The sequence below is a fragment of the Drosophila rhopaloa genome, unplaced genomic scaffold (assembly GCF_018152115.1).
Source record: "Drosophila rhopaloa isolate 14029-0021.01 unplaced genomic scaffold, ASM1815211v1 contig_214, whole genome shotgun sequence".
Taxonomy (NCBI): domain Eukaryota; kingdom Metazoa; phylum Arthropoda; class Insecta; order Diptera; family Drosophilidae; genus Drosophila; species Drosophila rhopaloa.
The window spans coordinates 14,135-149,120 of record NW_025335100.1 but is presented as its reverse complement, the minus strand read 5'-3'; the positions used below and the strand labels follow the sequence as shown (position 1 = coordinate 149,120).

Genomic DNA, 134,986 nt, shown 5'->3' with positions numbered 1-134,986 from the left:
GCATATGAAAAACTTTGGCCATGCTTAGAAATACTTCTTTCTTAAATAAGAATACTATTATAAATTCCATTCTCTTTATACCAAAAAAAAAAAATTAAAAAAAAAAATTTTAATAAAAAAATTATTATTATTCCTTTAAATAAAATATACCAATAAAATAACTTCATAATATATTACGTTATTTTTCAAAAGGAATATCAACTGTAAACACACTGTAACAGTGCAAGTGTCAGCATTCTGTTACACACGCCGGCCGAACTCAAGTGCATGCATATACCCTCGCGCTCCAGCCTAAGAGAGCATAATTTAATACATATAACATATAGGTACATATCCGTCTCTCTGCCGCCGCCTGCGAGCAGCGCAGCTACGAGACTTAGACTTAATTAGACTGAAAGAATATTGTAAAAGAACAGAGACACTTCGATCATTGGAGCGGCACCATTGCTGCTCCAACTAAACAAAATAAACCCAAATAAAACTCAAGACAAATATAATCTGAATACAAACAAGACTATTCATTGAACTTGGAAATCATGGAGCAAATTGGAACTAAAGAATAATTATATTTCACAGTTGTGTCTATACTCCTGACAGTTTCAACATTGCACCGAGCCGTTCCTTTTATGTGGTTCTTCCACTTTAATTCTTCGGTGCAATAGGTATTGCAGGTTATAGATGGGGTGCATTTTATTTTTCTTCAATACTTTGCTGTCTGGCTCCAGCTCTACTTTGAAAAGTGGTTGCGGATTTTTGTTAATGTTAACGTTATTTGCAAAAAAAGATTTTCTTTGAGGGCATCGATATTTTCATTGATTCCTTTGAGTACAACTTGCAAGTCCTTGCTGCTTTTTAGTTGGTACGAATAGTACTTTTTCTCAGTTTTCTCCAGGTATTTAGACACAGCTCGGTCTGAAGTTTGGTTTCGTGAATATTCCCTTTAGTGATCGCAACAACATGAAAATTTCTGTGATCACCCAGTTCTGGTAGAGTTTCAGCTAGGAGGGAAAATTTGTTGTTACTGGATCTCCCGGGTAATTCGTTATCTCTTTGGACACGGTTTATTTTTGGCCTATTACCCACCGCGGTGTTCTGCGGGGTAAGCTTACGCTTAATTTGGATGTAGCGATCCATGCCGTTAAATTTGGCGCTGCAGTCGACATCGACAAGTGACAACGATCGTGCTCTTTGGGTATCGACTGACAGTGGAGCCGGGTGGCTCTTTGTAGACGTTTGTTGCACTTCGCTATCGCGCGTAGATATATACGAGAAGTACCCGTCTCTTCGGCTCACCGGGCTTATGCGCTCTTTAGTTGGTTCGTCGGTCATTAAACTTTTAGCGTGGCACTAGTATAAAATAATTTGAACTTGATTTTTTTGTTTTAGCGTCTTTTTGTCTATTTTGTAATACATCAATTTAGTGTCCAATCTTCCCCCTATTCTCGCAAAGTATATTTTAATAGCTGGTTCTTCAGTAATAAATCGACTTTATTACTGTGTGATTTAGCTCGTTCGCTAGCACGTGATCTACATCCCGAATTATTTAATTTTTTATCTGCCGGGTCCCTATTAAATACTAAAAAATGAAGGAAAAAGAACGTTATAAGATCTTCTATAACGTTGAGTTCCACAATCTAACTTCTGGTTTGGACTACCATAGATTTGTGCTGTACCTGGACGGATGACCGAAGGGGGATTAGGCAGACATAGCCATTTAATGTCCGACCTTTTTAGGAAGTCGGGTCCAGCAAACCACATGTTGGGCTGAAGATCCTTTACTGAATATCGTCTCGATAAGATATTTGCAGGATTTTTGTTCTTTAGCATTTTATTTTATGACTGCATGCCATGTACGGCTCGAGCCTGTGTTTGAACTTTTGAGCTCAAGCTTTGGGATCCACAAGAATTGGATCGTAGCGACTCTTGATTAGACAACTAGTAATCTGACCGTTACGACGCCATCGATAATGCTGCGAACGTAAAGACAACAGCCGAATCCACGTTTGCTTGTATTGTTGTGAAGTTGATTCAAAACGTGTAGGTTTTACTGTAGAAAGCTTAAGAAAGTTATTTTTTAAATTGTGACATACTACAATACGGAGATTGTTTGGATTTTGTTCAACCCAAGAATGTTTACGGATAACTAGATCTTGAAATAACGTTTTGCAATTCACGACGACGGGAGCGATAAGTCCAAGCGAGTCGAATGTTCTTGATACTTCAGATAAGACAGTCCGTCTATACATTCTCAGATGGTTGCCATTCCCAGCATTTTCGTTGACTTCAATTCCTCAAACTGCATTAAAACCTTGATTTGCGTTTGAATTTGGTAATCGTCAACCCAGCCTTACTTAGCAGGTTTAAGACATTCTCCTTCTTTTGTTGTGCGGTGCTCAGTTCATCTGCACATGTTAAAAGATCATCCACATATAAATTAGTTCCTAATACTGCGGCTGCGAGAGGATATAATAACGAAGTTCGATGTCCACTCAAAATCCGAAACTGGTGATTTGAGCATTGTGTGTATGTTGTCATTGTCTGAAATCCCACTAATAGCTTGACTATGATTTCACCAGATTTACCAAATGCAATGACATGAGGGCTCATTTTGTGAAAAGTTTCACAACTATTCATCAAAAATATACTCGAATGGGTACTGTCAAATATATTTGAACAACGACAACAAAACAACAAGAATTACAATAATCAAATCATAATACTAATAACTTAATCAGGGCTATAATAATTATCAAAATAGCAATTATAATCAGAATAAATGGTACCAAACAAAAAGAAATGAAATACAGAACACTCAGCAAAATCGACCTCAAAATAAAAGAACACCAACACGAACAGACAGTTAATAAAACAATGCGATTGAATAATATTGAAAAATCAGGAGTAGGCTTACTCTACTTAATAAGAGATGATAGTAAAATAAATACAACATTAAAAATAACCTCTTGTTATTTTAAAAAACAGGAATTTATAAAAATAAAAATGAGCTGCCAATATATAAAAGAATGTAATTTCAATAATTAAATACTATCACATGATAACTATATTTGATACGCGATACACATTTTATAAAATAGATGGGTTGCACTCAGACTTATTGGTTACAATCTATTGCAAAAAATCGCAGCTGTAACTGACACAAAAAAAGGGTAAATAAAATACAACGGAAGGGATGAATAATTAAATTATAATAACGGTAACATTTTAAACCAACTTTCCTTGCCTAAAAAATACACAATTCTTTCATTAAAGGAATTTATTATAAAACAAGAAAGGAAAGCTAACTTCGGGCGGAGCCGAAGTTGATATACCCTTGCAGAATACTCTGTAAATTATATTCTCCAAAATTATTCATATGATGCATTCTTAATACTCATAAAAAATCCCAACTTCCTAACTTTAAAAACACCAAAGTTATGGCATTTCCAATCGTTCAGTTATAAGGCAGCTATAGGATATAGTCGGCCGATCCCTATGAAATTTGGTAGGTCGGATTGATTGGCCAAAAATAAAACCCATAGAAAATCCCAACTTCCTAACTTTACAAACACCAAAGTTATGGCATTTCCGATCAATCAGTTATAGGGCAGCTATAGGATATAGTCGGCCGATCCTTATAAAATTTGGTACGTCAAATTGATTGGCCAAATGTAAAATCCATAGAAAATCCCAACTTCCTAACTTTACAAACACCCAAGTTATGGCATTTCCGATCAATCAGTTATATGGCTGCTATAGGATATAGTCGGCCGATCCTTATAAAATTTGGTACGTAAAATTGATTGGCCAAATGTAAAACCCATAGAAAATCCCAACTTCCTAACTTTAAAAACACCAAAGTTATGGCATTTCCGATCGTTCAGTTATATGGCAGCTATAGGATATAGTCGGCCGATCCCGGCCGTTCCGACTTATATACTGCGTGCAAAGGAAAGAAGGGTGTGTGCAAAGTTTCAATTCGATATCTTTAAAACTGAGAGACTAGTTCGCGTAGAAACAGACAGACGGACAGACAGACGGACATGGCTATATCAACTCAGGAGGTGATCCTGATCAATAATATATATACTTTATATGGTCGGAGATGTCTCCTTCACTGCGTTGCACACTTTTGACCAAAATTATAATACCCTCTGCAAGGGTATAAAAATATTAAAAAGGCTTAAAAAAGGCTTAAAAATCCGAATCTGATGTGGGAAATCAAAGCATATTAAGTTTGGGATACAAAAATCCTGAACACGCCGTCGCTGAAGTATCCGCAAACAAAGATTTTGTAAACTCTGACAGTAGTCGAATGTTAAAAGAAATAATAAGGCCAAGTAATTCTAATTCTCCTCTACTAGTAGTACCAAAAAAGGGTTTTAACGAAATCGTAATGACTCGTTATAGATAAAAAACTTGACGAAAACACTATACCGGATAGATATCCAATGCAGGTCCCTTCGGATATTTTGTCTAACCCTGGTAAAGCAAGATACTATTCCACAATTGATTTGGAATCTGGATTTTATCAGATTTCAATTAACAAACGCTCCATGAATATTCCAACGGGCAATGGATAATATTTCAAAAACAATTAGACTTCCTTACAAAGACTTGAGAGACATAATTGAAATATTGCTAAACGCAAACATGAAAATATCGATTAAAATTTCAATGTTCTTTAAATAGGAAACAATCTTTTTCTTTTACGTTGTATCTCACAATGTGATCAAAACCGATCCCGAAAACAATGATAAAATATCCAATCTCTAAAAAAATATTTGAGAGTTTAGAAGCTTCATAGGGCTTACAGGACACTAGCGAGTATTTTTACAAAATTTTGCAAAGATTGCCAAATTACCACAAATAGAGTAAGTGCAACCTGGCTATTATAAAAATTTAACTCTAACAACGGATGCGTTTAAGCAGCAACGGAGAGGTATACAATACATAAGTCAATTAATGTATTCGAAAACAATAGGAGTTTACTGTACTTTAGAAGACATTTATAGAGTTAAACAAGAAAGGAAAGCTAACTCGGGCGGAGCCGAAATTGATTTACCCTTGCAGAATGTTCTGTAAATTATTTTCTCCCAAATTATTCATATGATGTATTCTTAGTACTCATTAAAAATCCCAGCTTCCTAACTTTAAAAACACCAAAGTTATGGCATTTCCAATCGTTCAGTTATATGGCAGCTATGTATAGTCGGCCGATCCTTATGAAATTTGGTACTTCGGATTGATAGGCCAAAAAAAAAACCCATAAAAAATCCCAACTTCCTAAGTTTACAAACACCAAAATAATGGCATTTCCGATCAATCAGTTATATGGCGGCTATAGGATTTAGTCGGCCGATCCCGACTTATATACTGCGTCCAAAGGAAAGAAGGGTGTGTGCAAAGTTTCAATTCGATATCTTTAAAACTGAGAGACTGGTTTGCGTAGAAACAGTCAGACGGACAGACAGACGGACATGCTTACATCAACTCAGGACGCGATCCTGATCAAGAATATATATACTTTATAGGGTAGGAGATGTCTCCTTCACTGCGTTGCACCCTTTTGACCAAAATTATAATACCCTCTGCTAGGGTATAAAAACCGAACAAGGATAATTTTATAAATAAATTCCTATTTAAACGAATACTTCTGTGGCCAAAAAGTAAGCTGAATTTGTTTGTAAAATGAAAAATCTTTATTTATTCTCCTAAATCAATTTCATCCCCTTCGAAGTAGTCCCCTCCCGATAAAATACACTTAAGCCAACGTTTTTTCAAATCCTTGAAACATGCCAAATAGTCCCTTTCCGGTATAGCCATGAGCGCCCTCTTCGATTCAGCTTTTATCTCAATCGACTCGAAACGCGTTCCCCGGAGTGGTCTCTTGAGTTTTGGGAATTAGCCAGAAGTCACACGGAGCCAAATCAGGAGAAAACGATGGTTGCGGAACGATATGCGTCGAATTCTTGGCGAAATGATCTCGAAGAATGAGTGCACTGTGAGACGAAACGACATTTGACTTTTCGTAGGCCCAAATAGTCTTTTTTTTAAATGGTTTTCACAGATCCCTTTGATATTCCGATCATATCACTAAGGTCTCTAAGAGTCAACCAACGATTTTTACTTCATTCATCTGTTGACGTCGATGGTCGTCCGGAGCGCTCCAAGTCATCAACACGTCCCCGAACCTCTTTGAAGTCTGTGTACCACTTATAAACATTTTTCTGGGACATGGTAGAATCACCAAAGGCCTTCAGCAACATCCTCAACGTTTCCGCAGCCGAAATTTCATTCCGCAAACAAAATTTGATGGCACTTATCTGCTAAATTAAATCAGAAATTGTAAAAATCGAAAAATGCACTCTTGCTCGTTTGTTAAACACAAGAGTGAATATAGTACTGATACTGACATTGACACGAAATTACCCCCAGATGTCATCAACAGTCCTGCCAACTCAAGAAAAAACTAGTCCGAAATGTTATGCCCGCGAATTTTAAATTGAAAATTCACCTTACTATTTGCCCTCACTAGTATGTGTCGAGGAGTCGAAGCTGCAGACAAATGGCTTATATTCACAGAATGACATTGTAGAGCATGACGAAAATTATAATAAAAACCCGCCTATATTATTTGACAAATTTATACAAAAAACTAAAGGAGTTTGTGAAGAATTGCACTATCTGCAATGAAAACCAATAAAATAGACAACCAGTGCAAATCCCAAGGCACCTATCTCAATATATACCATGCCGAAAATCGTATTTATTACTTGTATAGACTCTTATACCCTTTCAAAATTTTTAGTTTTCACTAGCCAAAGCCTAGATGTTAGCCAAGTTTTTCTTTAGCCTAATCTTTTGTACAAAGAAACCAGATATCTTTATTCTTTGAGGCCCCATACGGTACGTCCAACGGACAAAAAAAAGGCACACTCTACGATAACAGAAATTGCTCGCTGCATTAAAGTCGAACTTAATTTGGTTGATTATTCCGAAATTTTAATTAAAGCAACACAAGAAAAAGACTATCACGTAGAAGAAGTTATTTACAAAGCGATATAAGCTTAACTGTATATATAAAAAATAGGTAGTTAAGGAGAATCTTCTTAATAAGAGAATTAGAAATAAATATTAAGTGTTAAACAAAATATTTTGTCTTAAATGCCAGAAAATGATTTCAATAATGTACCTGTTATTGCTCATAGCTACATGCAAATCGGAAATTATAGATTAAGGAGAACATGATTTCTTTCTTTACAAGGAAAGATGTCCTCATTTCAAATTACTAATAGGAAGTTTTTATAGAGATATAATCAATTTAGGAATAGAATTTTCCAAAAATCAAGGCAATCAGCATTTACATTGGGAAATATCCCACGATTTAAAAATTATCAAAATACTTATCTCACAAAAAATCCCCCTCTAAATCAAAAAGAGGTATCAATAAACTATGAACTATTGGGAAATGGATAACAGGTTTACCAGATCATTATGATTTTATAGTCGATGATTTATTTTAAAATAATAACGATCAATTTGTTATTAACTCCAAAATATTTAAGGGGTTATATACCTTTTAAAAAAAAAAAAAAAAATTTTTTTTGCTGAATCCTAAAGTATATCCCCTAGAGAACATTTTCCCAAATTTTCATAGAGATCCGAATAATAATTCGATAGGAAAACAGCGTTTTGAGGCGCGGTTCGTCACGGCTGCGGACAGCGTGAAGCAGGACGAGAGGCGCATTTCGACGGCTGAGCTGAGGGCGCAAAGTGCGACGAGGGAAGGACGAATGGCCAGCAGACAACGTCAATTGTATATTGTGGAGCCTGCAACAAGTGCAGGAAGCACGCTTTATGGTCCCGGAATCGACGATGACTTGTAAGTTTGTCTGCTCGACTTCAATAGTTGCATATACTCAATGTAAAACTTTGAATGCGATTATCTCAAAGTCGTGTTTTTCCAAAAGTGCCTTTGCTGTGACCGCGATTGCACAAGAACTATTTGATCGATCTTCTTCAATTTTTTTTTAAATTATTCGTAATGATTGTGCCGAGTTCGTGAAGGATTCGGTTTTTATGCGCCAATTTTGATTTTGAATTGAATTTTTTAATAAAATTTTTAGAACTCGAAAAATCAACTTTTTGGAAAAATTTATAATGTATGCAGAAAAAACCAAATATTCTTGAAAATAATCGTTCACGAACTGGAAATAATACTATAGTAATAAACATTTTTTGGTTTTTTGATTTCAGTTGACCTGCTGGACTTCCATCGTGGTCACCGCAAGCTGCTATAAAAAAAAGGGTTCCGAGAGAATTGCTATATCTTCGTAAATTAAAAACGCTTGTTGTTTCGATAAAAACTTGTACTATCAATAAATAATAACTTCAGTGTCATAAAATTATTGCTACACACCTAAAAAAAAATCCAAAGTTCCCTCAATTTTTTCGCTCAAAAAGGTATATAACCCCTTAAAGAAATAAAAACTGTAGCTGTTCCACTCACAAAAGACTGCTAAGTATTATGCAATGTCTTATTATTAAACACCAAAGGTTCTTGTTTTACCAGATTGCTAAAAGGAGAAAAATCTTTATGTAATAAAATTTAAAAAAAAAGGAGCCAGTTTTTGTAAATGGACATAATACAGTTAATACACTCGTTTAAATGGGTCGTACTTAACAACTTTTAATGGCACTTCGCAAATTAATAATATATCCTACACTAATGTAGACAATAATATATTGGAATACATCACTGCTATATTAGAAAATTAATAATATTTCTACACTAATGTAGATCATAAGATATTGGAATATATCACTGCTAAACAATATAATAATTTTTTAATATCCGAATATGAAATATAATAAGAAATTAAGTTTCCCAACGATGAAAATACCCTCGAAGAAAATATCATTGTTTTTTTTTTTTTTTTTTTTTTTGTAAATATATGCTTTATTTATTGAATCTTCTCTATATGAGACTAACAATAAGTATATCAAATCTTAAGAATATAACTTAACTTACAGTCATGTAGACTGAATTTAGACTAACGGGCCCTAATATTTATTGCTGGGCTGGTAGATCGTTAGAAGACGAGTCGTAAACCGTCTTAGTTCCTTGCGAGTTATTTGGGCAGTGTAACGTTGCGATGCTAGACCGATTTCTGTTTCTCTTTGAAGGTGGTACCCAGATCCCTTGGATGTTTTCGTTCCGAACATACCATGGTGCCTGGAGGATTTTTGATTGTGAGTGCTGTAGATGCAAGAACTGTTAAACGCGTTCCCCCAGCGGGAGCAGTCAAATGGGCTGGAGGGTGGAGTTGTAGAGAGAACTTTAAAGTCCAGACACAGGGTGATCGAGAATTTATAATCCAGTGTAGGCTGCTAGCTTTAAGTCTGAGATGTACTTTCTTGCATTCAATGTGCCTCCGCCAGGTTAGGCGTCTGTCGAGGTGGACGCCGAGATATGTTACATCGCTGGCTTGGGGAATCTGCGTACCATTCAAAGGTAGCGGCGGGCACGATTGTCTGTTAAGGGTAAACGTTATATGTTTACTCTTTTGTTCATTAATTTTGATTCGCCAGTCTGATAGCCACTTTTCAACTACCACCAAATGATCAGCCAGTTGAGCTGTTGCTCTAGTTGGGCATCTCGAGCGGCTCAGGATTGCGGTGTCGTCAGCAAATGTGGACGTAGTCAGCCTCTCGTTCGTAGGGATGTCTGCTGTGTATAGAATAAACAGGGTAGGGCCCAGGGCGCTACCTTGTGGGACTCCGGCTTCAATGTTATACTCGTTGGATGTCGTTGAATTGCATCTAACCTCAAAGACTCTGTGGTAGAGGTACGACTTAAGTAACTTATGAGTGTTTTCTGGCAGTAATGTTATGATTTTATGCATAAGACCTTCAAGCCACACTCGGTCGAATGCCTGAGAGACGTCGAGGAATATCGCACTACAATATTCCCGATGTTCGAAGGCTGTACGAATTTCTGAAGTTATCCGGTTGACTTGCTCGATGGTTCCGTGGCTTTCACGAAACCCGAATTGATGTGCCGGGATTAAGTTTTGTTCTCTTAAATATGGTGTAATGCGCGTGAGCAGGCATTTTTCCAGTAATTTGGACAGGCACGATAGTAAGCTTATTGGCCTGTACGATGAGGGAATTGTGTGGTCTTTGCCAGGCTTCGGTATCATTATAACCACGGACTTTTTCCATTTTTTGGGGTAGTAGCCAAGTTTTGCGATCCCGTTAAATAGCTTGCATATAACATCCACTGCGCAGTTTGGAAGTTCAATTATCATTTTTGGGGTTATTAGGTCGGCCTCTGGAGCCTTTTTTCGGTTTTATTTGCTTCCTAATGACGTTAGCAATTTCAGGTGTTTGAAACAAAATCGGGTTAATTGCAATTTCAGAGCTAAACGGCGGTAGTTGAAGAGAGTTTGTGGCGGCGTTCGGCTGAAATACATTTCGTAGGTGTAAAGCAAATGTTTCGGCTCTGTCTTCGTCACTGCGGGCCCAAGTACCCGAGGAGTTTCTAATCGGAGTGACTGATTCTATCGGAGAGCTTAAATTTGGGTGAGCTCTCCACAAAGGATGCTTTGTATTGGTCGGCGACAGTTTCTCGATGTACCGGCGCTGCGCAAGCTCCTCTTCTTGCTTGAGGGTTTTGGTGAGTCTGCGGGTGGCATCATTATAGAGTTGCTTCGAATGGGGCGATCTGCAGGATTGCCAAACTCGTCGTAGACGTCGTTTTTCCCGAACCAGTTGTTCGATTTGCAGATTAGTTTTGTATTGGTTGCTACGCACGATTGTCTCTTCTGGTGTTGAGATTTTGGCTGCTGCCACGAGTACTGACTCCAGGGCATCAGCACAGAAGTCGATGTCGTTCTCTATGTTTAACTGTGGTGTTAGTTCAATGTGGGAACTTACGTACTTTTTGTACTTTAGCCAGTTAGTTCTAGTCGAGGTCAGCCTGAAGGGGTGCTCGATTACTTTCGGGCTTTGAAGGAGAGTTATTAAAACAGGCGAGTGGTCCGATGATAAGTCCGATAGCGATTTGGCGCTGACTAAATTTCTTGGGATATTCTTGTTCACAGCGAAGTCAATTAAGTCCGGGAGTTTTCTGGGGTCAGCTGGCCAATATGTGGGGCTGCCAGGGGAGACATAGTCGAGTTTGTTGCTCAAATTTATGATTGCTTTATACAGTTGTCTTCCTTTGGGCGTCACTAGTCTTGATCCCCAGTGCGTGTGCTTGGCGTTGTAGTCTCCTCCTGCTATAAAGCGATCTCCGAGTGAATTGTAGAAGTCCAAGAATTGCTCTTCAGTTATTGTAAAACGCGGTGGGCAATAGACAGCGGCTATAGTGATACTGCCGTTGCCTGCTTGTAGTTTTATAGATGTAGCCTGCAAATAATTTGTTGCAAACCTCTGGTGAAAGTGGTGCTTAATGCGTTCCCTGATTAGGATTCCAGTTCCTCCGTGAGCCTTACCGTCCGGATGATCTGTGCAGTATGAAGTATAACTTCTTATTTGGAAGTTGTATTTACTTGTGAGATGCGTTTCTGCCAGCAGCATTACATCTATTTGGTTTTCATTGAGGAATTGAGTTATTTCAAGTTTGTGCCGTGAAACGCCATTGGCATTCCACATGGATATTCGAAGACAAGACATCGATTATTTAGATTGTTGGGATGTGAGCAAATTTATTAAAATGTTTTGATTTTGCATAAGGTTTGTCATTGTTGTTTTCATGAAGGACATAAATTCCATCATACCCTGTTGTAAAGTCAGCATCATGGTTTCCATGCTGTTTGGTATTTGTCCTATTGCTTGCTGAGGTGTTATTATATTTTGCTCAGAGCATTGAGCTTGTGGGAACCCCGTCTGATTGGCAAGTCCTGATTTTAGGGCACTGGCGTATGAAACTCCCCCATTTGTGTTGAAGGGCCCAAATGAAGATCTGGCTGCTTTCGCAAAGAAAACATTAGGTGTGGTTTGGGATTGCACGTACGCATTTCGTGCATTCTGGGAGCGTGCTTGTTTTGCTTGTTGAAACTGACTCTTTATAGACCGGGCAGCCTCTGTAGTTTGCGGTATGGTTATCTCCACAGTTAGCGCATTTCTTTGTCTTTGGGTCTTCTTTGCTTGCAGGGCAAGGTTCGGATTTGTGGAAGCCACCACAAGCTACGCAGACTGAACGAAGCCCGCAGTTGTTTCTGGTGTGTCCATACTCTTGGCAGTTTGTGCATTGCAGCGGGCCATTCCGCTTATGCGGTTCTTCAACAGTAATCCTTCTGTGCAACAGGTATTGCAGTTTATAGATCGGGTGCACTTCATTTTTCTTCAAGGCTCTGCTTTCAGGCTCCAGTTCGACCTTAAAGAGTGGTTGCTTTTTATTTTTGTTGATAATATTAATAATATTTTTGGAGAAGAATCCTTTTTCTTTCAGTGCCTCTTTTACCTCATTGGTGGATACGTCGGGCTCTATGCCCTTTAGCACTACTTGCAAGCCCTTGCTACTCTTGAGCTGGTACGTGTAGTAGGGTTTCCTAGCCTCGTCTAGGTAATTTGTTACAGCTCTGAATTGATCTTCTGTTTTAGCTTGAAGCTTTGTTTCATGAATATTCCCTTTAACAAGGGGAGTAAGAGTAACATAAAAGTTGTCATTCCCGACCAGCGCAACAATTTTTTTTACTAGGGTATTTGAGTTCTGTTCCCTTATGTAAATTGGTGGGGGCTTTGGTTTCTTTTGAACAGCCTGTCCAGATTCGGATTGATTATTATCAATTTCCGACAATAGGGCGAATCTGTTGTTACTAGATGCCCCTGGTTGTTCGCTGCCTTTATTAGGGCAATTTTGTTTTGGTTTATTTCCAACCATTTTATTTTGCGGGCTTAGCTTCCGTTTGATTTGGATGTAACGGTCCATGCCAGTCTGTATAGCCGGACCCACTTGTTGTTGTTTGATATTGCCGATATTGGCACTCGTACTTACACTTGGCTTTGTAGTTTTATTCGGCGCTGCAGAAGTTGCAAACGCATTCGAAATCGCGTTGTTGTTAACGGCGACCGTTGATGTTGTTGTTGCAGTGGCTGCGGTTGCAGAAATTAACGAGGTCGCAGTACTCGTGGCTGGTGAGCTGTTAGTCGAAGCTGGGGGTGGGGTTCTACACTGCAAGCTCCATGAAGTGGGAGTTGGTGTGAGTAGGGCGGGAGAACAAGACCGTGCTCTCGCACTGTCAATGGTCAGTAGGGCTGAGTTGCTCTTTGAAGAAGTTCTTTCTACTTCTGTATCGCGGGTTGAGAAATAAGAAATATAACTGTTTCTCTGGTCTACGGAGCTTCTACGCTCATTTTTTGAATCGCCGCTCATTGAGCTATCACTCGTGGCACTTCTTAGTTTTTATAATAACTTTGCACTAGTATTTTACATAGCACTAATTATTATTTACTGTTTTTAGCAATAAGATTGCCTTTATTACACCACTCTAGTATTTTTAGTTATTGTTTTTCATTTTTGAGCGGTTTTTTTCCTGAGCTCGCGCAAAACACGTCTGCACTCTCCGGCTGTTGTTTGTTTGTGTTGATATCATTGTTGACTAATCAACTACATTCAATATACCCATCAGTTCCAATGAATCTGGAAGATTTACAATGGGGGGATTTATACAGCTCATTATAGGAAAAATTTAAATAGTAAATGAGTTAAAACTAAAATAAAAATATTTTTTTATTTTTTGGTGTAATGTTGAGTATGCAAAAAACGATTTTCGTTATCTCAGAAAACATTATTTTTCATAAAAAATTTATTCTGCAGCTGGGTGCCGCGCATATTGACTCTCGACCACAAACACGAACGACGTCAGGCATTCGAAAGACTATTTGGCACCCTCGGACTTTCAACCCTTTCCAGCCTAAATTTTTTTCATTTCCTCCTAAAATGTGTATTTTGCACTGTTTTACACAACAAACAAGAAAGGAAAGCTAACTTCGGGCGGAGCCGAAGTTGATATACCCTTGCAGAAAACTCTGTAAATTATATTCTCCAAAATTATTCATATGATGCATTCTTAATACTCATAAAAAATCCCAATTTCCTAACTTAACAAACACCAAAGTTATGGCATTTCCGATCAATCAGTTATATGGCGGCTATAGGATATAGTTGGCCGATCCTTATGAAATTTGGTAGGTCGTATTGATTTGCCAAATTTTAAACCCATAGAAAATCCCAACTTTCTAACTTTACAAACACCAAAGTTATGGCATTTCCGATCAATCAGTTATATGGCAGCTATAGGATATAGTCGGCCGATCCTAATGAAGTTTGGTAGGTCGGATTGATGGGCCAAATATAAAACCCATAGAAAATCCCAACTTCCTAACTTTACAAACACCAAAGTTATGGCATTTCCGATCAATCAGTTATATGGCAGCTATAGGATATAGTCGGCCGATCCCGGCCGTTCCGACTTATATACTGCGTGCAAAGGAAAGAAGGGTGTGTGCAAAGTTTCAATTCGAAATCTTTAAAACTGAGAGACTAGTTCGCGTAGAAACAGACAGACGGACAGACGGACATGGCTATATCAACTCAGGAGGTGATACTGATCAAGAATATATATACTTTATAGGGCCGGAGATGTCTCCTTCAATGCGTTGCACACTTTTGACCAAAATTATAATACCCTCTGCAAGGGTATAAAAATACGTTAATAAGAATATACGGACCACAATATATGAAAAATGTGTGTTATTTTTCTAAAAATTAAATATTAAATAGATAAAAAAAACCTTTTTTAATGCGCTGCAATCGCAAATATATTGTCCACTAATTTGTGCAGAAAAGAAACAGCGATGTAAATACAATTAAATAAATATTATTGGGCTATTACCTATTTATTTTACATAGTAAAATATGGGTTGCCAGAGTTTTATGGCGGCCGAATATTTTATGGCGCTTAAATCCGCATCGGCAGATATAAGAAGCAAACTTTACAAAAATGAAACCACTATAAACCACTTAAAAACATGGAAGCTTTGTTGATTTTTTTTAATAATTTAGTCGTCCGATTTTAATCAAATTTAAGTCGTGAAATTGTAAAATATTCACAACGAAGCAATAATTTTTTTCCGTTTTTTTCCATTTTTCCATAGGATCTATTCGAGATAGTCGTCCAATCTGGACTGTTCCGACTAAAAAAACAAAAATTCAGCACGCCTGAGGACATTATCGACATCGCGAAGGAGTTTTGGCTTCGTTAAGATACTTTTCAGACGTAAACAAAATGTTTGAAATAGGATATCAATTGCATAAAATTAAAAAAAATGGGGAACATTGTAAAATAAGTTTTATTGATAACAGCACAATTAATCAAAAATAACCAAGTTTATCAAATTTACATTTGGAAATTTAATTTGTATGCTAGTACACACTCATACTGAAATTAACTATGCATTTTAGAAATTCTTCAAAAAGCTTTTTTCCTCGAAAAAATATATAATTTCAAGAAATTTTTAATTTAACAAACAAAATTCTAATGTAGAAATGGTCGCCATAAACTAATATAAGCCCTAAAAACAGGAACGAATTTATTTATTAAAGTTAAAATAATACTTGTTTTTAGAAACTAATTCCTTAAGAACTGACCCTAAAAATTAAAAATATTTGCTATAATATAGAAACTTCTTTTCTAAAAATGTTTTGCCTTGCCCACAATTTAGGATCACCCTAAAAAATAAAGATATATTTTCTAAATTTTAGAAATGTTTTCTATAACATAGAAAACACAGTTTGTTATTGGGTGTTTATGTTGCTGGTGGTTATGTTATTTATAGATGTGACCGTTCAATGCGTCTTGGCGGTGGTGTTCTTATTGCCGTCAAGTCCATTCTTGTCTCTCAACGTATTCCGATAATTGTTACGGAGTATTAGAGAATTAGAGCCCGAGAATTAGAGTTTGTCGCAGTTCGGATAAAGCTTCATATCATGCTCGTATATTTCCCCTCGTTCAGATATTAGCCTCTACCTTCAGCATTTGGCTCAAATACAGAGTATTCATTCAACCCTCTGTTATAACGATCATCTTATTACTCGTCTTTCAGTTACGATAACACATCATCCTACCCCTACCCACTTCCTCACTCCAACTGTTTTTTCACGCCCTTAATTAAATCTGAAAACAATCAAGATGTCCCCAACTCAACATGGTTTTATGAAACGTAGGTCAACGACTACAATTCTTCTGGAATTTACCTCAGTCATCAGAAGCGCTTTTAAAAATAACGATCAAACTGATGTTATTTTTACGGACTTCAGTAAGGCTTTTGATTCCGTGAACCATCAGTTATTATTAAAAAAAACTAACATTACTAGGATTCCCGATCATGTTGACTAAGTGGATTTCAACATACCTTTCGAACCGGACTCAGAGAGTAGCTTTTAAAAGCACAATCTCAAACTCTGTTCGCGTGAATTCTGGTGTTCCGCAAGGGAGCCTTCTAGGACCCCTACTGTTTGGAATTTTCATAAATGACGTGCTCAAGTAGTTCTCTCTTCTTATGTTATGATGTATGCTGACGACGTAAAACTTTGTTTGCCATTATCGAACCCCAATTCCCATGATCTCTTGCAAGCCGATCTGAACAACCTTCATTCTTGGTGCATCCAGAATTTGCTGTTTTTAAATAACTCGATATGTAAATTGATGTCCTTTTATCGGAATAGGCTTTTCCTCACGTCATATTCTATTGGGTCGAATGATCTTGAACGCATAAATTCCGTAACAGACCTTGGAGTGTTATTCAACCACAACTTAAACTTCTCTGATCACATTGGCACTATTGTTAGTAAAGCTAAAGGGGTTTTAGCCTTTGTTAAACGTTGGTCTAAGGAATTTGAGGATCCCTATACCACGGAACACTTATATATTTCCTTGGTTCGTCCAATTCTGGAATAATGCTCGTGTGTTTGGTCTCCTTAATATACCAATCATCAAGACCTTATCGAATCGGTACAGAAACAGTTCCTTTTGTTTGCTTTACGTGGTTTCACCTACCATTTTATGTGGATAGACTGCGTCTACTGAACCTGCCCTCCCTCAAGGATCCTGTCACGGTCTCATGTTCCTTCATAAATTAATAACTGGTCTTGTAAATTCAAGCTACCTACTGGGTCAAATACGGTTCTCCATCCCTGTAAGGTCTACTCGTTACTTTCGACCTATTGCCCTTGATATTTGTAAGACGAATTTTGAAGTACATGACCCATTTCGCGTTTTATGTTCGCAATATAACGAACTGTATTTTTTGATATATTCTGAATGCTCTGTTAATTTAATTGTAACAAATAAAATGTATTATATGGATTATAACGTCTAAGCAGCTCGCGCATATTGAATATCCACTTTCGTCGGGCCTAACATTTTTATCAACTACAGTAGAACCCGGTTATAGCGACTTTCAAGGGACCGGCGATTTTACGTCGTTATACCCGGAAGACGCACTAACCATATAAGTTTATATCATATAAGTTTGTATTATATAAGTTTGTATCATTTAAGTTTGTATCATATAAGTTTGTATGGAGACCAACCAAGACATCGAGTTTTCGTCACAATACCCGGACGGACACTATAAGCGGAGTCGTTTTAACCGGATTCTACTGTATTTTTTTTTACATGTCTGTTTAATGTGTTATATTTAGAACAACTCAAAGTTTTACCTTTTATTGAAAATTAACTAACATGATTTTGTCATATTTCGACTATCTGAATCATAGACTTGTACAGTTGGGACTAATGAAGTATACAAAATAAAATACCTGCATTTTTAAATTTATTTATTATTTTCGGCATGTACCACTTGTAAATATAAACTTATAAACACGTCCACATAAGTTCGTCCAGTGCGGGACGTTTTCATTGCCATTGCTATTGTGCAAAGGTGCTAAAGCCATCCATAAATTCTTTATCAAAATAGGATGTTAGCGAAATAGATTCTTGGATTTGCTCGCTTAGTAAACGTGCGACTAGCTCAAAGTAGTTTACAAATTCGTTCTACCACATTTAAATCGGAAGTATAATTTGAGAATAGTAAGAATTTCGACTTTTTGTCTATTAGTTGCGCTCCTACAAATGTTTTTTTTGCTCTTCTCGTCGTCTGCTGCAACGCCAAGGACGACGACCGGCTCACTTGAGGTCTTGCAAAATGTTGCATCTAGCAGGTTGAACCGAATGTCATCTTTTATCGCCTAGCCGCCTTCATTGCAAAAAACCGACACTGTGTACCGCTAGGTAAATCTAAAATCGGGAAAGGCCACTTCAAGCATTAGACCGAAATGTTGTAACCTCAATCTTGCCGACATAACACACAAGTCCGTCAATTTTCTTTTCTTTTCTACACACACTTGCTTGGATTCTTGTCCTTTTCGAGCTAGTTAAAACCAGCAAGGGTATAAGTTCCTTTTTTTTTAAAGTTTGACCGGTCTCTTTCTTCTGCGCACTCGCCTCCAAAGCTGTTGCTACGGACCGATGTCCTGCATCCGAGTTTGTGGGGAGTTTTTTGACTAATATTCTTCAAACTAAAAGTTTTACTAGCTTTAATTGTGCAGAGGTTTAAAGAATTAATCAATACAAAGCCCCGAATTATTTAGAACAACCGAATTCTCGGCTAGACCAAATGTCAGCTGATTTACGACAAATTTATCGTGTCTTCAGGGTCCCAAATGGATTATAAAGATCTGTAATTGAAATTCTTAAGAACAATAAAAAAAAACAAGTTTTTCAGCGCAGCAAAATCTTATAATTTTTTACTTGGCCCTATAAAAAGCTTTAAGCGAGAAACATTATGATTTCTTAGCTTTAGTGTACACAGAGTTCTGGGTTCAAGCATTCAATTAAAGATATTCTTGAATTAAGTGAAACATGGCTACCTACCTTATGCATAGCATCTTGAGGTAAACGATTGTCTCTAATCATACATGTTGCAACTTGTAGTCGCAGGAGCGGGTCTTCTATTATCTTTGCAGCACATGCGTGGTAAATATTTGCTTGGCACTCCGCAGGTCCGTGCTGACAGTCAAAAATAACTTTGTTATCAAGTTCGCTTGTCCTTGCCTTGCCATATGGCGCAAGTTTTACTTCCATTATTGATGAAGCGACCTTGAAAGTTGGAAGTAGCTGCCTGGTAAGGAAATACTTCGAGTCCGGACACAAAGCCTCATAAAACACCATTACCACCACGGGTATTGGCGGCCTTTCATATCTATCGTAGTACCGATGGCTCTGCACATAAAAATTTAAGGGATAATAATATATTTTCACAAGGGCGATTTAACAGACTTAATTGGTTATATAGCTTCTAAAAGTCGAATTATTATTTTTTTTGTATGCCTATTTGCTTAAGAACAATGAAGACATGTCGATTTTTCGATACATTTTTTTGTTTCATTCGTATGGCAGCTAAAAATAGTCAGATCTATATAAAATTAAAATTATGAAATTGTAAAAACAAAAAAATATATATCCGTATAAGTTTGGAAACAAAGAAGTTAAAATTTGAGTTAATATATTTTTTTGATCGTTCTTAGTTTCTTTCGGAACGGGCCGAAACCGATCCGGCCCGTTCAGACTTCTTATTATTATTACTTGTCAAAAAAAGACTTGAAAATTTTTATCTAGATATAGAACTAGTTTGCGGACGGATGGGCTGCTAAGAAAATGAATAGGAAAATATAAGAATATAATGGATATAGTATAATTTGGTATACAAGATAACATATATTTTTTTAATTTAAGGACGATATATACACACAACTAAAAGGAATGCCGATGGGATCCCCTGCTTCACCAACAATTTCAGACATAGTAATGGAAGAGCTATTAGACAATACTTTGAAAAAACTAGGACATAAACCAAGACTTTTGACGAAGTATGTGGATGATTTATTCGCAATAGTAAAAGAAGACGAAATACAAAACACACTTGACGCTTTAAACTCTTTCAATAAAAATATAAAATTCACACTGGAACAGGAAGAAGATGGAGGACTAGCATATTTGGACTCAATGGTTCATAGACAAGGGAAAATTCTAAAACTAAAGTGGTATAAAAAACCAACAGCATCAGGACAAATCTTCAACTTTAACTCAAAACACCCTAAAACAATGATTATCAGAACAGCAGTAGGTTGTATACAACGGATGCTAGCCATTTCGGACAAAATTTTTCATGAAGAAACCAAAAATGAAATAAGACAAATTTTAAAAGTCAACGACTTCCCAAACCATCTAATTAGAACATTAATTAAAAGACACCAAAACATGGAACAAAAAACAAAATGTAGAGAACCTGCACAATACATTTCCGTAACATATATACCAAGACTATCAGAACGCCTTAAAAAGTCAGAATTTTACAATAAACAAAAAATAACAAAAGCATATAAGCCCAACAATACCCTGCGACCAATATTCAACAAGACCAAGTCCAAAATACAAATGTTTGACAAACACAATGTTGTATATAAAATACCATGCAATGGAGATACAAATGAAAAATGTGACTGTACATATGTAGGAACAACTAAATCCAAACTAAAATATCGAATATCCCAACACAGATCAGACTTCAAATAAAGACACCAAGCTAATATACAAAAAACAGCGAGTGACCGCAATTTTGAAGCAAAGACTATTTTGGAACAAGAACAACATTAGAAATGTTACATATAACAAACACACTTACAAGCTACTAGCTCAAGCCTGTATAAATCTGGAATGCGAACCGCTTCGAAAATTTTTTCTACAATAAATACAGACGTGTCTGCTGGGCAAAAAATAAAACGGTCGTTGGACACACCAGTAAAATTACAAAATCCCTTCTCACCTGAAGAAGCACTTGCACTTTATGTAAATGTTGGCCACACAAAACATACAAATCAGCTAACGTGGGTAAGTGCCAAGGAGAAAAACGCAGATACAATATACTCAAAGTATCATAAGACGGATTACAAATAACCGAGTATTCTGCTGAAATACTTCCACAGAATACTGTAAGCCGCATTTTAAATGCGCACTCGCAGGTCTTTGAAAGTCATGTTTTTGGGGACAATATCAAGAGAACTGCAATACATAAATGGGGCTGCGATGGAAGCAGTGGCCACGCGAAGAGTTTCAAGATGGGGAGACAAATAGTGTCGACCAGCAGTTATTTACTGTTTGTTTCGTACCCTTAAAATTCAACTTGGTTATACAGTTTAATGGAAAAACACGCAATCTTCATCAACCCGCTATTGTCGGCCTATAAAACTGACTTGTCAGAAAGAATCAAGTGAGTTAATACGTTTGGAAACTGACAACGTGAAGAGCCACATTTATTGTCCATCAAGCCAACGATTACCAGCTCATTTATCACACTCCATGATTTTCATTGAAGTTCCTGAATGGTAAAACATTTGGCGTTCTAGCAGAAGCATCCTCACAGATATATGGTATTTGTGGAGCAGTACCAAATGATATGAACAATTTGGATTTGGTAAAACGTTACCCGGTTGACTTAGATCTTTTGAAATACGGCTTATCTAGTCTTCATGCGTGGATACGATTCTTTGAATGTGTTTTACATATATCCTACAGACTTTCAATCAAAAAATGCCAAGCTCGTGGAAGCTAGAAACTCCAAAAAACAGGTCGAGCTTAGGAAGGAAATTGGCATATTAGTGGACATACCAATGGCTGGTAGTGGCAACACCAACAATAGCAATACTTCTAGAAGTTTTTTCAGCCAACCTGAATTAGTAGCTCGCATTACAGGAGTTAGCGAGGCACTTATTTACAATTTTAGTGTCATTTTAGGTGCCTTAACTTGTGAATATGAAATCAATATTCAGTTCATATGCCATGAAATCAGCTGAAATATTTGTCAACTTATTTCCATGGTATTACATGCCATCTTCTGTCCATAAGATATTAATACATGGTGCAGACATCATACATCATGTGGGTCTTCCTATTGGTATGATGTCTGAAGAAGCTCTTGAAGCCAGAAATAAGGATTGCCGGAATATACGGGAGAATCATTCTCGAAAAAATAATAGATGTAATACAATGGAAGATGTAGTCCACGCCTTGCTGGTATCTTTTGATCCACTAATTACATCATTATATAAAACGTCTACAAAGTCGGCGAAGTCTATTCATTTTGATAACGTCGTTGCTGGACTGCTAATCAATTTTCCAAAAATTAATAATGATTCTGATTGTTCTGATTCAGATTAAATGTCACATTATATATATTAAAACTAAAAAATAATATAAGTGAAACTAACCAATTTAAAAAAAAAACGAGGACGGAAGCTAACTTCGGCAAGCCGAAGTTTTAATACCCTTGCAGACTTTGCCGAAATTGCTAAAACTGAAAAAGTAGCGAAAGGAATAAGGTATACATAAATAAACTAGATTTGCATCGTTTAATGTCAATTGCTTTTATACTGCAAAAATGTCATATAAAAATAGAAAAAAAGGGATACTTTCGCAGCCTTTAACTATTTTTCCTACGGAAGCTATAAGAAATAAACGCCCGATCGGCAAGCGCTTTTACCCTAATCCAGATATGCGTAAATAAATAAGACTTGGAAAAATGTATGTCATTAGCTTACACACTACGCGAAAAATTCAGAAAAATCATCAAATTTGGACCGATTTCACCCTGTTGTTCCTATGGGAGCTGTAGGATATAGACTTCCGATCGCCAAGCGCTTTTACCCTGATCAAGGTATGCATAAAAAAATAAGATTTGGAAAGATTTATGTTAATAGCTTTTACACTGCGCGAAATATCTTCCATTCTTGAAAGTTATATCCGATTGTTCCTATGGGAGCTATAGGATATAGACGTCCGATCGGGGCGATTTTCAAACTTGATCTGCGTACACATGTTTTAGGACGAGTGTGAAAGTTTCAGATCGCTAGCTTTTAAACTGAGCACGCAAACGGTATTGAAACAGACGGACAGACGGACATGGCTATATCGACTTGCCTATTGATCCTGATCAAGAATATATATACTTTATAGGGTCGGAAACGTCTCCTTCACTGCGTTACAAACTTCTGACCAAAATTATAATACCCTCTGCAAGGGTATAATAACTTATTTACACAGTATGTATACGAGTTTTTTTAACATTTGTATGGGGGCTGTGGGAAATAACTAACATATCACGATGCAATTTAGAGGATTTACGTATAATAGGCTAAAAGCTGTAGGTACAAAGTTTCATTGAAATATCTATTCATTTACTCGAGTTATTAATAAAATTCCGCTAGCAGCGCTATTGGAACCACTGTGAGACGCCCAGCTGATGCAAAAAAAGGTCTAAAGTGCGGATTTTACAGTATTATCTTAAAAAATAATAATAAATTGTAGCCTGTAAAGCTATACGAACAAATAGGCAGAAAATTGTTTAAAATAATTCAAAACAAAAACCAAACAAAATTAAACTTCTACTCTTTTGAAAAAAAAATGTTAAATAAAACAAGAAAGGAAAGCTAGCTTCAGGCGAAGCCGAAATTGATATACCCTTGCAGAATACTCTCTAAATTATATTCTCCAAAATTATTCATATGATGTATTCTTAATACTGATAAAAAATTCCAACTTCCTAACTTTAACAAGAGAGACCGCTATAGTCGAATGCCCCGACTATCAGATACCCGTTACTCAGGTAAAGGGAGTGCGAGGGAGATGGAGATAGAAACTTTGATCACGCATAACTTTTTAACGAATGGTCCGATTTGAAAAATTTCTTCTACATTTCGATAGGTATTGATAAACACAATAAAACTGCATTTTTACTTTTCCGAAATATTTAAATTTTTAAAATCGTATATAAGCGATTGTGGGCGTTAAAGGGGGCGTGGCACCATTTTGAAACAAACTTGCGCTGCGTAGGAACTTCTAAAATCTACATGCAAAATGCCAATCTTCTAGCTTTTATAGTTTCCGAGATCTCAGCGTTCATACGGACAGACAGACAGACAGACAGACAGACGGACAGACAGACGGACAGACGGACATGGCTAGATCGACTCGGCTAGTGATCCTGAACAAGAATATATATACTTTATAGGGTCGAAAACACTTCCTTTTACCTGTTACATACTTTTGCACGAATACAATATACCCTTTTACTCTACGAGTACCAAATTTATGGCATTTCCAATCGCTCAGTTATATGGCAGCTATAGGATATATTCGGCCGATCCTCATGAAGTTTGGTAGGTCGGATTGATTGGCCAAAAATAAAACCCATAGAAAATCCCAACTTCCTAACTTAACAAACACCAAAGTTATGGCATTTCCGATCAATCAGTTATATGGCGGCTATAGGATATAGTCGGCCGATCCTTATGAAATTTGGTAGGTCGGATTGATTGGCCAAATTTTTTTTTTTTTTTTTATACTTTGTTCTTATTTATTGGATCTTCTCTATTACTTAAGAGACTAACAATAAGTTTTCAAATCTTAATCTATGTTACGTTAATTTATGTTATTGAAGAGGGATGGGAAATCATTCCGCTGTAGACGGGAATGATAGCTTAGCCGGTTGAGTTGTCTGGCTAGCAGGTTTGGGTGATTTGATAATCTGGCTTCATATTTAATTATCCTGGAAACAATTTCTTCTTTTACGGGATTTATATCCAGGTCTCTCTTGATGTTTGCGTTGCGGATGTACCAGGGGGCTCCAGTTATTGTTCGTAGGGTCTTTGATTGTACTCTTTGAATAATTTCTATATTGCTGCTGCTTGCGTTTCCTCAGAGCTCAGAACCGTAGGTCCAGATCGGCTTTAAGCACGAGTTATACAGTAGTACTTTATATTCGAGTGGAAGGGGGAGTGGTAGTTCATGAGCCAGTGAAGGCTGCTGGCCTTTAGTTTTAAATGGGTCTTCTTTGCTTCTATATGCTTTCTCCAGGTAAGCCTCCTGTCTAAGTGTATGCCGAGATAGGTGACTTCGTCTGCTTGTGGAACCGGCTTGTTGTTTAGCGCCAGTGGTGGGCATTTCGACAAGTTTAGTGTAAATGTAATGTGCTTACACTTTTGCTCGTTGACTTTGATACGCCAGTCTGCGAGCCATTTTTCTACAGCTAACATGGTCGTTCTTTTAAATGGGCTGTAGCTGTTTTTGGGCATTTCGAGCGGCTGACAATGGCAGTGTCGTCAGCAAAGGTTGAGATGAGGGTCTGGCGGCTTGTTGGAATGTCTGCCGTGTAAAGGATGTACAAGATTGGCCCAAGCACACTTCCTTGGTACTCCAGCTTCGATGTTACGGATGGTTGAAGTAAAGGTTTTACATCTCACGGTTAAAACTCTGTTTCTGAGGTATGACTCAAGCAACTTGTGAGTGTTTTCCGGTAGGAGGGTTTTGATTTTGTATACCAGACCGTCGATCCAGACGCGATCAAATGCTTGTGATACGTCCAGAAATAAGGCACTGCAATATTGCTTGTGTTCGAAAGCCGTGCGAATTTCAGATGTTAAGTGGTTTACCTGTTCGATAGTTCCATGCTTTTCCCTAAATCCGAATTGGTGCAGACGGATCGTTCTGTTGTTTTGAAGATGTGTTACTAGATGAACAAGAAGCAGTTTTTCAAATAGCTTTGATAGACATGGGAGCAGACTGATGGGCCGGTACGAGGAACGCTGGGATTTGTCTTTTCCTGGCTTCGGGATCATTGTAATGACAGACTTTTTCCATTGGTCAGGAAAGTAGCCCCATTTCAATATTGAGTTAAATATAAATGCGATGCATCTGACTGCGCATGCAGGTAATTCAATTATCATTTTTGGAGAAATAAAATCGTGACCAGGAGCTTTTTTTGGGTTTATGTGTTCTTTAATAGCCTTAAGTATTGTGCTGGTTTCAAGGGTAACTGGGGAGGACGGCGACGCTAGCGAGACATTCGGTAGAATGAATTGGTTGGATGGCGGGTGAGGCTTGAAGACGTTTTCCAAGTGATGGGCAAAGGTGTTTGCTCTTTCTTCGTCACTGCGCGCCCAGGCACCTGTTTGTGATCGAATTGGCCAATCGGGATCTATTGGTGGTTGCATGTTTGGGTGAGCTCTCCATAGTGGGAATTTATTACCCGTCGGGGATAGTTTCGCAATGTAGGCCCGTTGGGCCTGGTTCTTTTCGGTAGAGAGGGCCTTCGACAATTTTCGAGATGCTTCATTAAGTCTTTTCTTAGTAGGTGGGGACCGATGAGTCTGCCAGTCTCTGCGAAGTCTACGTTTTTCAAGTAGGAGAGACTCGATCTAAATACTTGAGCGTCTAGTTCTTAGCGGGTTTGTGGATGAGGGTTCTGGCGTAGAATGTTTGGCGGCAGAAGACATTACGTCCGTGAGGTGTTTAAGCGACTTGTCAATGTCAGATTCAGAGGAAATTTCAGGATCAAGTTCGATGTGTGCACTTACATATTTTTTGTACTTCAGCCAGTTTGTTTTGTTTGATGTTAGATGTTGGGAGCGTTCCAGAAGCTGCGGCTGTTCAGATAGACAGAGGAGAACTGGCGAATGGCCGGATGTAAGCTCTTCTAAGGTTTTTACGTTTATCAGCCTGTGCGAGACTCTTCTAATAACAGCGAAATCGATAATGTCAGGTTGTTTATTTGGATCTGTGGGCGTATGTAGGCCTAGCTGGTGAGACAAAGTCAAGCGTATTACCAGGAGTGATGATAGCGTTGTATAATTGGCGGCCTTTGGGGTTGATAAGACGAGATCCCTAGTGGGGATGCTTTGCGTTATAATCACCGGCAGCTATAAAGCAGCGTCCTAGTGAGTTGTTGAAATTCAAAAACTCATTTTCTGCAATACTGAAGCGTGGGGGGCAATATATGGCGGATAGGGTAAGTGGGCCGCCAATTAGGTTTATACGTAGGGATGTGGCCTGCAGGTAGTTAGTAGCGAATGTCTCCAAGGGATGATGTTTTATGCGTTGTTTTATGAGTATACCGGTACCTCCGTGTGCTTTACCGTCCGGGTGGTTGGTCGCGTAGAATATATATCCGATGATATGGAAGTAGTTTTTATTAGTTAGATGGGTTTCAGAAAGTAGCATGATATCGATATTGTCGCTGTTTAGGAACTGTAGGAGTTCGTTTTTGTGCCGGGAAACGCCGTTTGCGTTCCAGACGCATATTCTTAAGGAGTCCATTTATACAGACTTTTGTTTGATCAGCAGTTCTAGGCTATAGTTTCGCAGTAGTTCTTGAAGGGAGCTTTGAATCGTCATCATGACGTTTGCAAGAGTAGCTAGTGTAGACTCTAGACCGCTAAGTGTTTGTGGGGGAAGAGTTTGGTTTTGCTGCGTAGAAGGTTGAGTTGTTGTTTGGCCATTTTGGCTTAAGAGCGGAAAATCATTTAGGTTTGGTATGGGTGGCTGTGGACGCAATGCTGCAGGCTGGGCGGTAGATGTTTGTGAGATTCCAGGGTAGCGGAGTGCGTTGGCAAAGGAGACACCAGGAGTGGTTATTGATGGGGTGAAGATGTTTGGTTGGGCAGAGTGTTGAGCGGCGAATGGATTACTGCGTCTCTGATTTAGGCGGCTCTTGAGTTCTTTATAGACGGGACAGCCCCGGTAGTTGGCAGTATGATTTCCCCAACAGTTACTGCATTTCCTCAGAGTAGGGTCTTCTTTGTTTCCCAAGCATGCTTTAATGCAATGCAAATCTCCACAGGCGACACAAACTGGTCGCAGGGTGCAGTAGGTTCTTGTATGCCCGAACTCCTGGCAGTTTGTACACTGTACGGGGCCGTTCCGCTTATGCGGTTCCTCTACGGTGATTCTTCGGTGAAGGAGATATTTCAGATTGTAAATAGGATGCACTGCATTTTTCTTTAGAGGTTTCGTCTCTGGGACCAGCTCAATCTTAAACAGTGGTTGAGGAATTTTATCCCTGTTTACTATGTTCACGATGTGCTTAACGTCGAAGCCTTTTTCCGTGAGACCTCCAGCTATTTCTGCTACCGCAACAGTCGATTCTATATCTTTAAGTACAACTTGTAGGCCTTTCTTACTTTTTAGTTGGTAAGTGTAGTAATTTATAAGCTCATTGTCGAGATATCTTGTTACAGAACGGAAGTTGTCTTCGTTGTTAACCTGGTGTTTTGCTTCTAATATGTTTCCTCTTTTTAGGGTGTTGATATAGAAGTGGTTAGGCCCGATTACTTGTTTAAGCTTATTGATCAGATCGACACTGTTGTGTTTCCTAATATATATTGGCGGTGGCTTTACAGCTTTCATGACTTGAGGCGCCTGACCCTTGTCTTCTTCGGTCTCGCCAAGTATGGCAAATCTGTTTTCGGATGTTCGTGCGTTGCCTAAAGTTTTCGGTACTTTTGGCAAATTTGAGTTTACGTTTTTTTGTGGACTAAGCTTTCTTTTTATACCCTTGCAGAGGGTATTATAATTTTGGTCAAAAGTGTGCAACGCAGTGAAGGAGACATCTCCGACCCTATAAAGTATATATATTCTTGATCAGGATCACCTCCTGAGTTGATATAGCCATGTCCGTCTGTCCGTCTGTCCGTCTGTCCGTCTGTCTGTTTCTACGCAAACTAGTCTCTCAGTTTTAAAGCTATCGGATTGAAACTTTGCACACACCCTTCTTTCCTTTGCACGCAGTATATAAGTCGGAACGGCCGGGATCGGCCGACTATATCCTATAGCTGCCATATAACTGATTGATCGGAAATGCCATAACTTTGGTGTTTGTAAAGTTAGAAAGTTGGGATTTTCTATGGGTTTTATATTTGGCCAATCAATCCGACCTACCAAATTTCATAAGGATCGGCCGACTATATCCTATAGCTGCCATATAACTGATTGATCGGAAATGCCATAACTTTGGTGTTTGTAAAGTTAGAAAGTTGGGATTTTCTATGGATTTTATGTTTGGCCAATCAATCCGACCTATCAAATTTCATAAGGATCGGCCGACTATATCCTATACAACCATAGCTGCCATATAACTGAACGATTGGAAATGCCATAACTTTGTTGTTGTTAAAGTTAGGAAGTTCGGATTTTTTATGAGTATTAAGAATGCATCATATGAATAATTTTGGAGAATATAATTTACAGAGTATTCTGCAAGGGTATATCAACTTCGGCTCCGCCCGAAGTTAGCTTTCCTTTCTTGTTATTTGTACATACCGATCGATCCCCGTCTGTACGAGAGTAGTATTCGTAAGAGGGTCAGTAGAGCTAAGTTTTACTGGTGGTGTTGAGATAGGCCACTGGGTAGCCGCAGACGTTAAAGTTGTTGTTGTCGTTGACGTTGCTGTAGTAAGAGAGGGTACAGTGCTGGTGGGCGCACAAGCCGAAGAAGTCGGTGCATCGATGAGAGAGAGAGGTGACGGGCATTGTGAACTCCACGACTGAGTAACGGCAGCGCTGCTTGAGCATAAAATCGCTGGTGACAGTGAGCGGGCTCTTTCGGTAGCGGTCAGTGACGTTGATTTTGTTGTTGCCTTCGATGAGTCAATTGAAATGTAAGCATTGTTCCGTGCAGAAGACAGTCGTCGTTCGTCTAGTTGTATTTGTTGCCGATCGCGACTTGGCTTCGTGGCTATACCGGTTGCACTTGTTAATATTTTATTTGCGTTCGACATTTTTATTTGTTTTTGATAAGACCGATCTATTTAAATTTAGTTTTAATCACAAGGAGATGTTGACCTTGGGATATGGCATTGCTGCCAGCGTCTTTTCGCTATTTTTCTTATTTTTGGTGGTCACTTTGTAGATTTTTGGAAGTCTTTCGGCAGGGCGAGCAAAAAGACACGGCCAAATATAAAATCCATAGAAAATTCCAACTTCCTAACATTACAAACACGAAAGTTATGGCATTTCCGATCAATCAGTTATATGGCAGCTATAGGATATAGTCGGCCGATCCCGGCCGTTCCGACATATATACTACTTGCAAAGGAAAGAAGGGTGTGTGCAAAGTTTCAATTCGATAGCTTTAAAACTGAGAGACTAGTTTGCGTAGAAACAGACAGACGGACATGGCTATATCAACTCAGGAGGTGATCCTGATCAAGAATATATATACTTTATAGGGTCGGAGATGTCTCCTTCACTGCGTTGCAAACTTTTGACCAAAATTATAATACCCTTTGCAAAGGTATAATGAAATTTTAAAAATTAAATTAAACAATTTTTCTACACAAAAAAGGAAATGAACGCATAGTAATAGCATAAGTTAAACTGAGTTAATAAATAGAAATAAGTCATATATAAATGGCATAAAATTAAAAAAGGGAGAAAACATCCACCATGGGTTTAATAGATACTAAAAGTTTTTATTAGTATTATAAAGGAAATAGAATCAAAAAACATTAGAAATTGAAACGGTAACAATACTGTTAATAATAATCGTCGTTATAGTGTTAGAAAATTTATTTCTCAATATGTTCAATTTGTACAATAAGTGCATGCGCAAAAGATTTCAAAGTCAGTAACTCGGGACTCCCCACATCCCCGTGAATAAGTTTATGAATAAAAGTAGTGCCAAGCATCTTTCTACGGTTTAATAAGGATGGTAGATTAATTAGAAGAAGTCTACTAGAGTATGATGGTAAAATAAGGCTTGCAATTATTAAACAGTTCTTTTTCACAGACTCTATCCGGTCTAAATGTACACCATACTGAGATCTCCAAATTGGTGAACAGTACTCCAGGATTGGACGGACTAGTGAAATGAACAGAGTCTTTGTAATATAGGGATCATCGAAATCCAAGTACTCCCCTGGCTTTATTCACCATGGAAGTAAAATGGATCTTGTGAAAACTTGACCCTACAACAAGTCAGATAGTTTTTATAACACCGAGCGTTAAGCACGGTAAAATTTTAACGAGCCCTTAAAGTGTCGAGAGAAGGCAGATTGTAATCCGCACATTTTAAATTTATTGAAGTACGACAACTCCTTATTAAACCATGAAGGTTTATTGGAAATTGACGGATAGTATAACGGATTTTACAGAACATTTTCAACAACTGTTCTCTAAGACCCCAATAAGCATCAACCAGTTAGAATATTTATTTATCGATCAATAGAACTATAAGATAATAATCACCTGTCTCAAGTATATACATTTTTGATTAGACTTCGATCGAATTTATTATCATAAAAGAAAGGTATAATTTAACTTTTACGGTACTAACTATCCTAACCACACCTTTAACAGTTGAAATTGGAGAATTCACAACTTGTCGACCCCATAGAAGCAGAAGATTCTGTTTCTGATAGCCCCGAAATAAAAGATAAGATCAAATGCCATTCCAGAACTCAACTGCCAAAAATTAAATCTTCAAAGATTTATAACAGCTCAGAAATTGGTTAATTTAACAATTTAAAAAAAATAGTAGAATCAATCTTATAAAGAATTCAAAATGAGACTTCTATCAACGGAATCACACAAAAACTTCGAGATACTACTATCGGAGTAACATCCGATGTCGCAAAGGCAAAAATGGCAAAAACTACCCAAAAGGGTAAAACTGACGAAAAGTGTACCTCTAAAATTAATAATTAACGGAAGCTACTCGACGCTTCTTATATTGACGAGGGATTACCAGCTGTACACGCGGATACTACCAACGCAACGGTTATTACAAAAACAACGGTAATAACCGAAACTATAGAGGTTATTACCGTGGTGGAACCAGCAACAACAACAATAACGGCAATACCAACAGCAACACCAATACATATATAAAACAAAAAAGGCCGTCAGGTGCAAACCACGTCGGAAAAGTACTAGTACTCAGATCGACAAACGAGTACGCTAACGTTAAAACATTAATCTTACCAGTGTGACCAAAATATCGAGAGTTCATCAGAATAAAGCGTGCTACGATCGTACTGTCAATCAGCTGGGCTAGTTGACAAGCAGTTAAAATTCAAATATCGTATTTGCGGGAAAGAGCCTTTAAAAGATATTATCAAATACCTTGGCAAGACAAGTCTGCCGCTGTACAAATAAATTAAAAAACAATACAATTTAAATTTAACAGTTGTTTTTTTTAATTTACTGATAATTATTTGCTAATTTAAAGTTTATAGTTTTATTGTGTTTTTTCGTACATTTTTGACCTAAAAAACATTTTGCTCTGACAAGAGGCACCCCAGATAGTATTAATATTATTTTATCCTCACATGTAAACTCCTGCAATCGACTTTTGCGAGTTTTTTGAGTTTTCCCTCCATTTCTTATAATGTTCAGTGAGAAGCGCACGCCAAAAGATTAAATTTTTTAATCTTTTCGCTAGGGTTCACCCAAAGTTAATTTCCGCAGACTGGCAACGCAATGCAATTTTCTGGTATTTTTTTCGTCGATCTGAGGACCGAGGTAAAAAAAAAAAGCCGGACGAAAAGTGAACCCCAGCTGTTTGCCTCTCGCTCTCTCTCATGACTGGCGGGCAGTTTTCGTCGATCTGAGTACTAGGCTTAAGATAAAAATAACATCAAAACACATCAAAACACACAATCTTAACCTTAATCTGAAACTCTGCGTAATAAGCTATACACGCTATTAGTATATACAGGTGCTGATATTTCCTTATTAAAAGAATTCATTTTTCATTCATTTATCAACGTAAATTACAATGATATTACTCATCTACATCTACGTGGTCTTCTACGCGTATATATCGGACAACAACATAACAATTTAGTATGTCTGCCTGCTGCATCAAGCCTTGCCTTTTAAATGGTAAAATCATCTCTCGACATCACACAATTAGTTCCTGGCTGTGTGACAACATTGCTCACCCTAAATGTGCCGACCTTGGGCACACTGCTGGCCTAATTGCAGACCGGACTAAATCTAATTCTAACCTGGATTGGACCTGCCCCAGTTGCCATCATATTAAAGTCAATATTATAGCTTTCATTAGGCAAACCGATCTGGAGTACCAGTCCTTATTGGCCGGATTTAAGGACTTATTTACTCGGTTTGAAAAGGATGAATCCAACTTTAAAGGCCGTTTGGCTACCAGGGAGGCCTCTACTGATGTTGACGACGGCTGCACGGCAGACGCTTCCTATTCTGCAGCTGCCTATTCTGGACCGCCTTATCGAGTCGCACCTTCTGATCTGCAACTCGTCAACAATGACCTGACATCTACGCCGCGTGCTGCTGCAGCTGGCTCTGGTATAATTTTGACGCCTTCTAATACGAACACCTTATCTAGAGTCGCTCATATGGAACCTAAGCCCTTATCGGTCGATGCACGAAAAAATATCACTTTTGTCTCTGAAACTGAATGTTTCTCGAGCCGAACTAACCATCTGGAAGTTCAAGTTTAAGCAGAGACGGGAAATATCTTCGTTTAAAATTGGACTTCCTGAGGAACATCTTAATAAGGCTATCGATGTTTCTATATGGCCTAAACATGTCATTGTTCACGAGTATATAAACATGCCTAATCCTTGGGTCCACGGGCCTCAGATTCCTTCAACCAACGTTCCAAAAAACTAAACAATTCTTTTTCCCTACACTACCAGAATGTTCCCAGCTTATTGGGCAAACTTAGTAAACTGCACGTCAACAGTGTCTCCTTCGATGCCAATGTGATTGCTTTTACCGAAACGTGGCTTAATTCCTCTGTGTCTGACTTCGAAATATTTTCTGGTAGTTATGTTATATATAAATATGACCCCTCAATGCGTATTGGCGGTGGTGTTCTTATTGCCGTCTAGTCCGATCTTCTCTCAACGTATTCCGATAATTGGTACGGACAGCATATTAGAGTTTGTTGCAGTTCGGATAAAGCTTCATGATTATTTCGTTTTTATATTCCCCTCGATTCGATTTTAGCCTCTACATTCAGCATTTGGGTCAAAAACAGAGTATTCATTCAACAAATGGCTATAACGATCATCTTATTGTAATGGGCGACTTTAACCTCCCTGACATTTCCTGGATGACATCAACTTATTTTATTGCTCTCGTTCCCACCACGGCCCATGAGTTTGTTCATGGTCTTATTGATCTTTCATTAGGACAACTGAACTCAATCTTTAACTGCTCCAAAAAAGTTTTAGACCTTATTTTTGTCTCGGAGTTCGCCAATGCATTCGTAACTCGAATTAGCCCTCTCTTCAATCCTGAAGACGCTTACCATCCTACACTTGAGGTTACTTTAGAAGCTTCAGCTCCATTACTGTCATGTTCCGAAATCAAACCAGCATCTGTTCTCGAAGAGCTAAATTCACAGAAATGAATAGGCGTTTATCGGAACTCGACTGGTCTTTTATGGATTCAAACGATGATCCCTTACATAATGTAGAACAGTTTTATGGTATACTCTTTTCTGCTTTCGATACGTTCGGTCCCTCATTTCCCTCTGCGAACGCGCCTCAAAAGACTTTTAAGACATTTATGTTACAATAGTTACCTAAACCGTTGCAGAATAGAATTCCAAGACAACCCCAAGCAGTTCTACGCATTTGTTAATTCGAAACGAAAATCGCAACAATTTCCATCTTGCCTTCACCTTGATACGACATCTGCCTCTAGTGACGCCGATATTGCGAACTTATTTGCAACTCGTCTTTCAGTTACGATAACACTTCATCCTACCCCTACCCTCTTCCTCACTCCAATTGTATTTTCACGCCCATAATTAGTGAGGATGATGTTAAACAAAATCTGAAAACAATCAATATGTCTTTTTCTTCGGGTTCTGATCTTGTACCGAGCTGTGTTATAAAAAAATGTGCCGATGCTTTGTGCAAACCTTTATCTAAACTTTTTCAGATATCCCTCCTTCATTCGTATTCGTAAGTTTGGAAGCAATCGTTTATCATTCCACTTCATAAAAAGGGAAGCAAATCGGACATTAAAAACTACCGCTGTATTGGAAAATTGAGCGCGATACCCAAGTTTTTTGAACAGCTTATTACCGCTCACCTACAGCACCAATGCACCTCAGTAATGTCCCCAGCTCAGCATGGTTTTATGAAACGAAGGTCAACGACTACAAATCTTCTGGAACTTACCTCAGTCATCAGAAGCGCTTTTAAAAATAACAATCAAACTGATGTTATTTTTACGGACTTCAGTAAGGCTTTTGATTCCGTGAACCATCAGTTATTATTAAAAAAAACTAACATTACAAGGAGTCCCGATCATGTTGACTAAGTGGATTTCAACATACCTTTCGAACCGGACTCAGAGAGTAGCTTTTAAAAGCACAATCTGAAACTCTGTTCACGTAAACTCTGGTGTTCCGCAAGGGACCCTCCTAGGGACCCTCCTAGGACCCCTACTGTTAAGAATTTTCATAAATGACTTGCCTCAAGTAGTTCTCTCTTCTTATGTTATGATGTATGCTGACGACATAAAACTTTGTTTGCCATTATCGAACCCCAATTCCCATGATATCTTGCAAGCCGATCTAAACAACTTTCATTCTTTGTGCATCCAGAATTTGCTGTTTTTAAATAACTCGAAATGTAAATTGATGTCCTTTTATCGGAAGAGGCTTCTCCGTACGTCATATTCTATTGGGTCGAATGATCTTGAACGCATAAATTCCGTAACAGACCTTGGAGTGTTATTCAACCACAACTTAAACTTCTCTGATCACATTGGCACTATTGTCAGTAAAGCTAAAGGGGTGTTTGCCTTTGTTAAACGTTGGTCTAAGGAATTTAGGAATAGGATCCCTATACCTTGGTTTGTCCACTTCTTGAATACTGCTCGTGTGTTTGGTCTCCTCAATATACCAATCATCAAGACCTTATCGAATCGGTACAGAAACAGTTCCTTTTGTTTGCTTTACGTGGTTTCACCTACCATCTTATGTGGATAGACTGCGTCTACTGAACCTGCCCTCCCTCAAGGATCCTGCCACGGTGTCATGTTCCTTCATAAATTAATAACTGGACTTGTAAATTCAAGCTACCTACTGGGTCAAATACGGTTATCCATCCCTTTAAGGTTTACTCGTCACTTTCGACCTATTGCCCTCGATATTTGTAAGACGAATTTCGAAGTACATGACCCATTTCGCGTTTTATGTTCGCAATAGAACGAACTGTATTTTTTTGTTAATTTAATTGTAACAAACATCCTAACTCACCTGTCCTTGCCCCCTCCCACTTGATGTGAGTCGGGTACTATGTTTATGTTGGCAGATATTTGTTAAATTTAATGTAATAAATAAATAAGAAATAAGAAAATATATTGGCGAAGGAGCTACAAATTCAAAAGGACTAGTATCAATATAACTTCTTTCAAATAATTTCGCCATACCACCACTATTTAGTAGATTCACAATTTCCGATTCCATGTGATGGAGTAATAGGTAATAGGTGAAAAAATACAATTGCCAAATATGATTTTATTGATGGCCTGCTTAACATATTCTTATTTCAAGTAAACCATGTCGCCTTGATTTGTGTTTTGTATCAAATCCTGAAGGAGTGTTTCTGTCCAGAGTAGCATAACTCACGCAACCTGAAGATCCATTTAACCCTACAATCGAACTTACAATTGACACGGGTACAGTTATAGAAGAAAAATTAGAAAATCAACCAATCGAATACATTGTTAAATAAATTTATTTCTGGCCTTAAATGGTGTGATTATACAATAATATGTCCGATGCAGTTAATGTTTTTACACTGCAATTAACTCATTTTTATTTTCCTGTGTTCCGCGGCACTATCCGTCCATTTCCAATAAATCGCCAGTCCAGACTTTTTAGGAAATATAAAAATACCGGTTCTCAATCTGTTTTTAGTAGATATTAAAGTGTTCGGTCAAGACTTACCGTGCTTTATGCTCAGTGTTATAATAGTTACTTAAGCCGTAAAGTCCAGTTCTCTCACGACCCGAAACAGTTTTATAACTTCATTAACACCAAGCGTAAATCCAATTCTTATCCTTCCTCGCTGTCGTTTGAAAACATCACGGCAACCACAGATCAGGCAATAGCCGATTTATTTGCCCAATTTTTTCAAACGACAAACTCTACTTTAGATTATTCTTCATAGCCTTATTCTTACACCATATCCAAGTCAAACCTCATATTCTGTCCCACTTTAACAGAAAATTCTCTTCTTTTCGATCTTCTTCATATTAAGCCTGTTTATTCGCCAGGGCCCGATGGTATTCCTGGGTGCGTGCTTGGGTATTGCGCTAAAGCCCTGTGCAAACCTCTTCACAAGTTGTTTACCTTACCTTACCTTACCTCTAGAAATTTCCTGATTCCCAAATATTTGGAAGGAATCATTTGTTATTCCTCTTTTCAAAAAAGGTAACAAGTTAGAAGCCAGTAACTATAGAGGTATTTCTAAGTTGTCAGCTATTCCTAAGCTTTTTGAAAAAATCAGTACTCCTCATTTGCAGCACCTTTGTAGATCAATAATTTCTCCGTGTCAACACGGATTTATTAACGTAGATCCACAATCACAAACCTTCTAGCGCTTGCTACATTTGTAATAAAGGGCTTCAATCGTAGTTTTCAAACAGACGTCATTTACACTGACTATAGTAAAGCATTTGACTCTGTAAATCACTTACTTCTTGTTCTAAAACTTGGATCTCAAGTTATCTGAATGGCAGGTCACAAAGGGTCCTTTTTAAAAATTAAATTTCTGAAATTCTCGGTGTTAACTCCGGTGTCCCACAAGGGAGCCATCTGGGTCCGTTACTTTTTACATTATTTATTAACGATATTCCCTCAATTATAAGTCATTCTCGGGTACTTATGTACGCAGATGCAAGCTGATGACTTTTTATCAGGTCAATCCGATATATGCGACTTACACATTAAGTGGCAGCTCTTTGGTGCTAAGCCGCTGCCGGCGTAAGCGGGTAGCGTAGCCGCTAGCCTTTAGCTTTAAACGCACTCACTTTTAAAACTTGAAAAAAAGAAAACATGTTAACCGCTGGTCACAAATAAATTAAAGAGATTTTTACATCTGGAAACAAATGGAAGGGCATCCCATGGGCACATTATACTAGTAAACAGATTTTACAAAACTCGAACAGAATTCTATATCCACACTAAAGTTCAGTTATACAATAACAGCACTTCCCAATGACTCAGGTGTCTAGCAAGTGTCTCCAAAGCTTTTAATTTTGCGTTATGTCTAGGTTCAATTACTTTTTCATAATTGTACTTAAATCATTCCTAAATCGACCGTGTTCATTGATCTACAATTGCGTAACTAACACCACAAATTAGTGTACGGCAACGAAATTTTTACTTTATAGTTAATTCCGTAAATTTAACGTAAAAGAAACGAAAAGAGAACAATTAGTGGACAAGTAAAATAACAATCAAAACCTCAAAGAAATTAACTCGCGTTAAATGCAAATAAAAATAAAGAAAAAAAGGGTATTCAAATCTATAACTTTTCTGGCACAAATAATGTATTCTCCTATAAGCTCCGTGCATTAATCCGCACATTTTAAATTTTTTAAAAAGTCTGAACACAACATTTTTTAGGTGTAAATCGTTCCAAGGATCATTTTCTTGGAAAGTTAGTAATTTAGAAGAAAGGGTTGAGTCAAAAGCAATCAAGACTCTACCTCCCCGTCTGGACTGGCTCAAGCCTGTAAATTGTGTACTTACCTGGAAAAATTTCGAAGCTAAGAATATCCGGACTTAACCAGGTTTCTGTACATACAATTAAATTATATGGAAAGGAAAAACGATCCGAGTACAATTAAGCCAGCTTACTAAGTAATCCTCTTGTATTCTGATAGAAAAAAAGAAAGGAGGAGGCTAGTTTTTTGGGGCAGAAGAGGATGTGGAGGGCTCTGGGGATGGTTCTTTAATGGTATTTTCCATTTCCCCTAAACTATTCATTTTTCTCTTAACTTCGAACATTTAAATTGTTCAACCTTCAAGTCTTCAACTCGGACTTTGTTACGGATATAAACTGTAATATCCATTGATGAGAGGGCTGATTCGAGCCGTGAAACAAATAGATGTTTTAGCTGGGGAAACCTTTTTTGGTACACCAGAATTTGTATCTGCACTATCAGTATCGGCCGGTAATCCGGACGTTAGGTCAACATGAGGATGGGCCACTACTATATTTTGAACGGACAGAGCGGAAGTTCCTGGCCGCTTTGGGAATGCGTCACAAGCAGGTTCGAATTTTTACGGCAGTAGCGGATTAATTCCGTAATACTGATTTTTGTAAGTCGCCAAATAGATATTGCCTGGTTCCCTTATACGGTGCACTCATTGCAGTAGACTACTCCTCTTACCGATGGCATCGAGAACAGAACAGACAACCTCGACATTCTTCAGCCTTATAGGTATTCAACCTTATTCTCCCAGGCTAGCGTTGTTGTATTGGTGTTTTGATTTTTTAGTGTAGATGTGAAGCTGTTAGTTATTTGTTGATTGTGGTGTTTGTAATATAGTGCTAATGCTGTTTTGTGATCGACTTTTTCTGTAATTTTAATGGCTACCAATTTTGTTGTTTTTTAAATGTTGGGCAAGTTTGGTCTAATGGGCTGTGTTTGGCATCGGATTCAAGAAGGTGTCTGCGCTTTGTCAGAACAGTTTTTATAAATGGAACGAATTGTTGTCGGTTCTAGTTACTACGTTGAATTTCTGTTCGCCTAGGTGCTTGTTGTAAATTGAAGTTGTTGGTGTTTTATGAATGTCTGGTGGTTTATCCATTATTGTTGGTATTTTTTTTCGCTGTCGCCCGGCACTTGGATTCGTGTTCTATAAGTAAATTGTTTTTGATTTCGGTTTTTGTGCACTTGTTTGTTTTTTGCTGTATAGTATCAAGAGAGTTGAAGTGGTACTAATTATTAATAGTATTGTTACAGTTTCTTTTTCACTTTTTGTGATTCTACTTTATTTAATAACTATCGTAGAATCGATAGTTTTAGTATCTATAAGACCCATGATGGGTATATTTTTCAATTTTTGTTGTTGAAATTGTATGCCATTTTTTGTGGTTTTTTTTTATCGTTTGTTAAGATTGTCTTACTTATAATATAATTCCGCATTCATTAAGATTAAAACTAATTGGTTTGTAAGTTAGAATTTGTTTTTGGTCAATAAAATTTTTTTTCTGTCTAAGGTTTCGCATAGCTTTACGGGCTACACTTCTAATCCGCTCAAAAGCACAATATATATTTGTACTTTTAAATATATATGTAAAATATACTTAATTTTTTTTATAAATTAATATTCTAAAATCCGCTTTACTTCAGACCCTTCATAGCATCAGCTGGTCGTCGCCGGGATGCTTAGTGCTCCCGACGCTTGTAGACCTGCTGCAGTTTTCCGGGGCCTATGGGCACAGTCGATTCCCGTGCCGGTCATCGCACAGGTATAATTGCAGCGTTCACTGTCTAGTGGTCCAGGGAAATCGCCTGGGCAAACTTGGTTATTATTAATTTTTTATTGATAATATTTATTTTTGCTGAGTGAATTGTGATTTGTGAGGGTTTATTTTTGAGACTTGATTTTAAATAATCAAGCTCAGCTTTTTATTGGGCTGTTGCCCACGCAACACTTTATGTGCGCTACTCTTTTCTTAATTTTCTGGACGACACAACTGCGTCTATCCATTACTCACACTCTACTCACTCAGACTTTTTTTTTCATCTGCTGTTGTTTACTTTCACATCTTTATGTTGCAGATTTTACCACTGTCACGGTCGCCATGTAGAGAAACCTATAGACGCTCTTTGATAGCTTCTCTAACTGATGCGCGGCTGCACTACCCGCTTAAGCCGACAGCGGCCATGTGCATAGGAATGTCTATGCTCATACATAAGGCTGGTAGCAGCACAAGCGCATGAGAACTTTTGCATGAAAGTTATCCAACCCGTAAAACGGTTTCAGTTATGGAATAAATAAAGAAATTTTAAAGTACAATCTCAATAATAATATAAACCCCGAAGAGAGCGGACGTGCTTCGCGCGAGCTCCGGGAAGAGTTTAAGAATGTACTTAAGACAAATAAAATGAAAAACACTAAATTGGTGTATTACAAAATAGGCGAAAAGACGCTAAATCAAAAAAATCAGTGATATAATTAAATCAAGTGAAAATTATTTTATAAAAACAAGAGAGAACGCTATAGTCGAGTGCCTCGACTATTAGATACCCGTTACTCCGTTTCCTTTAATAGAAATCCTTATCGAGAATTAACGTTAACTCTGTTGAGCACCTGATGAAGGCGCCATGAAAGGCGGAAATGTAGGCGCTAGCCATGCTTTAGCTTTTAATGGGTTTTTGGGCGTTAGAGTGGGCGTGGCAAACTTTTATTAGGCCAATCGATAGGTATTGACGAAACAAATACATATCCATTAAAATTTTCATAATATCATTAAAACTGTGGCCACAGCTTGTGGCTTGTGGGCGTCAGAGGGGGCGTGGCACCATTTTGAAACAAACTTGCGCTGCGTAGGAACTCCTCAAATCTACATGCAAAATGCCAATTTTCTAGCTTTTATAGTTTCCAAGATCTCAGCGTTCATACGGACAGACAGACGGACAGACTCGGCTAGTGATCCTGAACAAGAATATATATACTTTATAGGGTCGGAAACGCTTCCTTCTACCTGTTACATACTTTTGCACGAAAACAATATACCCTTTTACTCTACGAGTAACGGGTATAATAATGACCGACGAACCAAATAAAGAGCGCATAAGCTCGGTGAGCCGAAAAGACGGGTACTTCTCGTATATCTCTACGCGTGATAGCGAAGTGCAAAAAACGTCTACGACTGGGATTTCCTCGACTGCTGCGCCAAATACCACGTCAACTAATATTATGACAAAACAAAACCAAGAAAATCTTCAACAAGCGGACCGGCCATACAGACCGGCATGGCCATACATCCAAATTAAGCGTAAGCTTAGCCCGCAGAACACCGCGGTGGGTAATAGGCCAAACATAAACCGTGTCCAAAGATATAACGAATTACCCGGGAGATCCAGTAACAACAAATTTGCCCTCCTAGCTGAAACTCTACCAGAACTGGGTGAGCACGGAAATTTTCATGTTGTTGCGATCACTAAAGGGAATATTCACGAAACCAAACTTCAGACCAAATCCGAATATTTCCGAGCTGTGTCTAAATACCTGGAGAAAACTGAGAAAAAGTACTACTCGTACCAACTAAAAGCAGCAAGGACTTGCAAGTTGTACTCAAAGGACAATCACGACTGAGCAACAAATTGAAATATGTTTCCCCAGGTACCCCACATACTGGCCAGCACATCCCAGAAAGGTGCAAGACGTAATCGATTTTTCGGTGACAAAAAACATTCCTCGCAGAGGAAGCGTTTTCGGAGGTTTCATCTGACCATTCGTCAGTGCTAATAACTCTTTCTCAATGCCCAGAAACTACAGATCACCTCCAGAGACTCACATCGCACAGAACAAACTGGTTAAAATATAAAATGTATGTAAGTTCGAAACGGACATCGACTGCTCCACTGATGCTCTTCAAGATGTACTCGTGGCAGCAGCCACTCTTTCAACACTACAATCGAAGGACGTGCAAATCAACCATTTCAAAACTAATCTGCAATTGGAACAGCTTGTACTGGAAAGAAGGCGTCTGCGACGTGCTTGGCAAACTAATAGAGCCCTGAAGAAAGACGCTGAAAATGCCCAACTGCGGTACATCGGAAAACTTTCGCCAATCAGTACAAAAGATCCTCTGTGGAGGGCTCACCCAAATCCAATCGAAACAGTCACTCCGATAAGAAACCCATCAGGTAGCTGGACCCCCAGCGACGAAGATAGAGCCGAAACTTTTGCTTCACATCTCCGAAGCGTTTTCCAGCCGAACCCTGCCACTGGTCCATTTCTCCTACCACAAATTGAATCGGAAATTATATCCTTACCAACATTGCTTCAGCCAAAAGAGATTGCGAAAGTAATCGGGGATCTGAAACCGAAAAAGGCTCTGGGCAGTGACCTAATAACACCAAAAATGATAATTGATCTTCCAAACTCTGCTATTGAGGCTATTTGTTAACTCTTTAATACGTCTCGGCTACTATCCGAGCAAATGGAAAAATCTACTATCATAATGATACCGAAGCCCGGAAAAGACCACACAATTCCTTCACCCTACAGACCAATAAGTTTACTATCGTGTCTGTCTAATTGTTCCATATTTTCCAGACACACAACGTTATCCCGGCACATCAATTTGGCTTCCGTCAAAGACCTTTGAGAATCGGGAATATTGCAGAGCAATACAATACAATACAACACAACTAGCCAATCACCTCATCGTAGTTCAGAGGTGACTACCTGATTGGCGTATTAAAATAAATGAACAAAAATGTAAACACATAACGTTTACACCCAAAAGGCTAACATGCACTATCATTGAATAGTATGCCATTTCACCAAGTCAACAAAGTAACGTATCTCGGCGTCCACCTAGACAGTCGTCTGTCTGAAGAAGACAGATCGAATTCAAGAAACTACATCTAAAACTAAAAGCCAGCAGCTTCCACTGGATATTAAACATTCGATCGCCCCTGCGTCTGGACTACAAGGTCCTGCTCTACTACTCTACTCTCAAGCCTATCAGGACCTATGGCTCCCAGCTATGGGGAAACGCAAGAAACATCAAAATCCTGAGGACTATCACTGGGGCACCGTGGGATTTTCGCAACCAAAACACCTACAGAGACCTCGGCATTTTTGCAGTAAAAGATGAAATAGACAAAAAAAAGACGACCTACAAACAAAAACTCTCCGTGCACCCAAATCATCTCGCAAGAGGCTTGTCTCGGGTTTCCAGCAGAACCCGCCTACAACGCAACGACTTTCCAACCCAGCAATAATTCTCAGAGCCGCATTACTCAGTACCAGTCATATGACTGTTAGTTATATTACTAGAGGGGGCGTGGCACCATTTTGAAACAAACTTGCGCTGCGTAGGAACTCCTCAAATCTACATGCAAAATGCCAATTTTCTAGCTTTTATAGTTTCCAAGATCTCAGCGTTCATACGGACAGACAGACGGACAGACTCGGCTAGTGATCCTGAACAAGAATATATATACTTTATAGGGTCGGAAACGCTTCCTTCTACCTGTTACATACTTTTGCACGAAAACAATATACCCTTTTACTCTACGAGTAACGGGTATAATAATGACCGACGAACCAAATAAAGAGCGCATAAGCTCGGTGAGCCGAAAAGACGGGTACTTCTCGTATATCTCTACGCGTGATAGCGAAGTGCAAAAAACGTCTACGACTGGGATTTCCTCGACTGCTGCGCCAAATACCACGTCAACTAATATTATGACAAAACAAAACCAAGAAAATCTTCAACAAGCGGACCGGCCATACAGACCGGCATGGCCATACATCCAAATTAAGCGTAAGCTTAGCCCGCAGAACACCGCGGTGGGTAATAGGCCAAACATAAACCGTGTCCAAAGATATAACGAATTACCCGGGAGATCCAGTAACAACAAATTTGCCCTCCTAGCTGAAACTCTACCAGAACTGGGTGAGCACGGAAATTTTCATGTTGTTGCGATCACTAAAGGGAATATTCACGAAACCAAACTTCAGACCAAATCCGAATATTTCCGAGCTGTGTCTAAATACCTGGAGAAAACTGAGAAAAAGTACTACTCGTACCAACTAAAAAGCAGCAAGGACTTGCAAGTTGTACTCAAAGGAATCGAGCGACGTAACCCCCAATGAAAATATTGATGCCCTCAAAGAAAATGTTTCTTCTCCAAAGAACGTTAACATTAACAAAAATCCGCAACCACTTTTCAAAGTAGAGCTGGAGCCAGACAGCAAAGTATTGAAAAAAATAAAATGCACCCCATCTATAACCTGCAATACCTATTGCACCAAAGAATTAAGGTGGAAGAACCACATAAAAGGTACGGCTCGGTGCAATGTTGAAACTGTCAGGAGTATAGACACAAGAGGACATACTGCACACTTTGATCAGTCTGTGTAGTTTGTGGAGACTTTCACAATTCCGCTAATTGCCCTGCCAACAGGGAAGATCCCCAAAAGAAGAAATGTAAAAACTGGGGAGGAAATCACACGGCAAACTAAAGTATCATCTAGGAAACAAAGCCCACTGGAATCTATAATGATTACTATGCAACAAAGTATAGTGGAATTTATGTCCTTCATGAAAACGACCATGCAAACACTGGTTCAAAACCAGAGCATGGTGTTACAGTTGCTTGCAGCTAAGCAGTCCAAATAATTGATGACAAATCTACGAATAACCTCGTGGAACGCCAATGGCGTTTCCCGGCAAAAACTTGAAATAACACAGTTCCTGAATAAAAATCATATCCACATTATGCTACTGATGGAGACGCACCTCACAAACAAATACAATTTCTTAATAAGAGGCTACACCTTATACCGCACATATCATCCAGACGTTAAAGCCCACGGCGGAACCGGCATCCTAATCAGGGAACGCATCAAACACCACTTTCAGCAAAGGGTTGCAACTAATTATTTTCAGGGCATGTGTATCAAAGTGCATTCAGGTAACGGACTCATTTCCATAGCCGTTGTCTACTGCCCGCCTCGCTTTTCAGTTTCTGAAGGACCATTCATGGGTTTTTACAACTTTCTTGCAAATAGCTTCTTGGCAGCAGGAGATTATAATGCCAAGCATACCCACTGGGGATCACGACTGAGCAACAAATTGAAATATGTTTCCCCAGGTACCCCACATACTGGCCAGCACATCCCAGAAAGGTGCAAGACGTAATCGATTTTTCGGTGACAAAAAACATTCCTCGCAGAGGAAGCGTTTTCGGAGGTTTCATCTGACCATTCGTCAGTGCTAATAACTCTTTCTCAATGCCCAGAAACTACAGATCACCTCCAGAGACTCACATCGCACAGAACAAACTGGTTAAAATATAAAATGTATGTAAGTTCGAAACGGACATCGACTGCTCCACTGATGCTCTTCAAGATGTACTCGTGGCAGCAGCCACTCTTTCAACACTACAATCGAAGGACGTGCAAATCAACCATTTCAAAACTAATCTGCAATTGGAACAGCTTGTACTGGAAAGAAGGCGTCTGCGACGTGCTTGGCAAACTAATAGAGCCCTGAAGAAAGACGCTGAAAATGCCCAACTGCGGTACATCGGAAAACTTTCGCCAATCAGTACAAAAGATCCTCTGTGGAGGGCTCACCCAAATCCAATCGAAACAGTCACTCCGATAAGAAACCCATCAGGTAGCTGGACCCCCAGCGACGAAGATAGAGCCGAAACTTTTGCTTCACATCTCCGAAGCGTTTTCCAGCCGAACCCTGCCACTGGTCCATTTCTCCTACCACAAATTGAATCGGAAATTATATCCTTACCAACATTGCTTCAGCCAAAAGAGATTGCGAAAGTAATCGGGGATCTGAAACCGAAAAAGGCTCTGGGCAGTGACCTAATAACACCAAAAATGATAATTGATCTTCCAAACTCTGCTATTGAGGCTATTTGTTAACTCTTTAATACGTCTCGGCTACTATCCGAGCAAATGGAAAAAATCTACTATCATAATGATACCGAAGCCCGGAAAAGACCACACAATTCCTTCACCCTACAGACCAATAAGTTTACTATCGTGTCTGTCTAATTGTTCCATATTTTCCAGACACACAACGTTATCCCGGCACATCAATTTGGCTTCCGTCAAAGACCTTTGAGAATCGGGAATATTGCAGAGCAATACAATACAATACAACACAACTAGCCAATCACCTCATCGTAGTTCAGAGGTGACTACCTGATTGGCGTATTAAAATAAATGAACAAAAATGTAAACACATAACGTTTACACCCAAAAGGCTAACATGCACTATCATTGAATAGTATGCCATTTCACCAAGTCAACAAAGTAACGTATCTCGGCGTCCACCTAGACAGTCGTCTGTCTGAAGAAGACAGATCGAATTCAAGAAACTACATCTAAAACTAAAAGCCAGCAGCTTCCACTGGATATTAAACATTCGATCGCCCCTGCGTCTGGACTACAAGGTCCTGCTCTACTACTCTACTCTCAAGCCTATCAGGACCTATGGCTCCCAGCTATGGGGAAACGCAAGAAACATCAAAATCCTGAGGACTATCACTGGGGCACCGTGGGATTTTCGCAACCAAAACACCTACAGAGACCTCGGCATTTTTGCAGTAAAAGATGAAATAGACAAAAAAAAGACGACCTACAAACAAAAACTCTCCGTGCACCCAAATCATCTCGCAAGAGGCTTGTCTCGGGTTTCCAGCAGAACCCGCCTACAACGCAACGACTTTCCAACCCAGCAATAATTCTCAGGGCCGCATTACTCAGTACCAGTCATATGACTGTTAGTTATATTACTATAAGATTTCGTTAGATAAGATTTTAGAATTAAGAAGTCAGTCTTTTTCGTATTGAAACCGCGATCGGTCACATCAAAGAATAAAAAGTAAGAGTGTCTTGATGTATCAGTGAGTTAGTGAATTAAGGTCAATCACCAATAAAATAAAATTTTAAATAAAAATTATTAGTGGAAAAATTAAAACATCCAACACAAAACAAAGTTATAGTGATCGTGTTAAATTTTTAATGGAAATCAATAATACCAATAATGGTGGACAGAAGATCAAACTCATAAAACATTAAGAACACAATAAAAAAAAAAAAAAATATCTAAAATTACAAAACCAACCAACCAAAGAAATATTGACAGGAAGAAGGGCTGAGGAGCAATCCCTCGCCAACATCGGACAAATTTGTATTCTCTATCGACCACAAGAAGAACATCGCACAAACTGGGAGAAGACACCATCGGACAGTATCGTGAGGATAATTATAATTAAATAAGATCTTAAAAAAAAATACAATAAAAATAAGACAAGTTTTTTGATAAAAAAAAAACAGTGGCAACTGGAGGTTCAACTAATTTTTCTGCAGATGGCTTAGCCGGCTTTTATAAAATTCAAAGTCAGCAGTATTTTATCACGTTAACAATTTTAGGAAATAAAATCATGGGAGCAGCCCACGACGCTCTAAGCAATAATGGCACTGTTTTAAATGTTAAAGCAATTTTATCTAGATTGGACTTTATATATAGTGATAAACGACCAATCCATATTCTTGAGTCCGAATTAAGTATCCTTAGACAGGGTATAATAACAGTTACTGAATACTATAATGACGTCAATAAAAAAATGACTTTACTAATAAACAAAACTATAATGACATACGAAAAGGACAACGTAATTACCAAGGAAACAAACAAAACAATAAGGAGCAATGTTCTACGAATTTTTATCTCTGGATTAAATGGCCCAATATCAAAAACCCTTTTCTCATTAAATCCACCAGACTTGCCCAATGCTTTGGCAAACAGGTATTATGGTTTTAAAAATGAAAATATAAATCAGGGAAATAATTTAAGATTTAATTCCGAACAAAATACTAATACTAAGGGAACGGGAAATAATTTAAATTATATAACTTCGAAGCCAAATTCAAAGTAAGCCTAGTAATAATTGACAGACAAATAATAATCGAGGCAGATATATGAAAAATTATTATTAAAACAATAATCGCACAAACTAAAACGGAGTTTAATATTTTAATAGACACGGGAGCCACTGCTTTTTATATTAAGAACGGATTTTTTGAGAATAAAAATGAATTATCAATTTACAAAAAAGTATCTACAATTCATGGGTATTAAATTATTAAATATTACCACTACATAAATATATTTGGAACAAGACATTTGTTCTATGAAATAAAAGGATTGGAATCTGACCTACTAAGTGGGCTTAATTTATTGAGAAAAATCAGAGCTATAATAATAATAATAGTGAGGAAAAAACGAAACAAGTTTAATGGAAGTCAATAATACTCTTCCATTAAAAAAATTTATTTATAAAAAATATTTTGTTAATAAAAGCTGCGAAAACACAGATTTTATATTTATGGAAAGCATCGAGAAAAGTTTGGGATCAACAAATCCTCAGCACGCCCACGATGAAATTTCCGTCAACAAAAAATTAAATAGTTTGGGATCAACAAATCCTGAGCAAGCCGACGATGCAATTTCCGTCAACAAAAAGTTCATTGTTTAGGATCTAAAAATCCGTCAACAAAAAATTTTAAAAATTTTGGAACTAATGAGTCCAAGCGAAATAAAATGAACTATATTAATTTGTCAAGTACAAATCGAATAGAAGTACTGCAGAAGAAAATAATTGAAATAATCAAAGAAGAAGACTCAAAAATAAATTTAAAAATTTCATTTGGAACCGATATTGGAAGTGAAATAAAAACAGAAAATGACAGGGCAATTTATAGTAAACAGTATCCTTATGCCTTATCAGCTTCAGATTTCTTTAATACTGAAATCAATAGAATGCTTGAGGAAAATATTATAAGACCTAGTAGAAGTCCTTATAATTCACCAGTGTTAGTGGTACCCAAAAAAGGTAAAAATGAAGATGGCAGTCCCAAACATAGATTAGTAATAGATTATAAAAACTAAACGAAAACACTATACCGGAAAGATACCCGATGCAAGACCCGTCTGTAATATTAGCAAATTTAAGAAAGGCTAAACATTTCTCAATAATTGATTTGGAATCCGGATTCCACCATATTTTAATGAAAGATTCAGATATAAAGAAAAAAAAGTTCTAATATTAACGAAAAATTTGAATTTTCACATGCCTTTTGGGTTAACGAACGCACCCAGAATTTTTCAAAGAGCCATGGAACAAGTAGCAAAAACTTGCCATGTTTATATGATCGATATTATTATTTTCTCAAGCACTATTGAACAACACTACGCTGATTTAATTAAATTAAATTATATTTTACAAAGAGCTAATATGAAAATTTCTCTCGAAAAATCTAAATTCTTTAAATTAGAATCCGCATTTCTAGGTTTCATTGTTTCTCATATAGTAATTAAAACGCATCCCGAAAAAATTGCCACAATTACAAAATATTCGATTCCACGCAATATTAAAGAACTCCCAAGTTTTCTAGGACTAATGGGGTATTACAGAAAATTTTTCCAAAACAATTCAAAAAATTGCTAAACCACTAACAACATATCTAGGAGGGGAAAATGGAAAGGTTTTTAAAAGAATGTCTACAAAAATATCAATACAGTTCGACGAATCAGCTGTACAAGCATTCAACGAGCTAAAGGAGAATCTAATAGCACAAGTCGAATTAATTCAGCCAGATTATAGTAAGAAATTCGTTTTAACTACAGACGCATCAGACGTAGCTATCGGGGCAGTACTAACACAAGATAATAAACCAATTACATTTATTTCTAAAACATTAAATAAAACGGAACAACTTTATGCAACAAATAAAAAAAAATTGTTAGCCATAGTATGGCTCAGGAATTATTTATATGGAGTAATTGGCATTGAAATACAAACGGACCATAAATCCTTATCGTTCACAATTTCAGATAAAAATCCAAACGCAGAAATGAAAAGATGGTATTCTTTCATTGAAAGTTGAACAGCAAATGTTGTAGCCGATGCATTATCACGAATAGAAATAAATAATATTACAAACAGCGAATAATATTTTTCTGAACAGTAAAACTCAGATCAAGACACACAGCATTCTGCTGAGAGTAGTTTTGAAAATGTAATTCAAAAGACCCTTAAACCGTTAAATCTAGATACAATACATGAGTCTCTGCAAATTTTTGACAAGACAAGACACATAATCGAATATGATACAGTTGAGAACTTAGTTACCATATTAAGGCAATATCCTCCACCTAACATAACGGTTGGAATTCATGGTAGTTTAGAAGACTTATATCATATTCAAGTATCTTTAAAAAATAGTTTTACTAACAAATTTCTTTGTATGCGATTATTTCTACAAGACGTTGAAAACTCCGAAGATAGAGCTATTAGAATAGAGGAATCACACAATCGTGCTCATATGGGACTAGAAGAAACTCATAAACAAATCAGTAGATTATATTATTGGCCAAATCTATATATTATAATCTATATAAGATTACATACAACATTGTAAAATTTTCAATGAGAACAAATATAACAGACACCCCATTAAAATTCCAATTGGAGAAGCCCCAATATCAACTAAAGAAGGAGAAAACTTATACTATGCGCAAAGTTTAACTTTTATAACTTGTATTGACGCAGACCCGAGGCACAGTACCTCAAACGGACAGGTTGAAAAGGCACATTCGGCACTAAAAGAATTAGCACGCTGCATAAAAGAAGAATTAAATCTTACCGATTATTCTGAAATTGCAATTAGAGCAGCTCAGGAACATAATCAGAGTATTCATTCCACAACAAACCAAAAACCTTTTGACATTCTATATAATAAAATGATGATTTCATTAAAATACAAAATAAAATCAATGAATTAATTGAAAATAATAATAAACAATCTATTATAAATTCCAAATTGTTTAAAGAAATAGAATCTCTTTCTGAAGATTTTAAAAAATGTTTTTATTTATCAAGATTTTCCACCAAGAAAATATCGCTTACGATTGTTAACATTTGACCTACAAAATTTAATTGATACACCTTGCTAAAATTGATGTTTTTTTTTCAGTCAAAAGTTTGCAACGCAGTGAAGGAGACATATCCGACCCTATAAAGTATATACATATATTCTTTCTACGCCAACTAGTCCCTCAGTTTTAAAGCTATCTGCTTGAAACTTTCCCAAAGGTTGTCTTTCTATTGCAGGTAGTATATAAGTCGGAACGAGCAGGATCGGCCGACTATATCCTATAGCTGCCGTACAACTAAACGATCGGAAAGGCCATAACTTTGGTGTTTTTTAAGTTAGGAAGTTGGGAATTTGTATGGGTTATTTTTGGCCAATCAATCCGACCTACCAAATTTCATAAGGATCGGCCGGCTATATCCTGTAGCTGCCATATAACTGAACGATTGGAAATGCCATAACTTTGGTGTTTTTAAAGTTAGGAAGTTGTTGCATCATATGAATAATTTTGGAGAATATAATTTACAGAATATTCTGCAAGGGTATATTAACTTCGGCTCCGCCCCAAGTTAGCTTTCCTTTCTTGTTAATACAAACATTTTAAACAATGAAGATATAAAAGAAATATTAAAACACGAACAAAAGCCAGTAATTATCGCTGACTTAATGGATATCTCTGTGTTCAAAATCGCACTACATAAATAACTTTTAATAATTTATATAAAATACACAATAAAAAAAAAGGTGCGAAATACAATTCCCAAGCCGATGGAAAATTTCTAATAAGTAATCAAGTCGCAAAATGCGAAAATACATATAATGAAATGTCTATATTTAAGAAAGAACTCTTTAATAATTATTGCACTTTAGGTTTAGAAAAAACGTGTTTTACCCGATTATTGAACGGTGAACAATCAATTTTAAAAAATAAGAGAAAAAATAAAAGAGTAGACAATTTCGAAGATGGTGCCAATTTAATAAATGGTAACAAAATTGTCAACAACTCCGAATTAGGCGGTTTATTCTTAATTCCATTTAATGGTACAACCACTGAAAAATTAGAGAGTTTTCTAATTATCAAAACCGAAAAAACTTGGCGGTGGCTAAAATTATTAATTGCGAGAAAACGAAAACGAAAGAAAAGGTGTCGACGGCTCAAATCAATTTCAACGAATGCCTCTATATTTTTCGACAAAGTACTTAGAGCCTAGCTTAACGAAGGTTGGCGAAGACGGGGCGACTTCGCCGAGAGCGAGAGAAAACTTTATTGTGCTCCCGCCTTCGCCCTAAACTAACTTACACTAAACTTCAAGTTTTTTTTAACAATTTCATTAAAAATTCAAATTTGCGCGAACACCGGCCCCGTTGAACACCCATCGGGCTTCAACACAATGGAAGCGGCGCCAACTTATGAATGGCCCGCCGAAAAAGGCCTCCTCCACTAGTTCGCACGTCGACGACCCTGACCATGCCGTCCTCCCCTGCGTGCCTGGCGACTATTCTGCCGAGGAGCCATTGTTGGGGCGGCAGGTTGTCCTCGGCCACGAGGACGAGATCTCCCTCGCTGATGTTGGGCTGCTGCTGGTGCCACTTCCCCCGTATTTGGAGGCCCAGGACATATTCCCGGGACCATCGCCGCCAGAACATTTGCCTGACTGACGAGACAAGCCGCCATCGCCGCAAGCAGTTGAGACCCTCCTGGTCCGGGGTCCGGAGTGCTGGTGTGGCGAGTAGCGGCCCGCCCGTCAGTAGGTGCCCGGGTGTCAGCGCCTCTCCGTCGCTTGGGTCGCTGCTGATTGCTCCGAGCGGCCGGGAGTTCATCACCGCCTCGATTCCCACGAGGACTGTCCCCAGCTCTTCTGCGCTTAGGAGCGCGCTGCCCACCGCCCGTAGGAGTAGGTTCTTGGCAGTTTTGACACCTGCCTCCCATAGTCCGCCCATGTGCGGAGCCCGCGGTGGTGTGAAGACAAATTCGCATCCGCTTCTTGATGCGAATTCGCGTATCGCGTCGGCTTCGTCCTCTATCCTCTCTCGAAGGGCCCGGAAGTGGCGACTCGCTCCGACGAAGTTCGTCCCGTTGTCGCAATGGACGACTTGGGGACATCCTCGGCGCCCAACGAACCTTTGAAAAGCCAATAAAAAGGAATCTGTGGTTAAATCTGAAACAACTTCTAGATGAACCGCTTTGGACGCAAAACAAACGAAGAGCGCAATGTAGGACTTATACGGAGGCCTACCACGAATTTTCAATGTCGTATAGACAGGGCCACAAAAATCGACGCCACATATAGCAAATGGGCGGAGAGCACGGAGACGATCTGCGGGTAAATTTCCCATAATTTGTGTCATTAGTCGAGGCTTACACTTAAAGCAGCGTATGCATGATCGAACTATCTGACTGCAGACCTCCTGAGCGTTTACGATCCAAATACGCTGTCGAAGGAGACTCACAAGGGCTCGTGGACCAACATGAAAATTGGAATGGTGAAGATGCCGAACATAGCTCTGCACAAATTGGGAGCGTTTTGTCAACAACAATGGAAACTTGGCATCGTATGATATAGGAGCATTAGCTAGTCGCCCCCCAACTCGCAACAAAGAAAAGTGACACCAAGTCCCCTTGTCTTCATGGATGAATGGATTCAATCGCTGAAGACTTGGGCCAACTCTGGATCCTTTACGAACTTTTTCTCTTTCTTCATGATACTCGTGCTTCTGTAATATCTCGACAATTTTTAGAAAAGCTTCATTATATTCAGTCGGCGACAAAGTTTTTTCAAATACCATACTTTTGTCTTTGCATTTTCTTATGAAGCGGAACATATAAACGAATACCCGAAGCAGTTTAAGGTGTGACGAAAATCCCTCGATGACATCTACCAAATCCAAATTTCTTACAGCAGCGGTCAGTCCGACCGCAGTCTTCCTCGATTCTTGTAGTAGGACTTCTTCATCTAGTTCAAAGTGTGCATTCTGGGGCCAGTTTGCATCTTCCTCTTTTAAAAACGCAGGTCCAGTAAACCATATTGACTGTATAATTTCGTCGACATCACAACCTCTTGATACAATATCTGCTGGGTTTTGTTTCGTTGGAACATGCCGCCACGTAGCTTCACCTGACCACTCTTGAATCTCCGCTACTCTATTCGATACGAATGTGGATAATGAAGATGGATGAGACCGGATCCAATGAAGCGTAACTTCAGAATCCGACCAATAAACAATCCGTTCGATAGGTACCTTTAATAGGGGCTTGATTCTGTGGCAGAGATCTGCGAGAAGGTGAGCGGCACATAACTCAAGCCTTGGGAGTGTTTTAGTCTTGAGCGGCGCTACTTTAGACTTTGAAGTCAACAGCGATATTTTATAACCTTCTGCAGTTTTGCTACGAATGTAGACGCAAGCTCCATAAGCTCTTAAGGATGCGTCAGCAAAGGCATGTAATTGGACCGGTGACATCGGATCGGTATGCACAAACCGGGGAATAGATATTTCCTCTAATTTAGACAATGTAATTTTTATCATATTCCAAGCTGTTTCCAAATGAATAGGAATCGACTCATCCCAATCTAACTTATTAAGCCAAAGTTCCTGCAATAGGATCTTTCCTTTAATTACAATAGGACTTAATAAGCCGAGGGGGTCAAACAGCTTCGATGTCACCGATAGTATGTTCCGTTTTGTCGCTCGGAGACCCATGACAGCAGTGTCAATTTGAAATTTGAAGGCATCTTCGTTAGGCAACCACGATATTCCTAACGCCTTAGTTGACTCTGAGTCCGAGATGGGTATGGATTTAACTGTGCTCTCAGATGCGGTAACGTCAGGTGAGTTTGAAAACCACTTTGTCAATTCAAAACCTGCAGTTTGAAGAACCTGAGATACTTCAGACTTAATAGTCTTTAACTCCTCTACGCATGCAGCACCAGTCAACATATCATCGACATAAAAGTCGGATCCAATAACCTTAGCAGCTCTAGGAAAAGAAACTTTGGCAGACTCACTTAACCTTTTTAAACACCGAATAGCCAAAAACGGGGCTGGTCCAGTACCATATGTTACGGTGTTGAGCTTGTATAATCTCAAGGACTCAGAGGGGTCTCTTCTCCACACTATAAGTTGAAACTGCCTATCTGCTTCATTCACCATCACTTGGCGATACATTTTCTTTACATCGGCGGTCAGGGCAAACCTATGCAGCCGGAAGCGCAGTAACGTTGAGTACAACTCATCTTGGATTGTCGGCCCAACCATCAAAATGTCATTTAGAGACTTCTGAGTTGACGATTTACAAGACGCATCGAAAACGACACGTAACTTGGTTGACGTACTTTGGGGTCTCAGAACACATTGATGTGGGATAACATAATGTGGAGCAGAAGGAAGTTTATCTGTAAGAGACATATGACCTAAGGAAAGGTACTCCTCCATAAATTCTAGGTACATTTCCTTCATCTCAGGGTCTCGAGACAGCCTTCTTTCAAGCGACAAAAACCGCCGTTTTGCAACTTCAAAAGAGTTGCCTAACTCATTTGGATCCGATTTAAACGGCAGTCTTACTTCAAACCGACCTGATGGCAAAACCTGAGTAGTCTTCCGGTAGTGTTCTTCACATAACTTTTGCTCAGGTGACAGAATTTTCTTTAGAGATGGCATTTCTTCCAGTGACCAAAACTTCTGTAGTGTGCTGTCAATAGACACTAAAATCTCTTCACTACAACTGAAACTTTTCACAACTTCTGTAGGGGAAGATGCCTTATATCTACCCGATACAACCCAGCCGAAGAGGGTTTTCTGCAGAGTTGGAAAGTCAGGACCTTGTCTAATTTGTCCAACAGCTAATAACTCGAAAAATGATTCTGCTCCTATTAACATATCTATTCTTTGTGGCTTGTAGAAATAGGGGTCTGCTAGTGGTAGGTTCTTTGGAATTTTCCAGTCATTGATATTGACCGACTGGTCAGGATGATATCCTGATATTGATTTCAAAATCCAAAAATCGAAGGAGAACTCACTACCATTTATACGCGACTTCACCATTGTGTGTACCTTTTTCTTAACTTGAGAATTGGACTCGCCAATACCAAGTAAGTTTATACACGACTCCTCTTTACGGATCTGTAAGCGGTGAGCAAGGTCCTCTGTTATAAAATTCGTTTGGGACCCAGAGTCAAGAAGTGCTCGGGCCCAAATATATTCACCGTTTTTAGTTCTTACACTTACGATCGACGTGGCTAAAATCACTCTGTCCAATGATGTCGCATGCATAACATGTGACGTGGAAGGCTGATCTTGATTTAAAGAGGGAGAAAGAATCTCTTGGGGTGGTGGCAACGCTAAACTATTTTCGGACACTGTATATCTATGCAGTAAAACGTGATGCGAGCGGCCACAAACTCGACATTTATTAAATTTGCATTTTGAAACAGTGTGACCCTTTCGCATACAATTGATGCATAAGGAAGCAGATTTTACAAAGTCAAACCTTTGCATTACCGAAAGGCGACCAAACGGACCACAGTTCGCTAGGATATGGTCTCCTGCATTGCAATAGCTACAACTTTGCTGGGATTTACTGTTGGACGAAGAACAAGAAAATGAGCTGCGATTATGTGGCTTGCTCGACATAACTTTATCTTGCTTTGGTTTCGTCGATTCTTCAGCGGATAAATGCTGGTATCGGCGGTTTAACATTTTTTCAAAATCGGACCAAAGCGGTAACCTTTCATAATCTAATTGTTCTTCCCATTTTTGTTTGGTCACTGGGTCTACTCTGTTCAAAACAAGATAGATCAACATTGCATTTGAAATCTTGGTGTCGTCTCCTATCGATAACAAAGAACCGTATATAGATGATACGGTGTCGATAATATTTCTTAAAGACGAAGCTGACTGTTGCGTTATTTTCGGAAGACTAAACAATGTTGAAATATTATTCATAAAAATTAAACATTCGTTATCATACACTTTTTTCAGGCTGATCATAGCCTTTTCATAATTGCTCTCGGTGACTTGGTAGGCCTTAATAGTTCCCAAAGCTTCACCAGAAAGACAAGAAATTAAGTGATTGAATTTTTCTATGACGGGAATGCTGTCGTCTTGATGAACAAGAGTTTCGAAAAGGCTAATGAAATTCTTAAACTCCGAATATTTGCCGCTGAATTTCGGCAATGCCAAATTCGGAAGTCGAGCTCGAGTTGGGGCTACAGAAGCTGATCCAATTATTTTGGTTTCGCTTGCCGTCTTCAAGGCTGAGATAAGCGACATTATTTTTGCCTTGGTTATTATTGAAAGCTCTTCCAACTCTTCTCCGAACTCATCGCCATCATCTAAATCTTCGATCTGTTCTTGTATTTGAGTTGCCTTAATAATAGAAGCATTTAAAATCTCTAGCCGACAAGTTAGTTCTACTTCTTGGATCGGAATCTGGCCGGCTTCTATTCGATCATTTAATCGGCGGATGCTCATCACTGGTTTTTTGAGCTTATTTTTAAGATCCGCAAGAAGTTCAAAAGATTTTGGCTTATCTGGACTCATTTTAATTTATTTTTTATTTTTTTATATATAAACCACGAAATAAATAAATATATATATATAAATAAATTATTTATCCAAGAATAATAATTAATAAATAAATAAGTTTTAAAAGAGGATAATTGTTCAATTAGAACGACGACAAATGTTAAATAAATTTTCGAAACAAAATACTAAGAGTAAATAACAATTTAATTTAATTATTAAATTTGTTCGAAAAAATTATTTTAATAATTATCCACAACGAAAACGACGAAAAAAAAAAAAATATTAAATTGAATATCGAGCCACGAGGTATCACAATTAACAGTGGTGGCAAATGACGGCAAAAATCAGTATACCCGTCCGAATGCAGGGTAGCGCGTCACTTTGATCTTCAGCGCGCCAAACCAAAAGTCCAACAACAATTACAACGATGCTAACGGCAGACAAGCGAAGCGAAAAAGGAAAACGAAAAAGTTAACCGCTGCAGCTGCTTGTATATGAGGACTTATGTATTGGTTATATATAGCGGCTGGGATAATTTTACCAACTATTAATTTTCGAGTTTCAATAAATAAATTGGGGGCGACAGTGATTGCAATAATATAACACAATTATGTAAATGTTGCGTCCAACGGAGGTTCAAATAGGTTATAATGTGTATGTGTATATGTATGTGTATATAATAAATAATTTTAATATAATTTTTGGTTTTTATTTATTATAAATAAATGCATGCACAACTAGCTCTACTATATCGATACGTCTGTGCCAAGAATTGAAAGCGAGGTGCAATTTTTCAGCACAAGACAATAAACAATTCAATTGTTTTTCTTATAAACTCAAGCTTTCAATTTTTTGCACAAATACCTCAGGTTCTGCTTTAGGGTCTTTTAATCCAGCTGCCACTTTCCTTTTGCACATTGAGCAGTCGCAGGGCATCCCTCTGGCAGCAGTTCTTTTTTGGCGAACAGAGTATTTCGCGACCGGCACGATATTTTAAGCAGGAGCTGCTGTGTATTTTCTATCCACACCGACACGCCGCGGGCAACAAAAAAAACACTATGTATATATGTAATTGAGTGCTTTGAACTCCACTTGCACTTGCACTTTATATTTTTGGTTTATGTGTCACTGTCACTAGTTTCCAAATATTAATAACTTTAACGTCCACCCGGGGGCGCCATGAAAAATTAGAGAGTTTTCTAATTATCAAAACCGAAAAAACTTGGCGGTGGCTAAAATTATTAATTGCGAGAAAACGAAAACGAAAGAAAAGGTGTCGACGGCTCAAATCAATTTCAACGAATGCCTCTATATTTTTCGACAAAGTACTTAGAGCCTAGCTTAACGAAGGTTGGCGAAGACGGGGCGACTTCGCCGAGAGCGAGAGAAAACTTTATTGTGCTCCCGCCTTCGCCCTAAACTAACTTACACTAAACTTCAAGTTTTTTAACAATTTCATTAAAAATTCAAATTTGCGCGAACAACCACAATTAATAACGTTTCATAAAGCTATTTAGAGATTTAATTAACTATATAACTACATACCACTTCAAAAATTATGAAATATTTCGATTATATATTATCAATTGGAACTCTCTTTAGATAATATAAACATTTTAAATCCATTCATTAAAATTAATAATACCAAAATATCTATATATTTCATATTATTAATTTTAATCATAATATATATTTGATTTCCTTATCTATTATTAAATACAAAAATATATATGGAACCAAAAAACAACGGCCAGAATTAGAAAAAACCTATTAACGAAGAAATATTTTTAACAGAATTAAGAGATCATTTAAACGAAATCCATAATGAATCGGGACGAACCATTTTAGAAGGGGAGAGTTATCCAACCCGTGAAACGGTTCTACTTATGGAATTAATAAACAAATTTTTTAACTCAATCTCAGCTATATTGCTCTTGCCTTCAGCGACATTGCCTTGGCCGATGTATAAAATTCTGGCTTTGCCTGCTAAGATAAATAAACCATCGTAAAGTAAACACAAGCTTCCGTCCGAAGCCCAAACTCTGACGTTCGAAGCCCTAAGTATTGCGTTCTAAGTTCAATCATATTGCGTTCCGATTTTCAATCAAAATCGCATCGGTCAGCATAATTTTATTTCACAACGAGATGCGAAATTTTCAGCATAAGCTTTTATTTTAAACAAAAATTACCGCGATCGGTCATTTCTAAGAAAAAAAAAATAAAAGTGTCTTGTCATTTATTACTCCAAGAGGTTGGTCGTCATGGCCTTCGCCTTATATATCCATGATGACATGGGGATATATTAGGTTGTCAAAAAAGTCTTGCGGTATTTTTATTTAATTTTCAATTGTTCATAAAATTGGTTACAATAATGCGATTCAAGTCAAATATGCGCCGTTTTGTTCGATGACGCGTTCCCAACGAGATGCCAACTTCATAATGCCCTTCTCATAGAAGCTCGCTTCCCTATTGGCAAAAAACTCGGAGAGCCAATTTTCACAGGACTCTCTTGTGGCCAACTTCAGACTACCAAGCGCGTTCGCCATGGACAGAAACAGGTGGTAATCACTTGGTGCGAGATCCGGACTATACGGTGGATGCAAAAGAACCTCCCATCCGAGCTCCCGGAGCTTCTGGCGCGTCACTAAAGATGTGTTTGGCCTGGCGTTGTCCTGGTGGAAGACAATTCGGCCTCTGTTGATCAAAGATGGCCTCTTCTGCATGAGTGCTGTCTTCAAGCGGTCCAGTTGTTGGCAGTACAGGTCCGAATTGAGCGTTTGGCCATAGGGGAGCAGCTCATAGTGGATTATTCCCTGCCAATCCCACCAAACACACAGAAGAACCTTCCTGGCCGTCAATCCAGGCTTGGCCACCGTCGCATCTTCGACCACCTCTACACCAGAACGAAAACGTTGAAACCATCGTTGTGCAGTGGAAATGGAAACTGTATCGGGTCCATAAACTGCACAAATTTTATTGGCGGCTTGAGATGCATTTTTGCCTTTATCGTAGTAGTACGGTAAAATATGCCGTATTTTCTATTTATTTTGCTCCATGATTGCGACGCTATAACTAACGAACGACTTAAAAGAAAAGACAATCAATCAAACACGTGTTAGCGCGTGAAATGAGCTTTCCAAAAAGGTATAGTATGACCTGATGCGACGAATAAAACAAGAACTACGCGCTTTCAGCGCCAACTAGCGAAAATACCGCAAGACTTTTTTGATAACACCCTTTGCGTTATGTGTGCGTCAGTCATCCTGCTTCCTGAGTCGCACACAACACATTTGAAGGCGAACGCCGTTTTTAATATCCGTATAGTTTGATTTTACACTCAATTTTTTTAATTCGCGCCTGAATTCTTTCAGTCAATGTCGCTTTGGAATTCAGAGGGACCAAAGACAAAAATATCAAAAAAATATATCGGAATTCCAATATTTGGGCAAATAAAAAATCACGATATAAATATATCATTTTTAGGAAAAAATATCGATATATTGATATTTTGATATATTATCAACAACCCTACTCGAGTCGTTACAACGATCGACTCGCTGTCCACACCAACCACCTAGCAGCTTCCCTGGCCAACCCGACGAGTAGGCAAAGACTGAAGCGAAGACACCCCGCCGATCTCTGGACAAGAGGATGATCCAAGTTCTTAAGCATTAACCATTTACTGTTAATTTGTTATAAAATTTGTTAATCACTTCTGTTATGTTTTCACGTTTTTTGTTCTTTATTATTCCCAACGTATTATAACCATTTATTTGGTTGATCGACGTTAATTAAATCTATGTGTAAAACCAAAAAAAAAAGAAAGGGAAATCATACTTTTATACCTAGGAATCCGACGTCATTCAATTTTTCGAAATTTAGTAATTCAGATAAAAGGCTTTGACCAGGTTTCTGTATAGACAATAATTTTTATTTCAGATAGGAATAATGAACGAGGGCGACTAGTTTTGCCTGTCCGTCCGTATGAACGGTGAGATATCGAAAGCTTTAAGAGTTAAAGATTTAGGATTTAACATGAAGATTCCAAGTTTTTTCACTCAGCGCAAGTTTATTACAAAATGTTGCCGCTCTAACCCCCACAAATCAGCAAACACTTTAGATACCTTGTAGAGGCCAGTTATCAAGCGGAATATGTCAAAACTATCGTTATGAATTAAGCCATTATTATACAAGTAATCAGGGTTGTCGAAAATTTTTAAAATATCGTATCGATGATAATTATTTTTATCAAAAAGAAATTATAATATTTAAAACAGCACATAAAAAAGTCGAGTAATGGAACATTTTAAGTGCTAATTATGACGTCATTATATATTTGAAAACGGAGTTAATATATTTAAGAGCACGGAAGAGAGCGAAAAAACTGGTAGCGGGTTCACACTTTACAAATATTGCCTCACGACAGGAACCGGTTGAGCACAAAAATACAAAATGCGCACAAGGAATACCAATCTTAAATAATTATACTTTTCTCCAATAAGATATGTTACGGATATAAGCCGTAATATGCATTGATGAGAGAAAACAAATATATGTTTATATATGGCAGCCGAAAACATGTAATCGTTTTTGATACCCCTTTTTTTGACCAGAACTAGTATCTGCGCTACCAGTATGGCCCGGGAATTCGAATTAATTCAACATGAGGTGTTGGGGCCAATTGTGGATTAATTCAGTAACACTGATTTTGTGGGGCGCCTAACAAATATACGTTAAATAAGATTTAAGTTCACCCCGGTGGTTTGAGAGTTGAATGCGAGGATAGCAATAAAAACACAAAAAAAGTTTATTTAATTGGCAGAAGGCAGATTTATTTCTGAGTACAGGAGGCTTAGCTTGTTTCCTTATTTTTTGTTGTTTTGTAGGAATGATTTTTGTTTTTTTGTTTCACCTTCCGATCTCCGCCTACTGTGAAATCGTTCGGTACTATGTCAACATCTATGTCGTAATACAAGTGGTCGAGTTACAAGTGGTGTTGGTGCTTGGAAAATAATGTACTAACTTTTTGATGAGGTTTGCACATCTATTATGGCTCTTGACGATTTTTCTCATACTACCAACTAAATAAGACAGAGATCCCAAAAAACAGAAACAGGATCAGAGGTTGGTGATCTCTTTATTTCCTAATTGTCGTGCAAGTATTTGCTACCTCTCGTTCATGGCGTAGGTTAGCTGGCTCTCTTTTAGTATGCAAGATATCATCATGATTGGTCTGCCATTCTTAGAAAAGGTCCCGCACAATACCGCTTGCAGATGCATCGGAAGTTAAGTCGAGATGTATAAACGGTACATGAGCATGAGCACCTTCTAATGCCAAGACGCTTCGCAGAAGCACATATATCAAACTCAACTACCACCTTTTTTGACAGATATTTTCGTTACATTTTATAAGTAGCGAAACAAAACTCAAAACTCCTGCAGTATTTTGCCAGACCGAAAAAATACTTGGGGCTGAGTTCTTGGTTCACCTTACTCCTGTTTTACTTTTTCTGGGTCAGTACTATGAAGTCTAAGAATTCTACACCGAATTTTAATCTTTGTTATAAATGTGTTTTCATGGGCCGTGTCATTGTTTCTTGATACAGCATTAATGAAATGGGTTAGCGGCAAAGAACTAATTTTTCACCATTATAAAGAACAGGGTTTTTTCAAGGTCCGTTTCTGCCAGATATATTTAGTGGTATCATGTTATAAGTCTAGGCTAGTAAAGAGTTTAGCCTTGCCACTGGGGTCATTTTTTTTTTTTTTTTTTTTTTTTTTTTTTTTTTTTTTTTTTTTTTTTTTTTTTTTTTTTTTTTTTTTTTTTTTTTTTTTATTTTTTTTTTTTTTTTTTTTAATATTTTTTATTTAATATAAATTTATTTTATTTTTTTTTTTTTTTTTTTTTTTTATTTTTTTTTTTTTTTTTTTTTATTTATTTTATTTTTTAAAAAAATAAAAAAAAATAATTTATTTATTTAATTAAAATTTATTTTTTTTTTTTTTTTTTTTTTTTTTATTTTTTTTTTTTTTTATTAAATTAGGAAGGTATGGATTATTACGAGTTATTTCTTTTTTACAATTAATAAATTTAAAATATAGTTTTGTTTCAATTAGTATTAGATTAGTAGGAGGAGTATTAGTTAGATTAGTATGTTTACGTCAAACAGATTTAAAGGCTTTAATTGCTTATTCTTCAGTAGCTCATAATAACTTATTGAGGGTTGTGTGGTTTATACACTTTAATAATTGCTCATTGGTTATGTTCATCTGGTTTATTTTGTTTAGCTAATATTTCTTATGAACGGCTGGGAAGTCGAAGAATATTAATTAATAAAGGTTTATTAAATGTTATACCTGCTATAACTTTATTGTGATTTTTACTTAGATCTGCCAATATATGTAGCTGCCCCTCCAACTTTATGGAACAATGAAGCTATGCCGATTTTGCGCTGCATTTTGCCATCGTTTCTATGGCAGCTATATGATATTGTTTTCCGATTTTGACAAAAATAAAAGCGTGATTCTGATATAGTAAAAAATTACTATATCTTAAAAGAATATTTTAATAAATAGAGAAACAGCAAAATACAATTTTTCATTTTTATTTTTTTTTAATTTCTTGAGTTTTCTATGGGAGCTTTATGCTATAGATGTCCGATTTTAATTTAAATAAAACCGTAATTCCATAGCTATATAATATAGTCGCCCGATCCTGCTCGTTCCGACTTATATACTACCTGCAATAGAAACACAACTTTTTGGAAAGTTTCAAGCAGATAGCTTTAAAACTTAGGGACTAGTTTGCGTAGAAACGGACGGACGGACAGACGGACAGACAGACGGACAGACGGACATGGCTAGATCGACTCTCGTGGTGATGCTGATCAAGAATATATGTACTTTATAGAGTCGGAAATGTCTCCTTCACTGCGTTGCAAACTTTTGACTAAAATTATAATACACTCTGCAAGGGCACAAAAATATGCAAAGACCTAGAGGATTAAATAAATGGGTTTCAAATATCCTATATGGACCAACTCTCCCCAAACATCAAACGAAATATAAAGTGGAAAGCTAAATCAGGCATATAGCTACCAATTAACAAACAGGACAGTGGGCTCGCAGCAACGAAGAAAGACAAATACATATGAAGTCCATCTAGAAAACGTCTTTAAACCATTTTCACCAATAAAAAGCTTTGTGTTTCTAATAAACAACATTCCTGAAGTTACCCTGGTTATCATATTTCAATTTGGAAAAGTTACAAGTCATAAAGTCAGTATCTTATATGTATCAATAGAAAAAAAACGCAGAGCAACGGTTTTATCTCCCTTAAAATAATCATGGAATCGCCGAGCTTTGCGTTATATTTTTTCACCATAATATTAAGCAGCAGGATGAAATGGGGCTATTACTCTCAACAATAGACAAAGTTTGTCATCACAATGATCCATAAAGCTGAAAAAAGGAACAGTCCCATCCATCGTAATATAGCCCAATTAGACACCTGCCGTGCCATCAAATATATTTAAAAACTGCTACTGAATAGTATTAAACAACACCAACAATGTTTTCACAAGACACGAAACCGCTAAACATGTAAACCCGATAACCTCAGAGATACGAAATTCTAAAAGACTGAGCAATTCTGGATGTCGACCATTCTTTCAACCACGGTTGGATGGACTGTTTAATTCATAAAATCTACAAGTGTCTAATAAACGCACGTTAAAACTGGAGTACAACGTACTTTTATACCATGCAATTCTTACACCAATTTGGAATATGGCTCAGAGCTGTGGGAAAACGCATGCGCTAGTAACTTATACATAAATAATCCAGACAGCTCAATCAAAGATATTTTAAGCTATAACTGGGGCAACGTGGTTCATAGGGAATGAAAATAATATATAGGATCTGTTAGACGAAATCGACAATATTGAAGCAAGGTATATGATCAAGCTTCAGGCCCAGCGCAGTTTTTAATTTGGAACATTGGTCATACACTATTCCGGAGAAGAGACCCACCCATTTAGAGCCGTTTTCTAAAAAATTAAATAAATATATGAGATTAAGATTTGGCTACTTGTAGTACGCTTCTAAGAGAGGAAATAAAAGACACTAACAATATAAATAAATAAGGAAATTCGGCGGTTCTTTAAAAAAAAACAGTTCATTTGTGCAGTTACATTTTAACATATAACATTTTGATTTTTTATACCCTTGCAGAGGGCATTATAATTTTGGTCAGAAGTTTGTAACGCAGTGAAGGAGACGTTTCCGACCCTATAAAGTATATATATTCTTGATCAGGATCAATAGGGGAGTCGATATAGCCAGGTCCGTCTGTTTCAATACCGTTTGCGAGCTCAGTTTAAAAGCTAGCGTTCTGAAACTTTCACACTCGTCCTAAAACATGTGTACGCAGATCAAGTTTGAAAATCGTACGTCTATATCCTATAGCTTCCATAGGAACAATCGGATATATCTTGCAAGAATTGATGTTATTTCGCGCAGTGTAAAAGCTATTGACATGAATCTTTCCGTTCGGACGTCTATATCCTATAGCTCCCATAGGAACAATCGGATATACCTTGCATGAATTGGTGATATTTCGCGCAGTGTAAAAGCTGTTGACATGAATCTTTCCAAATCGTATTTTTTATACCCTTGCAGAGGGTATTATAATTTTGGTCAGAAGTTTGTAACGCAGTGAAGGAGACGTTTCCGACCCTATAAAGTATATATATTCTTGATCAGGATCAATAGGGAGTCAATATAGCCTTGTCGATATAGCCATGTCCGTCTGTCCGTCCGTCTGTCCATCTGTTTCAATACCGTTTGCGAGCTCAGTTTAAAAGCTAGCGATTTGAAACTTTCACAGTCGTCCTAAAACTTGAGTACGCAGATCAAGTTTGAAAACCGCCCCGATCGGATCAATCGGATACAACTTGCAAGAATGGAAGATATTTCGCGCAGTGTAAAACCTATTGACATACATTTTTCCAACTCTTACTTATTTACGCATATCTCGATTAGGGTAAAAACGCTTGCCGATCAGACATCTATATGTGTATTATAGCTTCCGTAGGAAAAATTGTTAAAGGCTGCGAAAGTATAAATTTTTTTCTATTTTTATATGGCATTTTTGCAGTATAAAAGCAATTGACATGAAACTATGCAAATCTAGTTTATTTATGTATAAATTATTCCTTTCGCTACCTTTTCAATTTTAGCAATTTCGGCAAAGTCTGCATGGGTATTAAAACTTCTGCCGAAGCTAGCTTCCGTCCTCGTTATATTCATAATTTTGTTCAGGGAAATATAATATGTATTTTTCTAGAAAAGCAGGATAAGTAGTAACATTCAAACTTTTATTTACTTTGACTGTTTGAAAGAAGCACATGTAGCCAAACAAGAAGCAAAATATATATAAAAGGAAATTATTTTGATAAGTAAGATTACGCAGTCAAAACTTTTTAGAAAACACACTTGCATGAAACTTTACTGGCTTGAAACTTTTTTTAACGTTAACTAAGATCCACGAAATCCGTGCGTTATCTATGTGAGAGAGCGAGAGGCAAACAACTTGTGAACATTTTTTGTCGGGCCATTTTCTAACCCTGGGACCCAGATCGACAAAAAAAATATCCGACAATTAAAATTAAATACCTAATAGAGCTCTAGGTAACGGTTCGTCCGACCTAGCGAAAATATTAAAAAATGGAGTTGTCTATTGTCAGAGCAGAAAGTTTCTTAGATCAAAAATGCACGGAAAAGCGAAAAAATAACACAAAAACCGCCTGCAAGAATTTAATGCAGCTATGAACTTTATCTTTGCCAAGTTACTTGAGAAAATCTGTTTAGGGCCCTTTCCTACAAATAAGTTTTTGAATTCTGACTGTTTGTCAACAAGCCCAGCTGATTGTCAGTAAGACCGTAGAACAATCATTTCTGATGAACTCTGAAATATCCGGCCACGCAGGAGAGATTAAATTTTTTCCGCTTGTAAACTTAATTTCAATAATTTTTATACCCTTGCAGAGGGTATTATAATTTCAGTCAAAAGTTTGCAACGCAGTGAAGGAGACATTTCCGACCCTATAAAGTATATATATTCTTGATCAGCATCACCACGAGAGTCGATCTAGCCATGTCCGTCTGTCTGTCCGTCTGTCCGTCCGTCCGTTTCTACGCAAACTAGTCCCTAAGTTTTAAAGCTATCTGCTTGAAACTTTCCCAAAAGTTGTCTTTCTATTGCAGGTAGTATATAAGTCGGAACGAGCAGGATCGGCGACTATATCATATAGCTGCGATATAACTGAACGATCCGAAAAACCATAACTTTGGTGTTTTTAAAGTTAAGAAGTTGGGATTTTCTATGGGTTTTATTTTTGGCCAATCAATCCGACATACCAAATTTCATAATGATCGGCCGACTATATCTTATAGCTGCCATATAACTGAACGATTGGAAATGCCATAATTTTTTTGTTTTTAAAATTAGGAAATTGGGACTTTTTATGAGTATTAAGAATGCATCAAATGAATAATTTTGAAGAATATAATTTACAGAATATTCTGCAAGGGTATATCAACTTCGGCTCCGTCCGAAGTTAGCTTTCCTTTCTTGTTTTAAAAGATATAAATTGGTGAAGTAAAATGTTTTTGACAATAAAATAGTTGTTCTATCTTTAAAGATGTTGGTTCAGTTAAGTTTCAGCATGTTAGAAAGAGAAAGCTCAACATTGTTGCTGTGACAACAATTAAGGTCGTCACTTCACATGTGTACACGAATTTATTTTACTTACATATATGTATATCGTTGATATTGTTATGAGAACAAGCACCGAAAAGTGTTACTTACAAAAACAAATATCCATGATACAACTAAGTACTTACTGTCAAAAAAGGTGCACCTGAATTCCAGAATAATATTCTTAACAAACAAATTAATAGAGCGACCACACAAATTATTATAACAATACGCTTTCGTGTCGGAACCATATCAACAATTAAGTATTGTATATTTCATATAGTTCCTCCGTTCCTTTTAGGGATGTCGGAAATATATCAATATATCAATATATCGATATTTTTCCTCTTAAAAAAAATATTATCATCGCGATATTTTTTGGGCAAAAAAAGGCGATATTGATATTTTTTGAGAGGATATTTCCGATATTTTATGTTTGGTCACTCTTAAAGCCTAGTACTCAAATCGACAAACGAGTATGCTATCGTAAAGCCTAGTACTCAGATCGACAAACGAGTACGCTACCGCAAAAACTTTAATCTTTCCAGTGTGACCAGCATATCGAGAGTTCTTCAGAATTAAGCGTGCTACGGTCGTACTGTCAGTCAGCTGAGTTTGTTGACAAATATCGTATTTGAGGGAAAGAGCCTTTAAAAGATATTATCAACTACCTTGGCAAAACAATTCTGCCGCTGTACAAAGAAATTAAAAAACAATAATATTTAAATTTAACAGATGTTTTTTTTAATTTACTGATAATTATTTGCTAATTTAAAGTTCCTAGCTGCACTTTTATTGTGTTTTTCGTAAATTTTTGATCTAAGAATTATTTGGCTCTGAGAAGAGGCACCCCAGATAGTATTAATGTTGTTTTGTCCTCACATGTAAACTCCTGCAATCGACTTTTGTGAGTTTTTTGAGTTTTTCCCTCCATTTCTTATAATGTTCAGTGAGAAGCGCACGCCAAAAGATTAAAGCCTAGTATCCAGATCGACGAAAACCGTACGCCAGTCATGAGAGAGAGCGAGAGGCAAACAGCTGGCGTTCACTTTTCGTCGGGCCTTTTTTTCACGTCGGTCCCCTGATCGACGAAAAAAATACCAGAAAATTCCATAGCGTTGCCACTCTGCGGAAATGAACTTTGGGTAAACTCTAGCGAAAAGATTAAAAAATTTAATTTTTTGGCGTGCGCTTACATTATAAGAAATGGAGGGAAAAACTCAAAAAACTCACAAAAGTCGATTGCAGGTGTTTACATGTGAGGACAAAACAACATTAATACTATCTGGGGTGCCTCTTGTCAGAGCAAAATGTTATTTAAGTCCAGAATGTACGAAAAAACACAATAAAAGTGCAGCCATGGACTTTAAATTAGCAAATAATTATCAGTAAATCAAAAAAAAACAACTGTTAAATTTTAATTGTTTTTTAAATTTTTTGGACACCGGCAGACTTGTCTTGCCAAGGTATTTGAAAATATCTTTTAAAGGCTCTTTTCCGCAAATACGATATTTGAATTTTAACTGGTTGTCAACAAACCCAGCTGATTGACAGTACGACCGTAGCACGCTTAAATCTGATGAACTCTCAAAATTTTGGTCACACTGGAAAGATTAAAGTTTTTACGCTAGCGTAATCGTTTGTCGATCTGGATACTAGGCTTAACAAACAAACGTTATAGTGTAGAGACAAGAAATGTCACTTTGTTATGGAACTGCATTTGGTCCTGGGACGGCGCCGGCTAGCTCCCGAATCCCCAGGGCGGAGTATCCCCAATGTCCCTACAGATTCCACAACATAAACATCGATATACGCGCGTCTCACTTCACAAAAACTATCGCTCATCACTAACAAACAAAACAAACCAAAATGTAAACAATGCAAACAATTAGGAGTGACGGGAAATATATGGTGTTTTGGTGGCTATTGGTGACCTAGCCAAGCACGCCCACCCAACCAAGGATGCCCCGGAGGATTCTGCGGAGGCATCACCCATGATCAGCTGGTCCAAGTCACTCCTCGCGACTAGGACAGCTCCATCTCCCCCACAACGACAACTCACTCGTACATTTCAGTCTTCATGTACATTTAATATCCACAGTAAGTACTGAAGTTAACATAACTTGTTCTCCTAGTAATTAACTCATCTTTCCTTAGCCTTTACGACCAAACTTGGCCACCGTCTACAAATTTACGCGGTCAAAGCGGAAGATTACCTTCCTTTGGCAAAGGCTACAGGCGCCGCGGAAATAATGTTCCACCTGACATGTATTGGTGGAACTCGCAGTGGAACGAGGCGCAAAAAAGGGCACACACTAGGTATGTGTCGGGTCACCTAATCCTGAGGAGCTCCTAGGGAAAAGAAGGGACAGGCCAAACGGTAAGTATTACGCGCTGTAAACAATCCCGCCGAAAACTAATAATCGCGACCCTTTTTTACAGGCAACAACGAGGACAAGAATTGAGGTTTTCGGGTCTAAGTCCGGATAAATTTACAAGTCAACAGGTAAGTACATAAATTTAGTAATGTGCACAGTTAAATTAACGTTAATAATTTCAGCCACTTCTGGGCTAGGCGCCGGGCTAACTATGCCCCGACTACAGCGTACTCTGCCGGAGGCCAGCGCCAATAAGGGCCTGTAACACCCGGAGGAACGGTGGTTAAGGAAGGGATAGATGGCGGTGCCTCTCAACGCCGCGCGCACTGGCAGCCTGACGACCCCAAAGCAGGTGGGTCTTAATAGCCCGGAACGGACTCACCGGCGTGTATAAGAAAGCGTTGGCGGCGTCCGAGGATGACGAGTTATGGTGTCCAGATCTCGTAGCTGGCTCGACCGAAGGTGCGTATTTTCCTGATTTTCCCGATTTAATTTCCTCCAATTTAAAATCACGATTTATTTCCAATTTGATTTTCCAGATTTAATTCCCTCCAATTTGAATGTCCAATTTGAATTTCCAATTAGTCCAATTTTATATGTCCAATTAAGTCTTCTAATTTTAACTTCCAATTTAAATATCCCGGGGCCCTTTGTATTGGGACCCCGGTTGCCCTACGAATAATTATTTATAAATAAAATAAACTATTAAACCTAACACAAATTTTTCTAACACTCACTTTTTTTCTATATTTCGGCACAAACACTACTTCGACATTTTTATGTTCTGTCTGCTGGGACAATATGGCTGCGACTATATAAAAATTTGCCTATCATGCCTATATCTCGCCATATTCCCTTCGCCTCTCTCGAAATTGGGTCATTGGACATATCAAGGCCATCCTAGCCATACCCAGAGCGAACCGGGCTAGTTTAAATAGCTAGATAGCCAAGACATCAGCAGAAGGGGGCGCCACTCCAGTAGGAGTTGCCACCCTCCTACTTTATCGATAGCCCTACCAAAAACGAATACCTCCTTCTTAATTCATCCAGCCGATTCCAACTCGAAATGCAACAACTTGGTACGCATTTAAGTCTTTTACACTGACTGCCATAATTTAGGATCCGACATATGTATTTGTATGTTGCATTTTAAGTTGGAATCGGCTGGAAGAAACAAGAAGGAGGTATTCGTTTTTGGTATCGATAAAGTTTGGTGGGTGGCAACCCCTACTGAAGTGGCGCCCCCTTCCGATCATGCCCTTGGCTATCTAGCTATTTAAACTAGCCCGGTTCGCTCTGGGTATGGCTAGGATGGCCTTGGATTCGTCCAATGACCCACATTTGGGAAAGGGAATATGGCGTGATGAGCATGACATTGCGTAGGTCAGGAATCGGGTTTAGTTGCTGCCGGAGATCAAAGCAATGTAGACGGAGTTCTTTCTATTTTTTTTGTTTCATTTGATACAAGAAAAAGTAAGGGTGCGAAAAGTGCTGGTGACGTGTGGAAATTAAGTGGAAATTTATTTATTTTAGGTCCACCGGGGACCCTAGTACAAGGGCCCCGGCAGGTTTCTTTGATTTTCTTCGTTTTTCGCAAATTTCTCGGAGGAAGGGCAGCTGCCCCTCGTGGTAGTGCTCAGCCACCAACAGCAGCAGGCAGCAGCGACAGCCACCGGAAGCTGCAACAGCCGCAGGCAGCAGCAACAGCCACAGGCAGCACCAATCGCCGCAGGCAGCAGCAACAGCCACCGGCAGCAGCAACAGCCACCGGCAGCAGCAACAGCCACCGGCAGCAGCAACAGCCACAGGCAGCAGCAACCGCCGCAGGCAGTTAGGTTTATTTAACCTCAACCATATTCCAAGTTACCTCGGTGAGTCCGTTCCGGGCACGTACAACCCGAGCAGCGCAGCGTCGCGACCCTGACCGTGCTCCTTTACCACGCGGCCTCTCCCACGTCGCGGTCCACAGTGGCCAAACCAAGGCGTGATACCGATCTCCGGTCCGCCAACTCCACACCTGCAACACACAAATATTTAGTAATTTAAGAATCTGCAATTTGTTAATTGTACTTACCTTTGTTGTCAAATTGATGTGGATTTACCTGCTTCCGTCCTTTTTGCCCCCCGTTAAGTTAGGCAAATTTGCGGGAAGCCTTAGAAGTGAGGGAAACACTCAGGTCAATAGGGACTTTTCCTTATATAAATTTATACATACGCACGTCCCTTCTCATACCTCGGAGCTCCCCAGGAGTAGGTGGCCCCAAATGGTGCAGTAGACCAATCCCAGCCTGCTCAAAGTTTTATTTCCGCGGCGACTGTAGTCAGTTTCCTGACCCGATGGTACTACCGCTGTGACCCCTTAATTAATTTCCAAAACGCTGGTGCGTTTAGGGTCCCGCATGAAAAGAAGCATCCTTACCTGAAATTAATATAAGTTGTAAATATTAAATCGTAAGGGGCAAGTTGAAAATGATGGAGTAAATTATTTACCTGTTGGGGGAGATGGGCCGGTCGTAGACCGCCCGGCAGTAATTCCGGCCTCTGACGATGGGTGGTGCCTCCCTCGCGACACTAGGGACACCACAGGAAGGGTGGGTGCGCTGTGGCAGCCACATCTGATGCCATTTTTCCGTCATATTTGTCCCGATTTGTTTATTTTGGTCTTGTTTACTTTTTCGTTGTTAGAGATGTTAGTATTTGTAGAGTGAGACGTCGATAGTAATCGATGTTTAATGTTGTGGAAGCTGTAGGGACATTGGGGGTACTGCGCCTTGAGGATTCAGGAGCTAGCCGGCGCCGTCCCAGGATGATGCAGTTCCATAACATGTATATTAACTATTTTATTTATTAAATATACTTAATAATTAAAATAGTTAATATTCGATTACATTGATCAAATATTATATATTAAATATAAACATTAGTATACAAGTTAACACACCCAGTTCCCACAAAGACAAATTGTCAAGTTGCAGGCCATATCCGGTGGCCAACACGCGCAGTAAAGAAACCGCCGACTCTGGTCAGAGCACTCGCGGAGCGAGTGATCGCCACCGGCCGGATATCTGCTGCTGACCTGGCGCTTTACTTCTGGCGCTGGGAACACTTACTCAGCGGATGGTCGCCACCGGCCGGATACCAAGTGCTGACCCGGCACTTTAGCGGCAGCGATGCGACCAGGCAAAAGCCTCGAGCCGCGGCCGGACCGGGACCTTAAGTTAGTCTAAATTTGTACTCCGCAGCCTTAGCTGTGTTTTGTAAATCAAGTCTTGTTTATCCTCTACCTTAACAGGTTTAGGAGTAATAAATAATAAACTTAATATCGCACCGTGTCTTTATTATCCTCTGCCTTAACAGGTTTAGGAGAAATAGGGATTAATTAAATACCAAATACCAAACCAAAACAACTGGCGCTCAACGTAACCGATCCCGCGATACTCGGTACCGTGCGAATTACAAAAAGTAATTTGCGATTCAAAAGTATTAAAAATACTCGCGCGACACCGTGCAGTGAATTTAAAAAAATAATAATAAATAAATAATTAAATTGCCTATAAAATACAATAGAAAAACGGCAAAATAAATAAAGCAAATAAAGCATCGATATTGGCAGCAGAGACATATAAAATTAAACGCTAAGAAATCAGCGACGGGAAATAAAGGGGAACACAAGACCTCTCACCCGCCACCCGAGAAACGACAACGACGGCAGCAGCAGCAGCAACGACAGCGTTAACAACAACGACAACTGTAGCGGCGACAGAGACGACTGCAACGGCGGCAGAGACAACAGCGGCGACAGAGACAACTGCAGCGCCGGCAGAGACAACTGCAGCGACGGCAGAGGCGACTGCAGCAGAAAAGGCGGCAGAGAAGGCAGCGCGTGCAGAGCCAACAAATAAAAAATCTCGACGGCGGAGTAACCATAAGAAATGTGAGTAGGCTTCTTGTCTTTTTTTTCACTCGCCAATAAATAAAGTATTCGGAGAGCTAAAATTGCCGGTACAGTGGGCACATTATTATTTTCCCCACACAAATTTTTTTATTTTTAATTAATAAATAAATAATAAAGTATTCGGAGAAGTAAAATTGCCGGTACAGTGGGCACACATTATTATTTTCCCCACACAAAATTTTTGTTATTTTTGAACAAATGAATTATTAATTGCCAAGTGAAACAAGGAGTGTTTTTCTGGAAATATTAAAATATTAAAATAATAATAAAATCTATTAACGGTGGGAGCATTAGTATTCCCCGTGTATTAAATTTTTATTTCAATTAATAAAATGAATTATTAATTAAAACAAATAAAATTTTTCAAGATATTTAAAAAAAAAAAAATTTTTAAAATTACCATTCCCACATCTAATTGTCGGAGTGAGAAAACATTAAAACTCATCTACACAATATTCAAGAAAGCTCTTGATCGGATTTCGTCGCACCCATAGAAACTGGCGCTACACATTTTTATATGAATTTTTTTTTTTCTCTTCTACTGTCGTTGTGGAAAAAAATAAATATTGAAAATAAATTATTCTCATGAAATATTTCGAAATACGGGCCTATGTATAGGGTTAACGAGGGGGTTTAATCGGACGAGGAGGTTCTCGAGGAATATAGGAAACTCTTAAATACAAACGTAAAACATAAAAATTACCAACATTCCGAGGCAGATTGCCCATCTGGCAGTAGGGCAGTATTCATTCGAGACAGCGTTCTCAACGTCACAAACCCAGAAACCCAGCAAGAAGCACAAGATATGCAAGCAGAACAGATTCACGAATCCAAACATTCGAAGAAATTAAATTAGAACCACAAAGAGTACGTTGTGATGAACCTCTTGACATGGTCAAGTCAGTCCCAGAATTCGACGGTAAACAAGAAAATGATGTTTGGTGGAGACAAGCTGCCACCGCAGCCTACAAAGTATTTGAGGGCTATGAAGGCAGCAGCCGACATTATCAGGCTGTCGGAATACTGAAAAACAAAGTAAGGGGACCAGCGGCTGCTGGGCTATCCTCTTTCAACACGGTATTCAATTTTCATGCCATACTGGCAATGAGCCAATGGAGGTTGATACCTCCTCCAGATTTAGGCAGCCCACAACATGGCAAAAAGGGCAGTCGGCACGGTTTCAACAAAAAATAAACTTCATGCCGGAGGAAAAACCCGACGACGAAGATTATGACTCCAATGCCCAGGCCTGCGCTACTGAGATGGAAGACGAGTTAGACGCAGAGGACTCCTGTAATTTTTTAGGGTAAAGTCCCTGCTCCCCTAAATTACGCGTAAGGTAGCAGGAAGTGAAATAAAATTACTACTAGATACAGGCACTTCCAAAAATTATATCACTCCACTCCCGGGGCTAAAAGGCATCGTGGCGGCGGAGAAACCTTTCACAGTGAAATCAATACATGGCTTCACCAAAATAGACAAAAAATGTCTAGTTTCAGTTTTTAACGTAAAAACACCCTTTTTTATATTAAATAACCTTAAAGACTTTGACGGTATTATCGGGCTCGACTTGCTTAAACAAGTGAATGCGAAACTCGATTTTACTGACAATATCCTGCTTACAAACAATGGAACTGAAAAGATCCAGTTTACTAAAGCAGAAAATTTTAACTTTATAAAAATCGATGATGAGGATGTTCCCCTGGCAATTAAAGCCACCTTTGACAAAATGATTGTAAAAATTCATTGGGCCTTCGCCGACCCAGACGAAGCATTGCCGTTTAATATAAACACGATCGCCACGATTAAAACATGGGTGTAACCGAATTCGTCAATGCAGAGGTTAAACAACTTCTTGCGGACCGCGTAATAAGGCCATCCAAGTCCCCATATAACAACCCTACCTGGGTTGTAGACAAAAAAGGCACAGACCAAAATGGCGTTAAGAAGAAGCGATTGGTTATCGACTTTAGGAAGTTGAATGAAAGAACCGTAGATGATAGATACCCTATCCCTACAATTTCGACAATATTGTCGAACATGGGCGAGTCACAATTCTTTACGACACTCGACCTCAAATCAGGTTTTCACCAGATAGAGCTGGCGGAGAAGGACAGGGAAAAGACTGCCTTCTCTATAAACAACGGCAAGTACGAATTCTGTAGATTGCCATTCGGACTCAAAAACGCCCTAAGCATATTTCAAAGGGCCATCGACGACGTGCTTAGAGAAGGAATCTCTAAGTTATGCTACGTGTACGTAGAGGACGTCATAATATTTTCTAAGACAAAAGAGGACCACGTTAAAGACGTGGATTGGGTACTAACCAAACTCCTGGAAGCAGGCATGAGAGTATCCCAGGAAAAATCAAAGTTCTTTAAAAAGAGCGTTGAGTACTTGGGGTCACAAGGGGGGCTTAGAACTTCACCTGAAAAGGTAAAAGCCATAAAGGAATTTCCCCAACCAAAAACACTTTTCGACCTCAGATCCTTCCTGTGGCTAGCAAGCTACTACAGTGCTTTATCAAAAACTTCGCGACAATCGCAAGACCCCTGACAAACATCCTAAAGGGAGAAAATGGGAAAGCCAGAAAATACCAGTCAAGGAAAATTGACATAGATTTCACCAAAGAACAGAGAGAAACTTTTGACAGACTAAGGGAAATCTTGGCGTCAGAAGATGTTCTGCTCTCGTATCCAGATTTTAAGAAACCATTCGATTTAACAACGGATGCATCGGGCTTTGGTTTGGGGGCGGTGCTATCCCAAGATGGCCGCCCAATCACAATGACTGCGAAAAAAATTATGCGACCAATGAACGAGAACTCCTCGCCATTGTTTGGTCACTAAAAAACCTCCGGAATTACCTTTACGGAGTAAAAGGCTTACAGATTTTTACCGATCACCAGCCACTAACCTTTGCTGTCTCGGACAAAAATCCCAACGCGAAGCTAAAACGTTGAAAGGGGATTATTGATGATCATGGCGCAAAACTAGTTTATAAGCCAGGCAAGGAAAACCTTGTGGCGGACGCATTATCCCGCCAGAACATAAACGCCTTAGAAGACGGACAGGAATCAGATGCAGCCACAATACACAGCGAACAGTCGCTTACGTACACGATTGATACAACTGACAACCCAGTAAACTGTTTCCGAAATCAAATAATAATTGAGGACGGAAACAGCTTCTCGGTAGACACATTTATCTTGTTTAAGAGTAAGGTGAGGCATACAATTAGAACACCTAATCGGGAAAACCTTCTAAACGCACTACAAGATGTCGTAAACGCTGAGGTAGTAAACGCAATTCACTGCTCCCTATCAACATTGGCATTTATTCAACATCAGCTGGTCGAGTCGTTCCCTAGCACTTCCTTCAAGTACGCGAAGAGTTTTGTTCAGGACATAACGGACACAACCGAACAGAGGGAGATCGTCATAACAGAACACAACAGGGCTCACCGAGCTGCACAGGAAAACGTGAAGCAAATCCTTAGAAATTACTTTTTCCCAAAAATGCTTCGGCTAGCAACGGAAATCACCTCAAACTGCAGAACCTGCTCTATGGCAAAATACAAACGCCATCCATCTAAGCAGGCGATAGCGGAAACACCTATTCCCTTTTCCGTGGGAGAAATCCTACACATCGATATCTTCTCAACAGACGGAAAACTTTTCCTCACTTGCGTAGATAAATTCTCGAAATTCGCCACAGTGCAAGCCATCGCATCGAGGACAATTGTGGACATTAAAGCCCCCTTCCTACATGTAATAAATTTTTTCCCAAAAACAAAAACAATCTATTGCGATAATGAAAGATCACTAAACTCTGAAACCATTAAATCAATTTTGCTAAACCACTTCAATATAACCATTTCCAACGCTCCACCCCTACATAGCACCTCAAATGGGCAAGTGGAGAGGTTTCATGGTACTCTGGCAGAAATAGCCAGATGCCTGAAACTGGAAAACAAACTAAACGACACTATCGAATTAATCCTTTTGGCAGCTAACAAATATAACAATTCAATTCACTCAGTAACCGACAGGAAACCAATGGAAATAGTTCACTCAAAGTCCACAGAATTCGAGAGAGGAATTAGTAGGAAAATTCAACAAGCCCAAGAAAGGAGCCTTGACCACGCAAACAAGGGTAGGACTTATAAGGACTATCAGGTCGGCGAAAAAGTTTTTCTTAAAGCAAACAAGCGCCTAGGAAATAAACTCTCACCGCTATGTTCGGAAGAAGTTATTGAAGCAGACCTGGGGACAACGGTCCTAATTAGTGGGAGATTCCCGACCCATTTTTATACTTTTTATATTTTTTATACTTTTTATTCTTATATTCCTTTTTTACAACTTTATATCTAGGTTAGGAAGGTGCATTTTACTTTTGGCACTAACGGCTGTTAGGACGGACGCGACAGTAAAACTGAACGACTATACGAACGCAGACTATATCCCAATAGAGGACGGTAGCATAGTAGTTTGGTAATCTTACGGATACTTACAGCACGCAACGAACATGACGACCTACGAAGACTACGCCGACCAGACTGAAACATTGACGAGGACTTTTACTGACGACCATAGAATACCGGTTATAACAACAGACCTTAAGCACATTCGCAAGTTGGTAGCTACCCTAAAAATCCATCATAGGTCCGCTAGAAGTATAAACTTAATTGGGACAGCTTTAAAGGTCATTGCAGGCACTCCCGACTTCAATGATTGGGAACAGATAAAATTCAATCAAGAGCAACTAATGAACGCAGACGATGGGCAAACTGAATTAAATATTAAATTTCAGGAACGTTTGAACGAAATCGCGAGCGCAATGAATCAAATTCAGAAGTTTGAAACCAATAAAGAAACACACCTCTTGGAAATCATTTTGGCAAAAAATAGAATCGTTATCACAGATCTGGAAAATATCCTAATGGGCTTAAAACTAGCAAAATTAAATATTGTAAGTCCGGCAATTCTAGATAGCTCCGACATTGGCGAATTTAGGGACAAGCAGCCTATTAACATTAGTTTAATAGAAATATTAGAAGTATCTAGTATAAGTGTTTTTCAAAATTTCGATATCCTCCATTTTCTTATTAAATTTCCTAATCCTAAGTTCGTATGTAAAAAGATAACGGTCTACCCGGTCCAGCACAACAAAAAAATACTAGACTTTGAAAAAGGAAACCTAGTCGCTAAGTGCCCAGGGCAAAATCTCAACATCGGATACTGCAAGACGACGGTTGGCGCCACCTTCTGCAGGGAGCTGCAAAATGGTACTTGTGCCCAGCATCTAGGATCCAGTTACGGTAGTAGATCACGGCACCCTCATAGTGAACGAGGCCAACTTGACCATAACCGACGACCAAGGACGGGACCAAAAAATATCTGGGACCTACCTGGTAACCTATTCCGACAGAATAAGTCTCAACGGAACTTGGTTCATAAATCAGCTGGGAAACTCGATGAAAAAACCCGCCGTATCGGGCTAAGTCTCCCATTTCTCCACGAGCTGAGCCTGAGAAACCTTCACCACATCGGGACCCTTAGAGAGGAGCTTACCTTGGGCTCCCTCCTCAGCTACTCCATCACCCTACTCGCCTCCTTCCTACTGTGTTCCATTGTTTGGCTCGGGTACCACCATCTGAAGACCAGGAGCCCCGTCAAATCAGGGGCTAACGGTGACGTAGAAGCAGCAGGTCACCGGGACGGCGACCACTTAAAAGAGGGAGAAGTTAACACACCCAGTTCCCACAAAGACAAATTGTCAAGTTGCAGGCCATATCCGGTGGCCAACACGCGCAGTAAAGAATCCGCCGACTCTGCACTCCGAGGGCAGCTGCCCGGAGCCCGGTCAGAGCACTCGCGGAGCTTAAGTTAGTCTAAATTTGTACTCCGCAGCCTTAGCTGTGTTTTGTAAATCAAGTCTTGTTTATCCTCTACCTTAACAGGTTTAGGAGTAATAAATAATAAACTTAATATCGCACCGTGTCTTTATTATCCTCTGCCTTAACAGGTTTAGGAGTAATAGGTATTAATTAAATACCAAATACCAAACCAAAATAACTTACATTTATATACATAAATGTAAGCGGTAGCAAATACGAGCGGTGATTTTAAATAATTTGTATTAGGTTGCATTTCAAGTTGGAATCGGCTGGAAGAAACAAGAAGGAGGTATTCGTTTTTGGTATCGATAAAGTTTGGTGGGTGGCAACCCCTACTGAAGTGGCGCCCCTTTCCGATCGTGCCCTTGGCTATCTAGCTATTTAAACTAGCCCGGTTCGCTCTGGGTATGGCTAGGATGGCCTTGTATTCGTCCAATGACCCACTTTTGGGAGAGGGAAAGGGAATATGGAGCGATGAGCCTGACATTGCGTAGGTCAGGAATTGGGTTTAGTTGCTGCCGGAGATCAAAGCAATGTAGACGTAGTTCTTTGTATTTTTTATACCCTTGCAGAGGGTGTTATAATTTTGGTGAAAGGTGTGAAACGCAGTGAAGGAGACATCTCCGACCCTATAAAGTATATATATTCTTGATCAGCATCACCTCCTGAGTTGATATAGCCATGTCCGTCTGTCCGTCTGTTTGTTTCTACGCAAACTAGTCTCTCAGTTTTAAAGATATCGAATTGAAACTTTGCACACACCCTTCTTTCCTTTGCACGCACTTTGATGTTTGTCAAGTTAGGAAGTTTGGATTTTCTATGGATTTTATATTTAGCCAATCAATCCGACCTACCAAATTTCATAAGGATCGGGCGACTATATCCTATTGCTGCCATATAACTGATTGATCGGAAATGCCATAACTTTGGTGTTTGTAAAGTTAGGAAGTTGAGATTTTCTATGGGTTTTATATTTGGCCAATAAGTCCGACCTACCAAATGTCATAAGGATCGGCCGACTATATCCTATAGCCGCCATATAACTGATAGATCGGAAATGCAATAACTTTGGTGTTTGTTAAGTTAGGAAGTTGGGATTTGTTATGAGTATTAAGAATGCATCATATGAATCATTTTGGAGAATATAATTTACAGAGTATTCTACAAGGGTATGTCAACTTCGGCTCCGCCCGAAATTAGCTTTCCTTTCTTGTTTTTGTTTCATTTTATACAAGAAAGAGTAAGGAAGCGAAAAGTGCTAGTGATGTGTGTGAATTAAGTGGAAATTTATTTATTTTAGGTCCACAGGGGACCCTAGTGCATAGGGCCCCGGCAGTTTTCTTCGATTTTCCTCTCGGAGGAAGGGCAGCAGCTACCCCACGTGGTAGTGCTCAGCCACCAACAGCAGCAGGCAGCAGCGACAGCCACCGGAAGCTGCAAAAGCCACCGGCAGCAGCAACAGCCACCGGCAGCAGCAACATCCGCAGGCAGCAGCAACAGCCACCGGCCGCAGCAACCGCCGCAGGCAGTTAGGTTACTTAACCTCAACAAAATTCCACGTTACCTCGGTGAGTCCGTTCCGGGCATGTACAACCCGAGCAGCGCAGCGTCGCGACCCTGACCGTGCTCCTTCACCACGCGGCTTCTCCCACGTCGCGGTCCACAGTGACCAAACCAAGGCGTGCTACCGATCTCCGGACCGCCAACTCCACACCTGCAAAAACACACATAACTAGTTATTTAAGAATCTTTCATTTGTGAATTGTACTTACCGTTGTCAGTCAATGCGGATTTACCTGCGTCCGTCCTTCTCGCCCCTCGTTATGTTCCGCAAATTTGGTCGCGTGAATCCCTAAAAGTGAGGAAACACTCAGGTCCATAGGCATTTTTATCTATATACTTACGCACGTCCCTTCTCATCCCTCGGAGCTCCCCAGGATTAGGTGGCCCCAAAAGGTGCACCAGTCCCAACAAAGCCTGCGCGAAGATTTGGTTCCGCGGTGACCGGTGATAGCTTCCCGACCTTGTAGATACTACCGCTGTGGCCCTTTAGTATTATTTCCAAGCGCTGGTGCGCTTAGGGTCACGCATATGAAGAAGCATATGCCTCCCTCGCGACCCTAGGAGCACCACAGGAAGGGTGGGTGCGCTGTGGCAGTCACAACTGTTGCCACTTTTCCGTTTTTAGAGATGTTAGTATTTGTATAGTAAGACGTCGATAGTAATCGATGTTCAATGTTGTGGGAGCTGTAGGGGCATTGGGGGTACTCCGCCCTGTCGATTCCGGAGCTAGCCGGCTCCGTCCCAGGACGATGCAGTTCCGTAACATTATGGCGCCCAAACTAAATAAAAATATAAAGTGTCGGACGACGGCGTCTCAAAAGTTCTCCTGTTTATTTTCCCCTCAGCCAACACGACCGGTGACTTGCAGGGCAATACAAAGTTGCATGCAACTGCATCGGAGGTGGTGGGCTGGGGGAAAATTAAGAGAGCACGGTAGGATTTTGAGCAGGCAGGAGGCTTGACTCCAAGACTGGAGGCAATTTGCTCCTGGTCACAGATCGCAGAAGCAGCGGTGACCTGCGGGTGGCATCTTGGCCCAAAAGGGAGGAGATTTGCATCTGCAGATAGCTAAATCTTTTTTTTTTTTTTTTTTTTATTTAACTTTGCTTTTATTTATTGAATCTTCTCTTAATTTTGAGACTAACAATAAGTTTACGAATCTTAACATTAAAATTTAACTAACAGTATAATAAGACTGCATTCTGGTTGCGCGTGCCTCAAGTCGGTCGCTGGGTGGGTAAGTCATTGCGACGAAGGCGTGATTGGTTGATCAACCTTGTAAGACCTCTCGCCAGGTGGTTAGGGTGCAACGATAGCTTGGTAAAGTACTTTTCCTTCTGTTCTACGATCACTTCTTTGACTGGTAGAATGTTTAAGTCGCGATGTATGTTTTCGTTGCGAACGTACCACGGTGCCCCGGTGATTGTTCTCAAGATCTTCGACTGAGCTCGCTGGACTATGTCAATATTGCTATTGCTGGCATTCGCGAGTGCATCGTGATTAATTTGTGTTTAGTTAACAAAAAGTTTTTATCATAATTTAATTCGGTGCTGGTTTGTTGTTATTGTTTTCTATTGCCCCTCTTTTCAGTCTTTCTCTTCGTCGTTGAGCGCTGTTGGAACGGCACGCACTCCGACGGTCAAATGTCTCAGAGGTGTTTTATACCGGAGTTAATCGGTTAATAATCACGCTCTTTCTCTCTTTTCGTTTCTATATCGTTTCGTGGTGCCTAACATCAAAGTTATTCGGTGTTTCGCTTCCGCACTGTCGCTCTGCTTGATCTCTCATTAAAAAGTTCTTGAGCGCTTTCGATTTTTTTTTGTCCGCTATAGTGCACAGTAGTCCGTGGTCAGCGAAAATGGCTTTCTGTTCATTAAAAAATTGCAAGAATGTTATCTCGGCTGGACAGCACAGTATTCCCTGCCATACATGTGATAAAATTTATCACGCAAAGTGTCTTGACTATTCTGGCCTGGTTCGTAATGCCATCGATAAGAGGAGTGGCCTACGCTACTACTGCGATGAATGCATTATATACGAGAACCAGGCAATAACTATTAGGCGGCTCACAAAAAGCAGTGTTACGGAATTAATCCGGAACTGCCGTAAAAATACGGACCTGCTCGTGGCGCTTGAATCTCAGCTCACTAGCCGCATGCTAGCTGAGCCCGATTCCCCAAAGCGCAAAAAAGTCGCGGTCGGTGGGCATTCTACGGCAGGTGCTGTGCAACCTGCTGCCCGCGATTCGACTCTAGCTCAGCTGCCAATCTTAGGCGCCACTCAAATGGTACTAAGATCGGGGGCAAAAAGTGATTCGGTATCCGAAGTTGCTGGAATCGATGTGGCTCCGCTAGGTACTTCCGCTCTGTCCGATCAAAATAAAGTAGTGGCCCCAACACCTCATGTAGACTTAACGTCCGGATTACCGGCCGGCAAATTCTGATCAGGCAATTGCCGATCTATTTGCCCAGTTTTTCCAGACAACATATTCTGTTTCATCCCGTCCAAATCCGTCTTATTCAAATGCCATACCCAAGTCGAACTTGATTTTTTGTCCGAGGTTAAGCGAAAGCTCCCTTCTTTTGGATCTTCATAAAGTTAAGCCTGTCTATTCACCGGGTCCGGACGGAGTTCCAGGCTGCGTGCTGAGGTACTGTGCTGAAACTCTGTGTAGACCTCTGTACAAATTGTTTACCTTGTCTTTAAAAACATCTCATTTCCCACTTATTTAGAAGGAGTCATTCCCCTTCATAAGAAAGGAAATAAATGCAATACAAGTAATTACAGAGGCATATCCAAAGTAGACTTCTCCTAATTAATCTACCATCCTTAGTAAACCGTAGAACGATGCTTGGCACAACTTTTATCTATAAACTTATTCACGGGGATGTGGAGAGTCTCCGTGCCTAATAGAATTGCCAGGAACTATGTTCCTCTTACATTAAATATTTGTAGATCTAACTTTGATATGCATGAACCGTTTAGAGTACTGTGTAACGACTATAATAGACTATACCACATTATTTCTACTACCGACTCTTTGCCAAGCCTAAAATCATTAATTTTATCTTACTTAGCACAAAATTAGTATTAGTATTAGTCCCGTACGTATTTGTAATCTTAGTCTGTCCGCTTCTACATTGTGCTTTTAACTTCTCGCGATCTCGTTTTTACGCCTAGCACAAGCACTGCTTGGTGTCGTAAGGGCCACTTGTTTGCGCTGATCATAGTGCATCAACGTCCGAAAAAAAAAAAAAAAAATTCCCCCATAACTGAGAGCCGTACATCCATATAGGTTTTAGTACCGAGTTATACAGCAGGACTTTATATTCAAGACTAACTTAAGGGGAGACCGAGCGTTGATAAGCCAATGAAGGCTACTGGCTTTTAGCTTTATGTGTGTTCTTTTGTACTCCTAGATATGTCGCTTGCGGGAGTAGAGTATGGTTTAACATGAGCGGCGGGCAGTTTTGCCTGTTCAGGGTGAACGTAACGTGCTTGCATTTTTGTTCGTTCACTTTAATTCGTTAATCTGAAAGCCACTTTTCTACATCGACCAGATGAAGAGCGAGCTGCGCAGTTGCTTGCATCGGGCATTTTGAGCGGCTGAGAATGGCTGTATCATCAGCAAACGTAGATGTTGTTAGCCGTGTGCTTGTTGGGATGTCTGTTGTGTAGAGGACATATAATGTTGGGCCGAGCACGCTTCCTTGAGGAACTCCAGCTCCAATAGTGAAATCGTCAGTTATAGCAGTGTTGCATCGAACAGCAAATTTTCTGTCGTAGAGGTAAGACTCAAAAGCTTATGGGTGTTGTAGGGGAGCATTGTCTTGATCTTGTACATTAGACCTTCTAGCCAAACTCTATCAAATGCTTGAGAGACGTCTAAAAATATGGCAGTACAGTACTCTCGTTTTTCGAACGCGTACCGAATTTCTGATGTTATCCGGTTTACCTGCTCAATTGCTCCGTGCTTTTCACGAAACCCAAATTGATGTGATGGAATTCCTTCCTGGATTCTTAGGTATGTGTTTATCCGAGTCAATACGAATTTTTCAAAGAGTTTAGATAAGCATGAGAGTAGGCTTATAGGTCTATACGACGTGGGAATTGTGTGGTCTTTTCCTGGCTTTGCTATCATTATTATAATCGACTTTTTCCATCTCACTGGAAAGTGGCCAAGTTTTGCGATGGCATTAAAAAGCTGGGTGATAGTGCAAACGGCGCAATATGGGAGCTCAATAATCATTTTGGGAGTTATGAGGTCGCAGCCCGGGGATTTTTGCGGATTCAGCTGATTTTTGATGATGTTAACGATTTCGTTTGGGCGAAACTCAATTGGTTCATGTTGAAGCTGAGGCTCATGTGGTAAAGTCGGCAAGGTGAACGCACTAGTGGCAGGATTTGGAAGACATTTGGAAGACATTTTTAAGGTGGTTGGCAAATGTGCTGGCTCTGTCTGCATCGCTGCGCGCCCAGCCGCCTGTGGGATTTCTAATAGGCATCACGGTTACTTTCGGTGAGCTTAGAGTAGGGTGAGCTCTCCAAAGTGAGTGTTTTGTACTAGATGTTGACAATTGCTCTATGTAGCGTCGGTGGACCTGTGCTTCTTCTTGCTGTAAAGCTTTTGTGAGTTGATGTGAGGCATATTTTAAGCGTTGCCTAGCAAATGGTGATCTGTGGAGTTGCCACTCTCGACGTAAGCGTCGCTTTTCGAGGACGAGCTGTTCTATTTGTAGATTTGTCTTCTTTTGGTTGCTTTGTGTACTTGTAGTTTGGGGTGTTGAAACTCGAGCTGCAGAGACGAGTACAGACTCCAGTGAATTAACAAATCTGTCTACGTTGGCTTCATCGTTGAGATGAGGACTTAGCTCAATGTGTGAGCTAATGTATTTCTTGTACTTAACGCAATTGGTTTTCTGAGATGTCAATTTAAACGATTGCTCCAATGCGCCTGGATGTCGGAGTAGAATAAACAGGACAGGCGAGTGATCCGACGAAAGATCCGAGAGGCATTCGGCGCTTATCAGATTTTTAGGAATGTTTTTGGTAATTGCAAAGTCTATTAAATCGGGTAGTTTCCTTGGGTCTGCCGGCCAGTATGTTGGTCTGCCAGGAGAAACATAGACCAGCTTGTTCTTGGCCTTTATAACTGCATTATAGAGCTGTTTTCCTTTCGGAGTCACGAGACGTGATCCCCAGTGTGTGTGCTTGGCGTTGTAGTCCCCTGCTGCTATGAAGTGGTCTCCTAGTGAGTTGAAAAACTGCATAAACTCATCTTCAGCTATGGTGAAGCGAGGGGGGCAGTATACGGCGGCTAGTGTAAGTTGGTTGCCAGTATATGTTTGTATATTTATGGATGTGGCCTGTAGGTAATTTTTAGCAAATTTGTTATGATAGTGGTGCTTAATACAGCTTCTGATTAGAATTCCAGTCCCACCATGTGCTTTACCATCTGGATGATTTGTTCCGTAGAATGAATAACCTCGTAGTTGAAAATTGTATTTGTTTGTAAGGTGTGTTTCTGAAAGCAGCATTACGTCGATATGGTTGTCGAGTAGGAATTGAGCTAACTCAAGTTTATGCTGTGAGACGCCGTTAGCTTTCCACGTAGATATCCTTAGGGAAGTCATTATTTGGATTGTTGTGAAACCAGCATTTGAATCAATAGATTTTGGTTTCGCATTAAATCTTGCATAGTTGTGCGCATAAGCGACATAAACTCCGTAAGGCTTTGCTGCAGGCTGTATATCATATCTTCAAAGTTGCTTTTTGACTGCTCCGGGAATTGTTGCTGCTGAGCCGTGTTCGGTTCTTGGTATGCTGTTTGCAGAAATAAACTTTTAGAGACAGGGTTAACCAGTCCTGATTTTAAAGCGCTTGCGTAAGTCACCTTTTTATCAGAGTTTAAGGGTCCTAGTGAGGATCTGGCTGCAGTCGAGGAGAAGACTTCAGGGTTTGATCTGGAAGCTGTCATCTGTTTATTTTGGGTGCGGGCGGCAGTTCCTCTCTGGTGGATGCGACTTTTCAGCTTGCTTGATTGCCACCGCAGTTGCCGCACTTTTTCGAGTTGCAGTCATCTTTGCTCGCTGGGCAGTGTGCGGAGTCATGAAGATCTCCACAAACTACACACACCGGGTGCAGTTTACAGTATGACCTTGTATGGCCATATTCTTGGCAGTTCGCACATTGTACCGGTCCATTGCGTTTGTGCGGTTCCTCAACTGTAATTCTGCGGTGCAGCAGGAACTGAAGATTGTAAATGGGGTGCACTTCGTATTTCTTTAGGGGCTTACTTTCTGGTTCGACCTCAACCTTAAAGAGTGGCTGCGGCTATTCTATCTATCCCTGTTAAGGATGTTGAAGACTGTCTTAGCGTTAAATCCCTTCTCTTGAAGCGCCTTTGTTATCTCTGCAGGCGTTACGTCGGACTCTATGCCCTTAAGTACGACTTGCAGGCCCTTGCTACTTTTTAGCTGATACGTGTAAAAGTTATTTTTATTCTCGGAAAGATATTTCGATAATACTCTGTAATTATCTTCAGACTTCATTTGAACCTTTGTTTCCTGGATGTTGCCCTTTACTAGAGGTATTATGTGGAAGTTATCCTTTCCAATAAGCTCGATAATTTTGTTGACAAGAACATTGGAACTTTTTTCTCGAATATAAATAGGCGGAGGTTTTGGCTTCCTTTTCTCGACTTCAGTGGATTCGGCCGCCTCAACGTCATAGGCGTCTTCCAAGATTTTAAATCGGTTTGAGTTCGTGGGCGTTTCTATTCCAGCTAGGCTAGCATTGTTACGGGTTATTTTGCGTTGAGAATTTAGAGGGCTCAGCTTCCTTTTGATTTGGATGTAGCGATCCATACCAGTCTGCACAGCCGGCTTAGCACATTCATTGGTTTTGTTCTGTTTTTCGGGCAGCGCAGCGGCAGACGTATTAATATTTGCGCTGCTAGCTGATGATGTCATTAAACGCGCAGTCGATACGGTTGCAGTTGTTGTTGTAGTTACAGTTGACGTTGTTAAAGAAATAGCTGTGCTAGTTACTGCTGATGAGCTTAGGTTATTGCATACCTGCATTGGAGCACATTCAGCGCTCTTTGGCCGCAGAGACGTCGATGGTAGCGAGGGGGAGCAAGAACGCGCTCTCTCGCTCGCTACGTTTAAGAACTCGGTCAAGTTGGGGGTAATTGCCCGCGCTTGATCAGAGCTTGCATTATTTTCGGTTGCTTTAAAAGAGAAGTAGGCGTTATTTCTTTGTCTCTTTGTTCTTTGCCGTCTCTCGTCTTGCTCACGTTGACGTTGTGTGCGAACGTCGTTCAGACTCATTGTATTCGTGGTAAAGTTAATTAGAGTTTTAAGTGTTAAGTTTTATTTTAATTAAATGACCAATCAATATAAACATTCGCGATTTTATCGCAGAAAGCGTCTTTTTGCGTTATAGTAGATTTATTAAATCGGTCACTGCACTTTTGTGATTTTATTGAATACTTTTTCCCGGAGCACAATAAATACACGTCTGCATGCGACGACGGTTTAACTTAAATGATAGCTAAATCTGTGATCAAAATCTGTGATAAATTAGGTAGACTAAACCCTACCTAGTTATTTATTTTCATGTAAAGTAATTTGTTTTGTTTAATTTTTGAGTTTTTCCGAGGTCAACAATTGAAAAATTTTAAATAAAAGTTTTTAAATTTTATTTTTTCCAATATATTTCGGTTGCACTTCGGAAACCGTCTTCAGGGCAACTATAATCAACATTAAAACACATAAAATAACATAACTCTTAAACTCTTTCAATAAAAATATAAAATTCACACTTGAACAGGAAGAAGATGGAGGACTAGCATATTTGGACTCAATGGTTCATAGACAGGGGAGCATTCTAAAACTAAAGTGGTATAAAAAACCAACAGCATCAGGACGAATCATCAACTCAAAACACCCTAAAACAATGATTATCAGTACAGTAGGTTGTATACTACGGATGCTAGCCATTTCGGGCAACATTTTTCATGAAGAAACCAAAAATGAAATACGATAAATTTTAAAGGACAACGACTTCCCAAACCATCTAATTAGAACATTAATTAAAAGACACCAAAACATGGAACAAAAAACAAAATGTAGAGAACCTACACAATACATGTCCGTAACATATGTAAGGAAGTTCTTGGGCTGGGATATTGTACTCAGATCCTGGGAGCGGTCACTTACAATAATTTATTTAAGTTCAAGGACTTAAGGGAGGGGCGAGATAAAAAATGGCCCTATTCAGACTCCGTGGCCGGAACTCACAGCGGGCTTGGATCCGACAATCGAGCAGAGCTCCGTCGTAGTCTCTACCCGCCACGCGCATCGGAACCCGCAATGATCCTTGGATCCGACAAACGAGGCTAGCTCCGTCGTAATCTTTGGGCCATCACGCGGTCCGACCACGATCGGCAGAAACAGAAAAAAAAAAAAAAAGGAAGGGGGTTTTGTGGGCACTGTCACCCAGAGATGCCGACCATGGGCCGAAACCTGCAGCGGATTAAGATCAGACAATCGAGTACAAGACTCCTTCGAAATCTCTCGCAGCCGCACGCTCCGGAACCCGCACTGACCCTGGACCCGACAAACGAGCCTAGCTCCGTCGTAATCCACGGCCACTACGCGCTCCGGGACCGGCAATTGCTTTGGATCCGACAAGCGAGTGCAAGACTCCGTCGTAATCCTTGGCCACCACGCGGTCCGACCACGATCGGCAGAGAAGGGGGGTCCACAGCAAATCCAGCCAGTTGATTTCCCATGCCTCCGCAGCGGGAACAGGGTCGTACACTCCATCAACTTCGCCACTGTCAGTTGACATCGTATCACACGTTTTTCACGCACGTGTCAAATTTTCACGGCAGGGCGGTTTCCCGGGTTTTTGCAAAGCCTCACGATTTGAATCTGGCAGGCGCGAAGCCTCAAGAGTAATTGCCTTTGCTTCTCTTTGATATCGGCGCACGCACCCCATGCATTGCGTCGGCGTCGCTGCCGCTGCGCTGGCGCTTCGGCATTTTTCAGGCAAAATTATTTCCCCTTGCTCGAAAACATCGGTCGGGTTGCTTGCAATTTGGTTCGATCGTGCGAAATTATTTTCCTCTTGCTCGAAAACATCGGTCGGGTTGGTTGCAATTTGGTTCGATCGTGCGACGAAAAGCTTGTGTGTGTGTTAGCTTTGTGCAGGTGCTCAAACTGTTCGAAGAGGGCGAGAGCGTGTTGGTTGCGCTCAGGCGTTCGATGGTTCAAATGTGTGCAGCTGCTGATGTTCGAAGTGTGTGTAGAAGAGAGCGAGAGCGTGTTGGTTGTGCTCAGGCGTTCGATGGTTCAAATGTGTGCAGCTGTTGATGTTCGAAGTGTGTGTTGAAGAGAGCGAGAGCGTGTTGGTTGCGCTCAGGCGTTCGATGGTTCAAATGTGTGCAGCTGCTGATGTTCGAAGTGTGTGAAGAAGAGAGCGAGAGCGAATTGGTTGCGCTCAGGCGTTCGATGGTTTAGATGTTGCGTGCGTTGGCTATTAAAAAGCTAAACTAATAATAATATTACATGGCTACAAAAATCCTACATGTCTACAAAAATCCTACATTGCTACAAAAATATACAAAAATAAATTGTGAGGGCCGTCTTACGGTTCCTCACACCCCTCCCCTTCCTTCGGGGTGCTTGAGCCGTTGAGACGTTGACGTAATTTAGGTCCACCGGGGACCCTAGTACATAGGGCCCCGGCAGTTTTCTTCGATTTTCCTATCGGAGGAAGGGCAGCAGCTACCCCTCGTGGTAGTGCTCAGCCACCAACAGCAGCAGCGACAGCCACCGGCAGCTGCAACAGCCACCGGCAGCAGCAACAGCCACCGGCAGCAGCAGCAGCAACAGCCGCAGGCAGCAGCAACAGCCACCGGCCGCAGCAACTGCCGCAGGCAGTTAGGTTATTTAGCCTCAACAAAATTCCACGTTACCTCGGTGAGTCCGTTCCGGGCATGTACAACCCGAGCAGCGCAGCGTCGCGACCCTGACCGTGCTCCTTCACCACGCGGCCTCTCCCACGTCGCGGTCCACAGTGACCAAACCAAGACGTGCTACCGATCTCCGGACCGCCAACTCCACACCTGCAAAAACCCACATAACTAGTTATTTAAGAATCTTTCATTTGTAAATTGTACTTACCGTTGTCAATCAATGCGGATTTACCTGCGTCCGTCCTTCTCGCCCCTCGTTATGTTCCGCAAATTTGGTCGCGTGAATCCCTAAAAGTGAGGGAAACACTCAGGTCCATAGGCATTTTTATCTATATACTTACGCACGTCCCTTCTCATCCCTCGGAACTCCCCAGGAGCTAATTAGAGTTTTAAGTGTTAAGTTTTATTTTAATTAAATGACCAATCAATATAAACATTCGCGATTTTATCGCAGAAAGCGTCTTTTCGCGTTATAGTAGATTTATTAAATCGGTCACTGCACTTTTGTGATTTTATTGAATACTTTTTCCCGGAGCACAATAAATACACGTCTGCATGCGACGACGGTTTAACTTAAATGATAGCTAAATCTGTGATCAAAATCTGTGATAAATTAGGTAGACTAAACCCTACCTAGTTATTTATTTTCATGTAAAGTAATTTGTTTTGTTTAATTTTTGAGTTTTTCCGAGGTCAACAATTGAAAAATTTTAAATAAAAGTTTTTAAATTTTATTTTTTCAAATATATTTCGGTTGCACTTCGGAAACCGTCTTCAGGGCAACTATAATCAACATTAAAACACATAAAATAACATAACTCTTAAACTCTTTCAATAAAAATATAAAATTCACACTTGAACAGGAAGAAGATGGAGGACTAGCATATTTGGACTCAATGGTTCATAGACAGGGGAGCATTCTAAAACTAAAGTGGTATAAAAACCCAACAGCATCAGGACGAATCATCAACTCAAAACACGCTAAAACAATGATTATCAGTACAGTAGGTTGTATACTACGGATGCTAGCCATTTCGGGCAACATTTTTCATGAAGAAACCAAAAATGAAATACGATAAATTTTAAAGGACAACGACTTCCCAAACCATCTAATTAGAACATTAATTAAAAGACACCAAAACATGGAACAAAAAACAAAATGTGGAGAACCTACACAATACATGTCCGTAACATATGTAAGGAAGTTCTTGGGCTGGGATATTGTACTCAGATCCTGGGAGCGGTCACTTACAATAATTTATTTAAGTTCAAGGACTTAAGGGAGGGGCGAGATAAAAAATGGCCCTATTCAGACTCCGTGGCCGGAACTCACAGCGGGTTTGGATCCGACAATCGAGCAGAGCTCCGTCGTAATCTCTACCCGCCACGCGCATCGGAACCCGCAATGATCCTTGGATCCGACAAACGAGGCTAGCTCCGTCGTAATCTTTGGGCCATCACGCGGTCCGACCAAGATTCGAAATCTCTCGCAGCCGCACGCTCCGGAACCCGCACTGACCCTGGACCCGACAAACGAGCCTAGCTCCGTCGTAATCCACGGCCACTACGCGCTCCGGGACGGCAATTGCTTCGGATCCGACAAGCGAGTGCAAGACTCCGTCGTAATCCTTGGCCACCACGCGGTCCGACTACGATCGGCAGAGAAGGGGGGTCCACAGCAAATCCAGCCAGTTGATTTCCCATGCCTCCGCAGCGGGAAAAGGTTGGTACACTCCATCAACTTCGCCACTGTCAGTTGACATCGTATCACACGTTTTTCACGCACGTGTCAAATTTTCACGGCAGGGCGGTTTCCCGGGTTTTTGCAAAGCCTCACTATTTGAATCTGGCAGGCGCGAAGCCTCAAGAGTAATTGCCTTTGCTTCTCTTTGATATCGGCGCACGCACCCCATGCATTGCGTCGGCGTCGCTGCCGCTGCGCTGGCGCTTCGGCATTTTTCAGGCAAAATTATTTCCCCTTGCTCGAAAACATCGGTCGGGTTGCTTGCAATTTGGTTCGATCGTGCGAAATTATTTTCCTCTTGCTCGAAAACATCGGTCGGGTTGGTTGCAATTTGGTTCGATCGTGCGACGAAAAGCTTGTGTGTGTGTTAGCTTTGTGCAGGTGCTCAAACTGTTCGAAGAGGGCGAGAGCGTGTTGGTTGCGCTCAGGCGTTCGATGGTTCAAATGTGTGCAGCTGCTGATGTTCGAAGTGTGTGTAGAAGAGAGCGAGAGCGTGTTGGTTGTGCTCAGGCGTTCGATGGTTCAAATGTGTGCAGCTGTTGATGTTCGAAGTGTGTGTTGAAGAGAGCGAGAGCGTGTTGGTTGCGCTCAGGCGTTCGATGGTTCAAATGTGTGCAGCTGCTGATGTTCGAAGTGTGTGAAGAAGAGAGCGAGAGCGAATTGGTTGCGCTCAGGCGTTCGATGGTTTAGATGTTGCGTGCGTTGGCTATTAAAAAGCTAAACTAATAATAATATTACATGGCTACAAAAATCCTACATGTCTACAAAAATCCTACATTGCTACAAAAATATACAAAAATAAATTGTGAGGGCCGTCTTACGGTTCCTCACACCCCTCCCCTTCCTTCGGGGTGCTTGAGCCGTTGAGACGTTGACGTAATTTAGGTCCACCGGGGACCCTAGTACATAGGGCCCCGGCAGTTTTCTTCGATTTTCCTCTCGGAGGAAGGGCAGCAGCTACCCCTCGTGGTAGTGCTCAGCCACCAACAGCAGCAGCGACAGCCACCGGCAGCTGCAACAGCCACCGGCAGCAGCAACAGCCACCGGCAGCAGCAGCAGCAACAGCCGCAGGCAGCAGCAACAGCCACCGGCCGCAGCAACTGCCGCAGGCAGTTAGGTTATTTAGCCTCAACAAAATTCCACGTTACCTCGGTGAGTCCGTTCCGGGCATGTACAACCCGAGCAGCGCAGCGTCGCGACCCTGACCGTGCTCCTTCACCACGCGGCCTCTCCCACGTCGCGGTCCACAGTGACCAAACCAAGACGTGCTACCGATCTCCGGACCGCCAACTCCACACCTGCAAAAACCCACATAACTAGTTATTTAAGAATCTTTCATTTGTAAATTGTACTTACCGTTGTCAATCAATGCGGATTTACCTGCGTCCGTCCTTCTCGCCCCTCGTTATGTTCCGCAAATTTGGTCGCGTGAATCCCTAAAAGTGAGGGAAACACTCAGGTCCATAGGCATTTTTATCTATATACTTACGCACGTCCCTTCTCATCCCTCGGAACTCCCCAGGAGCTAATTAGAGTTTTAAGTGTTAAGTTTTATTTTAATTAAATGACCAATCAATATAAACATTCGCGATTTTATCGCAGAAAGCGTCTTTTCGCGTTATAGTAGATTTATTAAATCGGTCACTGCACTTTTGTGATTTTATTGAATACTTTTTCCCGGAGCACAATAAATACACGTCTGCATGCGACGACGGTTTAACTTAAATGATAGCTAAATCTGTGATCAAAATCTGTGATAAATTAGGTAGACTAAACCCTACCTAGTTATTTATTTTCATGTAAAGTAATTTGTTTTGTTTAATTTTTGAGTTTTTCCGAGGTCAACAATTGAAAAATTTTAAATAAAAGTTTTTAAATTTTATTTTTTCCAATATATTTCGGTTGCACTTCGGAAACCGTCTTCAGGGCAACTATAATCAACATTAAAACACATAAAATAACATAACTCTTAAACTCTTTCAATAAAAATATAAAATTCACACTTGAACAGGAAGAAGATGGAGGACTAGCATATTTGGACTCAATGGTTCATAGACAGGGGAGCATTCTAAAACTAAAGTGGTATAAAAAACCAACAGCATCAGGACGAATCATCAACTCAAAACACGCTAAAACAATGATTATCAGTACAGTAGGTTGTATACTACGGATGCTAGCCATTTCGGGCAACATTTTTCATGAAGAAACCAAAAATGAAATACGATAAATTTTAAAGGACAACGACTTCCCAAACCATCTAATTAGAACATTAATTAAAAGACACCAAAACATGGAACAAAAAACAAAATGTGGAGAACCTACACAATACATGTCCGTAACATATGTAAGGAAGTTCTTGGGCTGGGATATTGTACTCAGATCCTGGGAGCGGTCACTTACAATAATTTATTTAAGTTCAAGGACTTAAGGGAGGGGCGAGATAAAAAATGGCCCTATTCAGACTCCGTGGCCGGAACTCACAGCGGGTTTGGATCCGACAATCGAGCAGAGCTCCGTCGTAATCTCTACCCGCCACGCGCATCGGAACCCGCAATGATCCTTGGATCCGACAAACGAGGCTAGCTCCGTCGTAATCTTTGGGCCATCACGCGGCCCGACCAAGATTCGAAATCTCCTCGCAGCCTGCACGCTCCCGGAACCCGCACTGACCCTGGACCCGACAAACGAGCCTAGCTCCGTCGTAATCCACGGCCACTACGCGCTCCGGGACGGCAATTGCTTCGGATCCGACAAGCGAGTGCAAGACTCCGTCGTAATCCAGCCAGTTGATTTCCCATGCCTCCGCAGCGGGAAAAGGTTGGTACACTCCATCAACTTCGCCACTGTCAGTTGACATCGTATCACACGTTTTTCACGCACGTGTCAAATTTTCACGGCAGGGCGGTTTCCCGGGTTTTTGCAAAGCCTCACTATTTGAATCTGGCAGGCGCGAAGCCTCAAGAGTAATTGCCTTTGCTTCTCTTTGATATCGGCGCACGCACCCCATGCATTGCGTCGGCGTCGCTGCCGCTGCGCTGGCGCTTCGGCATTTTTCAGGCAAAATTATTTCCCCTTGCTCGAAAACATCGGTCGGGTTGCTTGCAATTTGGTTCGATCGTGCGAAATTATTTTCCTCTTGCTCGAAAACATCGGTCGGGTTGGTTGCAATTTGGTTCGATCGTGCGACGAAAAGCTTGTGTGTGTGTTAGCTTTGTGCAGGTGCTCAAACTGTTCGAAGAGGGCGAGAGCGTGTTGGTTGCGCTCAGGCGTTCGATGGTTCAAATGTGTGCAGCTGCTGATGTTCGAAGTGTGTGTAGAACAGAGCGAGAGCGTGTTGGTTGTGCTCAGGCGTTCGATGGTTCAAATGTGTGCAGCTGTTGATGTTCGAAGTGTGTGTTGAAGAGAGCGAGAGCGTGTTGGTTGCGCTCAGGCGTTCGATGGTTCAAATGTGTGCAGCTGCTGATGTTCGAAGTGTGTGTAGAAGAGAGCGAGAGCGTGTTGGTTGCGCTCAGGCGTTCGATGGTTTAGATGTTGCGTGCGTTGGCTATTAAAAAGCTAAACTAATAATAATATAACATGGCTACAAAAATCCTACATTGCTACCAAAATATACAAAATAAATTGTGAGGGCCGTCTTACGGTTCCTCACACCCCTCCCCTTCCTTCGGGGTGCTTGAGCCGTTGAGACGTTGACGTAATTTAGGTCCACCGGGGACCCTAGTACATAGGGCCCCGGCAGTTTTCTTCGATTTTCCTCTCGGAGGAAGGGCAGCAGCTACCCCTCGTGGTAGTGCTCAGCCACCAACAGCAGCAGCGACAGCCACCGGCAGCTGCAACAGCCACCGGCAGCAGCAACAGCCACCGGCAGCAGCAGCAACAACAGCCGCAGGCAGCAGCAACAGCCACCGGCCGCGCAACTGCCGCAGGCAGTTAGGTTATTTAGCCTCAACAAAATTCCACGTTACCTCGGTGAGTCCGTTCCGGGCATGTACAACCCGAGCAGCGCAGCGTCGCGACCCTGACCGTGCTCCTTCACCACGCGGCCTCTCCCACGTCGCGGTCCACAGTGACCAAACCAAGACGTGCTACCGATCTCCGGACCGCCAACTCCACACCTGCAAAAACCCACATAACTAGTTATTTAAGAATCTTTCATTTGTAAATTGTACTTACCGTTGTCAATCAATGCGGATTTACCTGCGTCCGTCCTTCTCGCCCCTCGTTATGTTCCGCAAATTTGGTCGCGTGAATCCCTAAAAGTGAGGGAAACACTCAGGTCCATAGGCATTTTTATCTATATACTTACGCACGTCCCTTCTCATCCCTCGGAACTCCCCAGGAGCTAATTAGAGTTTTAAGTGTTAAGTTTTATTTTAATTAAATGACCAATCAATATAAACATTCGCGATTTTATCGCAGAAAGCGTCTTTTCGCGTTATAGTAGATTTATTAAATCGGTCACTGCACTTTTGTGATTTTATTGAATACTTTTTCCCGGAGCACAATAAATACACGTCTGCATGCGACGACGGTTTAACTTAAATGATAGCTAAATCTGTGATCAAAATCTGTGATAAATTAGGTAGACTAAACCCTACCTAGTTATTTATTTTCATGTAAAGTAATTTGTTTTGTTTAATTTTTGAGTTTTTCCGAGGTCAACAATTGAAAAATTTTAAATAAAAGTTTTTAAATTTTATTTTTTCCAATATATTTCGGTTGCACTTCGGAAACCGTCTTCAGGGCAACTATAATCAACATTAAAACACATAAAATAACATAACTCTTAAACTCTTTCAATAAAAATATAAAATTCACACTTGAACAGGAAGAAGATGGAGGACTAGCATATTTGGACTCAATGGTTCATAGACAGGGGAGCATTCTAAAACTAAAGTGGTACAAAAAACCAACAGCATCAGGACGAATCATCAACTCAAAACACGCTAAAACAATGATTATCAGTACAGTAGGATGTATACTACGGATGCTAGCCATTTCGGGCAACATTTTTCATGAAGAAACCAAAAATGAGATACGATAAATTTTAAAGGACAACGACTTCCCAAACCATCTAATTAGAACATTAATTAAAAGACACCAAAACATGGAACAAAAAACAAAATGTGGAGAACCTACACAATACATGTCCGTAACATATGTAAGGAAGTTCTTGGGCTGGGATATTGTACTCAGATCCTGGGAGCGGTCACTTACAATAATTTATTTAAGTTCAAGGACTTAAGGGAGGGGCGAGATAAAAAATGGCCCTATTCAGACTCCGTGGCCGGAACTCACAGCGGGTTTGGATCCGACAATCGAGCAGAGCTCCGTCGTAATCTCTACCCGCCACGCGCATCGGAACCCGCAATGATCCTTGGATCCGACAAACGAGGCTAGCTCCGTCGTAATCTTTGGGCCATCACGCGGTCCGACCACGATCGGCAGAAACAGAAAAAAAGAAAAAAGGAAGGGGGTTTTGTGGGCACTGTCACCCAGAGATGCCGACCATGGGCCGAAACCTGCAGCGGATTAAGATCAGACAATCGAGTACAAGACTCCTTCGAAATCTCTCGCAGCCGCACGCTCCGGAACCCGCACTGACCCTGGACCCGACAAACGAGTCTAGCTCCGTCGTAATCCACGGCCACTACGCGCTCCGGGACGGCAATTGCTTCGGATCCGACAAGCGAGTGCAAGACTCCGTCGTAATCATTGGCCACCACGCGGTCCGACCACGATCGGCAGAGAAGGGGGGTCCACAGCAAATCCAGCCAGTTGATTTCCCATGCCTCCGCAGCGGGAAAAGGTTGGTACACTCCATCAACTTCGCCACTGTCAGTTGACATCGTATCACACGTTTTTCACGCACGTGTCAAATTTTCACGGCAGGGCGGTTTCCCGGGTTTTTGCAAAGCCTCACTATTTGAATCTGGCAGGCCCGAAGCCTCAAGAGTAATTGCCTTTGCTTCTCTTTGATATCGGCGCACGCACCCCATGCATTGCGTCGGCGTCGCTGCCGCTGCGCTGGCGCTTCGGCACCCTAGTACATAGGGCCCCGGCAGTTTTCTTCGATTTTCCTCTCGGAGGAAGGGCAGCAGCTACCCCTCGTGGTAGTGCTCAGCCACCAACAGCAGCAGCGACAGCCACCGGCAGCTGCAACAGCCACCGGCAGCAGCAACAGCCACCGGCAGCAGCAACAGCCGCAGGCAGCAGCAACAGCCACCGGCCGCAGCAACTGCCGCAGGCAGTTAGGTTATTTAGCCTCAACAAAATTCCACGTTACCTCGGTGAGTCCGTTCCGGGCATGTACAACCCGAGTAGCGCAGCGTCGCGACCCTGACCGTGCTCCTTCACCACGCGGCCTCTCCCACGTCGCGGTCCACAGTGACCAAACCAAGACGTGCTACCGATCTCCGGACCGCCAACTCCACACCTGCAAAAACCCACATAACTAGTTATTTAAGAATCTTTCAGTTGTGAATTGTACTTACCGTTGTCAATCAATGCGGATTTACCTGCTTCCCTCCCCTCGTTATGTTCCGCAAATTTGGTCGCGTGAATCCCTAAAAGTGAGGGAAACACTCAGGTCCATAGGCATTTTTATCTATATACTTACGCACGTCCCTTCTCATCCCTCGGAGCTCCCCAGGATTAGGTGGCCCCAAAAGGTGCACCAGTCCCAACAAAGCCTGCGCGAAGATTTGGTTCCGCGGTGACCGGTGATAGCTTCCCGACCTTGTAGGTACTACCGCTGTGACCCTTTAGTATTATTACCAAACGCTGGTGCGCTTAGGGTCACGCATATGAAGAAGCATCTTTACCTGAAATGAAAAAAAGTTGCGATTATTAAATTTTATGAGGCAAATTGAAAATGTTGTGGGAGATGGACCGGTCGTAGACCGCCTGGCAGTGATTCCGGCCGCTAACGATGGGTGGTGCCTCCCTCGCGACCCTAGGAGCACCACAGGAAGGGTGGGTGCGCTGTGGCAGCCACATCTGTTGCCACTTTTCCGTCGTATTGTCCCGATTGGTTTATTTTGGTTTACTTTTTCGTTATTAGAGATGTTAGTATTTGTATAGTAAGACGTCGATAGTAATCGATGTTTAATGTTGTGGGAGCTGTAGGGGCATTGGGGGTACTCCGCCCTGAGGATTCCGGAGCTAGCCGGATCAGTCCCAGGACGATGCAGTTCTGTAACATTATGGCGCCCAAACTAAATAAAAATATAAAGTGTCGGACGACGGCGTCCCAAAAGTTCGCCTTCTTCTTTTCCCCTCAGCCAACACGACCGGTGCCTTGCAGGGCAATACAAAGTTGCATGTAACTGCATCGGAGGTGGTGGGCTGGGGGAAAATTAAGAGAGCACGGTAGGATTTTGAGCAGGCAGGAGGCTTGACTCCAAGACTGGAGGCAATTTGCTCCTGGTCACTGATCGCAGAAGCAGCGGTGACCTGCGGGTGGAATCTTGGCCCAAAAGGGAGGATATTTGCATCTGCAGATAGCTAAATCTGTGATCAAAAACTGTGATAAATTAGGTAGGGTTTAGTTAGCTATTTATTTTGATGTAAAGTAATTTGTTTTGTTTAATTTTTGAGTTTTTCCGGCTCGAGGTCAACAATTGAAAAATTTTAAATAAAAGTTTTTAAATTTTATTTTTTTCAATATATTTCAGTTGCACTTCGGAAACCGTCTTCAGGGCAACTATAATCAACATTAAAACACATAAAATAACATAACTCTTAAACTCTTTCAATAAAAATATAAAATTCACACTTGAACAGGAAGAAGATGGAGGACTAGCATATTTGGACTCAATGGTTCATAGACTAAAGTGGTATAAAAAACAAACAGCATCAGGACGAATCATCAACTTTAACTCAAAACACCCTAAAACAATGATTATCAGTACAGTAGGTTGTATACTACGGATGCTAGCCATTTCGGGCAACATTTTTCATGAAGAAACCAAAAAGGAAATACGATAAATTTTAAAGGACAACGACTTCCCAAACCATCTAATTAGAACATTAATTAAAAGACACCAAAACATGGAACAAAAAACAAAATGTAGAGAACCTACACAATACATGTCCGTAACATATGTAAGGAAGTTCTTAGGCTGGGATATTGTACTCAGATCCTGGGAGCGGTCACTTACAATAATTTATTTAAGTTCAAGGACTTAAGGGAGGGGCGAGATAAAAAATGGCCCTATTCAGACTCCGTGGCCGGAACTCACAGCGGGTTTGGATCCGACAATCGAGCAGAGCTCCGTCGTAATCTCTACCCGCCACGCGCATCGGAATCCGCAATGATCCTTGGATCCGACAAACGAGGCTAGCTCCGTCGTAATCTTTGGGCCACCACGCGGTCCGACCACAATCGGCAGAAACAGCAAAAAAAAAGAAAAAAGGAAGGGGGTTTTGGGGGCACTGTCACCCAGAGATGCCGACCATGGGCCGAAACCTGCAGCGGATTTAGATCAAACAATCGAGTACAAGACTCCTTCGAAATCTCTCGCAGCCGCACGCTCAGCCTCAATAGTAATTGCCTTTGCTTCTCTTTGATATCGGTGCACGCACCCCATGCATTGCGTCGGCGTCGCTGCCGCTGCGCTGGCGCTTCGGCATTTTTCAGGCAAAATTATTTCCCCTTGCTCGAAAACATCGGTCGGGTTGCTTGCAATTTGGTTCGATCGTGCGAAATTATTTTCCTCTTGCTCGAAAACATCGGTCGGGTTGGTTGCAATTTGGTTCGATCGTGCGACGAAAAGCTTGTGTGTGTGTTAGCTTTGTGCAGGTGCTCAAACTGTTCGAAGAGGGCGAGAGCGTGTTGGTTGCGCTCAGGCGTTCGATGGTTCAAATGTGTGCAGCTGCTGATGTTCGAAGTGTGTGAAGAAGAGAGCGAGAGCGTGTTGGTTGCGCTCAGGCGTTCGATGGTTTAGATGTTGCGTGCGTTGGCTATTAAAAAGCTAAACTAATAATAATATTACATGGCTACAAAAATCCTACATGTCTACAAAAATCCTACATTGCTACAAAAATATACAAAAATAAATTGTGAGGGCCGTCTTACGGTTCCTCACACCCCTCCCCTTCCTTCGGGGTGCTTGAGCCGTTGAGACGTTGACGAACCGATTATTTGTAATCGCAATCCGGTAGGTTCGCCCCTTCACCTTCCGTAGGATTCGTTGTGAAGCCTGCGTCGCTCGGCGTTCACGGCGCACTCTGTGGGGGCTTCTGACCACTGATCCTCCTCCGGGGTGGCCGGAGGTAGCTGGTTGTCCTCCAATGCGCGCAGTAGCTCCCTTTCCTCTGCCAGGTCGAGGCCGAGTTCCCAGGGCACTGGACACTCGTCCTGGACGTGGCTGCCACTGGGGACATCGTCTGCCGGACGTTCTGGGTGTTCTTCACTGGCGTTGTGGGACAGGGTTGCCATCGCTTCGTTCGCCACCTCGGCGATCCATGGTTGGGTTAGCTCTTCGTCGCTGACGTCGCTGTAGTCCGTCTGTCTGTTTCTACGCAAACTAGTCTCTCAGTTTTAAAGCTATCGAATTGAAACTTTGCACACACCCTTCTTTCCTTTGCACGCACTTTGATGCTTGTCAAGTTAGGAAGTTTGGATTTTCTATGGATTTTATATTTAGCCAATCAATCCGACCTACCAAATTTCATAAGGATCGGCCGACTATATCCTATTGCTGCCATATAACTGATTGATCGGAAATGCCATAACTTTGGTGTTTGTAAAGTTAGGAAGTTGAGATTTTCTATGGGTTTTATATTTGGCCAATAAGTCCGACCTACCAAATGTCATAAGGATCGGCCGACTATATCCTATAGCCGCCATATAACTGATAGATCGGAAATGCAATAACTTTGGTGTTTGTTAAGTTAGGAAGTTGGGATTTGTTATGAGTATTAAGAATGCATCATATGAATAATTTTGGAGAATATAATTTACAGAGTATTCTACAAGGGTATATCAACTTCGGCTCCGCCCGAAATTAGCTTTCCTTTCTTGTTTTTGTTTCATTTTATACAAGAAAAAGTAAGGGTGCGAAAAGTGCTAGTGATGTGTGTGAATTAAGTGGAAATTTATTTATTTTAGGTCCACCGGGGACCCTAGTGCATAGGGCCCCGGCAGTTTTCTTCGATTTGCCTCTCGGAGGAAGGGCAGCAGCTACCCCTCGTGGTAGTGCTCAGCCACCAACAGCAGCAGGCAGCAGCGACAGCCACCGGAAGCTGCAACAGCCACCGACAGCAGCAACAGCCACCGGCAGCAGCAACAGCCGCAGGCAGCAGCAACAGCCACCGGCCGCAGCAACCGCCGCAGGCAGTTAGGTTATTTAACCTCAACAAAATTCCACGTTACCTCGGTGAGTCCGTTCCGGGCATGTACAACCCGAGCAGCGCAGCGTCGCGACCCTGACCGTGCTCATTCACCACACGGCCTCTCCCACGTCGCGGTCCACAGTGACCAAACCAAGGCGTGCTACCGATCTCCGGACCGCCAGAATCTTTCATTTGTGAATTGTACTTACCGTTGTCAATCAATGCGGATTTACCTGCGTCCGTCCTTCTCGCCCCTCGTTATGTTCCGCAAATTTGGTCGCGTGAATCCCTAAAAGTGAGGAAACACTCAGGTCCATAGGCATTTATATCTACATACTTACGCACGTCCCTTCTCATCCCTCGGAGCTCCCCAGGATTAGGTGGCCCCAAAAGGTGCACCAGTCCCAACAAAGCCTGCGCGAAGATTTGGTTCCGCGGTGACCGGTGATAGCTTCCCGACCTTGTAGGTACTACCGCTGTGGCCCTTTAGTATTATTTCCAAGCGCTGGTGCGCTTAGGGTCACGCATATGAAGAAGCATATGCCTCCCTCGCGACCCTAGGAGCACCACAGGAAGGGTGGGTGCGCTCAGGCGTTCGATGGTTCAAATGTGTGCAGCTGCTGATGTTCGAAGTGTGTGAAGAAGAGAGCGAGAGCGTGTTGGTTGCGCTCAGGCGTTCGATGGTTTAGATGTTGCGTGCGTTGGCTATTAAAAAGCTAAACTAATAATAATATTACATGGCTACAAAAATCCTACATGTCTACAAAAATCCTACATTGCTACAAAAATATACAAAAATAAATTGTGAGGGCCGTCTTACGGTTCCTCACACCCCTCCCCTTCCTTCGGGGTGCTTGAGCCGTTGAGACGTTGACGTAATTTAGGTCCACCGGGGACCCTAGTACATAGGGCCCCGGCAGTTTTCTTCGATTTTCCTCTCGGAGGAAGGGCAGCAGCTACCCTCGTGGTAGTGCTCAGCCACCAACAGCAGCAGCGACAGCCACCGGCAGCGCAACAGCCACCGGCAGCAGCAACAGCCACCGGCAGCAGCAGCAGCAACAGCCGCAGGCAGCAGCAACAGCCACCGGCCGCAGCAACTGCCGCAGGCAGTTAGGTCATTTAGCCTCAACAAAATTCCACGTTACCTCGGTGAGTCCGTTCCGGGCATGTACAACCCGAGCAGCGCAGCGTCGCGACCCTGACCGTGCTCCTTCACCACGCGGCCTCTCCACGTCGCGGTCCACAGTGACCAAACCAAGACGTGCTACCGATCTCCGGACCGCCAACTCCACACCTGCAAAAACCCACATAACTAGTTATTTAAGAATCTTTCATTTGTAAATTGTACTTACCGTTGTCAATCAATGCGGATTTACCTGCGTCCGTCCTTCTCGCCCCTCTTATGTTCCGCAAATTTGGTCGCGTGAATCCCTAAAAGTGAGGGAAACACTCAGGTCCATAGGCATTTTTATCTATATACTTACGCACGTCTCTTCTCATCCCTCGGAACTCCCCAGGAGCTAATTAGAGTTTTAAGTGTTAAGTTTTATTTTAATTAAATGACCAATCAATATAAACATTCGCGATTTTATCGCAGAAAGCGTCTTTTCGCGTTATAGTAGATTTATTAAATCGGTCACTGCACTTTTGTGATTTTATTGAATACTTTTTCCCGGAGCACAATAAATACACGTCTGCATGCGACGACGGTTTAACTTAAATGATAGCTAAATCTGTGATCAAAATCTGTGATAAATTAGGTAGACTAAACCCTACCTAGTTATTTATTTTCATGTAAAGTAATTTGTTTTGTTTAATTTTTGAGTTTTTCCGAGGTCAACAATTGAAAAATTTTAAATAAAAGTTTTTAAATTTTATTTTTTCCAATATATTTCGGTTGCACTTCGGAAACCGTCTTCAGGGCAACTATAATCAACATTAAAACACATAAAATAACATAACTCTTAAACTCTTTCAATAAAAATATAAAATTCACACTTGAACAGGAAGAAGATGGAGGACTAGCATATTTGGACTCAATGGTTCATAGACAGGGGAGCATTCTAAAACTAAAGTGGTATAAAAAACCAACAGCATCAGGACGAATCATCAACTCAAAACACGCTAAAACAATGATTATCAGTACAGTACAGGTTGTATACTACGGATGCTAGCCATTTCGGGCAACATTTTTCATGAAGAAACCAAAGCTGAAATACGATAAATTTTAAAGGACAACGACTTCCCAAACCATCTAATTAGAACATTAATTAAAAGACACCAAAACATGGAACAAAAAACAAAATGTGGAGAACCTACACAATACATGTCCGTAACATATGTAAGGAAGTTCTTGGGCTGGGATATTGTACTCAGATCCTGGGAGCGGTCACTTACAATAATTTATTTAAGTTCAAGGACTTAAGGGAGGGGCGAGATAAAAAATGGCCCTATTCAGACTCCGTGGCCGGAACTCACAGCGGGTTTGGATCCGACAATCGAGCAGAGCTCCGTCGTAATCTCTACCCGCCACGCGCATCGGAACCCGCAATGATCCTTGGATCCGACAAACGAGGCTAGCTCCGTCGTAATCTTTGGGCCATCACGCGGTCCGACCAAGATTCGAAATCTCTCGCAGCCGCACGCTCCGGAACCCGCACTGACCCTGGACCCGACAAACGAGCCTAGCTCCGTCGTAATCCACGGCCACTACGCGCTTCGGGACGGCAATTGCTTCGGATCCGACAAGCGAGTGCAAGACTCCGTCGTAATCCTTGGCCACCACGCGGTCCGACCACGATCGGCAGAGAAGGGGGGTCCACAGCAAATCCAGCCAGTTGATTTCCCATGCCTCCGCAGCGGGAAAAGGTTGGTACACTCCATCAACTTCGCCACTGTCAGTTGACATCGTATCACACGTTTTTCACGCACGTGTCGAATTTTCACGGCAGGGCGGTTTCCCGGGTTTTTGCAAAGCCTCACTATTTGAATCTGGCAGGCGCGAAGCCTCAAGAGTAATTGCCTTTGCTTCTCTTTGATATCGGCGCACGCACCCCATGCATTGCGTCGGCGTCGCTGCCGCTGCGCTGGCGCTTCGGCATTTTTCAGGCAAAATTATTTCCCCTTGCTCGAAAACATCGGTCGGGTTGCTTGCAATTTGGTTCGATCGTGCGAAATTATTTTCCTCTTGCTCGAAAACATCGGTCGGGTTGGTTGCAATTTGGTTCGATCGTGCGACGAAAAGCTTGTGTGTGTGTTAGCTTTGTGCAGGTGCTCAAACTGTTCGAAGAGGGCGAGAGCGTGTTGGTTGCGCTCAGGCGTTCGATGGTTCAAATGTGTGCAGCTGCTGATGTTCGAAGTGTGTGTAGAAGAGAGCGAGAGCGTGTTGGTTGTGCTCAGGCGTTCGATGGTTCAAATGTGTGCAGCTGTTGATGTTCGAAGTGTGTGTTGAAGAGAGCGAGAGCGTGTTGGTTGCGCTCAGGCGTTCGATGGTTCAAATGTGTGCAGCTGCTGATGTTCGAAGTGTGTGAAGAAGAGAGCGAGAGCGTGTTGGTTGCGCTCAGGCGTTCGATGGTTTAGATGTTGCGTGCGTTGGCTATTAAAAAGCTAAACTATTAATAATATTACATGGCTACAAAAATCCTACATGTCTACAAAAATCCTACATTGCTACAAAAATATACAAAAATAAATTGTGAGGGCCGTCTTACGGTTCCTCACACCCCTCCCCTTCCTTCGGGGTGCTTGAGCCGTTGAGACGTTGACGAACCGATTATTTGTAATCGCAATCCGGTAGGTTCGCCCCTTTACCTTCCGTAGGATTCGTTGGGAAGCCTGCGTCGCTCGGCGTTCACGGCCCACTCTGTGGGGGCTTCTGACCACTGATCCTCCTCCGGGGTGGCCGGAGGTAGCTGGTTGTCCTCCAATGCGCGCAGTAGCTCCCTTTCCTCTGCCAGGTCGAGGCCGAGTTCCCAGGGCACTGGACACTCGTCCTGGACGTGGCTGCCACTGGGGACGTCGTCTGCCGGACGTTCTGGGTGTTCTTCACTGGCGTTGTGGGACAGGGTTGCCATCGCTTCGTTCGCCACCTCGGCGATCCATGGTTGGGTTAGCTCTTCGTCGCTGACGTCGCTGTAGTCCGTCTGTCTGTTTCTACGCAAACTAGTCTCTCAGTTTTAAAGCTATCGAATTGAAACTTTGCACACACCCTTCTTTCCTTTGCACGCACTTTGATGTTTGTCAAGTTAGGAAGTTCGGATTTTCTATGGATTTTATATTTAGCCAGTCAATCCGACCTACCAAATTTCATAAGGATCGGGCGACTATATAACTGATTGATCGGAAATGCCATAACTTTGGTGTTTGTAAAGTTGAAAGTTGAGATTTTCTATGGGTTTTATATTTGGCCACTAAATCCGACCTACCAAATGTCATAAGGATCTGCCGACTATATCCTATAGCCGCCATATAACTGATAGATCGGAAATGCAATAACATTGGTGTTTGTTAAGTTAGGAAGTTGGAATTTGTTATGAGTATTAAGAATGCATCATATGAATAATTTTGGAGAATATAATTTACAGAGTATTCTACAAGGGTATATCAACTTCGGCGTGGAAATTTATTTAATTTAGGTCCACCGGGGACCCTAGTACATAGGGCCCCGGCAGTTTTCTTCGATTTTCCTCTCGGAGGAAGGGCAGCAGCTACCCCTCGTGGTAGTGCTCAGCCACCAACAGCAGCAGCGACAGCCACCGGCAGCTGCAACAGCCACCGGCAGCAGCAACAGCCACCGGCAGCAGCAGCAGCAACAGCCGCAGGCAGCAGCAACAGCCACCGGCCGCAGCAACTGCCGCAGGCAGTTAGGTTATTTAGCCTCAACAAAATTCCACGTTACCTCGGTGAGTCCGTTCCGGGCATGTACAACCCAAACAGCGCAGCGTCGCGACCCTGACCGTGCTCCTTCACCACGCGGCCTCTCCCACGTCGCGGTCCACAGTGACCAAACCAAGTCGTGCTACCGATCTCCGGACCGCCAACTCCACACCTGCAAAAACCCACATAACTAGTTATTTAAGAATCTTTCATTTGTGAATTGTACTTACCGTTGTCAATCAATGCGGATTTACCTGCGTCCGTCCTTCTCTCCCCTCGTTATGTTCCGCAAATTTGGTCGCGTGAATCCCTAAAAGTGAGGGAAACACTCAGGTCCATAGGCATTTTTATCTATATACTTACGCACGTCCCTTCTCATCCCTCGGAGCTCCCCAGGATTAGGTGGCCCCAAAAGGTGCACCAGTCCCAACAAAGCCTGCGCGAAGATTTGGTTCCGCGGTGACCGGTGATAGCTTCCCGACCTTGTAGGTACTACCGCTGTGACCCTTTAGTATTATTTCCAAACGCTGGTGCGCTTAGGGTCACGCATATGAAGAAGCATCCTTACCTGAAATGAAAAAAAGTTGCGATTATTAAATTTTATGAGGCAAATTGAAAATGTTGTGGGAGATGGACCGGTCGTAGACCGCCTGGCAGTGATTCCGGCCGCTAACGATGGGTGGTGCCTCCCTCGCGACCCTAGGAGCACCACAGGAAGGGTGGGTGCGCTGTGGCAGCCACATCTGTTGCCACTTTTCCGTCATATTGTCCCGATTGGTTTATTTTGGTTTACTTTTTCGTTATTAGAGATGTTAGTATTTGTATAGTAAGACGTCGATAGTAATCGATGTTTAATGTTGTGGGAGCTGTAGGGGCATTGGGGGTACTCCGCCCTGAGGATTCCGGAGCTAGCCGGATCAGTCCCAGGACGATGCAGTTCTGTAACATTATGGCGCCCAAACTAAATAAAAATATAAAGTGTCGGACGACGGCGTCTCAAAAGTTCGCCTTCTTCTTTTCCCCTCAGCCAACACGACCGGTGCCTTGCAGGGCAATACAAAGTTGCATGTAACTGCATCGGAGGTGGTGGGCTGGGGGAAAATTAAGAGAGCACGGTAGGATTTTGAGCAGGCAGGAGGCTTGACTCCAAGACTGGAGGCAATTTGCTCCTGGTCACTGATCGCAGAAGCAGCGGTGACCTGCGGGTGGAATCTTGGCCCAAAAGGGAGGATATTTGCATCTGCAGATAGCTAAATCTGTGATCAAAAACTGTGATAAATTAGGTAGGGTTTAGTTAGCTATTTATTTTGATGTAAAGTAATTTGTTTTGTTTAATTTTTGAGTTTTTCCGGCTCGAGGTCAACAATTGAAAAATTTTAAATAAAAGTTTTTAAATTTTATTTTTTCCAATATATTTCAGTTGCACTTCGGCAACCGTCTTCAGGGCAACTATAATCAACATTAAAACACATAAAATAACATAACTCTTAAACTCTTTCAATAAAAATATAAAATTCACACTTGAACAGGAAGAAGATGGAGGACTAGCATATTTGGACTCAATGGTTCATAGACTAAAGTGGTATAAAAAACCAACAGCATCAGGACGAATCAAACTTTAACTCAAACTTTAACTCAAAACACCCTAAAACAATGATTATCAGTACAGTAGGTTGTATACTACGGATGCTAGCCATTTCGGGCAACATTTTTCATGAAGAAACCAAAAATGAAATACGATAAATTTTAAAGGACAACGACTTCCCAAACCATCTAATTAGAACATTAATTAAAAGACACCAAAACATGGAACAAAAAACAAAATGTAGAGAACCTACACAATACATGTCCGTAACATATGTAAGGAAGTTCTTAGGCTGGGATATTGTACTCAGATCCTGGGAGCGGTCACTTACAATAATTTATTTAAGTTCAAGGACTTAAGGGAGGGGCGAGATAAAAAATGGCCCTATTCAGACTCCGTGGCCGGAACTCACAGCGGGTTTGGATCCGACAATCGAGCAGAGCTCCGTCGTAATCTCTACCCGCCACGCGCATTGGAATCCGCAATGATCCTTGGATCCGACAAACGAGGCTAGCTCCGTCGTAATCTTTGGGCCACCACGCGGTCCGACCACAATCGGCAGAAACAGCAAAAAAAAAAGAAAAAAGGAAGGGGGTTTTGTGGGCACTGTTACCCAGAGATGCCGACCATGGGCCGAAACCTGCAGCGGATTTAGATCAGACAATCGAGTACAAGACTCCTTCGAAATCTCTCGCAGCCGCACGCTCAGCCTCAATAGTAATTGCCTTTGCTTCTCTTTGATATCGGCGCACGCACCCCATGCATTGCGTCGGCGTCGCTGCCGCTACGCTGGCGCTTCGGCATTTTTCAGGCAAAATTATTTCCCCTTGCTCGAAAACATCGGTCGGGTTGGTTGCAATTTGGTTCGATCGTGCGAAATTATTTTCCTCTTGCTCGAAAACATCGGTCGGGTTGGTTGCAATTTGGTTCGATCGTGCGACGAAAAGCTTGTGTGTGTGTTAGCTTTGTGCAGGTGCTCAAACTGTTCGAAGAGGGCGAGTGGTTGCTCAGGCGTTGATGGTTCAAATGTGCAGCTGCTGATGTCGAAGTGTGTGAAGAGGCGAGAGCGTGTTGGTTGCGCTCAGGCGTTCGATGGTTCAAATGTGTGCAGCTGCTGATGTTCGAAGTGTGTGTTGAAGAGAGCGAGAGCGTGTTGGTTGCGCTCAGGCGTTCGATGGTTCAAATGTGTGCAGCTGCTGATGTTCGAAGTGTGTGAAGAAGAGAGCGAGAGCGTGTTGGTTGCGCTCAGGCGTTCGATGGTTTAGATGTTGCGTGCGTTGGCTATTAAAAAGCTAAACTAATAATAATATTACATGGCTACAAAAATCGTACATGTCTACAAAAAGCCTACATGTCTACAAAAATCCTACATTGCTAATAAAATATACAAAAATAAATTGTGAGGACCGTCTTACGGTACCTGAAACTTTGCACACACCCTTCTTTCCTTTGCACGCACTTTGATGCTTGTCAAGTTAGGAAGTTTGGATTTTCTATGGATTTTATATTTAGCCAATCAATCCGACCTACCAAATTTCATAAGGATCGGCCGACTATATCCTATTGCTGCCATATAACTGATTGATCGGAAATGCCATAACTTTGGTGTTTGTAAAGTTAGGAAGTTGAGATTTTCTATGGGTTTTATATTTGGCCAATAAGTCCGACCTACCAAATGTCATAAGGATCGGCCGATATATCCTATAGCCGCCATATAACTGATAGATCGGAAATGCAATAACTTTGGTGTTTGTTAAGTTAGGAAGTTGGGATATGTTATGAGTATTAAGAATGCATCATATGAATAATTTTGGAGAATATAATTTACAGAGTATTCTACAAGGGTATATCAACTTCGGCTCCGCCCGAAATTAGCTTTCCTTTCTTGTTTTTGTTTCATTTTATACAAGAAAAAGTAAGGGTGCGAAAAGTGCTAGAGATGTGTGTGAATTAAGTGGAAATTTATTTATTTTAGGTCCACCGGGGACCCTAGTGCATAGGGCCCCGGCAGTTTTCTTCGATTTGCCTCTCGGAGGAAGGGCAGCAGCTACCCCTCGTGGTAGTGCTCAGCCACCAACAGCAGCAGGCAGCAGCGACAGCCACCGGAAGCTGCAACAGCCACCGACAGCAGCAACAGCCACCGGCAGCAGCAACAGCCGCAGGCAGCAGCAACAGCCACCGGCCGCAGCAACCGCCGCAGGCAGTTAGGTTATTTAACCTCAACAAAATTCCACGTTACCTCGGTGAGTCCGTTCCGGGCATGTACAACCCGAGCAGCGCAGCGTCGCGACCCTGACCGTGCTCATTCACCACACGGCCTCTCCCACGTCGCGGTCCACAGTGACCAAACCAAGGCGTGCTACCGATCTCCGGACCGCCAACTCCACTCCTGCAAAAACACACATAACTAGTTATTTAAGAATCTTTCATTTGTGAATTGTACTTACCGTTGTCAATCAATGCGGATTTACCTGCGTCCGTCCTTCTCGCCCCTCTTATGTTCCGCAAATTTGGTCGCGTGAATCCCTAAAAGTGAGGAAACACTCAGGTCCATAGGCATTTATATCTACATACTTACGCACGTCCCTTCTCATCCCTCGGAGCTCCCCAGGATTAGGTGGCCCCAAAAGGTGCACCAGTCCCAACAAAGCCTGCGCGAAGATTTGGTTCCGCGGTGACCGGTGATAGCTTCCCGACCTTGTAGGTACTACCGCTGTGGCCCTTTAGTATTATTTCCAAGCGCTGGTGCGCTTAGGGTCACGCATATGAAGAAGCATATGCCTCCCTCGCGACCCTAGGAGCACCACAGGAAGGGTGGGTGCGCTGTGGCAGCCACATTTGTTGCCACTTTTCCGTCGTATTGTCCCGATTGGTTTATTTTGGTTTACTTTTTTTTGTTTACTTTTTCGTTATTAGAGATGTTAGTATTTGTATAGTAAGACGTCGATAGTAATCGATGTTTAATGTTGTGGGAGCTGTAGGGGCATTGGGGGTACTCCGCCCTGAGGATTCCGGAGCTAGCCGGCTCCGTCCCAGGACGATGCAGTTCCGTAACATTATGGCGCCCAAACTAAATAAAAATATAAAGTGTCGGACGACGGCGTCTCAAAAGTTCTCCTTTTGCTTTTCCCCTCAGCCAACACGACCGGTGACTTGCAGGGCAATACAAAGTTGCATGCAACTGCATCGGAGGTGGTGGGCTGGGGGAAAATTAAGAGAGCACGGTAGGATTTTGAGCAGGCAGGAGGCTTGACTCCAAGACTGGAGGCAATTTGCTCCTGGTCACTGATCGCAGAAGCAGCGGTGACCTGCGGGTGGAATCTTGGCCCAAAAGGGAGGAGATTTGCATCTGCAGATAGCTAAATCTTTTTTTTTTTTTTTTATTTAACTTTGCTTTTATTTATTGAATCTTCTCTTAATTTTGAGACTAACAATAAGTTTACGAATCTTAACATTAAAATTTAACTAACAGTATAATAAGACTGCATTCTGGTTGCGCGTGCCTCAAGTCGGTCGCTGGGTGGGTAAGTCATTGCGACGAAGGCGTGATTGGTTGATCAACCTTGTAAGACCTCTCGCCAGGTGGTTAGGGTGCAACGATAGCTTGGTAAAGTACTTTTCCTTCTGTTCTGCGATCACTTCTTTGACTGGTAGAATGTTTAAGTCGCGATGTATGTTTTCGTTGCGAACGTACCACGGTGCCCCGGTGATTGTTCTCAAGATCTTCGACTGAGCTCGCTGGACTATGTCAATATTGCTATTGCTGGCATTCCCCCATAACTGAGAGCCGTACATCCATATAGGTTTTAGTACCGAGTTATACAGCAGGACTTTATATTCAAGACTAAGGGGAGACCGAGCGTTGATAAGCCAATGAAGGCTACTGGCTTTTAGCTTTAGGTGTGTTTTTTTGGCTTCAATGTGCCGGCGCCATGTGAGTCTTCTGTCGAGGTGTACTCCTAGATATGTCACTTCGTTTGCTTGCGGGAGTAGAGTATGGTTTAACATGAGCGGCGGGCAGTTTTGCCTGTTCAGGGTGAACGTAACGTGCTTGCATTTTTGTTCGTTCACTTTAATTCGCCAATCTGATAGCCACTTTTCTACATCGACCAGATGAAGAGCGAGCTGCGCAGTTGCTTGCATCGGGCATTTTGAGCGGCTGAGAATGGCTGTATCATCAGCAAACGTAGATGTTGTTAGTCGTGTGCTTGTTGGGATGTCTGCTGTGTAGAGGACATATAATGTTGGCCCGAGCACGCTTCCTTGAGGAACTCCAGCTCCAATAGTGAAATCGTCAGTTATAGCAGTGTTGCATCGAACAGCAAATTTTCTGTCGTAGAGGTAAGACTCTAAAAGCTTATGGGTGTTGTAGGGGAGCATTGTCTTGATCTTGTACATTAGACCTTCTAGCCAAACTCTATCAAATGCTTGAGAGACGTCTAAAAATATGGCAGTACAGTACTCTCGTTTTTCGAACGCGTTCCGAATTTCTGATGTTATCCGGTTGACCTGCTCAATTGTTCCGTGCTTTTCACGAAACCCAAATTGATGTGACGGAATTCCTTCCTGGATTCTTAGGTATGTGTTTATCCGAGTCAATACGCATTTTTCAAAGAGTTTAGATAAGCATGAGAGTAGGCTTATAGGTCTATACGACGTGGGAATTGTGTGGTCTTTTCCTGGCTTTGCTATCATTATTATAATCGACTTTTTCCATCTCACTGGAAAGTGGCCAAGTTTTGCGATGGCATTAAAAAGCTGGGTGATAGTGCAAACGGCGCAATATGGGAGCTCAATGATCATTTTGGGAGTTATGAGGTCGCAGCCCGGGGATTTTTTCGGATTCAGCTGATTTTTGATGATGTTAACGATTTCGTTTGGGCGAAACTCAATTGGTTCATGTTGAAGCTGAGGCTCATGTGGTAAAGTCGGCAAGGTGAACGCACTAGTGGCAGGATTTGGTTGGAAGACATTTTTAAGGTGGTTGGCAAACGTGCTGGCTCTGTCTGCATCGCTGCGCGCCCAGCCGCCTGTGGGATTTCTAATAGGCATCACGGTTACTTTCGGTGAGCTTAGAGTAGGGTGAGCTCTCCATAGTGAGTGTTTTGTACTAGATGTTGACAATTGCTCTATGTAGCGTCGGTGGACCTGTGCTTCTTCTTGCTGTAAAGCTTTTGTGAGTTGACGTGAGGCATATTTTAAGCTTTGCCTAGCAGATGGTGATCTGTGGAGTTGCCACTCTCGACGTAAGCGTCGCTTTTCGAGGACGAGCTGTTCTATTTGTAGATTTGTCTTCTTTTGGTTGCTTTGTGTACTTGTAGTTTGGGGTGTTGAAACTCGAGCTGCAGAGACGAGTACAGACTCCAGTGTATTAACAAATCTGTCTACGTTGGCTTCATCGTTGAGATGAGGACTTAGCTCAATGTGTGAGCTAATGTATTTCTTGTACTTAACCCAATTGGTTTTCTGAGATGTCAATTTAAACGATTGCTCCAATGCGCCTGGATGTCGGAGTAGAATAAACAGGACAGGCGAGTGATCCGATGAAAGATCCGAGAGGCATTCGGCGCTTATCAGATTTTTAGGAATGTTTTTGGTAATTGCAAAGTCTATTAAATCGGGTAGTTTCCTTGGGTCTGCCGGCCAGTATGTTGGTCTGCCAGGAGAAACATAGTCCAGCTTGTTCTTGGCTTTTATAACTGCATTATAGAGCTGTTTTCCTTTTGGAGTCACGAGACGTGATCCCCAGTGTGTGTGCTTGGCGTTGTAGTCCCCTGCTGCTATGAAGTGGTCTCCTAGTGAGTTGAAAAACTGCATAAACTCATCTTCAGCTATGGTGAAGCGAGGGGGCAGTATACGGCGGCTAGTGTAAGTTGGTTGCCAGTATTTGTTTGTATATTTATAGATGTGGCCTGTAGGTAATTTTTAGCAAATTTGTTATGATAGTGGTGCTTAATACGGCTTCTGATTAGAATTCCAGTCCCACCATGTGCTTTACCATCTGGATGATTTGTTCCGTAGAATGAATAACCTCGTAGTTGAAAATTGTATTTGTTTGTAAGGTGTGTTTCTGAAAGCAGCATTACGTCGATATGGTTGTCGAGTAGGAATTGAGCTAACTCAAGTTTATGCTGTGAGACGCCGTTAGCGTTCCACGTAGATATCCTTAGGGAAGTCATTATTTGGATTGTTGTGAAACCAGCATTTGAATCAATAGATTTTGGTTTCGCATTAAATCTTGCATAGTTGTGCGCATAAACGACATAAACTCCGTAAGGCTTTGCTGCAGGCTGTATATCATATCTTCAAAGTTGCTTTTTGACTGCTCCGGGAATTGTTGCTGCTGAGCCGTGTTCGGTTCTTGGTATGCTGATTGCAGAAATGAACTTTTTGAGACAGGGTTAGCCAGTCCTGATTTTAAAGCGCTTGCGTAAGTCACATTTTTATCAGAGTTTAAGGGTCCTAGTGAGGATCTGGCTGCAGTCGAGAAGAAGACTTCAGGGTTTGATCTGGAAGCTGTCATCTGTTTATTTTGGGTGCGGGCGGCAGTTCCTCTCTGGTGGATGCGACTTTTCAGCTCCTTATAAACAGGGCAGCCTCTGTAGTTAGCAGTGTGATTGCCACCGCAGTTGCCGCACTTTTTCGAGTTGCAGTCATCTTTGCTCGCTGGGCAGTGTGCGGAGTCATGAAGATCTCCACAAACTACACACACCGGGCGCAGTTTACAGTATGACCTTGTATGGCCATATTCTTGGCAGTTCGCACATTGTACCGGGCCATTGCGTTTGTGCGGTTCCTCAACTGTAATTCTGCGGTGCAGCAGGAACTGAAGATTGTAAATGGGGTGCACTTCGTATTTCTTTAGGGGCTTATTTTCTGGTTCGAGCTCAACCTTAAAGAGTGGCTGCGGCTTTCTATCCCTGTTAAGGATGTTGAAGACTGTCTTAGCGTTAAATCCCTTCTCTTGAAGCGCCTTTGTTATCTCTGCAGGCGTTACGTCGGACTCTATGCCCTTAAGTACGACTTGCAGGCCCTTGCTACTTTTTAGCTGATACGTGTAAAAGTTATTTTTATTCTCGGAAAGATATTTCGATAATACTCTGTAATTATCTTCAGACTTCATTTGAACCTTTGTTTCCTGGATGTTGCCCTTTACTAGAGGTATTATGTGGAAGTTATCCTTTCCAATAAGCTCGATAATTTTGTTGACAAGAACATTGGAACTTTTTTCTCGAATATAAATAGGCGGAGGTTTTGGCTTCCTTTTCTCGACTTCAGTGGATTCGGCCGCCTCAACGTCATAGGCGTCTTCCAAGATTTTAAATCGGTTTGAGTTCGTGGGCGTTTCTATTCCAGCTAGGCTAGCATTGTTACGGGTTATTTTGCGTTGAGAATTTAGAGGGCTCAGCTTCCTTTTGATTTGGATGTAGCGATCCATACCAGTCTGCACAGCCGGCTTAGCACATTCATTGGTTTTGTTCTGTTTTTCGGGCAGCGCAGCGGCAGACGTATTAATATTTGCGCTGCTAGCTGATGATGTCATTAAACGCGCAGTCGATACGGTTGCAGTTGTTGTTGTAGTTACAGTTGACGTTGTTAAAGAAATTGCGGTGCTAGTTACTGCTGATGAGCTTAGGTTATTGCATACCTGCATTGGAGCACTTTCAGCGCTCTTTGGCCGCAGAGACGTCGATGGTAGCGAGGGGGAGCAAGAACGCGCTCTCTCGCTCGCTACGTTTAAGAACTCGGTCAAGTTGGGGGTAATTGCCCGCGCTTGATCAGAGCTTGCATTATTTTCGGTTGCTTTAAAAGAGAAGTACGCGTTATTTCTTTGTACTGAGAGCCGTCTCTCGTCTTGCTCACGTTGACGTTGTGTGCGAACGTCGTTCAGACTCATTGTATTCGTGGTAAAGTTAATTAGAGTTTTAAGTGTTAAGTTTTATATTAATTAAATGACCAATCAATATAAACATTCGCGATTTCATCGCAGAAAGCGTCTTTTCGCGTTATAGTAGATTTATTAAAACGGTCACTGCACTTTTGTGATTTTATTGAATACTTTTTCCCGGAGCACAATAAATACACGTCTGCATGCGACGACGGTTTAACTTAAATGATAGCTAAATCTGTGATCAAAATCTGTGATAAATTAGGTAGACTAAACCCTACCTAGTTATTTATTTTGATGTAAAGTAATTTGTTTTGTTTAATTTTTGAGTTTTTCCGGCTCGAGGTCAACAATTGAAAAATTTTAAATAAAAGTTTTTAAATTTTATTTTTTCCAATATATTTTGGTTGCACTTCGGCAACCGTCTTCAGGGCAACTATAATCAACATTAAAACACATAAAATAACATAACTCTTAAACTCTTTCAATAAAAAAATAAAATTCACACTTGAACTGGAAGAAGATGGAGGACTAGCATATTTGGACTCAATGGTTCATAGACAGGGGAGCATTCTAAAACTAAAGTGGTATAAAAAACCAACAGCATCAGGACGAATCATCAACTTTAACTCAAAACACCCTAAAACAATGATTATCAGTACAGTAGGTTGTATATAGTAGTAGTATACGGATGCTAGCCATTTCGGGCAACATTTTTCATGAAGAAACCAAAAATGAAATACGATAAATTTTAAAGGACAATGACTTCCCAAACCATCTAATTAGAACATTAATTAAAAGACACCAAAACATGGAACAAAAAACAAAATGTAGAGAACCTACACAATACATGTCCGTAACATATGTAAGGAAGTTCTTGGGCTGGGATATTGTACTCAGATCCTGGGAGCGGTCACTTACAATAATTTATTTAAGTTCAAGGACTTAAGGGAGGGGCGAGATAAAAAATGGCCCTATTCAGACTCCGTGGCCGGAACTCACAGCGGGTTTGGATCCGACAATCGAGCAGAGCTCCGTCGTAATCTCTACCCGCCACGCGCATCGGAACCCGCAATGATCCTTGGATCCGACAAACGAGGCTAGCTCCGTCGTAATCTTTGGGCCATCACGCGGTCCGACCACGATTGGCAGAAACAGAAAAAAAGAAAAAAGGAAGGGGGGTTTTGTGGGCACTGTCACCCAGAGATGCCGACCATGGGCCGAAACCTGCAGCGGATTAAGATCAGACAATCGAGTACAAGACTCCTTCGAAATCTCTCGCAGCCGCACGCTCCGGAACCCGCACTGACCCTGGACCCGACAAACGAGCCTAGCTCCGTCGTAATCCACGGCCACTACGCGCTCCGGGACGGCAATTGCTTCGGATCCGACAAGCGAGTGCAAGACTCCGTCGTAATCCTTGGCCACCACGCGGTCCGACCACGATCGGCAGAGAAGGGGGGTCCACAGCAAATCCAGCCAGTTGATTTCCCATGCCTCCGCAGCGGGAACAGGGTTGACATCGTATCACACGTTTTTCACGCACGTGTCAAATTTTCACGGCAGGGCGGTTTCCCGGGTTTTTGCAAAGCCTCACGATTTGAATCTGGCACGCGCGAAGCCTCAAGAGTAATTGGCTTTGCTTTTTTTGATATCGGCGCACGCACCCCATGCATTGCGTCGGTGTCGCTGCCGCTGCGCTGGCGCTTCGGCTTTTTTCAGGCAAAATTATTTCCCCTTGCACGAAAACATCGGTCGGGTTGGTTGCAATTTGGTTCGATCGTGCGAAATTATTTTCCTCTTGCTCGAAAACATCGGTCGGGTTGGTTGCAATTTGGTTCGATCGTGCGACGAAAAGCTTGTGTGTGTGTTAGCTTTGTGCAGGTGCTCAAACTGTTCGAAGAGGGCGAGAGCGTGTTGGTTGCGCTCAGGCGTTCGATGGTTCAAATGTGTGCAGCTGCTGATGTTCGAAGTGTGTGTAGAAGAGAGCGAGAGCGTGTTGGTTGTGCTCAGGCGTTCGATGGTTCAAATGTGTGCAGCTGTTGATGTTCGAAGTGTGTGTTGAAGAGAGCGAGAGCGTGTTGGTTGCGCTCAGGCGTTCGATGGTTCAAATGTGTGCAGCTGCTGATGTTCGAAGTGTGTGAAGAGAGAGCGAGAGCGTGTTGGTTGCGCTCAGGCGTTCGATGGTTTAGATGTTGCGTGCGTTGGCTATTAAAAAGCTAAACTAATAATAATATTACATGGCTACAAAAATCCTACATGTCTACAAAAATCCTACACTGCTACAAAAATATTCAAAAATAAATTGTGAGGGCCGTCTTACGGTTCCTCACACCCCTCCCCTTTCTTCGGGGTGCTTGAGCCGTTGAGACGTTGACGAACCGATTATTTGTAAACGCAATCCGGTAGGTTCGCCCCTTCACCTTCCGTAGGATTCGTTGGGAAGCCTGCGTCGCTCGGCGTTCACGGCCCACTTTGTGGGGTCTTCTGACCACTGATCCTCCTCCGGGGTGGCCGGAGGTAGCTGGTTGTCCTCCAATGCGCGCAGTAGCTCCCTTTCCTCTGCCAGGTCGAGGCCGAGTTCCCAGGGCACTGGACACTCGTCCTGGACGTGGCTGCCACTGGGGACATCGTCTGCCGGACGTTCTGGGTGTTCTTCACTGGCGTTGTGGGACAGGGTTGCCATCGCTTCGTTCGCCACCTCGGCGATCCATGGTTGGGTTAGCTCTTCGTCGCTGACGTCGCTGTAGTCCGTCTGTCTGTTTCTACGCAAACTAGTCTCTCAGTTTTGAAGCTATCGAATTGAATCTTTGCACACACCCTTCTTTCCTTTGCACGCACTTTGATGTTTGTCAAGTTAGGAAGTTCGGATTTTCTATGGATTTTATATTTAGCCAATCAATCCGACCTACCAAATTTCATAAGGATCGGGCGACTATATCCTATTGCTGCCATATAACTGATTGATCGGAAATGCCATAACTTTGGTGTTTGTAAAGTTAGGAAGTTGAGATTTTCTATGGGTTTTATATTTGGCCAATAAATCCGACCTACCAAATGTCATAAGGATCGGCCGACTATATCCTATAGCCGCCATATAACTGATAGATCGGAAATGCAATAACATTGGTGTTTGTTAAGTTAGGAAGTTGGGATTTGTTATGAGTATTAAGAATGCATCATATGAATAATTTTGGAGAATATAATTTACAGAGTATTCTACAAGGGTATATCAACTTCGGCTCCGCCCAAAATTAGCTTTCCTTTCTTGTTTTTGTTTCATTTTATACAAGTTGTTATACATGTGTTGTTAAACCGTCGTCGCTTGCAGACGTGTATTTATTGTGCTCCGGGAAAGAATATTCAATAAAATCACAAAAGTGCAGTGACCGTTTTAATAAATCTACTATAACGCGAAAAGACGCTTTCTGCGATGAAATCGCTAATGTTTATATTGATTGGTCATTTAATTAATATAAAACTTAACACTTAAAACTCTAATTAACTTTACCACGAATACAATGAGTCTGAACGACGTTCGCACTCAACGTCAACGTGAGCAAGACGAGAGACGGCTCTCAGTACAAAGAAATAACGCGTACTTCTCTTTTAAAGCAACCGAAAATAATGCAAGCTCTGATCAAGCGCGGGCAATTACAACTTGACCGAGTTCTTAAACGTATCGAGCGAGAGAGCGCGCTCTTGCTCCCCCTCGCTACCATCGACGTCTCTGCGGCCAAAGAGCGCTGAATGTGCTCCAATGCAGGTATGCAATAACCTAAGCTCATCAGCAGTAACTAGCACCGCAATTTCTTTAACAACGTCAACTGTAACTACAACAACAACTGCAACCGTATCGACTGCTCGTTTAATGACATCATCAGCTAGCAGCGCAAATATTAATACGTCTGCCACTGCGCTGCCCGAAAAACAGAACAAAACCAATGAATGTACTAAGCTGGCTGTGCAGACTGGTATGGATCGCTACATCCAAATCAAAAGGAAGCTGAGCCCTCTAAATTCTCAACGCAAAATAACCCGTAACAATGCTAGCCTAGCTGGAATAGAAACGCCCACGAACTCAAACCGATTTAAAACTTTCTAAGACGCCTATGACGTTGAGGCGGCCGAATCCACTGAAGTCGAGAAAAGGAAGCCAAAACCTCCGCCTATTTATATTCGAGAAAAAAGTTCCAATGTTCTTGTCAACAAAATTATCGAGCTTATTGGAAAGGATAACTTCCACATAATACCTCTAGTAAAGGGCAACATCCAGGAAACAAAGGTTCAAATGAAGTCTGAAGATAATTACAGAGTATTATCGAAATATCTTTCCGAGAATAAAAAGAACTTTTACACGTATCAGCTAAAAAGTAGCAAGGGCCTGCAAGTCGTACTTAAGGGCATAGAGTCAGACGTAACGCCTGCAGAGATAACAAAGGCGCTTCAAGAGAAGGGATTTAACGCTAAGGCAGTCTTCAACATCCTTAACAGGGATAGAAAGCCGCAGCCACTCTTTAAGGTTGAGCTCGAACCAGAAAATAAGCCCCTAAAGAAATACGAAGTGCACCCCATTTACAATCTTCAGTACCTGCTGCACCGCAGAATTACAGTTGAGGAACCGCACAAACGCAATGGCCCGGTACAATGTGCGAACTGCCAAGAATATGGCCATACAAGGTCATACTGTAAACTGCGCCCGGTGTGTGTAGTTTGTGGAGATCTTCATGACTCCGCACACTGCCCAACGAGCAAAGATGACTGCAACTCGAAAAAGTGCGGCAACTGCGGTGGCAATCACACTGCTAACTACAGAGGCTGCCCTGTTTACAAGGAGCTGAAAAGTCGCATCCACCAGAGAGGAACTGCCGCCCGCACCCAAAATAAACAGATGACAGCTTCCAGATCAAACCCTGAAGTCTTCTTCTCGACTGCAGCCAGATCCTCACTAGGACCCTTAAACTCTGATAAAAATGTGACTTACGCAAGCGCTTTAAAATCAGGACTGGCTAACCCTGTCTCAAAAAGTTCATTTCTGCAATCAGCATACCAAGAACCGAACACGGCTCAGCAGCAACAATTCCCGGAGCAGTCAAAAAGCAACTTCGAAGATATGATATACAGCCTGCAGCAAAGCCTTACGGAGTTTATGTCGTTTATGCGCACAACTATGCAAGATTTAATGCGAAACCAAAATCTACTGATTCAAATGCTGGTTTCACAACAATCCAAATAATGACTTCCCTAAGGATATCTACGTGGAACGCTAACGGCGTCTCACAGCATAAACTTGAGTTAGCTCAATTCCTACTCGACAACCATATCGACGTAATGCTGCTTTCAGAAACACACCTTACAAATAAATACAATTTTCAACTACGAGGTTACTCATTTTACGGAACAAATCATCCAGATGGTAAAGCACATGGTGGGACTGGAATTCTAATCAGAAGCCGTATTAAGCACCACTATCATAACAAATTTGCTAAAAATTACCTACAGGCCACATCTATAAATATACAAACAAATACTGGCAACCAACTTACACTAGCCGCCGTATACTGCCCCCCTCGCTTCACCATAGCTGAAGATGAGTTTATGCAGTTTTTCAACTCACTAGGAGACCACTTCATAGCAGCAGGGGACTACAACGCCAAGCACACACACTGGGGATCACGTCTCGTGACTCCAAAAGGAAAACAGCTCTATAATGCAGTTATAAAAGCCAAGAACAAGCTGGACTATGTTTCTCCTGGCAGACCAACATACTGGCCGGCAGACCCAAGGAAACTACCCGATTTAATAGACTTTGCAATTACCAAAAACATTTCTAAAAATCTGATAAGCGCCGAATGCCTCTCGGATCTTTCATCGGATCACTCGCCTGTCCTGTTTATTCTTCTCCGACATCCAGGCGCATTGGAGCAATCGTTTAAATTGACATCTCAGAAAACCAATTGGGTTAAGTACAAGAAATACATTAGCTCACACATTGAGCTAAGTCCTCATCTCAACGATGAAGCCAACGTAGACAGATTTGTTAATACACTGGAGTCTGTACTCGTCTCTGCAGCTCGAGTTTCAACACCCCAAACTACAAGTACACAAAGCAACCAATAGAAGACAAATCTACAAATAGAACAGCTCGTCCTCGAAAAGCGACGCTTACGTCGAGAGTGGCAACTCCACAGATCACCATCTGCTAGGCAAAGCTTCAAATATGCCTCACGTCAACTCACAAAAGCTTTACAGCAAGAAGAAGCACATGTCCACCGACGCTACATAGAGCAATTGTCAACATCTAGCACAAAACACTCACTATGGAGAGCTCACCCTACTCTAAGCTCACCGAAAGTAACCGTGATGCCTATTAGAAACCCCACAGGCGGCTGGGCGCGCAGCGATGCAGACAGAGCCAGCACGTTTGCCAACCACCTTAAAAATGTCTTCCAACCAAATCCTGCCACTAGTGCGTTCACCTTGCCGACTTTACCACATGAGCCTCAGCTTCAACATGAACCAATTGAGTTTCGCCCAAACGAAATCGTTAACATCATCAAAAATCAGCTGAATCCGAAAAAATCCCCGGACTGCGACCTCATAACTCCCAAAATGATCATTGAGCTCCCATATTGCGCCGTTTGCACTATCACCCAGCTTTTTAATGCCATCGCAAAACTTGGCCACTTTCCAGTGAGATGGAAAAAGTCGATTATAATAATGATAGCAAAGCCAGGAAAAGACCACACAATTCCCATGTCGTATAGACCTATAAGCCTACTCTCATGCTTATCTAAACTCTTTGAAAAATGCGTATTGATTCGGATAAACACATACCTAAGAATCCAGGAAGGAATTCCGTCACATCAATTTGGGTTTCGTGAAAAGCACGGAACAATTGAGCAGGTCAACCGGATAACATCAGAAATTCGGAACGCATTCGAAAAACGAGAGTACTGTACTGCCATATTTTTAGACGTCTCTCAAGCATTTGATAGAGTTTGGCTAGAAGGTCTAATGTTCAAGATCAAGACAATGCTCCCCTACAACACCCATAAGCTTCTAGAGTCTTACCTCTACGACAGAAAATTTGCTGTTCGATGCAACACTGCTATAACTGACGATTTCACTATTGGAGCTGGAGTTCCTCAAGGAAGCGTGCTTGGGCCAACATTATATGTCCTCTACACAGCAGACATCCCAACAAGCACACGACTAACAACATCTACGTTTGCTGATGATACAGCCATTCTCAGCCGCTCAAAATGCCCGATGCAAGCAACTGCGCAGCTCGCTCTTCATCTGGTCGATGTAGAAAAGTGGCTTTCAGATTGGCGAATTAAAGTGAACGAACAAAAATGCAAGCAAGTTACGTTCACCCTGAACAGGCAAAACTGCCCGCCGCTCATGTTAAACCATACTCTACTCCCGCAAGCAAACGAAGTGACATATCTAGGAGTACACCTCGACAGAAGACTCACATGGCGCCGGCACATTGAAGCCAAAAGAACACACCTAAAGCTAAAAGCCAGTAGCCTTCATTGGCTTATCAACGCTCGGTCTCCCCTTAGTCTTGAATATAAAGTCCTGCTGTATAACTCGGTACTAAAACCTATATGGATGTACGGCTCTCAGTTATGGGGGAATGCCAGCAATAGCAATATTGACATAGTCCAGCGAGCTCAGTCGAAGATCTTGAGAACAATCACCGGGGCACCGTGGTACGTTCGCAACGAAACCATACATCGCGACTTAAACATTCTACCAGTCAAAGAAGTGATCGCAGAACAGAAGGAATAGTACTTTACCAAGCTATCGTTGCACCCTAACCACCTGGCGAGAGGTCTTACAAGGTTGATCAACCAATCACGCCTTCGTCGCAATGACTTACCCACCCAGCGACCGACTTGAGGCACGCGCAACCAGAATGCAGTCTTATTATACTGTTAGTTAAATTTTAATGTTAAGATTCGTAAACTTATTGTTAGTCTCAAAATTAAGAGAAGATTCAATAAATAAAAGCAAAGTTAAATAAAAAAAAAAAAAAAAAATTTTATACAAGAAAAAAAAGGGTGCGAAAAGTGATAGTGATGTGTGTGAATTAAGTGGAAATTTATTTAATTTAGGTCCACCGGGGACCCTAGTACATAGGGCCCCGGCAGTTTTCTTCGATTTTCCTCTCGGAGGAAGGGCAGCAGCTACCCCTCGTGGTAGTGCTCAGCCACCAACAGCAGCAGGCAGCAGCGACAGCCACCGGCAGCTGCAACAGCCACCGGCAGCAGCAACAGCCGCAGGCTGGAGCAACAGCAACTGCCGCAGGCAGTTAGGTTATTTAGCCTCAACAAAATTCCACGTTACCTCGGTGAGTCCGTTCCGGGCATGTACAACCCGAGCAGCGCAGCGTCGCGACCCTGACCGTGCTCCTTCACCACGCGGCCTCTCCCACGTCGCGGTCCACAGTGACCAAACCAAGACGTGCTACCGATCTCCGGACCGTCAACTCCACACCTGCAAAAACCCACATAACTAGTTATTTAAGAATCTTTCATTTGTGAATTGTACTTACCGTTGTCAATCAATGCGGATTTACCTGCGTCCGTCCTTCTCTCCCCTCGTTATGTTCCGCAAATTTGGTCGCGTGAATCCCTAAAAGTGAGGGAAACACTCAGGTCCATAGGCATTTTTATCTATATACTTACGCACGTCCCTTCTCATCGCTCGGAGCTCCCCAGGATTAGGTGGCCCCAAAAGGTACACCAGTCCCAACAAAGCCTGCGCGAAGATTGGTTCCGGTGATAGCTTCCCGAGTAGTACCTTGTAGGTACTACCGCTGTGGCCCTTTAGTATTATTTCCAAGCGCTGGTGCTCTTAGAGTCACGCATATGAAGAAGCATATGCCTCCCTCGCGACCCTAGGAGCACCACAGGAAGGGTGGGTGCGCTGTGGCAGCCACATCTGTTGCCACTTTTCCGTTGTATTTGTCCCGATTTGTTTATTTTGGTTTACTTTTTTTTTGTTTACTTTTTCGTTTTTAGAGATGTTAGTATTTGTATAGTAAGACGTCGATAGTAATCGTTGTTTAATGTTGTGGGAGCTGTAGGGGCATTGGGGGTACTCCGCCCTGAGGATTCCGGAGATAGCCGGCTCCGTCCCAGGACGATGCAGTTCCGTAACATTATGGCGCCCAAACTAAATAAAAATATAAAGTGTCGGACGACGGCGTCTCAAAAGTTCTCCTTTTTCTTTTCCCCTCAGCCAACACGACCGGTGACTTGCAGGGCAATACAAAGTTGCATGCAACTGCATCGGAGGTGGTGGGCTGGGGGAAAATTAAGAGAGCACGGTAGGATTTTGAGCAGGCAGGAGGCTTGACTCCAAGACTGGAGGCAATTTGCTCCTGGTCACTGATCGCAGAAGCAGCGGTGACCTGCGGGTGGAATCTTGGCCCAAAAGGGAGGATATTTGCATCTGCAGATAGCTAAATCTGTGATCAAAAACTGTGATAAATTAGGTAGGGTTTAGTTAGCTATTTATTTTGATGTAAAGTAATTTGTTTTGTTTAATTTTTGAGTTTTTCCGGCTCGAGGTCAACAATTGAAAAATTTTAAATAAAAGTTTTTAAATTTTATTTTTTCCAATATATTTCGGTTGCACTTCGGCAACCGTCTTCAGGGCAACTATAATCAACATAAAAACACATAAAATAACATAACTCTTAAAATCTATAAAATTCACACTTGAACAGGAAGAAGATGGAGGACTAGCATATTTGGACGCAATGGTTCATAGACAGGGGAGCATTCTAAAACTAAAGTGGTATAAAAAACCAACAGCATCAGGACGAATCATCAACATTAACTCAAAACACCCTAAAACAATGATTATAAGTACAGTAGGTTGTATACTACGGATGCAAGCCATTTCGGGCAACATTTTTCATGAAGAAACCAAAAATGAAATACGATAAATTTTAAAGGACAACGACTTCCCAAACCATCTAATTAGAACATTAATTAAAAGACACCAAAACATGGAACAAAAAACAAAATGTAGAGAACCTACACAATACATGTCCGTAACATATGTATGGAAGTTCTTGGGCTGGGATATTGTACTCAGATCCTGGGAGCGGTCACTTACAATAATTTATTTAAGTTCAAGGACTTAAGGGAGGGGCGAGATAAAAAATGGCCCTATTCAGACTCCGTGGCCGGAACTCACAGCGGGTTTGGATCCGACAATCGAGCAGAGCTCCGTCGTAATCTCTACCCGCCACGCGCATCGGAACCCGCAATGATCCTTGGATCCGAAAAACGAGGCTAGCTCCGTCGTAATCTTTGGGCCACCACGCGGTTCGACCACGATCGGCAGAAACAGCAAAAAAAAAGAAAAAAGATAGGTGGGTTTTGTGGGCACTGTCACCCAGAGATGCCGACCATGGGCCGAAACCAGCAGCGGATTTAGATCAGACAATCGAGTACAAGACTCCTTCGAAATCTCTCGCAGCCGCACGCTCCGGAACCCGCACTGACCCTGGACCCGACAAACGAGCCTAGCTCCGTCGTAATCCACGGCCACTACGCGCTCCGGGACCGGCAATTGCTTTGGATCCGATAAGCGAGTGCAAGACTCCGTCGTAATCCTTGGCCACCACGCGGTCCGACCACGATCGGCATAGAAGGGGGGTCCACAGCAAATCCAGCCAGTTGATTTCCCATGCCTCCGCAGCGGGAACAGGGTCGTACACTCCATCAACTTCGCCACATTTTCACGGCAGGGCGGTTTCCCGGGTTTTTGCAAAGCCTCACGATTTGAATCTGGCACGCGCGAAGCCTCAAGAGTAATTGCCTTTGCTTCTCTTTGATATCGGCGCACGCACCCCATGCATTGCGTCGGCGTCGCTGCCGCTGCGCTGGCGCTTCGGCATTTTTCAGGCAAAACTATTTCCCCGTGCTCGAAAATATCGGTCGGGTTGGTTGCAATTTGGTTCGATCGTGCGAAATTATTTTCCTCTTGCTCGAAAACATCAGCCGGGTTGGTTGCAATTTGGTTCGATCGTTTTTTTTTTTTTTTTTGTGTGTGTTAGCTTTGTGCAGGTGCTCAAACTGTTCGAAGAGGGCGAGAGCGTGTTGGTTGCGCTCAGGCGTTCGATGGCTCAAATGTGTGCAGCTGCTGATGTTCGAAGTGTGGTAGAAGAGAGCGAGAGCGTGTTGGTTGTGCTCAGGCGTTCGATGGTTCAAATGTGTGCAGCTGCTGATGTTCGAAGTGTGTGTTGAAGAGAGCGAGAGCGTGTTGGTTGCGCTCAGGCGTTCGATGGTTCAAATGTGTGCAGCTGCTGATCTTGGAAGTGTGTGTAGAAGAGAGCGAGAGCGTGTTGGTTTCGCTCAGGCGTTCGATGGTTTAGATGTTGCGTGCGTTGGCTATTAAAAAGCTAAACTAATAATAATATTACATGGCTACAAAAATCCTACATGTCTACAAAAAGCCTACATGTCTACAAAAATCCTACATTGCTACAAAAATATACAAAAATAAATTGTGAGGACCGTCTTACGGACCCTCACACCCCTCACAAATGCCATAACTTTGGTGTTTGTAAAGTTAGGAAGTTGAGATTTGCTATGGGTTTTATATTTGGCCATTAAGTCCGACCTACCAAATGTCATAAGGATCGGACGACTATATCCTATAGCCGCCATATAACTGATAGATCGGAAATGCAATAACTTTGGTGTTTGTTAAGTTAGGAAGTTGGGATTTGTTATGAGTATTAAGAATGCATCATATGAATCATTTTGGAGAATATAATTTACAGAGTATTCTACAAGGGTATATCAACTTCGGCTCCGCCCGAAATTAGCTTTCCTTTCTTGTTTTTGTTTCATTTTATACAAGAAAAAGTAAGGGTGCGAAAAGTGCTAGTGATGTGTGTGAATTAAGTGGAAATTTATTTATTTTAGGTCCACCGGGGACCCTAGTGCATAGGGCCCCGGCCGTTTTCTTCGATTTTCCTCTCGGAGGAAGGGCAGCAGCTACCCCTCGTGGTAGTGCTCAGCCACCAACAGCAGCAGGCAGCAGCGACAGCCACCGGAAGCTGCAACAGCCACCGGCAGCAGCAACAGCCGCAGGCAGCAGCAACAGCCACCGGCCGCAGCAACCGCCGCACGCAGTTAGGTTATTTAACCTCAACAAAATTCCACGTTACCTCGGTGAGTCCGTTCCGGGCATGTACAACCCGAGCAGCGCAGCGTCGCGACCCTGACCGTGCTCCTTCACCACGCGGCCTCTCCCACGTCGCGGTCCACAGTGACCAAACCAAGACGTGCTACCGATCTCCGGACCGCCAACTCCACACCTGCAAAAACCCACATAACTAGTTATTTAAGAATCTTTCATTTGTGAATTGTACTTACCGTTGTCAATCAATGCGGATTTACCTGCGTCCGTCCTTCTCTCCCCTCGTTATGTTCCGCAAATTTGGTCGCGTGAATCCCTAAAAGTGAGGGAAACACTCAGGTCCATAGGCATTTTTATCTATATACTTACGCACGTCCCTTCTCATCCCTCGGAGCTCCCCAGGATTAGGTGGCCCCAAAAGGTACACCAGTCCCAACAAAGCCTGCGCGAAGATTGGTTCCGGTGATAGCTTCCCGAGTAGTACCTTGTAGGTACTACCGCTGTGGCCCTTTAGTATTATTTCCAAGCGCTGGTGCTATTAGGGTCACGCATATGAAGAAGCATATGCCTCCCTCGCGACCCTAGGAGCACCACAGGAAGGGTGGGTGCGCTGTGGCAGCCACATCTGTTGCCACTTTTCCGTTGTATTTGTCCCGATTTGTTTATTTTGGTTTACTTTTTTTTTGTTTACTTTTTTTGTTTTTAGAGATGTTAGTATTTGTATAGTAAGACGTCGATAGTAATCGTTGTTTAATGTTGTGGGAGCTGTAGGGGCATTGGGGGTACTCCGCCCTGAGGATTCCGGAGCTAGCCGGCTCCGTCCCAGGACGATGCAGTTCCGTAACATTATGGCGCCCAAACTAAATAAAAATATAAAGTGTCGGACGACGGCGTCTCAAAAGTTCTCCTTTTTCTTTTCCCCTCAGCCAACACGACCGGTGACTTGCAGGGCAATACAAAGTTGCATGCAACTGCATCGGAGGTGGTGGGCTGGGGGAAAATTAAGAGAGCACGGTAGGATTTTGAGCAGGCAGGAGGCTTGACTCCAAGACTGGAGGCAATTTGCTCCTGGTCACTGATCGCAGAAGCAGCGGTGACCTGCGGGTGGAATCTTGGCCCAAAAGGGAGGAGATTTGCATCTGCAGATAGCTAAATCTTTTTTTTTTTTTTTTTTAACTTTGCTTTTATTTATTGAATCTTCTCTTAATTTTGAGACTAACAATAAGTTTACGAATCTTAACATTAAAATTTAACTAACAGTATAATAAGACTGCATTCTGGTTGCGCGTGCCTCAAGTCGGTCGCTGGGTGGGTAAGTCATTGCGACGAAGGCGTGATTGGTTGATCAACCTTGTAAGACCTCTCGCCAGGTGGTTAGGGTGCAACGATAGCTTGGTAAAGTACTTTTCCTTCTGTTCTGCGATCACTTCTTTGACTGGTAGAATGTTTAAGTCGCGATGTATGTTTTCGTTGCGAACGTACCACGGTGCCCCGGTGATTGTTCTCAAGATCTTCGACTGAGCTCGCTGGACTATGTCAATATTGCTATTGCTGGCATTCCCCCATAACTGAGAGCCGTACATCCATATAGGTTTTAGTACCGAGTTATACAGCAGGACTTTATATTCAAGACTAAGGGGAGACCGAGCGTTGATAAGCCAATGAAGGCTACTGGCTTTTAGCTTTAGGTGTGTTTTTTTGGCTTCAATGTGCCGGCGCCATGTGAGTCTTCTGTCGAGGTGTACTCCTAGATATGTCACTTCGTTTGCTTGCGGGAGAAGAGTATGGTTTAACATGAGCGGCGGGCAGTTTTGCCTGTTCAGGGTGTACGTAACGTGCTTGTATTTTTGTTCGTTCACTTTAATTCGCCAATCAGAAAGCCACTTTTCTACATCGACCAGATGAAGAGCGAGCTGCGCAGTTGCTTGCATCGGGCATTTTGAGCGGCTGAGAATGGCTGTATCATCAGCAAACGTAGATGTTGTTAGTCGTGTGCTGGTTGGGATGTCTGCTGTGTAGAGGACATATAATGTTGGCCCGAGCACGCTTCCTTGAGGAACTCCAGCTTCAATAGTAAAATCGTCAGTTATAGCAGTGTTGCATCGAACAGCAAATTTTCTGTCGTAGAGGTAAGACTCTAAAAGCTTATGGGTGTTGTAGGGGAGCATTGTCTTGATCTTGTACATTAGACCTTCTAGCCAAACTCTATCAAATGCTTGAGAGACGTCTAAAAATATGGCAGTACAGTACTCTCGTTTTTCGAACGCGTTCCGAATTTCTGATGTTATCCGGTTTACCTGCTTAATTGCTCCGTGCTTTTCACGAAACCCAAGTTGATGTGACGGAATTCCTTCCTGGATTCTTAGGTATGTGTTTATCCGAGTCAATACGCATTTTTCAAAGAGTTTAGATAAGCATGAGAGTAGGTTTATAGGTCTATACGACGTGGGAATTGTGTGGTCTTTTCCTGGCTTTGCTATCATTATTATAATCGACTTTTTCCATCTCACTGGAAAGTGGCCAAGTTTTGCGATGGCATTAAAAAGCTGGGTGATAGTGCAAACGGCGCAATATGGGAGCTCAATAATCATTTTGGGAGTTATGAGGTCGCAGCCCGGGGATTTTTTCGGATTCAGCTGATTTTTGATGATGTTAACGATTTCGTTTGGGCGAAACTCAATTGGTTCATGTTGAAGCTGAGGCTCATGTGTTAAAGTCGGCAAGGTGAACGCACTAGTGGCAGGATTTGGAAGACATTTGGAAGACATGTTTAAGGTGGTTGGCAAACGTGCTGGCTCTGTCTGCATCGCTGCGCGCCCAGCCGCCTGTGGGATTTCTAATAGGCATCACGGTTACTTTCGGTGAGCTTAGAGTAGGGTGAGCTCTCCAAAGTGAGTGTTTTGTACTAGATGTTGACAATTGCTCTATGTAGCGTCGGTGGACCTGTGCTTCTTCTTGCTGTAAACCTTTTGTGAGTTGACGTGAGGCATATTTTAAGCGTTGCCTAGCAGATGGTGATCTGTGGAGTTGCCACTCTCGACGTAAGCGTCGCTTTTCAAGGACGAGCTGTTCTATTTGTAGATTTGTCTTCTTTTGGTTGCTTTGTGTACTTGTAGTTTGGGGTGTTGAAACTCGAGCTGCAGAGACGAGTACAGACTCCAGTGAATTAACAAATCTGTCTACGTTGGCTTCATCGTTGAGATGAGGACTTAGCTCAATGTGTGAGCTAATGTATTTCTTGTACTTAACCCAATTGGTTTTCTGAGATGTCAATTTAAACGATTGCTCCAATGCGCCTGGATGTCGGAGTAGAATAAACAGGACAGGCGAGTGATCCGACGAAAGATCCGAGAGGCATTCGGCGCTTATCAGATTTTTTAGGAATGTTTTTGGTAATTGCAAAGTCTATTAAATCGGGTAGTTTCCTTGGGTCTGCCGGCCAGTATGTTGGTCTGCCAGGAGAAACATAGACCAGCTTGTTCTTGGCCTTTATAACTGCATTATAGAGCTGTTTTCCTTTTGGAGTCACGAGACGTGATCCCCAGTGTGTGTGCTTGGCGTTGTAGTCCCCTGCTGCTATGAAGTGGTCTCCTAGTGAGTTGAAAAACTGCATAAACTCATCTTCAGCTATGGTGAAGCGAGGGGGCAGTATACGGCGGCTAGTGTAAGTTGGTTGCCAGTATTTGTTAGTATATTTATAGATGTGGCCTGTAGGTAATTTTTAGCAAATTTGTTATGATAGTGGTGCT

The 134,986-nt window shown here is 41.4% G+C and overlaps 2 protein-coding genes and 2 long non-coding RNA genes across 5 annotated transcripts; 1 reads left to right on the top strand and 3 right to left on the bottom strand.

Moving 5' to 3' along the window:
* Positions 1-13,591: 13,591 nt before the first annotated feature.
* Positions 13,592-69,172, bottom strand: LOC108047796 (gamma-interferon-inducible lysosomal thiol reductase). The gene is made up of 3 exons (XM_044460734.1): positions 68,998-69,172; positions 18,945-19,292; positions 13,592-13,648 (listed from the first exon to the last, which is right to left on the bottom strand). Exons 1-3 carry the CDS (start codon positions 69,100-69,102, stop codon positions 13,634-13,636), a joined length of 468 nt encoding a protein of 155 aa, XP_044316669.1. The 5' UTR covers positions 69,103-69,172; the 3' UTR covers positions 13,592-13,633.
* On the bottom strand, positions 52,893-57,216 carry LOC123037901. Its single transcript, XM_044460733.1, has 2 exons — positions 56,794-57,216; positions 52,893-53,692 (listed from the first exon to the last, which is right to left on the bottom strand). Exons 1-2 carry the CDS (start codon positions 57,196-57,198, stop codon positions 53,012-53,014), a joined length of 1,086 nt encoding a protein of 361 aa, XP_044316668.1. The 5' UTR covers positions 57,199-57,216; the 3' UTR covers positions 52,893-53,011.
* A 1,388-nt stretch (positions 69,173-70,560) lies between the features above and the next one.
* LOC108052919 lies at positions 70,561-71,959 on the top strand. Its single transcript, XR_006417675.1, has 5 exons — positions 70,561-70,951; positions 71,009-71,231; positions 71,294-71,357; positions 71,412-71,691; positions 71,769-71,959. It is a non-coding gene; the product is annotated as an uncharacterized LOC108052919 (long non-coding RNA).
* Positions 71,960-73,026: 1,067 nt separating this feature from the next.
* LOC123037900 lies at positions 73,027-74,193 on the bottom strand. 2 transcript variants are annotated; one of them, XR_006417677.1, is made up of 4 exons: positions 73,720-74,193; positions 73,449-73,648; positions 73,304-73,382; positions 73,027-73,246 (listed from the first exon to the last, which is right to left on the bottom strand). It is a non-coding gene; the product is annotated as an uncharacterized LOC123037900 (long non-coding RNA). The 2 variants fall into 2 exon arrangements; XR_006417676.1 differs by having other exon boundaries at positions 73,304-73,648; positions 73,720-74,178.
* Between the last annotated feature and the right edge of the window lie 60,793 nt (positions 74,194-134,986).

Coding starts and splice junctions, on each gene's coding strand:
- LOC123037901 (XM_044460733.1), bottom strand. CDS start 57,198: ATGTCGAGCAAGCCACATAATCGCAGCTCATTTTCTTGTTCTTCGTCC. Junction 53,693..56,793: donor TGATTTTAGCCACGTCGATC/GTAAGTGTAAGA, acceptor GGCTTTTCAAAG/GTTCGTTGGGCGCCGAGGAT.
- LOC108047796 (XM_044460734.1), bottom strand. CDS start 69,102: ATGGTTCCGACACGAAAGCGTATTGTTATAATAATTTGTGTGGTCGCT. Junction 19,293..68,997: donor CAGGTGCACCTTTTTTGACA/GTAAGTACTTAG, acceptor TTTTATGTGCAG/AGCCATCGGTACTACGATAG.